This window comes from Gambusia affinis, linkage group LG01 (assembly GCF_019740435.1).
Source record: "Gambusia affinis linkage group LG01, SWU_Gaff_1.0, whole genome shotgun sequence".
Taxonomy (NCBI): Eukaryota; Metazoa; Chordata; class Actinopteri; order Cyprinodontiformes; family Poeciliidae; genus Gambusia; species Gambusia affinis.
In genome coordinates this window covers 6339715-6442129 of record NC_057868.1, presented here as the reverse complement: position 1 = coordinate 6442129, position 102415 = coordinate 6339715, and the positions used below count along the sequence as shown (strand labels likewise).

At 38.8% G+C, this 102415-nt stretch overlaps 1 protein-coding gene and 1 long non-coding RNA gene across 4 annotated transcripts; one reads left to right on the top strand and one right to left on the bottom strand.

Annotated features, from left to right (window-relative positions):
* Positions 1-4698: 4698 nt before the first annotated feature.
* Positions 4699-81639, top strand: znf385a (zinc finger protein 385A). 3 transcript variants are annotated; one of them, XM_044114028.1, is made up of 10 exons: positions 4700-5614; positions 18646-18698; positions 18858-18930; positions 41363-41514; positions 51286-51396; positions 59112-59286; positions 66281-66634; positions 69319-69503; positions 76825-76917; positions 77350-81639. In XM_044114028.1, the coding sequence occupies exons 4-10, from the start codon at positions 41437-41439 to the stop codon at positions 77599-77601; spliced, it is 1248 nt and encodes a 415-aa protein (XP_043969963.1). In that variant the 5' UTR covers positions 4700-5614; positions 18646-18698; positions 18858-18930; positions 41363-41436; the 3' UTR covers positions 77602-81639. The 3 variants fall into 3 exon arrangements, with proteins under 3 accessions (XP_043969945.1, XP_043969963.1, XP_043969955.1); XM_044114010.1 differs by lacking the exons at positions 18646-18698; positions 18858-18930 and having other exon boundaries at positions 4699-5614; XM_044114020.1 differs by lacking the exons at positions 4700-5614; positions 18646-18698; positions 18858-18930; positions 41363-41514 and adding an exon at positions 46454-47149.
* Positions 70857-73489, bottom strand: LOC122829462. The gene is made up of 3 exons (XR_006370362.1): positions 72153-73489; positions 71894-72033; positions 70857-71399 (listed from the first exon to the last, which is right to left on the bottom strand). It is a non-coding gene; the product is annotated as an uncharacterized LOC122829462 (long non-coding RNA).
* Positions 81640-102415: the final 20776 nt, after the last annotated feature.

Here is a 102415-nt window from a genome sequence, read left to right as displayed (position 1 = left end):
TTACTTTTGGAAAAATATGGACTTGTTCCTTAAGGTCTCCATGTTATTTAGTTTTATTACGTTTGCATGCTTCTTGTGAAGAGCTGGAATGGCATGGTGTTTACAGCAGTGTGTATAGGCAGATCAGTTGCTCGGCTGTTTGGCTCTTGTCTGCCCACTCGTTCCCATACACTCGCTCTTTGAGGCTGAATACAGATGTGATTCACACAGGAGACTGCTCCTTTATTTATCATCCCCCGTAGTTTTAGGCTGAAGAAGCTAATCCGGAGTGAGGTGAAGGTTGCAAATTTTGTTGTCCAGTGAATATTTACGAGCCACCGTCTTCTTAATTCAGGGTCCATGAAAACTTTGAAAGCCGATTATATTAGGAAAACAACAATGTTCAGTATTGCTTTATGTCTGCAATATGACTTTGTCTTTTCTAGCTGTCATGGTAACACACAGCGGTTCTGTATTTCACTCATGCGGATGTGACGTCAGCGCCGTGCAAAGACCCCATTGAGAAAGAGAATACAAATCAATAGACACATAAATCAAATAATTAAAGAACTGAGAAAACATATTTCTATATTGAGAAAATTCTGAAATGATAGAAATATCTAAAACTTCTAAAACATGTCCCAGGAGTCTGCAGTCTTTACAATCTAATGAGTAAAATAAAACACGTTTAGATTATAAATCTAAACAATTATAAAGGTCACATGACCTTTATAATTGTTTATCATTTTTTGGTAAATAGATGCTATAGATTAAAAAAAACCCCACCATTCTGGAAGAGAAAAATAAAAATAGAAATTGATACATTTTGTACCAATTTTCATCCCATCGTTTAAATATACGATCGGTGAAATCGTAGGTATAAAAAGTATATAGTTTCCAACCTAAAGTAGAAAAAGTAAATCCAGAAAAAAATTACTGGTCCTTTTACTGACATTATTTAATTATTCCATGACAAACTGAAAAAAAAATCCTTAAAACCTGTATTTGCTGTTAAATCTAAATTAGTTGGTCCTCAGCCAAAGCTATTGAAAACCATTGTGGAAGGTTGGAGAACCCCGCATAAACCGTAATATTTAACATAGAAATAAAAATAATGTAGAATATTTGTAATAATAAATAATGCTATTGAATTGTATAAGCAGTATTTGCCTCTAAATAATTTGATTATTATTACCTGTTTCTTTATATGGTAGTAGTGCACCTTCTGTACTTGATCTCAGTTCATTCATCTACCAACTTCCTGCTCTTCTACCTACCCAGTCATCTCCTCTGTCCCCTCCCCAGTGACCCTCACCCTTCCCCTGTCCCTTGACTTTCCTCCCCTGCGTTTTCCTTGCCCGGTTTTCTTGCCTATGGATGATACAGGATACCCATGCTCCAATTTCACCCTCTCATCATGACATCCATTAAAGTGGCGCTCAGTCCTGGGCCCCTGTTGGCCTGACAGCACATTAGCCCTCGGCCCATTGAACGCCAACAAGGACCAGCTCTGAATTATTGATACCAACACAACTAATGAAGAAACCCTATCTCAGCTCTTTTTTATTTCTCTCTCTTTCTCACACACAGACACACACACCTCTACACACACAGTTTGAATGCCCAGAGAAACATACACACACAGCTTTTTTGATGTTAACTATCATCCCACCTGCTTGCATCTCATTTAGAGAAACGCATATTCTCAGTTCCTGCAGAACACTGAATTCCTGTTCTTTTCAACAAAATGTTTGCTCGGTTGCCCAAAATGCTGATGAGGGACTGTTGATATTTTTCTCTTTGATTCTAGGTGATATTTGCATATTTATATCTACAGGTGCTTTGTTTTTAGGAGCTTTTTGTCATATGATTTTATACAGTCTCTGATAAGTCTGATTGGGTGTTTGTGGCATTAAAGTCTGCCTCTGTTTACATACAAAGTCATACAGCGTCTTTCAAAACAATTCAACCATTTTACATTTTTTCACATTGCAGCCAAACATTGAATTTTATGAAAAGAACTTACACAAATTTGTGCAGAATTGTCAAGTGCTAGGAAAATGATGCATGGTTTCCAAAATGTTTTCTCAGTAAAAGCATTTCAATCATTGACACTCACATTTTGCTGCAATTATTAGGGTTGTTGATCTGATGTAAGGTGAACATCTGACCTAGCCTCATGTCTTCTTGAGCTTCTATCACAGTAATGACTGTAGTTAGAAGGATGTGTCATAATGTTTTAGATTTGTTCCTGGTTCAACACTCCTGAATCAAATGATGGAATATTTCCAAGCCTTTGTAGATCTTGAGTCAGCTGTGTTGGAGCAGGGACCAAAATGAGAACTGCAATTCACTGATGCTTCAGAAGCTGCCCAGCATTTAGCTTGATCAGTCTTCTGGTCAAATAACTCAGAGCAGTGTTCCTGTCCATGCTGAAGAATATCATCCTCCTGTATGACTCTGTAAAATCACGTTTCACCCAAATACAGAGTGTTCAGTATGATATGATGTGGTGTTTTTTCCATAAAAACAGTGTCTTTCCATAAAAACAGTGTTTTGCGAGAGAAGGTCCACAAAATTAGTTTAATTCTTCTTACAAGACGTCTTGTGGTTTCTTTACAGTAACAACTTTGGAAGATTAGAGTCAGTGACCATGTGTACACAAGTTTCTAATATACTTCCTTCTATTCATCCCATCATCTATACCAGCCGTCAAAGGTAATGCAGTAGCTGGTGCCTATCAGTGGTCATTGGGCAATAGCGTGTGTGTGTGCACCCCCGCACACACACACACGCACAACTAACAATAATGATTCTTGACTATTGGAAGAACATAAAATATCTATGTAGAAATACTCCAGACCTTTATTCAAACATAGGACCTTCTGGCTTAAAAGGAAATGTATTACCAACTGCTCCACCTTGCTAATATAAGACAATAAGAGTTTCTCAAAAACTATTTTATAATTTCTCCTTTAACAAAAATTTCCAGAAATGTCTTCACTCATACCAAAAACAAACAACCAAGGTAGATGATCTTTTAAAGTTTTTTCTAATTCACTGTAGCAAATCCCTGAAACACAGAACAGCTGGATTGATACTGAAATTACACTACATAGGTGGACTTTTTCCTGTTTTACTTTTCGGGCGCGATGGTGGCGACGGCAGTAAGAGTTTGCCCTGCAGGTGGACGATTCAATTCCCACTCCATCCACCTCAGTTGTGTCCTTGGGAAAGAAGCTTGATCCACCTTGCCTGCTGTTGATCAGAAGAGCCGATGGCAGAAGCCTGTGGCAGGCTGGGCAGCTGTGGCAGCAATTCAGTAGCTTGCCACTGATCATCAGTGCACAAATGGAAATGATTGGTTTTATTGTAAAGCGTCTTTGAGAACCCTTTGAGGATTGAAAAGGACTGCATAAGTCTGACATCATTTCATTATTTAATTTCCCTTTGGTACCAATGAAGTATTTTTAATTTGAATTGAACTTGAATTTTCTAATTTGGTGATAAAGTGACTTCTAAAGGGAATTCACTTCACTATATTGATTTTGAGGTATCAAAGTAAAACACACTGAATGGCATAATTTCCTAAATTCTATTTGACAAAAGTTTAAAAAAAACATCATCATACATTTCTTCCACTCTACTGTATATCTCATATAATTAAAACAAAACACACTCAGGTTCAAGGGGTTTGAAGTCATTTCCAAGGTACCATGGAGGTATGCAGCGGAGCTCCTTCACAGAGAGGTACTGGAGGTGTCAGCCCATCTCCTTAGTATTCACTCCAACATCCTTTGACTCACAGCCTCAGCCTGAGAGCGTGAGAATGAAAGTGGGAGAATACAGTTAGAAAATAAAAAAGCAAAACATCAGACAGCTTTCTGCTGTCGCCTCAGGCTCACGTGGTTATATCTGTTGTGTTTGCAAGCAGGCCAGCCCAAGGGGATTAGTTTTTTTGACAGTTTTGTTAAGCCTTCTCTAACGCACCAAGCTATTCGGTAATGTCGGGGCTGTGATTTTAGAAAACGTCTCTCCCAAGCTGTCCTATGATTTCTCCTTCATGAAGGAGAAACTGGAAGGAGGAAGCAGTTCGGGAACATGACAGCGGACATTTTTCTGAGTGGCTTCTTAGTGTGGTGGAATTGGACCATAAAACAACTGTCTGTGAAGCTCCTCTTCAATTAGTGAATGCCTTGCTGAGGTCCTGCTTAATTCTCTCCTGGCTCTGACAGCTTTCCTCTCTCTTTGTCTGCGTTTCCTTCTGGTCGTCTCTTCTTGTCTCTCCACGTCTCTTCATCCCTCTGTCAGTTTGTGTTTAGTTTAATCTCTCCCCCTCCTTTTTCTGCTTCCTCCGCTCTGTCGCTTCCCATTTCATCTCTTCTTTTTTTTTCCCCTGGCATCCCCCCCACCCACCATTCCTCTCTTCCCCACTGCTCCCGCTCTCCCTGTCTGAATTCCAATCCCTCTGACAAAAGCTCAGACGATAAAATGTCTAACTTTGCTTGAAAGGGTCAGGAGATGGAAGGAGGGAAGGACAAATAAAAGGTTAATCCTTTAACAAGTCCACATAGGTGTGGAGTCAAAGGACAGAGAGAGAGGGGAGGGCAGGAGAGGGAAGAGGTGGAGAACAAGTGCTGTAAACAGATGTAGGAGACTGGGCTCTTACAGGGGGTGAATGTGAAAAATGAGAGGGAGATGGCATTTTCAGTCAAGCTCTGTCTCTCCTTCATGACTTCCACTCTGCATGATGACAAGTGTGTACCGTCGCTCCCATTGGCCAAGTCTGCCACCAATCAGAGCAGAGGCATGTAAGGTGCCTTTAGGTTATACCCAGCCCCAAAAACAAGAAGCAGAGAGAAAGTGAGACTGGGAAAAGAGAGTGTGTGTGTGTGTGTGTGTGTGCGTTTTGGTGCAGGTGTGTGTGTGTTTTTCTGTGCGAGACCAAAGCAGGTGCTGCCTTTACATAGCAAGGAGGACGTTCCCCAGTTTTTTTTGTTTTCTTTTGAAGCCTCCTGTGAAATGGTACAGATGAAAGGAAAGTGCTTGTCAGCTGTTTGCTGGAGACCACTGCATTTCCTCTTGGCTGCTGTGGAGTAGAAGATCAGGGCTCTGTAGCCCTCCCCCTTGTGATTGGCTGTCACACTTTAGGCTCAACCTCCCTACCCCCCTCGCTCTCCTCTCTCTTTCTCCCTTCACCGTCCTCTGCTCCTCACACTGTCCTCAGGCATACCTGAGCCACCGCTGCAGAAACACTGGATCCCCCCCCCCTCCTCATTCGCGCACTAACATATCCACACTCACACTCACAAGAGCACCGACGCGCTCTCTGTTCCACACACACAGTCTTTCACCTGGAGAGGGCAGGCGCAAGGGACGACATGTGCAGCAGCAGTAGCAGCAGCAGCAACAGCAGTCTGTCTCCACATCCAGCACTGCCTCTCTGAGTTGCGTCTTTCCGGAGAGTGGAAGGGGGGGGGACGACTCTGAATTTTTATTTTTTGGGGGTTTTTTTGGAGCATTTTTGTTGTTGTCTCTCGGCAAAAGCAGGAGAGACTCGGGCAAGTGGGGGGGAAACACCTGCCAACCCCAGGGGATACCAAAGGCAACACAAACCCACACAGCATGATTCTGGGTGAGTTGTCTCTGTCTTTTCTTTCCTTTTTTTTCGGTGCACAGGATTTTTGGTCAGCCACTAATCCCTACTTAAACTTGGCCACCAGCAGCTCCTGATTAATGCCATGTTCTGCTCCGTCTGGTGCGCCTGGATAAATCCTTTAAAGTCATGGTCAGCGTGCGTAATTACGACAGTAGTGTGCCATTACTGAGGCAGGTGTGAGTGATGACAGTGAAGGTCAAAGTGTTTCAGAGCTGTTTGGTCACATGACCAGACTCAACCATTCCTATGTGTGTGTTGCCAGAGGAGGAGAGCTGACAAGGATGCTTTCGTCCAAACTTACTGATAAGGGATGGAAATTTATACAAATAGAGAGGACCACGTGGGGGAATTTCATCTCTTGAGATAACACAGCTTCTTGGGGGAAAAGAAATAATGCGACCATTTACAGGGAATGAGCCAGTCTCCACCAGGCAGGACATGTTAGTTTGCAGTTAATCTTGCACTGTTGCTTTGCTTTGAGTCAGCCTGCTAGCAGTTCCTTCTTTAGTATGCAGCTCTCATACTGGCCATGCTTGAAGGAGGGACTTCTGTGTGCATTCATATGGAGGATGAGTCCAGCTACTGTTTAAATAGGATAGATATAGGTGTTCTAGAGTATTCTCATTTGTGTATGGCCGTTTCTATGAGACTGTGTGTGTGTTTGGGGGGAAGTTTTGAGGGGGGGACTCAGCATTGCGAATGTGTGCGTGTATGCGTGTGTTTGTCTGTGTTGCTATGTGCTCTGAAGGAGAGGCCACTTTGTTTTAACGCATGCCTGGGCTGATTCAGGCACCGCTCCGCTTCTCTGCCCACCCGGCAGGCATGTTTTTCATGCAGACATCTTTAATGATTATAGGGAGTCGTGTAGACTCTTGACTGTGAGGGCCAGCAGAAGTATGCATGTTGAAGAGCGTACATGTAGAGTTAGCGAAAGCTATGAAGTATATATACATATAAAAAGTTGGGTTTTACCTAATTGCACATTGAATTTTTTCTTTTTTTGCAGCTGGTCAAAAGTGAATATTTTGACTTAGCAATTAGACGAGTACTGTCTTGTTTGGGTTGCAGGTGGTAGCAGCTGCAGTAAATGATATTCAACCTGGACGTGCTAACAGCAGCACAGCTACGCCACTTTAATGGTTTTAGCTTAAGGTAGTTATTATGCTGTCAGTTTTAACTGTTAAGGAGACTGGGCAAAAGTAATAAATGTGGAATTTATCTTTGCAATGAGGCCCTTTGCAGAAACACACTCAGGCTATGTTGCTTTCACTGCAGATTTTTTACAGCATATTGACCTCATTTAAATTATAATCCTGTAACTTACTGCAAAACACTTTACCTTCATGTCTAATCCCAAAACCAATGCTTCTGCTGATTAAAGGGGTATATATGATCCTTTGAAGTGAGGTTCTGGTACAGGAAACCAGAGTAAATGCAAAATGCACATTTTAAATTATTACGGTATGTCAATTATGAAGGAAAAAACTTTTTCAAAGTCCAAATGTGAAAAACAAATTTATGATCAAGAAAATAATTTGAATGAACCTGCCTGAAGTTATGAAACAGGCAAAAAAGTTTTGATAAAGCAACACATAATTTCCCAATCTACAAAAATATGAAGAACATCCTGAGGGAGAATATCCAGCTTACCTTAAATTTATGCAGAAGCATGATGATCTGAAGCACATCTAAATTGTTCAAGAAAAGTTTTGTAGAGGTCTAGTCAAAGTCTGGACCTAAATCTAAATGAGATCCTTTGGCATGGTGTTCTGGGAAGTTTTTCTTTCCTCACTAAAAAAAACCATAATTTGAAAAATCTAACCTGTTTATTCCTGTCGCATTTGTTTGTTGGATTATAAATACTGCTACAAATGAACAAATACAGAAAAAAATCTGCAGAGAGGAAACATGCTTTTTCACAATGCTGTGTTGAGTTATTTAGCATTTTTGGTTCTTTTCTGCCAAAAAAGGATAATGTCATTGCAATGACCTTTACCTTTCTGTTACAAGTTGATTTCCAGTTCCAGTCAGAAAATTTTCTGATTGGGCTCATTGATATACACCTTGTAAGGTATGATAACATTTTTCAAGGTAAATGGCCTGTGCGCCTTGTAAAGAAAGAATATTAAAACATTTGTGTGTGAGCCCTGAACGCTGAGAATACGCCTGAATAAACTGCATGCTTCACCAACTCTGGCCATCAACCTTTTTTGCCCTCCGTTTTTCTGACCTTGAGCAAAAAACCTCACCATCAAAGTTCTACCCTTATACTGTGGTTGACGAGCACTGCAGTAGTTCTTGGGACCTGGCAGAGGCTTGTAGCAGCTCTGACGGTGACGACAGTGCAGATAACATCAGCAACTATCTGGTGAGCTTAGCTAACTGGTTGACATTCACTCTGCAGCAAGTTCGGCAGCTTCCGTTGTAGAGTTTGTTGTGTGTTAAAAGGTTTGGAGAACTGAGATGAGCTGACACGCTCTCTTAGAAAACAGAAAAGATACATGCCATATGGGAGGTTATGGTATAACACTAACTTTTGGTTAAAACATCTCTTTCTCCGTTATGTCTTTCCACTGGCACCAGATGTGCTATCATAAAGCTGTCTAGCAACATTCTCCCTCACAAATTCAATTTAAAACCTCTTCACATTGTGTTTTTTTTTTCTTGTTTCATGGGTGGGGACTGGGGGGACACCTCCACCATCTCGAGATCAGTTCATGTTTGAATGTTTTTCCCTGTCTCATCTGTCTTGTCTGTTTGAATCAGACTCTGAGTTCAGGGCTTTCCAGTCTATCTGTCTCTTTGTCTTTGTGTTTGTGTGCCCACGCAGGCCTAATCTGTCTTCATGAAGTCTGCCTCTGTGCTGACCTGCATGCATAGCTGTTGCTTCTGCAATTTACCTATTTTTCTCCACCTCTCCGCCATTGAAAACAGTGTCTCTTAGAAACTCTGCAGTTTTGTGGGGGATTTTTCCCCATTTTTGTCACAATATGCTCACTGTTTAGGGCTAAAAGGATAAAGTAGTTATAGTCAGACATTGGGTATGCATAAAGTGTGGTATAAATTTAAAATTAAGCAAAAAATGCAAACATGATGAATACACACTGAAGCTAGCACTAGGCTGTCGTGGAAAAAAAAACTATTTCCAAGCACTGTTCAGGTGAAATCACTCAATCAGGTTTATTCATATATTGTGCACAATACAGAGAGCTTGTAGGACAACCAGTAATGAAGCAAGTCTGGACGAAAAGCTCGCAAAAGCTCTCCCAGGCACAGACAACACATGAGTTTTATACCAAGGATAAAGAATTAACAACAAGGTGCAAGACAGTCTGGTTCTGATGCAGCTGCAGAAAACAACTTCCAACCTTCTGCATGTAACCCAAATAATTCTTTTGGTGAGAGTTCATAAACATTTCATATAACATGACTAGCAGATGTGACCTTATTGTAATTTTTCCATGACATTTCCCCCCTTTTGATAATAAATAAATATGATAATATTTATATTAATCAACACACATTTCCCTCCTCAGTCTTAAGACATAACACAACGGTATCCTGGAAGATGTAACAAAAGGTACATATACGCAAGATACGAAAAACCAACCGGCAGTCCCCTAGTCTACTCTGCAACAATATCACTGTGTTAGGTAGGAAAAGTTATCTTGCAACCCCTCCTTGCCAGGGAGGCGGTCCTCTATACCTCACGCTTTGCATTTGGGACGACGACTAAGGAGTATAAATTAGGCTTCAATTTGTACGATGGTGCATTCATCAACTAGAAAAAAGAAGGGATTTTTGAGTTATGGCCTGCTAAATCATTGGTGAGGACTGATCGAGTTAAGAATCAGCCAATTTCTGCAACTGCAGTCTCCATTACCCATAAGGCCCTCAATGAAAACATTGCTTCAAATAGTTGTTTTAAAAATGGGGCAGTATTTTCCAGGCACCTACTGCCATTTTATAGCATAATAGCATGTTTCCTTAAGTCATTATAAAAATCCAGTATCCAAATATGACTTAATAGAAATGTGCACATTCTGAATCATGACATTGCTCTTAATCATTTGACAAAGTTTTTACCAGCATTTCTCTGAGAAATAGCATGAATAATGAGCTCAGCAGATGTGCAGTTCCACCAGGTGTTTGCAAATTGCTGCTAGCTAGTCTGGAGGAGCTGAGTGAGAGTCACAGGGAAGGGCTGCTTTGTGAGGCAGAAGCTCAGAAGCTTGGAAAGCTAGAAGGCAGCGCCGGTCCACCGAGGCAATTTGCACAGTTGAACGGCTGCCATAGGAGCTTAAAAAATTCTTAAAGATGCATAAAATAATCAAGGGAATACTCCAGGTATGTTTTTGATACAGGAGTAGTATTATAAGATAATATAAAGCTTCAAAAAGTTGATTATGCATAATACTGCCCCCTTAAAATAAATTACACGTATTAGTTGTGACCTAACATGATAGTTTCACACGTTAAACAATGGAGGGACAACTCCACTAAACCTCAGGGAGAACAATAATACGTGTTTGTGTTCTGGACAAAGTAGGAGCTCCCACCCCACCCTGTTTCTGTGTGGCTCACACACTCCATGCTCACAGAGATTTTTTCCTAGGTCAAAAACCCATTATAACAGGTCTTTTTCCCTCCTCACATCCTGCCTTTGCTCCTAGCTATTGCTCCATTTGTTTATGCTGGAGTGACTATGTGTCAGCAGGCTGTCAATACTGTCTGTAAGGGACTTTAATGAATAGGCCTGTTATTGGACTGGTGGGAAGGTAACCCATTGTGTCTGTTAGAGCATCTGTGCGTGTGTGTGGCCCCTTGGTGTGTGTAACACTGCAGAGAAGAGGGAGGTGGAGGCTCCTCTGGCTCCAACAGCTCCATCACCCTTTCTGCAGTGTCCTCTCTCAAAGACCATTTACTAAAGGCAAAGCCAAGGGAACACTGGAGAACTTGATTTCTTAAAATGCTTAACATTAAATGTGCAGGGTGCTTTTGGTGCCTGGCAAAACTTGAATAAAACATGCCATGTACTCAGCAACCTCCAGTGCCATTCCTTAAAGCAACTGAACACGATTATGGTGTTACAGTATTGCATTCACAAGTTATGGATGACACCTGGGCAATGAAGTTTGCGAAAGATTCAGAATGGTTTAATAGTGAGAAGCCAAGTACATTTTAGTTGAAACGGCAGTTCGATGGTGTTTTCTATAGTCATTTGTATTGTAAATAGATGGCATTTAAATACTTTATGCCCCTACAGCTTTGTGGGAATAGAGCACTGCTCCGTTTTTAGTTAAACAAACCAAAGTCAATAACGGCAACAAAAATACCTGGTGAACATAATCTTTTACCTCAGGAAAATACAACTGAGTTTATTTCCAGACTGTTCAATTAACTGAACTGTGAGGCTAAGCATTGACATTAGACAAAAGTCTGACCTCCAAATGTCCGTAGTTAAGATAATAGCAGTCATATCACATAACATACCCTGCAGCTTATGATGAGCTTTGTTTGCCAGCTCTGCATGGTGTCAAGGAGGATGCACTGTGGCTTCAAATAAAACCAATGTTCTCAACCACATCAGTGGATCAGACACTTGTTCTGTAATCTTCATGACCTTGTATCTTTGCCTCGTCAATGTTTCTCCTCCATGAAGAGTTTACTCTTAAGTGTGTTGCTTAACTTTGCTTTGTCTGAGAGCAAGTTGGGTTAATTCTTTCAGCACGGCCTGGAAAAATACCAAAACCTCTGTCTGCCTTTACAGACGTCTTTGCAACACTAGCTAGCACGTTCTATTACAATACTTTATGACTTACAGCTCTTATGTTGCAGCCGATTTGAAAACATATAGCTTGGTGAAAACAACGATTGAATGTTCAGTGCAGTCTGCTAAGTTGTTTCTTTTTTTTTTTTTTTTTTAATGCTTCATTGGGATCCCTGAAATAATTCTGGAATCAGACTGAGACATTCCTAATAGACAACAATATAAATGAAACATAAGAAGCTAGGAGTAACTAAGGATATTAGATAGCTGGACAAAGTCAGAGAGCTGGACAAAAGTCAAACTCAGTGATGATCATTCATTTGCTTGGCAAGAGAACAAAGGTGAAGCCTTTGTTTATAATAAAATAAAATGATGAAAGAAGAGAAAGCTGATTATGAAAGTCAGTTATTTTTCATATATCCTATTCTAACCTATGTGTATCTATTATTACTGTGGGTTCGGGTCTCTAATAATTGACTCATAATTGAGTGAATCTAATGTTTTTTTTTTTCCTTCCCTTGATAGGAAACCGTGTTTGCCTTAATTTCAAGACATTTTAACACACTTTCCTGGAGTCTGGAGCTGGACTCATTTTCAGCCTTGGAGTTTAAAGGGTTTGACTTTTCAACTTTAGTTAAAAAGAATTATTATTACATTAGCGCAGGGTTCTGTAAAGCTTTGTAATTGAGTCTAAAACATTTTCAGTTCTTTGTATATTTACTTCAACATGAATGCACATCTTTAGTAGCATTCTTAATAGCACATCCTTTTCAACAATATCTGAATCTATATATTGCTCAAATAAGTGTTTAGAGATATTCAAACCATAAGAATGATATAAAAGCGTAAATATAAATATAACAAAAACATATAAAGTGTTACAATTTTTTTTCACACAGTACGCTCTCTTTCCTTAGCCACAATATGGTTCCATCACAACTGAATTCACAAATTGAAACCTTAGATAAAGGGCAAATCTTCAACACTATTCTTTACATCAGAATTTCCTTTTCTGCAATATCAAATATCAAGCAAATTAGTGTTCAAAGATACCTTAAGAATGAACAAAAGCTGTTCTCTGCTATTTTGTTATTCCCAGTATAACATAGCTTTCTAATGACCTTATTATAGTTTTTTCCCCTCTGCATAAGAGTAGTTTTTCAGAAACATGGCCAACCCTGAAACAGTAACATATGCCTGAACTGTCCATTGTTAGAATACGTGAGAAAGTCTTCTTCGCCTCATGTCACTAAATCACATATTAAAATTCTGGTCACTTTAATAAACTGAATCATCAGGCCACCTTTCATAAAAAGCAGTTTTACACCAAATTGTTACTATATTACTTAGTAATGTTCACTCAGTGAAGAACCATAACTGTCCACTCTGAACTTGAGGGCTCATGGCTGCTAGGCTGTTTCTTTCTTCTGACTGAGGCAGTTATGAGGTGTCGCATTATAAAAATATTTAAATTAGGCAACGTTATGTTATATGGCACAAATTGACTTGATTGCAAAATCAATCTTGTCTCTTGTCTTATTTTCTTTTCTCTGTCCTTTTTTGACCGAAGTTTGCTGTTGCTTTTTTGAAAAAGTTGCCAATTTTTACATGTTTAGCATCTTCTCTCTGCTGTGTTTCTCTTTTTATCTATAGCATTCTTTGTGGCACCCTTCTACTTTTACTGTCCTGCTTTCCATCTTTTAAGCACTTGTCATTTTAAAGGAGTGCACTGGCCTTTTATGTCAGGGTGTGTCTCCAAAATTAAAAGGAGAGTTGCTCGTGGAGGCGGAAGCATCCCAGGGACAGTAGCAGCAGCAGTGGTCACCTGCCTGAATAAAAATTGAAAAAAGAGCAACAAACCGTCTCTTGCAGCCCAAATGTCAGATGTCAGTGTCAACTCATAGGGGATTCTTCCAGTCGTCCTGACTAGACATTCTTCTCTCAGGTGTATATTCTTAGTTGCAAACAAAAAATACCCTTGTTTGCAAAAGCCCTCAGAATAAAAATCGTCAGAGAGGAATTATTTAAAAATTTGCTGCCCAGGAGACAACAAATGTGGTTGGTTGGTTTTATTTGATTAATTTATTTATCCATCATCATGTGCTTATTTTTGATTTTGCTTTGGTTTTTGTTCAAGTAATCAAGCAGTTCAAGTTAGATATTTACATATACTGTAAAAAACTACACAATTTGTCCCCCCCTAAGTCTAGCATTAGGGTTATATTGTAATATTTTTATTACTTTCTTATTGAGAAGTTAAAAAAAATCTCTAATGCGTTAATTCTAACAGGAAAGATTTAGTCTAATGTCTAATAATATATATATATATATATATATATATATATATATATATATATATATATATATAAATTATACACTTTTGTAACAGACACCACCATGTTTTTTTTTTTCTTTTTTCAAAAAAATTATAATGAAATACTTAAGGTATTAGCAGGAGAAGGCCCAATGATTTATTCTCTCCCAAACTGGATCTCAATGTAAAACGGTTGAGCAGAGCTGATGCTTGGCAGTGATAGGTGCCACATTAAACATCCTTGCTCTGTTTGTTTGGCTTCATGAAGGAAGTTGAGATGAGCAAATGGGGGAGGGTGGTACCAAAGATAGCAAAAATAGGCAGAGGGTAAAATGAAGTGCACAGTGTCATCATGAAAGAAAACTAGCTCCATCCAGCTCAGGGGACCGGCTGCTGTTGAGATAAGGTTTCACACAAAGACCGAAAGAAAAATCAATTCTCCTTGAGTTGCTGCAAGGTCAATTCAGAGGGGGTGAAGAGGGGCAATGAAAGTGTAGAAGAACGTTATTGGGAAGCAGTGATAGAATGAGGCTGGAGTGAATCCTGTAGGTAGATAGGGACTCAAAAGAGGGGAAATGTGTACAAATGAGTTTGACTGGTAATATTATGGTTACAATGAGGCTGCAGGCTATAGCCAATTATATTTTATGACAGCATGCTTTAAACTGTGGCTTCTTTGCATCACCTGACTCATAAAAAGTGGAAATATGAGCAGCATATCTGAAACCCAGTGAGGAATGTTATCCTATTATGCTGTCTTAATTCGTAGCCACAAGGACATCTCTTGACTCTGTGATCTCGTATGTCAAAGCGGCTCTACTTTTACTTCAGTTTTACTGCCAGACTCAACAAATTGACTAAATAGTCCAAGGATTTTTTTTCCTTCCAAGAAGCCCTAAGCTTGCCTTTAATCCTTGATGTTACATGAACAACTTAAAATAGCTCCGATCTCCACCCCTGGCACCCTCTCATCTCCAACTAATTCTTCAGAAACAGATTAATAAAGCTCATGTTCGGCTGCTGGGATGCAGTAAAGTCTGCTGATGCAAAGGTGACCGGTTGTCTATGGCATTTTGCCCGCTGGTTGTAGTCACGGTATACCTTCAGCTTCAGCTAAAAGAATCTCTTTGTTCGGTGTTGGACGGGAGCCGGGGAAGCCTTTTGCTTGCTCGTAGTTATAGGATCCATGTGGCACAGGGCTTAACACAGGCGTCTGGTATGCACACCTGTCTCCAAACAAGTCCTCCCCTGAATAAGTGGCCCTACCCCTCAGTTAGCAGGAACGAGGGAGGAGGTGGGGGCCGAGAGGGGGTGGAAGGAGCTCTGCCAGGACTTGCATCACGCCTCCCTTGCCACTGCCTGAAGGGAGGGAGAGAAGATGGGGGAGGAGGGATGGTTGAAATGCCATAGGTGTGGATTAGAAGGCTGTAAGGGGCAGGGGTGATGAGGTACCTGAGTCATTTGCTTATCCTTCTCTTTTTATCTACACTTTCCAAAGCGATGTTTTATTGCCTGTCATAGACAGTTTGATTATTTTTTTATGTGTGTCCTCATCTCTTTCTATCTAATAAACTCACTTTTATAGAATATTAAACTTTTGCATACTCAAATATGAACTTGACACTTGGCTCTCATCCATCTCCTAAGCTCAGGCAGCGTTAACAGAGTTCAAAGGAGCACCGATAGAGTGCAACGAACAGGAGTCAGAGGAGAAGGTTCAAGACCAACTATTTCCATAAAATTAGCATAGTCAGGATAGAGAAGTTGCCCTGTTGAAACATGACTAACAGTCCAGAAATGACTGTTATGTTGCTCATATTTGAATAATGCTCGTTAATGTTTGGTCTTGCTCTGCATTTTGTTCATCAAGAGCAGCCAGGGAGCATCGCAGCATATTCTCCAGTCCAAACTGGGAAATGCCGACGTTTTTGCTTCCCACCCAGAATGTTCTCGTTTATCCCGTGACGGCTTGTATAAATTTGAGAGCTTGTTTATTTACTGTTGCTCTGAAGATGGTTTTTGTGCCTGTGCTGGGCCAATAATCACCAGCCAGCCACAGCCACAAATCTTCATTAGAGGATTAGCCTGCTGGGAGACAGCTTGTGTTCTTTTGCTTTCATTGGTGTCCCTGTGTCCTCTGCTTGCAGGCCAGGGTTCTCCTCCCTTTTCTTAAATACTCACTAGAGAATCACACGAGCATAAATGCTCAAACAGATATGAACATACATGATATGATGCAAAGGTTTGGGCACCAACGGTCAACATTTCATGTAATTTTGTTCAGCTTGGTCTGCATCAAGATTTACATTTCCTTTTTGAACAATTTAAATCCCAAAAGACTCACAAAGCATTTTTACGTCAAAAGAGATTGGAGATATGTTTCAGTTTAGAAAATTTATTTCAGAAAGCCAGGTGGGTATGTACATCTCAAGATATGTAAACAGTGTTATTCTTTAAATCTTGACCCACCAGCTTTTATGCTCCTTAAGATGGCAAAATGCTAATTAGTAATGAAACAAAACTTTGATGGAGTCTTATCATTCATGATGTCTCATACTTTTGAAATTATTACTTTTATTGCTAAATAATAAAAGCAATAAAAGTAAAATCTTACCAAAGATTTGGTAATGCTACAAACAATTTATAAAAGCAAGAAATACAGTGGAAACCTGATGTTCAGAGAGACTAGGAACCAAAAACTCCTGTGAAATACTAAAAAATATGCAAAATATACTCCTATAAAATGTCTATTTTAGTTCAAACACCAAAAATACCTTAATATACATTAATAAGTGCAATCACAGAGCTAATATCTACACTTTTTCTTATCTCCAAACATAGGACATAAGAAATACCTTCCTTGTTTTTGCAAAAGTGTTTTATATTGTCATGTTACAAATTATGTTGCACTTTACTTGGATTTCATATAATAAACCTGAACAGAGCATGACCTAATGACATAAGAGAAGAAAAATTATAGATGATTTCCTTTTTCTTTTTACAAATAAATTATCTCAAGTGTAGTTTGCATATGTATTCGCAACTCATTACTCTTCTACTCCTGGATAAAGTCCAGTGTAACTAGCCAGCTTCAGAAGACATCAAATTAGTAAATGTAAACGTAGTTCTCTACTTCGCAAATCAGATCTTTATGGAAGAATGGAAAGAAGAAAGCTGTTGCTAAAATAAAGCAATGTAAAGTCTTGTTCTCAGTTTACCCCAAGCCATGTAGGAGAACAACAAGAAGATGAGAGAAAGTACTCATGTCAGATGACAGAAAGTCTTGTAAAACAAAAACCTTAAAAAATCACAAGGTCACAAAAGTTTTTACAATGTTCTTATTTAATTTTACATCCAGCAACAGTTGTCTTATGGTGCTTTGGAACAGGTTGTAACAGGCTATGTGTCCTCACCAGTGATAAGTAGAGAAGGGGGTTGGCCTAATTTGAAGAAAATGAAAAGTTGAGGCATTACTAATTTGATGCATTTCTGAAATCACAGCAGGGAGAGTTGTGGCTGGAAATGACAAGATCTGACAAATATCATTCGTGATTGTTTGAAAGGGCATGTTTTTCCATCTCATAGACCTTGGAACAATGGCAGAATGCTTAAAAGAACCAATAACTATCAGTTTCTGTCTCACTAAAAAAGAAAAAAAAATCCAAAAAGAACACATTTGATTGTTTTACGGAATTACTGAGGCTTTCAGACAACTTTTAATTGAGGAAAAAGCATCATCAATTGTTGAAAGAATTGACCTTCTGGTGCCTGAGACTTTTGTGTGGTCATAAAAATCTAAAGGCTGCACTGCAGTTTGTATATGATTTCATTTATGTGAAATGAGCTCTTAAGTTGCAAATGTAATCATTAAGAACACATTTTGTTATAGAAAACATTTTTTCATTTAAATTAAGTTTTTATGCTTATACAAAAACAACTAGGGGTGCACAGTGGTGCAGGTGGTAGCACTACTGCCTTACAACAAAATCTGAAATGAAAGAATATTGTGGGCCAAAGAAATTAACACATCCAAGAAAATAAGAAAACAAAGAAATAAATACAGGAAATGAGTGCACATTTCTTCCCAAGCAAACCAAGCCTGTGTATCTTTCATTAAATATTTAAATTAAATTGATAGTTGACAGGATGGTTTGAGATCAAGTCATCAGACTGTTTGAAAAAGTGAAAATATGTTATGACTTTCAATTGAAACAGTCTTCTATTTCTTTGGTTTTTCTTAGTCTTTAAAGTCAAGCATGCTACATCTGACTATGATAACACTTTCTTTAAACCTGAAGTTATCTTTTCTACTACATCGTCACTGGATTTACCAAAAACAACCCTGTACAGCTGAAGACTGATATCTGGAAATGCATCACGATACTGTAATACCAATAACAGGCTTTGGATTTCTGATGATGATGATTGCCATTGTTGTTTTATTACTAGCACTAGTAGTTGTGTATTTTTAATTTGTTGTATAACCAGATTGGCAACCTGTCCTTTCCCGTACTGCATATTTACATTCGCAGTACTTTCTGGTCCTGGTTGGTCGACGAGGACTTTCTCCGTCGCCTTCAGCTTCAGACCTCCCCTTGAGGGCAGTGTCATATTCTGCCTTACTCTGCGTCTGTAATCCATAGCTGCAGGGAGGGTGACCTTCACAGCAGGCAGCCTCACAGTGGGCTGTGATGCAGCATGCACTCAGGGAAGAGGACAGGCTGGACAAAAAGGCTGCTGGGGCAGCACATGTTGGTTTCTAGATAATGACACCTTCATACTGCACAGTCTAACTGTAGTTTTCCTCTTAAGGCTACGTGTTGAGGAAATTTACAAATTTAAACTCTCATTTTAATCGGCTTAATTTTGTAGAACTATATCTATGTTTGATATATTTCACTTTGTTTCATTGCTCATTAACAGACCCCGTGTTTCTGTGGTTCTGATACTGCTCAGGACGTCCTGATGTAAACCAGGTATGTCCCCACCGGAGCTGTCTTTTGGATGAATGTGTGGTCTGCGTTTAGTCATCCTGCTGCCAGAGTCCCAGTGAAGAAACAGTTATTGACAGCGTATAGTAGATGACACAGCTAAATAAGTAAAGTTTTCGCTCATGAATGATGCATTTTTCCCAGCTGGCCTGATGGAAAAAGACAGAGAGGCTGCCTGACAGCCGGGGTGCTGTGTGTGTGCATGGTGCAGAACAAGGTGAGACACTTCATGGTACAATCAAGCATCCTCTCTCTCTTTCTATTCCTCTCTCTCCCGCTTCACTCTCTGCACTTTTTCTAAGACGTTCACAAATCGTAAGTCCTCAGTGGGGCTGTTACATTTTCCACTTTTCACCATTTCTGCATGTCGACCTTTGAATATCTTTTTTAGTTCTTTGTGCTCTACTGTCCTCCGAGCCTGACTCACTTTCTCCATCTCTCCTTAAAAGCGTCCCTTTCAATAACCCCCTCTCTTTGGGTCAGTAAAACGTCACTGTATTTTCTGTCTCAATGAGCTGCGCTGCCGCAGTCTGAGGTTATGATGGCAGGTTGTAAAGGGGTTGGGCATAGGAGATTTGCAGCATGCAGGACGCTAGCAGCAAAGGCTATGTAATAGTTTGTTGTCGCCATCACTGTAGCGTCACAGCTCTCTGCATTTAAAGCTCCAGCTGGCATACCGGCAGCACATCCTGTCTGCAACACGTTAGTGGCTTTACACTCATTTCAACTATGCAAACAGCATAATGCTTATATATGGCAATAATGTAAGCTAATTTCTGCTATGCTGCCTTAGGTTTTGTGAAGTTTAGATACAAAGACATAGAATTTTGCTCTGCTTTAAAGAAACAATCAAAAAGATCCATAATTAACTATGCGGCTAAAGTGCGTCCTATTAAAAAGCAGTTTTACTAATTTAAATAAAATTGAAATTTAAGTGTTTTCAGTTCAATTCCAATTTAAATTTAATCCAGTTTAGTTTTAAGTACAACTTCAGTTCATTTTGATATAAATTTAATCCAACTTAAAAACTGAGCTCAAGTATTTAAGCTCAGTTTTAGTCTGTCTTCACAAGCCACTTCCATGATTTGAATTGTCTCTAGACATTCATAAAATGAATGCAGAATATATGCTTTAATATTTTGGTGCAGGTGTACAGAACACAAGTAAACATATCTAAAATAATCTAAGAAAATGATTTTGTTCTCCATGTTTATTTTGAAAAACTAAAATGTTTAAGTGACTGTAATGGGATGCACCTGTCTGAAAGCATTTTGCTTTTTTTTGGCTTAAAGAACAGCCTACATATTTACTGATACTGAAAGCTCATTGGTGTAATGTTCTTGGTTCATGACACCTGAGAGAGGCTGTAATACTGTGAGGTTAATTGGTGGTGATAAACTACCTCTTCAAACCTGGCCACATTGATTTGGATGGAGTGTTTGAGTAAGGGAAAAAGTAACAGTGATGCATCGTAACACTTACAATCAGATCCAGCGGGCACTTGAATAAAACATTTTGCATTGAAACAACATTATAGCGGAAAGTCATTAACTCTTGGATTAGTAGCAAGCGGCTAATGTAGTCAGTCACCGTATAAAGCACTGCAGCCCTGCACAGCTCAAACAAACTCATCAATCTGACTAACAACGTGTGTCAACATGCTCTGTGGTGCTAATTCCAGAGAAGCACAAGGGAGAGTCAAGGAGATCAGTACGATCTGAAAAGCATGTTTGTCTGTCAAATACACTTATGGTTTATTTTTTCTTTGAGAGAGTCAGGAAGTTGTTCATTTGTGCTGAAACTAGTGTTTTATATGTGAACTGTTCAGGTGGGATAAAATTGAAAAAACTCTACAGACGTTATTCAGACATTAATTTTATTGCTTATTAATTGTAACTCTCGCCAAATGTACTGCGAGTATGAAAATTTATGGTAAGTTCATAGAACAAACCTTTAAGGATAATAGGGGTATGCAAATGTCCAACGTGCAACATATAGTATTTAGATGTCCTGCATGTTTTGTACTGATTTGACATTGTGTCATAAAACCGTATTTTAATATAAGAATTAATAATAATTATAATAATAATGTTATGTTACTATTTTATTTGCTATACTAGTCCCTAAAATGGATATAAAGTACAATAAAATTAAACTGAAAATAAAACACTACAAGTTACTTTCTAGTCACACTGCACAGTCAAACACACACACACACACACACACACACACACACCCACACACGCCTGCGCACACAACGATTTACTCACTTGCACACATACACATTCGTGTTGCAGTTCTTAGATGATGAGACAAAAGAGAGAAGGAACCAGTATACCAGTGAGGTGACCTTCCTAAAAGAAATGTTACAATTAAGATTTCCCCAATTCAAAAAGAAAAAAAAAAACATGTATAACTGAATAACATTACAATCAGGTTTGTGCAGCTAATATTCAGTTTCCTGCTAATCAAGGAACATTTATTGGACGGTGCAGGACAGAATGAAATGAAGGATGGTGGTTCAGTGGAATCTTTACTCTTACTGGTCTAATGAGAAATAATTAGATCAATAGAGTGAAACAATATGAGCTACTTACGGTATTAATATTTTACATGAAATAAACACAATTAAAAAACAATTTTTCTTCTCAGGAGGATATCCATGAAATAATATCTGCCACTGTGACATAGTTTGATTCCCACTTTTTCAAGATATCAGTGTGACAACTTGTTCTACAATGTCACCTGAACAGCCTCCATCCAAACTTACCATGGTAACCAGCTGTTGTATTGACCAGTTGGTGGTGATGCCATCTCTGCCACTGCACATTTGAACTCAGATAATCACCACAGCATCAAGCTAAATATAGTTGGCAGACCATTGCTCTGTCATCTGTGGATATAGTGCAGTTTAGACACTTTGCTATAGAGACAGTCTAATATAAAACCCCAGCAGTATTTTACTTGCAGGTGTAAATGCTGCATGTTTGTTTGCAGCTGCATATATCCCATGCTGGTATCTACAGGACTGACTTCTGCCTGCTTCTTGCTGGTCAGCTTAAGCCACAGTCTCTCCTGTATTCTGTGCAGCCTAACAGGATTGCCAAAGCTGTTGGCTGTGCTGCTTCTTCTATAACAGTCATCTATAATCGTCCATGCACAATAAAAGTTTATCTTATCTTTAGATTCAATTAATTCCACCCCACATCCCCCAACAGCCCCTCTCCTATTCTCCATACAAACAAACAAACAAAAACAAAACAAAAAAAACCTGTCTGCTGATGCAGTGTAGTGTAAAGCGTGGAGCAAAGATTTTACTTCCTTCAGCAGCAGCAAGAGAGACCAGTGTGAACCATACAGATAATCAGGCTTGTGACAAAATGTTATCAAAGATAGAAACACGCCATTATATAACATGTCACTTTTCCAGATTGTAACATTTGTCTTCTCCTGCTGTGGACCTTATTCTGGAATCACTGAAAGACAGGAGATGTTTTTTTTGCTTTTTAGGGCTTCAGTGGGATTGTAATTACACCTAAATCTTAAATCTCACCTGCAGCTGCCAGACCTGAAGGAAGAATGATCTTGCTTTCATTCAATTTACAGTACCATAAAACCTTATAGATTTCTTTTTTCTTTTTTTTTTTTTTTTTACATTTAGAAGTTTCAGATCAAACTAATTTTAATATCAGTACGAGCAACATGGAGTTGCTAAATGATTCACAAAGGGAACAAAGTATCAACTCAATTAGACATACATCAATACTTTGACTAGACCTCTAAAAAACCTTTATTTTGTTTATGCGTAGACATTCAGAGGTGGAATTGCTGCCCAACTCAAGTGCACTGAAGCTTAATAAGATCATAAACTAAAGGTTCAGCTGGAGTCTCCTCCAAGGGGAGCTTTGTGGAAAGCTTGTGGGCGCGAGTGTTTTCTCAAGCATGCATGAAGGAATCAAAGCAACACACCAGATATGATTCTAACATAATACAAAGCATAAAAAAGTCCATTTTAAATAATATGAAAATAATACATAATACATAACATGATTTTAATAAATAAAATCATGATTTAAAAGTTGCTTAATGTATTTACTCTTTGTCTGTTCATAAAATGTGTTTGATGATCTGAAATATTCAGGAGTAACAAAAAGCAACAACAGAAGAAATACCTTGTTCTGGAAGTATTCATGAAAGGCTGTCTGAGGAAAAGAAAACTACCTTTAACTTACTGAATGCATAAAATTATATTTAAAAAAGAAACTCCCACAAGATGCTTTCAATATTTTCTAAGACTAACAACTTGGGCATTTTTTTAAACATAAAAGGAGACGGGAAAAAAAATAACATCAGAGCTGTAGGTAAGAAAGAAAAACATTCAGTGAACTAAATTCATACCAGGGTAGGGTAAACATATTTTTTATGCGATCAAATAAAAGTCTTATAATAATACATATCTGCAAAAACTTGCAGTGGTGAGAACACACTTCCTGCCTTTGTTTGCATAACCAAAGTTCAGATCACAGCCCGTAGTGATGGATTAAGCTCTGCTGCTTGACAGTAAAACCTGAAAGCATTAACCTGCCACATTAATTATGTAACCAGTAAATCTATACAGCCTATTTAAAACTGATGCTGTGGCATAATGCGCTTCCCATCTGTCTCATGTTAAAACGGCGTCCCGATGAATCCTAAATTAGATGTTTCATGTTGGCAATATTGGGGTTGAGCTCTGACAGTGATGCACAGATTCTGGACATCTGTTTGCTCTTGAAACGTACGTGTCTTCTCTCACTGCTTAGGTTCCTTCAGCTAAATAATATGCTGTGGTTTTCCTTACATCCTCATTCACGTGTCTTCAATGAAAAAACTGTGCAGATGTGCTCACCAGAGCACTGTTGTGGAGTCTTCTGATGTTAAACCGCTGCATGCGCTGCTAAGGTTGTGCGATTCCATTTGTATCTTTTATGTCACAGCAGAGCAAAGGAGAAAGAAAGGGCGGAGAGTCTGTTAATTTGGGATGCACTGCATGTGGAGTTAGGATAACCATCTTTTCTGTAGCTTTCCTCCACCCTTCTATTTGTTCAATTACCATTTACTGCAGAGAAAGAGAGGGAGGCAGCAGCAAGACTGCTGGAGGAAGAGGAGGAGATGTGCTCAGTGATGCAGGGGATGAGGAAGTTAACGTGGAAGAATTGGAGTGAGCGAGTTCATAAAGAGGAAAGGACATGGGGCGAGATTTGAACAGGACGTCCACATAAATATGTCAGGTACAATGTCACGTCCTTACAGCACACAGCCACTTAACATTACTGCGACATAATTGGCTCGTGTTGCATCTTTGTACAACACTGCTGCTGTTTGGGCTGAGCTATGGGTTGTTGGTACTCTTTGAAGAAAACCATCGAAATAGAAATATTCCCAGTTGAAATATACAAAGATCTCTCTAACTCCCTGAGCATCTCTCTGGCAGGCGCAAGGTCCACTACATGCAGCAATTAGAGAGATGATATCCACTGTCAGTCAGCGGCTCAAAGATGAAGCTGGGACCTCTTTAACATGCTAATGGAATGCCAGATTCAATCAAGGCATTGTGTGGCAAAAGGGGAGGGCAGCTCTGCTCATTCGAAAATAAATCATAATATCAATTGAGCCCAAGCTGCAAGGGTAAGCAGCACCTAAGCGAATAGATTGAACTCTGGAAAAAAAACAACAACAAAAAGAAAACTTGTCTCTGTTCTCAACCTGTCCCTTGTTTACCCTTTGATCATCAGACTAAAGAAGTCAGCGTAGCGAGGAAGAAACTCTGAATCATCTGGCACACAGAAAAGAGATTATGCAAAATAAGCACTAGATCATTTGAGCTTTCTCTCCTCATATACTGTACATATGGGCTGATTGTGTTCCTACTTGGATGATAGCACTTCCCAATGGTAAAATTAGGTCTTAATATCTCAGTTTTAATTAATTAATCAAAGATTGTGACGCAATCACATTTTTAAATAAACGGTTCTGGTGGGAACCTTTATATTCTTATGTTTCTGGTACGTCCACAAGAAGTATTTTCAAACAACATCAAAAGGTCAAAAGCTAAATGGGTATAATACCACTATGCATCAGTCTGATATTTGAAAAAACCTAAATAACAGATTAAAAACAATGAATATCTTTCTTGTTGTGCTTATTCAATAATTTAGCAGCGAAACAATTTTGAATGGAAAATGTTGCTTATTTTGTCGACGTAGGGTTTGATTAAAATGCGATTGAGATTAATTACCAATCCTGAAATGAAACATTTTGATCGAGCTCCACCAATATTGACTATAAACAGAAGAATTAAATGTTTTGGTGATTAACCAGTTGTTGTTAAGTAGCTTTACAAACCAAATTATACTGTGTAACATTTGTTTACGAATCAAATAGGAGAAAATTTTGTTTTTATTAAAATAGTTTATCATTAAAAAACACAAATAGGACTATATTATTAAACCTGATAAATAAAAGTCATGTAAATTGCTTTGCTATATAAGTAATTCTGTCGGTCTACCATATGAAAGCCTAATAAAATATTGTGCATTAAAATCTGTGGTTGTGAAGTGATAACATTTGAAAAAAGTTGATGATTTGCAAGTCAGCCTAATAATTCAGCATTCGTACATGCAAGCCTTCATTTTCCCCTAACCCATTTTTCTTGCTATAATTTATTGTCTACCAACCTCCTCACTGGCAGACAGTTTAAGGCTACATTTAAAAATCTTTATGCTCCAAGGCAGGTATTTGAAAGCTTAGCTTTTCCCAAATTAAAAACTACTGAAAACTGTAGAACAATGTTCACAGAGGGACTAACAACTTGAGGCTAATAAACTCAAGATGCAGCTAGATTGTCTAAGCAGCTCCTTCATTGAAGACCAATGTCACTGATGGTTACAGCTTAAAGCTGGGGACATCAACACAAAGGTGTCCTTACATGTCAACATGAAGTGAGGAAACTAGAAGCAGAACATTTGCATCAGAGATCCTTAGCTCTGATGTAATTCAGTAGTCACATTTAACAAGCATATTGCGGCATGTTTACGGTCTGATGTCTCATCATACTCTCATTACCATGCTGCTTTTTTTTTTTTAAGCCTTTTTTTTCCCTCCAGGGGGTCTTTTGTGGGCTCTAGTGTCCCTTATATGACAGTAGGCTGACAGGAAAGGGGGAGGAAGGGAGGGAAGACATGCAGCAAATGTCGCCGGGTCCGGGAATCGAACTCAAGGCCTCCAAATGTGGGTCGCGCTATCCCCTACGCCACCACAGCACGCCCTACCATGGTGCTTTGGCGAGCGTTTGAAAAGAAAAGAGCTCCTTTTATCCATTTTATCCAGCGCTTTGTTGAGGAATGTTCCATGGAGGTGTGATTCATGAGTCCTCAGCTACTCTTTATTCAGCATCCATCAATGCTGGAGAAGGCAGGATTGTGTGCGCAACGTAGCTCATATGTCTATAAAGCAGAGTTTCATGGCAGACAAGATCAACTAGAGCGAGCTGAATAATGCATCACTTGTTATCTTTGAAAAATGTGCTGAGTGTTCCTCAGCTGGGTTTAGAGGTGTGAGAAGCGGTATGAGGAAGGGCTTAGCTTTATGTTTGAGTCAACCACCAACTGCAAAAGAAAATCTCTACTTTGACACATGAACTCAGTTTTAGTTCAGAGAGGTTTTGTATCCTTATAATAAGGAAAAATAGCATCCATGTAGGAACATTTTGGAACTCCAGGAGCAAAACCCTACTTGATTATTTAAGCTCCTTTAGCATTCATGTAACCACAACTCCTTGTTGACGTTTGTGGTGACACCAATCACAGAAGAGACCCCTCAGCACTTAAAAAGATTAACAGGAGGAAAAGGAGGTTGTAATTTCATGGTAAATGCAATAGTTTGATAGACTAAACAAGTTCAAGCCTGAAATGTTGCGTTGTCTCACTCTTAATTAGGTTGCTAGTATGTTCCATCAAAGCAAAAATAAAAGATGGCCTTTTATTTTCTCATCTAAAATCTCCATCCTTCCCAAATTCCTCAAGCCACCATGTCACCTGTATTATGGTTTCCTCCAGGGTGGTTATCTTATCTCTGAAAGGATCTGGTACCATTGTTATTGTCCCACAAAGTGTAAATGGGCTGGTTCGCCTATTTTTTTGCAGAGTGATAGAGTTCCATACCTGAGGGCATCGCTCTGTGGGAGGTGCTTGGGAATAAAGTCCCCGGTTATTGTTATTCCTGAGTGTGTGATCACTGCCTTGAAGAAGGGAAGATAAGAAGCAGGTGGGGATAATATTTAAGTTTAGGTGGGGGGCTGGGTTGCAGGAATCAAATGGGAGAGAATGTGAAGAAGATGAGGGGAGAGAAACCATGATCATCCCACAACAGGAGTAAAAAAAAAATAAGATTCAGATATGGCATATAATTTCCATGATTCTGTTTAAAACCTCAATGTGCAGTGATGTAGCTTGTCCTCTTTTTCTGTACAAGGCTAAGCCCCTACTGCTCCTGCTGCAGCTGCAGCGTTGGATCACTGTTTCTCAACAGACAAAACAAAGCAGTGTCCTTGTTCCTCCTCATAGCATTCCAGCAGTCCATCCATCTCTGACTCAGACATGGCCTGCAGCCATCAATAGTCACAGTGGACAAAAAAAACTGTGATCTTCTTACTATAGCTGCCTGTGAATCAAGGGAGGAGCAGTCGTTACCAAAAGAAAAACACATAAAAGATAGGAAACCTGAGACCACAGGGTTTGAAGGGGTTTCAGGACAACACCGTGAAGGTGTTTGTCTTGGAATATCAGTCTTTGTTATTCCTGTGAGGGTGTGGTTAACAAAGCCACTAAGCAGTTATACAGTCACAGTTGAATGAACGTCTATTTGTCATTTGCAGAGATGTTCACAAGCTATTTTTCTCCAAGTAAAGTCTGAGACTTGAGGGGCAAGTCTCAAGTTTTGGAATATGAACTTTAGATACTTTTAATGACTGAAATTAGAGGTTCAGAAATCAAAATTGCTTCAGGTTATTAATTCAAAATATTAAGCCTAAAGGCAAATTTATCACAACAACATGAGACAAAAGTTTTATTTTGAACTTTAGCTAAGCAGGAATTTCTCTGAATACTCAGGTTTTACTGAACATCCCATCTGTCTGAAAACATGCATATAAATTCACCTTAGAGTGATGAGATGATCAAGGCTGTTTGGTTTTGTGATAGAGAAGCCCTCAAATATCTACTTTTCCTTTTATGTACCGAAACATAAAAATATCAGCTGGGTTTGAAATCAAAACAGTGTGTTTAAAAGTTGATGTAAAGTTTGTTTTTTTTTTTTTTGTAAAGGTTTTATTGGCTCTAGTGGCCTTTATTTGATAGTTAATTGACAGGAACATGGGTAATGAGAGAAGGGGGAAGACATGCGGCAAAGGTAGCCACGCCGGGAATCGAACCTGCGACGGCCGCGTCGAGGACCAACGCCTCCTTATGTGGGTTGTGCTTAACCCCTGCGCCACCACAGCACATCCCTGATGTAAAGTTTTAAGTCCTGACCAGGATTTCTTTTATTTTTTATTTTTTGTGTTGGGGTACTAATCTCATTCTTTTAAGATCAGGCATTTGCCAACACAAATTATCAGATCAAACTCATTGCTAAATCTTAACTCAGAGATAGACTCACATATTGTACTTTGAAACTTACTTTTCAAATTAAAAACCTAGCAAGGTAATGAAAACCTTGTTTTAACTACATTTTTTATAGACAACAAGAGATACATCAACCCAGATATGTTGTGGTTTTGCACACTTGAAGTTAGATTTAAACAACCTGTTAGAAACTATATCATATCTATGCTAAAACTCAAGTGTAGTTTCTTTTTACTGTGGCTATAGGTGTTATTTTTAGCAGGAGGCTTTCGTTATATTTCATTAATATTCAAGTTAGATGAAGTCCCAACTGTATGCACTGTCAATGGTATATACTGTATTTTGTTACAGTATAGAGGACGCTGCGTGTAATTTTAAATGTAAGATGCGCTCATTGTGATGCTCCCTGTGTTAGCATGGTCTCAGCCATGCATGCCTTGTCTGCAGTGTCTGCTCATGTTGAGGAGTTCAGCCTTGCTCTCTGTGTTCTCATCATCCCTGGCTGTCCCCTACCATTAACCCTGACAGCTATTTATCTGTCATTATTGACCTCATAACAGCGTAAACACTTACTGTCACTGCACAGAACACGCACACCGATGCACACGAGTGTGTGTACACAGAAAGTCAAACAGGCCCCACACTTACTTGGCTTTTTACTGCAAAATGGTTTGGCAATACTGACTTTAAATGCTTTGGGCTCAATATAAATTTGAACGATTCAATTTGAATAGAAATTTGAATTATCCTGCCTCTTAGCAATGTTTCCTGCTGGTGATGAGGATGTAAAGTTGTTTGTGTGTCAGCTCTTAACGCCAGCTGAGCGTTGCTTAAACCCTTCAGCCACAGTGGAGCATCATTGCTGACGACTCATCAGTTTGTGACGTCAGCGCGATCATCTTCTCATGGTTATTTGCAGTAGGATATTGCACCATGTCACAAAATTCAAATCAGCTCAGACTGGTATTTTAAACATGGCAGTAATCCAGCAGCTTTCACTGTCACCAGGACTCAAACCGACCTGGAAACCTTTCGGATGTGGTGGAACTGCAGCATGCAGCTGAAATCTGGTGCAAGCGTCACTTTCTTTTGCTATTATGGACCCAAAATCTCTGTGGAATATTTTCGACTCCATGTTGAATCTCAGAAGGCAAACCTGGTGGGGTGTGCCTAATAAAGTGGACAGTTAGTGGAGATTAGTCAGAAACTTTTGTGAATGAATGCCTGGCCACCAGGAGACAATAAAAACTCCAGTAGAAACAAAGATTCACTTGCTCATTTAGGAGCAGTAGGAGACTTGTTCGAAGGATTAAAGAAATGTTCACTCGCTTCTATTATACAACCATGCACATTAGTGCTCATGTGTATTTTAAGGCCGGTGTAAATGGTTGGTTTGCAGAGGAATGCAAGGGGGAGTAAAGACGTCTCTGTTTAGCACATTCCATTCCATTATTTTTGCATTATGCCTCCCCCCAGCCTTATGGCTCATCTTCCTTCTCTCAATCTTTCGTGGAATACCCGGTCATCCCCGTGAGTGTCGACTGATGAAACAGACAGATAATTAAATCTTCCCAGCCTTGATGCAGCTACTTAGGAGAGATCAAGGTACAACCTTTGGGGGGGGGCTTTTCAGGGCCTGCTACCCTCATATTATATAGGGTGTCATTACCACCACATCTAGTCTGTCATTAGACAAAATGTTCTCCTTTGGGAGGGAAGGAAACATTTAATCTGTTTGATAAGAAAAGCAGATTAATGCGAAGAAGAATGTGGCTGCTTCCAGTGGAAAATAGATGTTTTGTGGTCTTGAAGTAAATCAAATTCAGTAAAAGTTTCAACACAAAGAAACTTCCATGATTAGAGTGCAAACAAAGATAATCATTGTTTCTGGTGGGTTCCTGGATGTTCGGAAGACAAAGACTGACTTGAATTTGTTTTCACTTTCACCAAAAAATGTAAACACGGCAAATGAGCCATGGATTATCTCCATTTTCGCTTGTTGGAAGCTGTTTTAACTTTATTTACCGTTGTGCTGTGGGCCTACATTCAACCCATGGAGCAAATGCAAGTTTTAGCTTGTGATCAGGCTACAGACCACATGACAAAGGGAACTACAACTGATAAAATAAGCATAAAACATGTCAATGCTGTTCTACTGCAATTAGATGCCTTTAAGCACCCCATGACCTTTTACGTATCCATTGCCCATTAAGAAACCGAAGGTCAAATAACTAAATATTCAGTGTCATTCCCAAATCCAAATAAAAAAGCAGAGGGGATCATGCATTTGCAGTAGCTGGCCCCATTATCCGGGACAGTCCACCTCTCCGCATTAGATCTGCTCAGAATGTCGATCATGTAAGAAACTTTTGAGAACCCATGTTTCTTCTTCCACAGAAACTGTCCTAAAGTCTTGAAGGTTCTGGTGGCCTCGTCTATTCATGTTGGTCTTCAGTTCTTTTCATAGAATTTCAATTTGATTCAAGTCCAGTAACTGACATTGGAACAGGTTTATTTTTTTTCTCTGAAAACCATTAAACTTCTTTGAAAATCAATAGAAGTTTCTTTGGCTACGTGTTATTGTTCTGTCTTCCCACTGGTTCCATCTACAGGTTCTTTCAATTGTTTCTGAAAAACAGTCCCAAACCATGATACTTCCACTTCCAAACACTACTGATGGTATACTTTTAGGGGCTGACTCCTCTTCCAAACATGGTATGCACAACATTCAGAAGTTCTGTTTGGATCTCTGTACTATAGCATTTTCTCGGCTTTAAACAGCTTTTTTCTTCAGCTGTGCGGGTCTTGTGCAATAAATGCGTAAAAAGAGGCCATTACAGTTACATTTCCTAAACATCATGGAAAAATTTTACGTGCTGAGATTATGTTCTTTCTGGTTCTCCATAGAGGTCCTTGTGTTGCTAAATGGGAAATTCTGATGCTTAACTATACATCTGTAGTAAATGTCATCAGTGTGTTTTGGAATAAGGCCTTGAGTGCCATTTGCTTTTGCCCATCATTAAATGCTTCTTGTGAAATAATTTTGCCATGAGAACCCTTCATAGACCATCAGTAAGACCTAAACTAGTTGATATTCATTTGTACAACAGGGGACAGTACGTCATTCTAAATACAGACAGCTGTTGTCGATGGCTTTCTGCACCTCATCTTGTTTCTGAGTTTATTACTTTATAACTTTGCCATTCCCTTTTGTTTCACTTAATTTGTCTTCTTTTTTTTCATTTTCTACGCACTGTATAAGTTGATTTGGGTTGTTATAAAAATCTGGTGAGAATTTAATGTTAGTGCAATGAAGAGGTCTTCATTACTGGGATTATTTTTACTTGAATGACTTGTATGGCACATTAAGAGCGCTTTTTGCACTTGAATAAAACTAGCACTTTATTTAGCACTGCACTTTAAGCATAGATTTGCACACCAATAACCATTTGCACACAAGACATTTTAATCATTCATTGAACATGTATTGAATATTTTCATAATTAACATAACATGTAGCCTTTTGTTCTGGGCTCTGCACAGCTGCTCCTCATTGAGAAGAGAGAAGGTTGCCTGTGTGAAGGGAGGATAATTGTTATTCAGAGCAAAGAGCAACTTAGTAAAACTTAAGCAAATGTTTGTGTAGAATCTGTAAAGTGTGGAGTTGCTAAGATTGGCTGACTCGCCTGTCCAGGATGTTTGGACAAATACGTCCCCAGGGGTCCAGACACCATTTGTCTGTTCTGAGAGAGGCCAGGAAAAAGAGGGGCCGGGGGGATTTGTTTGTGGTGTTTTATGTGTGGTGTTTCATAATAGTGCTTATGGTGTAAGGAAATTATAAATCGGTAAAGTTTCCTGTGAATTGAAGGTGGTTTGGTCCTTCACAGCTGAGTGCATTTAAGGCTGCAATTGTACCTGTTCTTGATGACTAAACTGATGCTGTTCCCACCTTACTCTGCCTCAACCTTCATCTCTGCTGTAAATCCAGTGGCAAAAGATCACCTTGTTACATATTAATGTCTTAATTTTAAATACATGTACTAAAAACTGTTAACATGTTCAAAACACTTTTTCATGCTGTACCATTTTCATTAAAAATTAAAATATTTCTAAACCACATTTTGCAAACTTCAAGGAGGAAATGGTTTCCTTGTTGGAATTTTATTTCTCAAACTTTCTTTCCTTTCACGGTAACTGAACTTTCATAACCCTCTCGGACTTTAAGCTCAGACTCGCATATGTCTAAAGAGACAGAGATGCGCATTCCTTAAGTGTTCAAAATGCAAACGCAGAAGCCACTCATTTGTAGCAATGAAACAAGCTTTAGCTTTGCCCTGCAGAAGTCTCCTGTTAAAGCCCAGCATCATGCCAGGAGTTCAAATAGATTTTTATCTCTCTCCGTTTAACGTGTACTAACATTCATAGGAAGCTTTACATTTTCATAAAGTGATTAAAGATAGATTTAAGGGAGATAAAGCTTGATGCAATTTTCCATTTAATGTTAGGGCTAAATCTATAGGGCTCTGCAGCACACTCTGGTGGTTATTTTCGCTCAGATTTTATGTATGTATATATATATATATATATATATATATATATATATGTGTGTGTGTGTGCGTGTGTGTGTGTATCTTTTCTTTTACAGTTTGTGCAGAATATGTTTGTGCTTTGTTGCATTCACGCTTCCATTTATTGACATAGACTGCCTTGTGTGAGCTGGAAACCCTGACCGACTATTAATTTATTGAAGCAGTTTGGGAAACTGTGTGTCAACATGGAGCTGCCGCCACACAGCTGTGTTGTTCAGGATACAAATGGCTTGGGTGCCACATGCTCAGAATTAAAGTATGTATTGTAAAGTAGTCAATTAAAGCCAGAGTCAGCAGTTAATGACAAATACTAAAAGACTTGTGAAGCTCGTAACCTTTCATTAAAAGAGATCTAATTAAACACATGCCAGTTTTTGTAAATTAGCACTATTTTCTAAAGAGGAAACGGTGAAATGTGTTAAACCTTTAAAACAGATAGTTGCTCTTGGTCAGATGACATAGAGACCTTCAGGACCTCTACCAAGCAGGAGACCTGATTGGAAAAAGCTGATATTATCTCTACTTTTGTTTCTTGTCTAGACTTCTCATCCTACTTCCACAAATGAAAGCAATTGGCTCTTCCTCTGAGCTTGGGCACAGGTGTGTACAGCACAGATTCACTCAGAGCTCATCATGGCAAAGGAAAGGAAGAAAATCTTTTAGTAACAAAATTGAGAGAATAGAGAGAGAGGAATAGAGACAATTACTGTACTTCTATTAACACTAAACAAAAAAAGCACATTTTTGTATTTCCATTTTGGGTTTCTACTGCTTCTCAAAGTGCTTAAAAAGACAACCCAGCTGATTTCTGCCAATAAAGTTTTTTGGTGTTTCAAAAATGACCCGTTTCAAAAATCTCCGGAATGTAACGTCACAAATCACCAGGCACTTCCCTTCACCTAGCAACTCCAGCGAAACCCAGGCCATCACCTGCCAACCCAAGCAGACCTCCAGTGCGTTTATCCACCTGGTTCTACTGCTCTTTGTTTGGTTCAATGACTGTTAAGTTTTGTTTTGTTGTTCACCTATAATCCAGAACCTTCTGCTTTTCAAAGATGCACGTTTGTATATATACACAACTGTTTTGCAGCCATGTGCAAGTGTAAATGTTGATCCTATTTGGATTTAAGGTGGGTCGATAGGCTATACAAACATGTTCATAACATTTTTTTTAGTTCCTTTCAAAACAAGCTGTTTTGGGTCCTCTTGTCTCTAATTTGTTCAGACAATGCATATTTGAAACATATGACATATTTATGTTTTCATTCCCATAAAGTCTAATGCAACAATTTGCCGCCAGAAGTCACTCAATCAGTAAATGGTTTCCACTTGCGTGTGATTTAATCTCTTTATAAATCCAGCTGTTCTGTGAAAGCACTGTTGTTTTATTGGAAAACCTTAGCGAACAAACACCACCAAGAAGAGAAATAAACACAGTGTATGGTTATAATGAAGGAAGTTGTTAAGTTTAAAGTAGAGTTTGGTTTGAAAACATGTGCCAATGGTTAGGGCTACGCCAAGTTAAAATCCGACTGCAAATGACGTGAGACTGCGATGGAGGTTTGGCTTTAATCAGGACAACAACCCAGTGCAACTGTGGAAAGACTTGAAGACTGTTTTTTGCTTTCTGTCTGACAAACTGAGCTTTATTTCCCTTTAAGAAAAAAGAAAATCAGTCTCAGGATGTGCAAAGTTGGTAGAGGCATGCCCAAAATACACCTCTGATCACTCCAAGGAGTGGTTGTGTTAAGTGTAAACAGAGAGGAGCTGAAAACAAATCCACAACACATTTTGTCTTTGAAAAATGAAAGTAAAAGGAAGACCGAAAACCACGTAGCATTTCTTTCCACTGTTACTTAATCATTGAAGTTTGTGACTGTTACATGGATGTGAGAGAAATTATTAAAAGGTTAGAAATACTTTTGGCGCTGGACTCTAAAAGTACAGTTCAAATGAAGATGCTTGTTTTATGTGAAAATGTTCTTTTTTTCACCTGGCAGTGTACACAGGTTAAACACTTGAAGTTAACACAGGCAGAAAACATCCTAAACCATTAAAAGGAGAGAGGAAATGTCAGTGATGTATGAGTTTGAGTGTGTGAGTGAGATGAAAAGGAGGTTTGGTGAGAAGCAATGGTTGGATTATTCTGAGTGGTTCTCCCTGTGCTGCCTCCTGGCCTCTTTAAATCATTTCACTGACTCAGAGTTCTCTCAATAATGTATACATAAGCCCAAGGCAGATTTTCTCAGGATTTAGAGGCAGCAGTTATTCCGAATCCCCAATGCGCTGAAAACCTTCGGTTGATCAAATAAATTATGACTGGCACACTATAAATCAGTAAACCTAAAACCTGCCGCAAAATTTCAAGAAGTATAACGCCACATTCATTAGACATAGTTTCATTATGCTAATCCTAATAAGGGATTATGAATTGTTACCATCTGTTGGTAATATGCCAGCCTCAAACAAATCAGCATCTAATGATGACTCCTTTTTTTTCTTATATAACTTGTGGCAAACAGGTGCCTGCATCACAGCCCTGCAGAAATACAAGTTGGCAGTCATCTCACTGTCTCTGCTCTCGCCGCCAATAACCCTGGCACATCTGTGGCTGCCCAGCATGGCTGGTGGTTGCTACCCAGCTCCCATTGTTTTCTCCTGAATGCACCCAGTGCCCTTGGGGAAAAAACAGCCTGAACAGATTCTGGCGCAACCCACACAGGCTGTTAGATAATCTAAAGACATGAAAAGGTTTTCTTAGCCTAGATTCTGTAAACAGCTTTTTTTTTTTTTTTTTTTTTTGTCTTGTCCACAACGAAAACACTCATTGGTGCTTCTTCCAAGTAGAGCTATACTCACAGCAAAATTTCAGCAGCATCATACAGTCACTAAAACAAAAAATAGTGTTTAACTGCAAACTGTACTTACATGATTTTGTTACCTAATACGTGAATTAACTTAATTCAGTTCAGTTTGTTTATATAGCACAAGTTCACAACAAATTTAATCTCAAGGCAATTTATGTACAGTAGTTTCTGTACATATCGCTCCTTTGACTAGACTTTTGCACAAGAGCTTCATCAGAACATTGGCTAGAGCTCATGTGTTCTTTCTTTCACACACCGTTTTTGAAACTATTATAATATACACTGCTTGTGATCATCAACTGTTCCTTTAGATCAGGGGTGGCCAACCCTGGTCCTCGAGGGCTGGTGTCCTGCAACTCTTAGATGTCTCCCTGATCCAACACACCTGAATCCAAGAGCTGAATCACCTGCCAAGTGCAGTCAGGTTCTCCAGAGTCCTTCTAATGACCTCATTATTTGACTCAGGTGTGTTGAAGTGGAGATACATCTAAGAGTTGCAGGACACCGGCTCTCGAGGACCAGGGTTGGCCACCCCTGCTTTAGATGCTTATGAAAGCATGTCAAGTAACACATTTAAAGGAAATTATTTATATCAGAAAGCTAAGAACTCAGGATGAATATAAATTTTTGGACTAGCCTGTTTTCAGCCAAATCTATATTGTTAGTCTGTGTCTCATATAAAGGCCGAATGAGACACAGAACCAGAACCAACCAGAGTCTAATTTGAATCAAGAGCACTTGTTTTGATTCAGTGCCCAACATTTTAAGTTCCAGAATGCCTTTTCTTTATTTTGACTCCATTGACAAGCTGTAAAAAACATTCCCACCTTCTCCAGCCAGATTTCTTTTGGGTGTTGCATAAAAATGATTCTGAACTCCAAAGAGAGGAACTGCCTACTCAACACATGGGGTAGACATAGAAATTTGTGCCTTCCTGGATAGATGATGTTGATGAACCAAATATTCAAGCAGAAAGAAGTCAAAGGAATAAGTTGTGTCTCATTGAAACAGCCTGTTAATCTGTGCATAAGTGTGTTCTTACATGTTTCCCAAAGAGGAGTAAGGAGAGTGGTCAGTAACATAAGAACCCAGACAGATGCACATTTTTTAACAGAATTATCTAATAAAATCTGCTGTGTTCTGTTCTCTTATCTTCCACTAAGCAATCTGTACCAAAACAGATTTCCCCCTATTTTTTTCCTATGTTCTTGTATGCATGTGGCAGATTTGTCTTTTTCACTTGTACACTTGATAACATTGTCAGCATGTTTGCCTCATTCACTCCTATTCACATGTTATCTATCAGTATCAAACAGCAAATGTAAATCCAAATCATTTCTGTCTGTCTACAAGTAGAAGTCTCAAACAAGTGTGAACTCAAACATAAACTTGATCATATTTGAAACAAGATAATAATATTCTCTAATTTATATTAAATTAAACATGAATTTATGTATACTTTTTGTATCACAGTAGAGCAAACTTAACGTGGAAACAGCTTAAACTACAGCATGTGTCGGTCGCAGCGCCACAAACAGACTCTGCAGAAAAGAAAACAAGCAGCTTGAAATAAGAAGTGTTAGCAGACATCTTTAGGTGCTAATATCAAGACTCAGTTATATGTTAAAGTGTCCAGTCACTCCGAACCAGAAGGAACATCAAATATAGATAGGGCTGACGAGAACAAGGACCAAATGTTGCTTTGTGGTCTGAAGTACTCTTCAGATTAAATTGAATCTTGTTTTCTCATTTAATTTGGAAGTCAGGAGGAGGAGGAGTGGAGAGAAAGGGTCCGGGTTGCTTCAGGTCTAGCATGAAGTTGTGATTTTGGTGCGTCGTATCATCAAGTTCAAAGCACAACTATCTGTTCATGCATTATGGATATCCCAGATTTAATTTTACATCAAGCGGCGACACATGCCTCTGCTGCCAAAAGTACTTATTCCTGCTATAATGATTATGTTTTTTATACCGAAGTATTATGTTATGTCCTACCACATCAAAGGAAGATGGTGAACTTAATAACTGTCTAGTATTAATCACACACATGCAAAGTATTGGTGTAAATAATCCTTCTGATATTCTTGGAGTGAATTTGTTTGTGTGCAGCTGGTGTTCACTGTAATTAGCTATTAAAAGATTATAAAATTTTGAGTTCAGTCAGTAAATCCTAATGTCTTTCATCTGCACTCCCAATTCTTAAGTGTGCAGCAAGAAAACATCAAATAAAAGCTCTTTGTGGTTTATTGTGCCATATGCCTGTTTTCTCCGCTGTCATAAAATTTCTCTTTCGGACTTCTCACTTTAATGCTCGTACACGTACCAACGTATACCACAAATAACGTAGAGAAGCTCTTCGCTCACCCCAGAGTCTATATCCCACTCTATAAAGCTATTTGTTTGATTTACAGCGTAAGAAGATCCCTTAAGAGAGATTAAATTAATGGGGTAATTATACACTGCAGCCCAAGCATGATTTATCTAACTGACAAACACGCGCACATCCAAAAATCATATTTGTCCCTGATGGGACAATCTCTCTCTTTGCCCAGAGAAAGTCTGCGTGTCTCGCTCACGTCTGGTCCCCCTGCCTCAGCCAGATCCTCAGATTCCCCTTCCTCCCGCCGCTGCTGTTCAGACACATTGTGTCCTCCACTCAACCCGTCGCTCTGTCTGTCTGCCAGACACGGCCTGACCCGCTGCCAGTAGCAGCCTCCGTGCTCAAGCGCAGACTCACAGGGGAGCTGCAAACATCACCGCTTGTGCAAATTCAGCGAACAAAGTGTTGCTGCTCTTCAAGCAGAGCACTGACTGCCCCAACCGGCTTCTGCCAGGAGGCGAATGCAGACCAGGTGTCAAGGCACGACAATGTGTCATGATTAATGCATTCTAGCAGTGCGATATTAGCCTTGTTTTTAGTGGCATGACCTCAGAGAGCGCGCTGCTGTCACCACTCACCAAGGAGGTTTTGGAGGACAGAGCAGCAGAGGTATTGCCTATCTGTTCGCATCACTCCCAGCGAATGTTACAGGCTTTAAAGTCCCAAAGCTGTATGTTTACACTCTTCATAAAAATAAAGGTGGAATGGGCAAAACGTAAACACTAACAGTTCTGTATCATAGTGATGAAAGGCTAAAAGAGATGAGCTGAAAGTTACCAACAGGCACAAGTCATCAAAACATAAATATTTAAAGGTTCAGGGTATCTTTTACATTGTAGAAGAGTTTATTGTTGCTAAATCTAAAATCTCCAGTGAGGGTCTTTAGTAGGGTCTTGCTGAAGGCAGCTGAATGTGTCAGTGATTGATGTTGTCTTATGGATGTTTGGGATCTGGCTTTATGCATTGATACATGTGTTTTCTTGTGAAGTCTGATTGCTCGCTTTGTGAAGGACTCCTTCATGCTTCATGACTCAGTCCTCCACACCTGCAGGCCTACAGATGTTCTGCAGAAGGCAGACGAGCTTCAGCTGAGGCAGCGTTTTCACCTCGTTCAACATTCAATCTCTTTTCCTTACACTCTCTGATCCAAAATTTCGAGTCTCCATCTGGGGATTTTATATTTGCCAATGCAGCAATCAAGTTATGTTCTCTGATTGATTTTGGTTGATTGTTGCCTAGGGAAGAAGAAAAAAAAAAAAAAAGAAATGTGTCAAATAATTCCCACATTCCCCAGTGGAAACTGGGAAGGCAGTGGAGGGAAATGCATTGCAGTTTCAAATGCAGCTAGAGGAGAGCAAGTAACCGAGCAGATGAGTAGCTTAGAGTGATCCCAAAAAGGACTGCAGCAAAGCTTTAAGTCTCAGAGGAATTTAAAAGCCACAGAAATCCAGTTGCGGATATTAAGAGGCTTAATCTAAGAGCGTGCTGAGGCTGAGTTTTGCTATGTGGAGCCCATCACTGTTATCCTTGACTGAGGTTAGAGAAGGGGAGAGGGGCTAAAGAGAATCAGAAGGAAAATGGGAATACTGGTGAGAAAATTGAGCTGAGTTTCTGTAAGAGGTCATCTGTAGAGTTTGACATCAGCTTAATTCACAATTTGTCAGTTTTCTCTCTGTTAATCTGCTCTCTGGTTTCATCCATTCATCCATCCCTCTCTCCCTCCCTTAGCTTCATCCAGGAAGAATCCTAACCAGTTGCCCAAACCACTTCAGCTGCTCCTCTCAATGTGGAGGAGCAGCGGCTCTACTCGGAGCCTCTCCCACTTTCTCACCCTTTCTCTAAGGAGCAGCCTGACCTCTCGGCAAGAGTGCACAAATCACAGCTACCATACCGTGACTAGACACATCTAGGCTGCAGAAGACACAGCTTTTGTTGATGCATAAAGCAGCTTGTGCTGAGATGAAACTCATAATGGTCAAGCTGCAGATATCTCCCTGGATAAGGGAGAAGATGACCTGGCAGGATGGTGCATTATGGAAATCCACACAAAGAACCTTTGTGGTTGATGTGCATATGATTGATTGATTGCATCACTCACACAAAGACCTTTGTTTAGCATAAAACATGCACCAATCACTCTTGATAGCACTTTGCAGCAGAAAGCTCCTGGATTTCAAGGAGATTGCATGTTATGTGTATATCTGCCTTCCTACAGCCCAAAATTATATCTGTTAGATAGTCTAGTCTGTACCTGTTTGGCTGTTTGTCCTGTGCGTCCCTGTATTGCTCTGTGATGGACTGGCAACCTGTCCAGGATGTTCCTTGCCACTCGTGCGTTGACTGCTGGAAGTAGACATAAGTTGCACCCTGCACAGTCAAGAAGTATAGCCAATGGACAGATAGATTCAAAGGGGATTCGAAACTGATTTGAGATTTTGACATGGACATTTGATTTCCATTTGAAACCATAATCCAGTCATTCTTACCATTTCTGTTAAAGTTATTTATATTCTTTATATTCTGGGCAGAAGCGAAATCACATCATGTGTGTGAGGAATGGAAATACTCATTTTAAACACAGGAGAAAAAACAGTCAGTACAAGAACAATTTCCAAGAACAAAGAGTAGTGTTGCCGTCAGTGCAACCTTTGACTGCTTAACTATGATGTGTTAATGGATCAGAAAAAGTTTGGATGTTCAAGTTTCCGACTGAATATTCTGCCTGTCGGAATAAGAGAAGCCGCACGCTGGGTTTTTTTGGGTGGGAAATGTGTGTATTAATTGGATCCAGGGTCAAAACCTTCATTTGGGAGACTTGTATTGTGTGGCCAGTTGTTGGTTTACAAGAATTTTAAATAGTGTGTTAATATCTGCTTTATAATGTATAAATGTAAGCTGACCAAATACAACTGAATATGCCTGTCTGAATGTAGTTTCATTTCGCAAGAAAAAAACAACTGCACAGAATACACTGGAAGAGCTACATCTTTAACCAGTTTTTTGTCTCTCCCCTTAATTTCTATTCATGTATAGTCATTTTACTAATTATTAGGCAGCAATAAAAGCAGCATGAAATTGTTTCATTCACACAAAATAGAACATAAACATATTATTATGGTATTGTGTGTGTTTGTCCTTGTTCTATGTTCAGGAGGCATTAATCGGGCCGGGGCAGCCGTGCCGACGTTCCTGCGGACCCCCACGGTGATCCAGCCCCACCTGGACATGAAGCCCTTCCTACAGTTTCCTATGGAAAGCCCACCTCCTCCACACAGCATGAGTCTCTTCCACAACTTCAACACCGTAAGAGCCAACACGGACCCAGGCAAACACAACATACTGTAGTCTTTTCAATTGTCCACTACAAGCAGAACACAAGCCAATTTCTGCACAATTACATGGGACTATATTGCTGCATCATACAGCTGCAGAAATGCGTCTTTCAGCAGTTACATTTTATTATGTGAAAGTCGATATACAGCCTGATAGGGTTGAATGTTAGCAGGACTTTCCCAACTCACAAATACCTTATGTGCAAACACTTGTTGCTAAAATCAAAGAGCAATAATCAAACAGGAGTCCTGAGGTCATCCTTGTAGCTGCGCACTTCAAACCCAGCAGTTTGTTTGAAGTGGTGCGTACTCCGAGTGAGCAGAGAGGGATTGTCCCGCTCCCTCTTCCCTCTGGCTCTAACTAGCATCAGTCTGAGAAGGCTGCAGAGACATTCAGCATCTCACCAGCTCAGCATAATGTGGAGTGTCTGCTCCTTTAGGCTCCAACGAACAATGTCAACAGCTTTCTTGTCAGCAATGTGTAAAATCATTCCTGGGCCATGTCCCCGTGTGTCATCTGGGATATTTGGCTGCAGATTGCAAAAGGGGAAACACAGCAGCGCCCTCTGACAGAATATCAACATGCGCTTTAAACACTCATGGCAATGCCGAGATACATTCTGTGCATTATTAATGTGCTTTAATAATAAAGTCATTTTAATAGTCATGGGTGAGTAATAAAAGAAATGGAAGCATGTTCACTGCCAAACTGAACGAAGTCACATGGCCCTCTATGCAGCAGCAGATGTGAATTTATGGAGACACTGGAATTATGCAAGCACTCCTTCTGCCCTCTTGTTCCTGTTAGCAGAGCTGTTTAATCCCTCTTTCTTTACTCTGACTTACTCCCTCTGGATCCTTCTTTCGCTCTCTCTCTTTAGTTGAGCTTTTTGTTCCATCTTTCTGCTCCCCATCCTCATCTTCTGTGAGTTAAGTACGTCTGAAGGTCCACAGGGATTCAACGGATGTTAATAGCTGTTGCCGCTGACAGCTGAGAAGCTGCACCAGAGGTGTTTTTCCGGTCTGCGGCCAGGAGAGGGAGCCTTAAGGAAGGATTGGAGGACACTCTGACCTTAGTGTGACAGACTTGCCAACACAAACGCACACAGGACCTTGTCATTCATTCCACAGAAAACAACATGAGTAGTTTTCAGGGGCGAGTAGCTAGTTACATTATTCAATTACATTTACTTGAATAACTGTTTGGAAAAATGTACTTTCAGGAGTAGTTTTACAGTTCCAAGCTTTTTACTTTGACTTGACTAATGCAAAGTATCGCTACTCTTACTTGAGCGATGCTTATTTATTTAACCACAATACCATGAGATGCAGAGACACTCTAAGTTAATGTTAAAGTGAGCCTTCTTGTAAATACACAAGCTTTGTTGTTCTAATATTATTTTATGAATCTTCTGAGACATTTGGAAATCAAAGAGTAAATACTTATATATTATCCTCAGAAGTACTCTGTCCTATTCTTAGACTGTATACAATACTGTAAATATTCGTACATAATTTTTATATTAATAAAATTTGTTTTGATTAATTTACCTAGTCATTGAGGAGCATTTATAGAAAATATTTTTACTCCAGTAAAAATATGTTGAAGTTGTTCTATTCTTGAGCACAATTTTTGTGCACTCTACCCATCTCTAGTGGCTTGTACAATTTTTCCAAAATTACAGTACGATACTACAGAGTTTGACTTAAACGTGTTTGGTTTGAATGTTTAGCAGAACACAGTTAATTGCCTGAAGCTGATCTTGCGGTACTTTTGCATGTACCAGGTGTTTTGTGAGAAGAAAGCCAACCAAAAAAGGAATCTACTGATGTTTTGCTGCGGAGGAAGTCGTAGCTCTTGGCATTCCAAGACGTTTTGTATTTGTGTATTCTGTAGATGAATACATTTCTTCAGCAAGATTAGTATAGGAGAGTATCTGCAGGATTCTTTTACACCATCTAAATGCCCCTTTGCAGCAGCAGCTGTACAATTTTAGATACAAAGATATTTTTAATGAAGAGGTTGCAGTTTAGCAGAGCGAATTGTTCCCCCTTCATCTAATAGCTGGTACTTCTGTCAGTCTTTTTTTAAATATTTCATCTGCGCTGAGTTTGTACAGCTATAATGGGAGTCCTCTCCACACTGATGGTTATTAGCCTCATAGCCGAGCAGAGAAATGGCATTTCCTAAAGCTGAATACAGCCTTAATTGTCCTCTAATAGGATTTGTCCTCTAGCTGCTTGTCTCACTCAATGTGCCTGTAGACAGTGATGAGACTGACTTTTATTGCAGCTCTAGGTTGTCCTGATGTAGACACGCACTATTTCACTTTGGGGCTGAAAACCCTCCACTCATGTCGGGCTCCTAAAGCAGAATGATAAAATACTGGAGTTTTAAAGCAAAAATAATCACAGGGATTATTTCCAGAAGAAAAATCTCCTGGAAATCACTTCATTCACTCCTCCAAAGGTATTCTCAGTGGCATAACTCTGTTTGTCAAAGCTCTGGTGTGACAGTGTGAATCTTGAATATTTTCATTTAACATCTTAGCTTTCAGAATGAGCAATCAAAAGACTCTTCCTTTATCTTATCTCTCCACCCATGTGTGGTACAAGCTCATTTTTGCAGTGTTTTCTAGCTAATGGCTAAAATTTATAAGCTTTATTAAAATGTTCCGAAGGTTAACGTATTTGCTTGCAAAACCTCTTTTATATATATATATATATATATATATATATATTTTTTTTTTTTTTTTTTTTTGCTATTTGTACATTTCCGTTACGTTTGTGCCCTTTTTCTATATAACTGAACAGAAAACAAACAGAACCTGAAAGTGTGTTTTAACAGACACTTGGTGATATGAAAAAAAACGGATCTAAGCTGCTTCAGCTAGTATTGAATGAGAAATAATAATTAAAAAGGTCATGACCAAACCCGAGCACAGGATTATTAGACAAAAAGAACAAACTCATTGACTCGTTTCACAGAAAAAACTGGTGAGAGACTGGCGAAATACTGGTGTAGTTATTTATCATCTTTAGTTCTCTGTCGGATGCAAGTTATTTCTCTAACTCTTTGTCTTTGGTGGAGTAATACTGACCCCTACTGGTGAATTACTGAAATAGCTGCTAAACAGCGATTGTTGCTGATGAATAATGTACTTTATATTATTTTTAACCCAAATCAATGAATCTTTGTACTCTAACCCACAAAACACAATTAGTAAACAAACTGAAAACATATAACAATGTATATTTACATAATTATTATGTTAACATGGCCTATGTTCCACAGATGCAATGTTCTGTATTTCATGGGCTGCTTTGAAGTTGTTTATGGTTTTGGGAGAACGGATGTGTATCTGAACAGCTGGTTTGATGCTCTATCTGGTGACTTATGTTGCTATTAGCTGCATTGTGTTTTCAGCAGTGCTCCCTGGTGAAGCATGCAAAATCTCGTGCAGATCAACTGATGCAGTGAGGAGTTTTATCTGATGGAATAACCTAGGGGGCGCAGTGGAATCAGATTACATTTTAATACTGTTGGTCTCTTTAGAGGTGAACATAGGTCATACATATCCAGTTTGGTGCCAATCGGATGATCCATAGTGATTGAGAGACAATCGTATGCATATGGTGAGAGACTGCAATTTGCCATTTGGCCACGCTCACACGGTTCAGCCAGCAGCTAGCATTGACAGAGTTCATCATCATATCATTATATGGTATGATGCATGTCATTGCACAGGATTAAATCCATATAAATAACAGAGTAAAAGTAAGACATACAGCAGAAAAAAACAGGTGACTTCCTGTCAGAAATGGGCGGGGCTAAGGTGATGTCATCAGTTGACCATGACAATGTGATCAAGACTGGTCTGTAGAGAGACATAGGAAGTCGGATGCAGCTGGGACCTTGCATGTGTATGTCATTGAACCTTGATGTTTCATGGTGAATAGTCAAAGTTTGACATTTAGCCACTTTGATGTAGGAGAAATCTTTTGATAACTTTTGACCTTCAGTGGCTCAAGACTGTGCTGAGTGATTCTGAAGTCTGTATCTGAAAAACTGTAGGATGAGTTTGATCAGGTCTATAAAAAAGAGAAAATGAGAAAATGACGGCTTTGGGTGGATAAAGATTCATCCTTGCGAGTTTGGAGCAGATTGGCTAGAAACTGGAATTCAGAGCAAAACGTATGGAAACGGCATTACAGGTCAATTCCCCTCACCGCCACACCCACCTACTACATCAAAACCAATCGGTGTTGGAATCCACATCACACCAACATGTCTTCTGTCTCTGGACAAAATTTGATGTTGTTTAGGTCAAAGGGGTAAGATAGGAACCGTTCACTTCCTGTTCTCAGGGGTGTGGCCTAGGTGATGTCATCATTTGACCATTGGGCATTGTAGGACACCCAATGATGATCAATCACTGAAAGTTTGGTGACTCTGTGAGTTTTTGTGTAGGAGATACAACAGTTTTGTGTTTCATGGCGAATAGGTGAACTTTGACCCCTGGTAACACCCCTTCAGCATGCACAAAAACTCACTGCTTTGATAACTTTAATTGTAATAATAAGAAACACTGTGATTACAATAGGCCTTTGCAGCGCTGTTGCTGCTCGTGGCTAAAAATAACTGCAAATTTCAAGGGTTCTTGGTTACACAAAAGTTGACCTAAACAAGATTAACATTTATTGTTCCATTTGTTGTGAAGTCAGCGTTTCCTACTTGGGATTGTGTTTTTTCAAGCTAGCAAGCAAAATGTCTGAGTTTAAATGTGAAACACCCCAAAATTTGAATCCCTCCGAGTGCCAGAAATGATTGAGTTTGCCTCTGTAGATTTCCATGAGATTTCCTGAGCTCTCACATGTAAATAGCCTAACCAGAGCGAAAAAGAAAAACATGTCCGAAATATTTTATGAAGATTGTTTTCGAAATACTGATAATATGAAAAAAAACTAGGAGATTCCTGGACATGTCTTATATGGCAAGTTACACACACTTTTTTTATTACGCAACAGCTAGAATTAGAAGATTAGGAAGAAAAAAAAAAAAAGATGACATCTGTGATGTGAACCCAAGGTGGAGGGGGTGGGACCGAGGCAAAGGGACAGATAGAAACTTAATCCGAGCATTTGGCTGGATGAAGAATGCATGAAGGGAAGGAGAGCGAGTGGGAGACGCAGAGACAGAAGGGGAGGAGAAAACTGGGAGGCAGAAGAAAATACACTGAAGCGTGTCTCTGAGAGAAGTAGTTGAGTTGTACAGGAGGAGGAGGCTGAACAACAGATCCAGGCACTTGGTAGGACATGTGTTGAAGAGACGGATTTCTGGTGCAGCACCTTGAAGGAAAGCAGAAATGTTGTAAAAAACCCCCCCCAAAAAACAGGAAAGGTCAGAGCTGGGAATGCATCACTAGGCATTAAGCCTTGTTTTCTGAGAGTTTGACACGCTACCAGCAGACTGAATGAGTGAAGAAAGTGCACCACACACTTCCTGTCTCACACATGCTGAGACTCAAACACTCACCTCAGAGAGCAGTGCAAATACAGGAGGAATAATGCAGCTTCAAACCTGCAAAGAAACAGAGGAGAAGAGGGTGAGTACCAAATATGCTTTTCTTTCAAACTTTCACCCAACTGTGCTCGGATGTTTTGGATCAATGCAAAGTGTGTCAGAGCCCATGCTTCAAAAGCTGCATGTTTCCCTTGCTGGCAGAGTGGGTCTTGTGATAGTAAACAGTACATTCTTCACTGAAGAAAGCTAATTCCTTTGTTTTTGTTTTTGTCTTAGTGAATTGATCAAATGTGCGAGGAAGTTAGAGAAGATGACAGCAAATTTCACACCAAAGCGTAAAAGGTTTATCAGTTTTATGTTTTTGTGCCAAACTAGAAGATGATTTATTGTTGCAAAAGCTGTTTGAGTCGTGTGGGGTTGTTGATGTCCTAAAACTGGCAGATTTTGTGGCTTACCCACATTTGGCTGAGCTTTCATGAACTGGGGAAAAACATGTGCAATTTATTAACTTCTATCAGATTCCAGAAATACTACTTCCAAAATTTCTCATAATTGTGTGCAAGTGGGGTTTTGGAAAATCCCTCTGCAGTGTCATCAGTGCTCCTATTTCATGAGAACATGCTTTTTGGAGGGCTCTTTGGATGAGAAATGACGCAAGCCGCCTTCCAAACAGGCGTGTTGGCAGCTGTGTTTTTAACAGCTGAGTAGAGTTGATGGATCGGAGGTGACCCACACCCAGAGACCTGGCCTGAGCGAGTCGGGGAGAAACCCGATGATTCATGTGAGATAGGACCGCGCCTGCTCAGCCTCATGTTCAACTCTGCTTAGGCACGAAAATAATGGGTCAGATTATGACTTCCAGGTTGTAGAGTTCAGACTGATCTCGGTATGCGGCTTACAAGTGCATTGTCTAGAGTGATGCTATTTCTTCAAGGGTTGCTCACGCAGTTGACAGTTTTCTCTACATATCGACTCTGGTATTTGTGTGAAGTGGAAGGAATTGTTGTATTGTTTGCTTTACAATCCTACAAACTCTCTGTGTGTACATTAATCTGTGCAAATTCATCAGAGGTGTGGAATCTCTAATGTTTTCTAACAAACATTAGAGAAAATATTAGAGAACAAGCAGAATTGTGAAGACACAAGAAACACAACTGACAGGTCAGGGAGAAAGTCATAAAAATCTTTGAAATTATGGATCAAATAGTGACATAATTTTCCATATTTTAAACAGAAGGATGGTGACATAACTCCAAACTTCCCAAGCTATGACAGGACTGCAAGGACACCATTTGTAAGAGAAGCACCCAAGAGGCCGATGGTGGCTCTGGAGGAGCTACAGATATCCGCAGCTCAGGCAGGAGAAGCTGTCAACATGACAAGCTTCAGCCCATCAGAAGTCCTGCTTCCAGTTTGCCATAAATCATGTAGGGCACACAATAAACATGTGGAAGAAGCTGCTCTGATTAGATGAAAGCAAAGTTTGTGCAAAACAAACATCACCTTCAATCACCTACATGGTCAAGCGGCCAAATCATGTAGTAGTGATGCTGTTGCTTAAAGAGGGAAACGAGCTAATCAGAGCTGAGATCAGTTGAACAACTCAAAGCTACAGGCAAGAACCTCTTGGAGGCTGTAAAGGAGTTGAGACTGAGGCGGGGGTTCTCCGTCCTGCAGGACAACAAGCCTAAACATACAGCCAACGCTACAATGGAATGGCTTAGTTAAAAAAATGTTCAGGTGTCTACTTGGCCCAGTCAAAGTTCAGACACAAATATAACTGAGAATTTGAAAATGCCTGTTCATAAGTGCTCTCTTTTAAGCCATATTGAGATTGAGCTGAAAATAGACAAAGATATCATTGTCTACACTCTTCTTTTCAAATGGACTCAGAGAGGCTAAATACAAAACACTTTTAGACGTGTACGTGTGAAAAAGTTTGCGAATTATGTTGTTGTTTCTTTTTCACTTGACAATTGTGCAGTGCTACGTGTTGGCTGTGCATAATAATCTTGACAAAACACATAGATGTCTGTGATTTTAATGTGATTGAAAGAAAATAAAGGTGGAAAAAGCCTGAGCCCTGGAACAAGGGAGTATCAGTACCTGAATTTATGGCCCGTATAGAGCAGAGCTTGCTTTAGTCCGTTTCTGTGGAGAGAACAAGAGGGAGTCATGGAACTCGCCCGAGAAAGCCAAATGAGATAAGAATGCGTGATGTGAGGATGTCCGGACCAGGCCTCTTTCTCTCTCTTTGTATCTTTGTCTGTCTGGACTTATTCCCAGATTTTCTTTGGTTTATTTTTTCCAATCTGTTCCTGTTAAGCTTCCTCCCCCTCTCTATCACTCATTCTCTCCTCCAGAAGGAGCATTTGTTGGTCTGTTCCTACCCTATTCTCATAACTACTCATTTAAAGGAGTAGGAAGTGAAAAGCTCCACAGAAAGTCTTGTTTCAATTTAACTCTTTAGAAAACTGATTTCACTGATTTCACTCAGTGTGACTCCCACAATTATTGAGTCATTTGTATATAAGATAAGAGTGAAATGTAAGTTTTTCTTTTTTTAAAAAAAAAAGCAGTCCAATTAAATGACAAGCTGAGTCATTTGGTATTTAGCAGCTTCTCCAACACAGCTGATTTTCATCAGACTTGAAACCCTGATGGAGCATTCATTATCTTATGACCTAATACTCATTAAAACACCAAACATCAAAGCAGTTCAGTTCTTCACACTACAAAGCGCAGTCTATTTTTCTTGCTTTCATAAACCCAGACACTTATTTTCATAATGTTACTCGCTTTAGCTGCAGGCTTGCTCCAGACATTTGTCTGAGTTGGAAATCCAGACTAATGCTAACAATGATTGCTGTTTAAATTCAGCTTCAAACACAGATAAACAATTGAAATGGATCCCCTTTTAGATCAATGGAGGCAGGGTCTTTAGTGTAGAGGACAGATTTATTTAGGACAGCTTAAATTCTGACACGTTGAAGGGGCTGCTAAGCTAGTTAGTTAAATTTATACAACGCTCTTAGCACCAAACAGATGACTGGCATCCCAGCTGAAATAATTACTGCAGGGACAATGTGTTACTGAATGTGGGTCATGAAGCATGGGTTCGGGTTGTAGCAACGGGCTGGATGAAAACACAGGAAAGATGTTGTAAACAGTCTTGTGTCTGCGTGTTATAATCTTTGCCAGCGGTCGTATTGCCTATCAAAAGTGCTCATACCTTGAAAACTGTTTATTTCTCTTCAACTTCTAGAGTTTTAGCCACTAAAATGAGTGCATCACGTATTTATGGAAAAAAAATAAATAAATAAAATCTGAAAAGTGAGACATTTGTATTAACCCCATTTGGCTCTAAAATGCCCAAATGAAATCATGGGCATCCAACCGCCCTTCAAACTAAATGAGAAAATAGACCTTTGCATAATTTGGTCTCACTACAGCTGCTTCTGTGAAGGCATCAGAGTGTCAGAGGACATTAAAGCAACAGCATCGTGATGACCAAGGAGCACAGCAGACAGGTCTGGTATTAAACTGATGGAGACGTTTTAAATCCGACAACTGCGAAAACTCTAACATCTGTTTTTTGTGCACTTAATGGGTTGTTTTGAAGTAGTGGAAAGAAAAAGCCACTGGAAAAAAAGGCAACTACAATTCAGCTTTGTGTTGGTGTGTTGCATCAAATTCTAATTAAATATGTGGGGACTTGTGTTGAGAGAAAATGTGAAAAGGTTTAAGAGAAGAATCGGTAAATTATGAAAGGCATTAACGATTGACTGATTTTTGAACACAAATGAAAATAGTCAAATAAAATGTACAAAAAGCAATAGGTAAAAGTAGAAAACCTTTTTCTCACATCCTGTGTTTTACTTTTTCCACTAATTTTTCTTTATATACAGATAGATATTCAGATTACATCAAGTGCTACTTAAACATTCCATTCAGCTGGATTACTATATAACATAGTAATTTCTTCTGCTTCTACACCATTACAGCTCGGTCTTTTGACATGACAAGTTCTGGCTTTTCTTCACCATACCTACTTCAACCATTAGAGGCAGAGGTCACAGGTCACATTCATCTTTCACATGATGATGGAAGGCTGGCCTATTGACTTATGGCTCTTGAACTTTAGGAGTTCACACCTGGAAGATTTGATTACAGCTGACATTTTTTTTTCCCCCTTGTTTTTGTCTTCTCCCGTCCCAGATGGACCCCGTGCAGAAGGCTGTGATAAACCACACCTTCGGAGTGCCTCTGGTCAAGACCAAGCGGCCGGTAATCTCCTGCAACGTCTGTCAGATCCGCTTCAACTCAGAGGTAGAGGAAACTACCTCTATGAGGAACATCTATGATGTTCACAAGAACATCCTATGCCATACAATGGCATAGGATGTATGCCATGTGATATATGTCACATGGCATACATACCATGTGACATATACGGTTGTGATAAAATGTAAATGCATTACACAAATAGTAAGATTAAGGAGGGTGTACACTTTTACTAATTATTCTGAAAATTCATGGTCCTTATCTGGTTTGCTTAATTAGGTAGATAAAAAATAAAATAGAGAACTAAGCCTTCATTTTTTTCTTACCTTTGGCACGTTTAGATGTAAAAGGACTTTCTTTCAACAAAGACATCATTCTCTAATAAGTAATGAGGTAGGCATCTGTCAGGAGTTATTACAATTTTATTTAAAAATTGTATGCCAATAAATATTTTTGCAGTATTTCATGAGCAATGGAACAATATTCACTGTGTTACATTAATCAAACCCAGTTTTGTTGTTTTTTTTACACGTTTCCTCTATAATTTTTACGTGTTTAGTGATGACCTACAAGTGTCTCATACTTCTTTGCCATCACCCTAATATTTAGCTCATTCTGCAGATTATTAGATTCAGGTCAGTATTCTGGGAAAACTGCTGCAAAACTTTAATATTACTTCCAGTCAGAAGGAGCATGTTAGTGATCTTAAATATTCATTTTAAATCTAAGTCTACAAACAAATTAATGGTATGAATACTTATGGGCTTACCTGTAGAAAGAAACCAGCCATTTTTAAAATATTTGTGAAATTCTTTAGTGTAGTCTGAATCAAGCCAGACACTTACCTCACTTAGCAGAACATTAAACTGTTAAATAGTTGTCTCATTTAGGAATGAGACAAATTACCCAACCATCCAGATTACAGAGAACTTGATGAATTTGAGTTACTGTTACGGTTCTTCAGCCTTCTAAATGAACCTTAAAGTTTGGAAAATCAGTTATGACACACTGCAACACATCTCATATTGAGTTGCGAAAGAATTTGCACCTTTTGCGTTTGCGGTATAATGTATTGTTTTCTCCACGTCTCCCATTGGAATATGCTGGACAGCTCTCTGTCTCATTACGCCGTCCCGCAGAGCAGATAGTGGAGCAGAGGACGTTGTGCATTTCTCTGGTCAATGTTTTGGCTCATTTGACTTCACTGGAATTTATTTCAAGACGGCATGGAGTTAGCAGAAGCACCAATCACTGCGGCTTAAAGCACGACAGCATAAACAGCAGGAAGTTTGACTGAGCTCTAAAACATGTTGGGGACACTTCAAATAAACATTATAAACCTCACACCCCCATCACCAACCTGTATATGTGACTGCCAACTGATGAGCGAAGCCAAAACTGGAGGTAATGTAATGGTGATGCTAAACCATCTGTTATTTTATTTTTATTTATTTATTTATTTTTGTCATGTGGATAATGAGGATGGAAACATGACAGCATCAGTGCAAAATATCTTCACACTGTATAATTTAGGTGTGATTCTACTGATTCTGTGGGAGAGACTGCTGTCCAGCCGTGCACAGTACATAACATTTAGGAGAGGACCGCTGCTATATATACACTGCACATCTACAATCATGGTTTCAGTGTGGTTAGGCAGCAGCAGGGCTGTAATCTTCTTTTTGTAGACATCTCTTGTTTCCTCACAGGCAACAGGAAGCAGTCAGATATGTTTACATAGGAAATACTTTGAGACCCACTGCTGGAGATCACATACTGGGGCCCTTTAGTTTAGAAGTTATGATAGATGTTGCTATATATATTAGTCTGTAAATAAGAGACATTAATGCAGCTGCAAAACTCATATGTATGACTGCTGTGAAGTCTTACATGTCAGTATGACTTTAAACTCATGCAAGTTTTTGCTGCCTGATTAATAAAAGTAACTTATTAATGAAAGTAACTTATTAATCAGGCAGCAAAAACTTGCATGAGAAACAATGGAGATCATACTCCCTTCTCTTCATGTCTTAAAATTTTTATTTTTAAGTACTCATGTCATGATGGTTGAGAGATCTTTACAGGAAACTACAATGAAATGTGATTGATTCCTATATGATATTTGATTGGCTCTTTTCAGTCAATCCTATCCAAACTGGTTCACTTTATGACAAACACCCACTCAATTTTCACTTATGTAATGTCTGGAAACATAGCAGGGTTCTCAACACATAGCCTAGGGGGTTTTCTGTAGCTGTACAGAATACAAGTGAACTTCACTGTAGAACATAATGTGAGATAAAAACAAGAGTAAACACTTCAGATCTTCTTAATTTGTGTTCCTTGTCCATTCTCTTTTCTGAAGGCAAAAACCAACTGGGACTTCTGTGGATCACATGCATAGAATGTGAAAGTGGTTTTGTTATGACTGTAAAATTTTATCCAGCAAATCATAATTTAAAAACTAATTGAAAAACTGACTGTGATAGTTAATTATATAAAGAATGTTAGCATTTTCTTCAAAGTTATTAGCTATAGTGGAAGGACCATTTGTGACATCTTGAATCTCAACAACCTGATGAAAATAATTATGTTTCTAATCTTTTAAATAAGATTTAAAAGACTTCAAAAGATGAACAGTCCACTAGATTTAGAGATGAATGAACCGTAATACAGAACAATCATCATTAGGATTCAAACTTTTTGTAGACAAAAACAAAAATGTCAAGTATTTTTGAGTTTTTGTTCATTCTAGGTGTCAGTCTGGCTCAATGTTGAGAGCATGTTGCGCAAAAATACACTGACTCCTCCCTTACATGATCATTTCAAGTGGGATCAAGGATGAGAGGACAAAGTGTGGTACATCTGCAAAGTAATACTTTGTTACTGTGATGCTTTGTTTTTTTTTCTCTCTAAGCTGGAGAAGAACAAACCTTATTGAAAAAGATCAGCTCTCTGCCCAAAATGTTTTGTTTCTGTAAAGAGCTAAATGTTACAGTAAACCTGACTTTCAGTTTTAGAACAAATTTTTGTCAGCTTTGCCTCGACACGACCCCTGACTCCCTCACTCCCACCTGGCATTAGCTTTTCTCTCCACTCTTCCTGTTTGAGTGACCTTCGCCCCGTCTTTCTATTTTCCTCCCTCTCTCCACACTGCATTATTTACAGTGTGGAAAACCCTAAAATTGCCTGCCACTACTTATTATAAGATGCATTCGTCAAGGGCATGGATTAGCGTCTAGCTCCAGCAGCAGCTTTGCATCTTGGGAAACTGGTAGAGAGAGGGGACTTGGATGAGAAGGACAGGAGAAGGAGATGGGAGGGGGAAGTGGGGGGTTTGTTCCCTGTTGTGTGAACGCTGTGTGGTGGTGTGAGGTGCTAAATGCTGGGTAATGCAGAATAACCTTGGTGGCATGCTGCAATAGTGACATCACAGTCTCTGTGGAGCTGCATTGGCTGACGTCACAGTTGCTGCAGCAGAAACAGGCTGATGTACATCTCTTATATTTGTCCTTGTCTCCTCACTGCATTTCATCTTTTCTCATTTGTTCAATGTTTCCAATCATTTTCCCTGCCTTTGTCTTGTGCCAAGCTCTGTAGCCACACTTCAACATCCCCAGATAATCCTGTTGATTAGACGTTATTATAATGAACAGCAGCATTCGCATATCCGGGATACTTTTTTTCTGTTATTTGATGTCTATTTTAGCAAAGTTCTATGCAAGCATGGAGGTGAAGTTCCACGCTGTTTCTGCATTATATAACACTTTGATCTCTTGCAGCTGATAGGAGCTGATAGTAGAGGATAAGATGGCATCTGTAAACTTCCCTACCTCCTTATATTCCCTTTTTTCTCTGAGTCATCGCTTCTTTCTTTGCAGGCTCCATAACTTTTTCCACCTTAATCTGCAGGCTTTGTCAAAGCACTTCAGCATGTTCGTTTTGACAGGGAATAGTTGAAATCTGAATTTACAGGAAACATGTGTTGCTCAAAAAAGTGCTGCAGAGGTTCAGAAGGGCAATTTTAGGATTTTGGAGATTTTGCCAAACATAAAAAGCAGTGATTTCACCTGTTAAGATTGCAGGTTTTTGTGTCTTTTCCCACCTGTAATGTGACATGCACCTTGTTGAAATCAGTTGAGAAAAAATATAAATAATTAAAAAAAACATAACTCTGGTCGAATGAGCAAGCACACCTTTAAGCTGATCATTTTTGAACCTTTCGTTTTAGAAACCGCAGTCAGTATTTTCTCACTATTTGCTGAAAAACTGCTCCAAAAACATGATTTTTTTAATTAACTGGTTATAAACTTTTAACAGAACTTGTGGCCTATCCCTTTAAGGTTCATTCTGACAGCTCCTGCCTGAGATGCTGTTGCACATGAAGCTAGCATAAACAACCAGACTTGGTAACATTACTCATCACCCCCTGCCTGTTTTTACCAAGCCAGTCTATCTCTACACTTGAGCCTGTTATCAGCTTGATGTCCTAAGTGTCAGTCTAAGCCTTGCAGCTCTCATCGCAGCTGTCAGCTGCTCATCGAGATCAAATCCCTCACTGGCAACTATAAGTAATCCAGCCTCCTGAATCAATACAGACATTGTTGGGCTCTCAGGGAAAATTAACTGGTCAGACCAGCTTCCTTAATGGCGAATCAGTTCACTTAACTTACTTGGGGAGTCAAATGCAGAAATATATCGCAAATATATCAGCGAGGAGCCTGTTTGTGCTTTTCACTGAATAAGATAAATACGGATTGACACACAGCAAATAGGTTAACACACATTTGATTTGTGCATTATTAGACTATGTGTTTTAGTTCGTGCGCCTTTTGAAGTGATTTCTGTTTTCTTTTACTGTCACCAGGTTGTATATTTAGACTTTAGATGACAGCTCTGCACACAGACCGCATCCCACCCAGCATGTTGTTCCTGACTCACATACCTCTATATAGTATCACTGTGGCTAGAGACAGACGGTCTTAATGTCTGTGTAATCTCCTGACAATTGACTCTCTGAACAAACACATTAGCTGCTACGTAGTCTGTCATCAAGAGATCATCTTTACTAGCTTCTGGAAATGATCTGTGTGCCATTTTTTAAGCCGGGATTTCCAGCTGCAGGATGTTAGGATAAAGTGACACTGCAATATTATTGGTTAATATTGTCACGATGATATTTAAATGATGTTTATTTTGTTTTCCTTCATTGTTTTGTCACTAAAATCAATTTCAGGTTTGAGCAAAAAAGACAGTGAATGTGGAAAGATTTACACTGTTTTGACAAACATATTGAGTCATTCATTGAATGAATTCAGCCCAGATTTTCAGCAGATACAACTTTTGAGATTAATTAGAGCACAAAGAGTAAACCAGTTCTTCTCATCCAATATCAATGTCTGTTCTCTCAAATATACTACTGGAAGGATGGTAAAAATATACATGGTCTCAATACTAAATCTTGTGTAAATGTATACTAGAAATAGAAAAATAGTAAATTTAAGAATCACAGGGAATGATCAAGAGGTGGCATATGATTCTAAAACATAGTGATTCAAATCATCTGTAAAGTAAAATCTGATAAAATTTAATCTCCCAAAATTTAAAGTAGTTGCTGAGGGTTCCAAATATGTTGTAATCTCAAAATCAAAGTGTATCTAGGCAGGTTCTGTGCTGGGAGTAATTACGTCAAAAACTCCACCATAAATACATGTGGTTGCTGCCTCCACATCGCAGCAAAACAAAAATCATTCAAGAGGTAGTTAAATTAATATTTTACTGTCTTTCTTTCAGTCATTAAACAAGTAATCCAATCTGAAAAAGTAAATAACTCTTACAGTAAAAAAAAAAAAAGCTCTTATTTATTGAGTTGGTTCATAAAGTGCATCTAGATGGTAAAAATAAAACCTAATAATAAAAATACCACTTAAAGAGCCACAGATGAAGCATATTTTTCCTGGCCAGCATGTACTCTTTCTCTGTGTAAGTACTACTCAGTACAATCTCGTCTGCTACAACAACTCTTTCGTTGTTTGCATTCCAAATCTGTCTTAAAATATGTGGCAGGTTTAATAAAAACATCTGCCACCATGTCTGCTGTTGGACATTACTCAGTGGTATTCTTGCCAAAGAAAAAGTCCAGAACAAATTGAATAAAACATACAGTTGACATGTTTACATTTCATACTGTATACGGAGTTCTTTAATGAAGTGTTCCTTTCAACAACTGTATGAAACACAAACTCTCCTGTGTAGTTGCTGCCGGCTGAGAATTCTGCTCCCCATACTGGTAAAACTAAACCTCGCTGTTATTGAGTTTGCATTCCAAGTTCATAGCCTCTCTCTGAATCTGTTGGTTTTGTCACTTATTCAATTGTACTTTTTTTTTTCTTTTCTGCAGTCTTCAGCTCTGACATCAGAGCTAGCTCCGACCTGACTGACACACATCTTTTCCTGTTGAAATTATCATCGGTCCTCCTTCAATCCGTCCAATTCTAACATTCAACAAACGCTTTAGCTGTGAACTCAGGGCCTGTGTTTTAGGGAACTAACTGCAAAATGATGAGCTGTTTCATCATAAGCAGCAGAGATCCTCTCATCACACTTTGAGTCATGCTTTCCCTCGACCTGTCTGTCTGCACAGCACTCTGATCCTGATCCTTTCATCTTTGAAATATCAGGTCTGCTTTATTACATAAGGGCTGCTCAACATGTGTGCTAGAACATCTGTGAGTTATTGTGGCAATCTTTACGCAGTATGTCCACAAATCTATGCCTGCCAACAGACACCTTACTATTTCAAAGTTCTGTTTGTTATTGATGGGCTCAGAGAGGTGCTAATGTGTCATGCCTTTGAGTGTTTCTGCACAGTAGTGACAGAAACACTGAACTTGGTGCTGTGTCTGATGTAATCCCCACAGAAGTAGCAGCAACTATAACTTTTTAACTTTTCGAATGTGAACTTTTCACATATAAAACCTGAGCTCTCTCCAGCAAGTATCAGAGTGAACCTTAATCCATTCTTCTGTCTCTACAAAGCTATTCAGATCAGTTGCAAACAATGTATATGTGTATAATAGAATATAATAGGAATATTGTAGAAATAATATGACAAGATAATTTCCTAAAATATTTTTCCACATTGAAAAAAATGCTAAACAACAACAACAAAATAAATACAATTGCTTTTTTTTTCAGTTATTGTGGAGGCACTGCAGGTGCACATTACTTTTTCAAATTACCAAAACACTTCTATCAAAACTGGTTTCAGGTGTTAAAACTGATTAGAAACAGATCAGTGTCCTTGAGGTTTCTACTACACCTCCTCCTCTAACAATGAGAGATCTTACACCACTTGTTACTCTCATGAACTCTAAATGACATAGTATTCAAATATTCTTATTTTCTTCTAGAAAAACACCATTGTGATGTTGACAATCTCTTTTTACCTCAATAAAACTATGCTGTTTTATGTTAATATTAAAAATTCATAACCAATCGAAACTTTGGGTTGATAAACTCTATCTGTCTTTATATATAATCAAAGTATCATTGCATCATTCTATCTTATCTTCCTTGTAATCTACCTCCTGAGGCCTCCTGTCTGCCTATTGACTTCTAAATAGAGGAATTAAAGTGCTAGCAAATGGCCATGGTTTTAACAGCAAGCATGACAGAGAATCTAATCCTACCTGAACTCAACTTGTTATTAGTGGTGTATTCTTTCAACATACAAACTTGCATTCCTTGTTGTCTCACAGAGCCAGGCGGAGGCCCATTACAAGGGGAACCGCCATGCCAGGAGAGTTAAAGGCATTGAAACGTCCAAGAGTCGCCCCCAGGAGGGGGACAAGCCTCATGCCCTGACCCAGACCTCATCCCCGTCTCCACTTGGAGCCCCTGGCATTTCCCAGGATTGTGATCTTGGGAAAGCAGGTGAGAGAGCAGAAGATGTTACCAGACGTAGAAAGTGCCTGTGTGATCCTCTAATTGCAAACATAATCATCTTGTTCCACACAGGAATGCTCAGGGATTGGAGTTCACGTTATACGTGATGGGAGATATGCAAGAATAACAAAGTATTTTAATCACAGTGGCTTTGTAGTAACTTGCTCTGAGAAAAAAGAAAGGTTTTTGTGCTGTTGTATTTGGCTGCAGAAACGGCACCTCGCAAAGCCTGCTGAAAACAGATTATTATACAGTAAAATATTTTTAAGCCCAGTTTCAGTAACTCTAAGCTTGAGAGTCAAACCAACAAATTATTATAAGCTGCCTGGATTCACACCACTTGGATATTTTTCTTACCTTTTGTCACATTCCAACCACAGATGTCAATGTATTTAATTGGCTTTTCGTATGATAGACCAGCACAAGGTAGTTATATAACTTCGTAGTGGTAGGAAATTAACACATGGTTTTCAATTTTTTTTTTTTACAAAAATGTATGTTTAAAAAGCATTTGTGATCACACCTTTTACTCTCATACCCCCTGAATTAAATCAAGTTCAACCAATTGCCTATAATCATCGAATTAGTGAACAGAGTCCAACTGAGTGAGCATTTATTTCTACAACACAAACTTTATTTATCTTTACAGACACTCTGCATTCAGTCAGACTGAGTTCAGGCACAGAATGGCAGTAATTTCAAAACTAGTAGATAAACCCCAAAGGATTTGCAGTTATGACTCCAGTGAAAGATTAACATCAATGTAAAATACACACCATATCATTTTCCTTCCACTGCAAAATTATGCAATACTTTTACATAAAATCCCAATAAAATACATTGAAGTTGTTTGTTGTGACATGACAATATGTGGAAAGGTCGAAGGTGAAGGGATTAGTTTTTCAAGGTGGTGTATCACTCCTAAATGACCTTCTGGAAGGCACTATGCAATTTGCAGCTGAATCAGAATAGAACATGGCTTATTAGTTTAAACATGGTGGTAATAGGTGATAATATTGATTGATTATAAATAAAGATGAGACTACAATATTAAACATGGACGGCACAGAGTCATAAAGGACGGCGACAGCAGCTGATCTGACTTTAATGAGACTTTATTTACTTTCGGCCAGATGATTAATGGTTAGGAGGGACAGTGCATGCTCATTTCTTAGCAGAATATTTCTAGCTTTCCCCCTGATTTCTTAGTCTTAGCTCTCCTTCCCTTCTTATTATTTCAAGCGATAATTCACAGTACTGTCTCCATTTAGCCCGTCTTTTTCTGTGTTGTCAAGCTTTCCGCTCTGTCTGTGTTGCAGACAGTTTGGATCAAACACCAGGCATTGAATAGACCTGCCACGTTTCACTGACATTTACAAAGGTTTCTGTAGCTGACTGTTTGCAAGACATTTTCAGGGTACTGATGAGGGACCTCAGTGTAAACATTCAAGTGAAAAAAAAGAAAAGAAACTAGTGTTTGATAAAGATCACCAGAGTAAACATCTTAGCATTTCCCTGCCTTTGCCTTGGCACTGTTATTTTTTATTCTAGCTTGTCCCAGAAAAATTGTAGCTCCTGTACTTTTTAGTCTTTTTCCCCCTCAGGGATTCATGGGCTCAACCCCTTAAACCAGTCCCCATTACTGAGATTTTCTGAGACAAAAACCAACTGAATGAGAGGCCAGAACAAAGCCTGCCATGATGGAGATCCAAAAGTAGAAACATGTGAAAGAATGCCTTTTTCCATCCAAGCCTTTTTCTCGTGACCCTGGAACCTTGCCTCTTCCTCATTGTGCAGCATGCATGCTGGGTTTTGTGTGTGTGCGTGTGTGTGTGTGTGTGTGTGTGTGTGTGTGTGTCTTCAGCTCAGTGGTGGCTAGACAGATCTCTGGGAGCATGCAGCTGTGCACTTCCTCAACTGGGAAAGTATTAACTGGGGACAGACAGACACTGTGATGTGGGACATGAAGCCCACTCTGGGGCCGACACAGGAGGTTATAGCCATAAAGTTGTGTAAACATAAATAAACAATACGGTCAAGCAAAATATTCAGATGGAAGAGTAAAGTTCCCACAGAGGCTTAACTGCCTTTGTTTTTAACCCCGATTATTTTTGCTGTAGAAGATCTTTTTGTTTATATCTGTTTGACTTTAGAGACAAACAGATGTAAAGCAGTAGCGGCCTGGGCTACCATGTCTACACCGAGCTTCATTTTATGTGGACCATAATTTTTCATTAATACATCAAGTGCAATCAGAAGTGACGACCGCGGACATGACATCTGGGGACCTTGCTGAGGGCTGAAGCTGCGAGAGGTTATGATCTGAATGCTGTCGCCCGCTCAACAGTACAGTTCACAAAGGGAGTTTTAAATCCTTCAGAGGCTTTGTGGTTGTTGTTGTCCCTAAAGAGGAGGCCCTTGGCTTTGAGAGATTTGGACTGGTGAGAAGAGGTTTTGGCGAGGCCTGCAGTAGAGAGCATGGCAGCTGTTACACTACTGGAGAAAAACTCTGCTCTGCCGGCCGCCCCCTTCCTGCTTTGCCTTTCCTCTTTATCATTCTACAGTCTGACACTCCTACTTTAATGAAGGACCACGTTAAAACCACCCTCATACTACAGCACACAAACACTCACACACACCCAAGGTCAGTTAAACAGATGACTTTCATGTGATGGCTTGGGTTGCACAGTGGGGACCTGACAGTAGAATTGGGTTACGCAGAGCTGATAGTCTTTCATGCTCTGTTTGTTGAGCCAAAGACCGTTTATACATGTTTTGTTTCAGCAGGAGTTTCTTGGGTCAAATCTGTCTGAAACAGTTGCACCAAATAAAATAAGATACACGTTAGTTGCTAGCTGGAATGTCTTGTTCCATGACTCAGAGTTCAAATTAAGAGGAAACTGGGAAAATGCACCCAGATGCATTATGGATGGAAGTCTGGCATTGAGTTCCATAGATCTTTAATAATTGATAATGGTTGCAGAATCCACAGTCACCTGCTGTATACCTGCTAGGCAGGTATATTTACCCTGCATATGTATTAATACATCCTGCAATTTTTCTAATTTTCTTCATTTTGTAATCATACATTTTAATGCATTTCTTTAAGGTTTGATAAAACAGTTCAGTACAAAGCAGTGAATAGTTTGTAAGGGGAAAGGAAAGTAAAATACAGTTTTGTTTATTTAAACTTTAAAAAATCTGAAAAGATGGCAATGCTTTTATATTTACACTGGATACACTGATGTTTGCTTCAGCTGCTACTCTAAACATAGATTTTAATAAAGAGGACTGGCCTTTGACTGGACCATTCCGACACATAAATGTACTTTGATCTGAACCATCCAACTGTTATACTGGCTTTATGTTTATGATGACTATTTAGCCGAAAGTTTCAAGCCTTTTGCTGCTTCTGTCATGTTCCCTCCCAATAACATTATGTACTGGCAGGCAGGGAATGTTTTGCATGCAGGCCAGAAAGTTTAAATTTGCTCATCTGACCTGCAGGATTCTTCCACCACTAACTTTCAAGATGGCGACTGTGTAGTCAGCTGCCCATCATTTGAATCGACATCAAAAAGCTCAATTTTGGTGCCATTTAACCAGAACTCGTTCTTTTACATGTTTGCATATTCTTCAGCCGGAATTTTCATTTCGTACATTTTTTCGTCCACATTTCCTGTAGTTCAGAACAGATTTTAACACGTACTCTGTATGCAACCTTCGTCTGTTGACAACAAATTGTTGTGTGGAATTTGTTTGCATTCAATGAGATGCTTTGGTCAACAAATCCTTGTCCTCCTGGGCCCATCCAATAGGTTGCTTTAATTTCCTGAAGTGGATTAAGGCCAGCATAGACTCACTAGGGTAAGTGTAAAGCATCTGGATTGAATTATCTCCCCTTCATGACCTCTCCCCCAATAATAGGAACTTCCTATGCTTGGCCATGAGGGAGCCTCTTTGTTAATGATTAAGTAGACTTACAGAACATCCATAGTTGCAGGAGAGTCAGATAACTCTGGCACAGATTGCGTGAAAGAAAAGAAAAAAAACATTCCTTTTGGAGTCTACAGCTTAATATTAATATATCAAACAAAAAAGTTTAACTTCACATGATATATGACCATTTTAGATAGAATTTCAGGAAAATTGTTCTTTGATTGCTTTAACTGTTGCAGAAAGATTTTTTTTTGCCCTTGGTGTTGAAAAGCTTGAAAGTGAAGTTGTTTCATTGTAAATATTAATACAGGCCCAGTAGGGTGTATCTAATTAGTGCATGAGGAGAAACGGAGAGATGTTTGTCTACACTCTTAAACTTGGATTCTAAAATTATTCCTAATTATTTGGCAACACACTCGTGTTTTTTTTCCTGACTGATTTTGGACCAAAACATATGTTGTGCAGGACTTGCATGTTCTCTTAAACAACTAATAATACTGAATTTATTAGTGGACTTCTCAATGTCACATGAGAAGCCAAAGCAGAATATATATATATACTATACATATATATATATTTATTCCTTTTGAATAATATATGTTGAACAAATGTTCATTGCAGTCCTGAAACTGGAAACCGGTATGGAACAAACCAATTTTGATTTTGGGAAGCAGTGGACAGGAACAAATTTACAAGAACTTGACCGAAGACAGCTGAAAGGGGAACACTAACCAAAAAGCACCAATTACAATATAATCACATAAGCCTATAGATGAAATAAACATATCAGCTATCATTGTGGTATTTCTGTCACAAAAGGCAATGATGTATGAGAACACACAGATGTGAATTAGGCATTTAAAGCAAACAACGCCTACTTTCCAGAAATGCTGCACAACATTCCTTTAGTTTTACATGCAAGGGAGGCTTTCTGGTGCCGATCATCAGATTGGTTTCTTTAGAGTTTGGGTATGGGCCACACAGTCTCTGCTTTTGAGAGCATATGAATACCCCACCCAAATGCAGGGGGGATATTTTTTCAGCACTCTCTATTTAGTGAATACCGATGGTCTTGATTGTGGGAGTAGCTGACCAGAAACACATGTGTGGAAATGTATACAGCTATTCTGCTTACTGGTGTCCCTGGTAAAAATGCCTTCAAATACATTAACCTGCTTTTGCAGTCCTTTAATCTGACATTTATACTTTCAGTAAAACCCGACCCCTAATTTAAGTGCTTTTATTCAACAAGGGAAAAAGATTTAATCCTACAAAATCATAGTTGTATAATATCACCGGTGTCACAGTCATTGGCACCTGGTTGGAGCTAGAAGGATATATGACCATTCATCTTTGCTTTTTCTCAAGAGTTTTTGTCTTTCTTATTTTCTTTTTTCTTCAGCTCACCCCACAGGTTTTCCTTGATTTTAGGTGTGGTAGATGGTGTAGCTTGTGTCAGGTGAAGCATTTCTATGTTGATGTGACCAGATGTTTTGGATCATCGTACCAATAAAGACCACAGTGGTGGCCCATTTTCAATTTTCCACTGTCTAGGTTATGTCATACCGTAAGGGACACAGGAAAGTGTCCTGTGTCCCTTACGGTACACTGGAGTTCCTGGACGGTCTTTAAAAAAATACAGAAAGTCCAGATAATGACATCATTGCTCTTTAAAGCTTCTAATTAATTCTCAACATTTTTGTTAAACACCAGAAGATTTAGTTTTTATTTCTTTTTCTTTTTTTTTATTTTCCTTTCCTGTTTTATTAACTTGAAAACAAATAAGAATATTCAAATGTAATTGAGCATACTCAAATTAAATTCAAAATTTTCATTATAAGAGCATGGATTCAATGGAGGATTTTATTTTAAGGATTTTTATGCATCATAACTAAGAATGGGGGGACGCTGTATATGGAAACTGATTAAAACAAGACAGAAGTATAGATTCACACAGGTGGAGGCAGTTTTTATGCCCCAGGATACAATGCTCATTATACAATGTTACCTCTTAATTAGGCCTTGAACAACTTCCCTGTCCCTTGTTTCCAACTCAGCACTAAATTAAGGGGCCTTTCCGTTATTTTTAGCTCAAAAACAAAAATATTTTTGACTGATTAAACCCAAACTAGAAAATGCTGCTCTGAAAACAGATGCATTAAAAAGGAATCTGAGATTTATATAGCCTTTCTATCAGTGAACATGCAAAAGCTTGAATTTTGTATTATTTTAGAGTCAAGCCCCCCCACATACTGACGGGAGTCCACAAACTTCAACATATAGACTGGTCAAAGCCTGGACAAGTTGCTGCCCAGGGCACCGTTCCTGCAGGAACCACCAGTGCACACACAGGCAAAGATAAAGAATGAAATAAAATGACATCAGACTTATAAAGCGCTTTATTAGGACACTCAAAGACGTGCTACAATGAGATCAGTCATTCCCATTCATGATGGCCAGCTACTGGATTGTATCCACAGCTGCCCTGCGGCAGTCTGACAGGAGAAAGGCTGCTATACTGGCGCCACTGTTTAATAAAATGCTTCTGGAATTTATGAACTGAATCATTACTGTTTTAACCAATTTTTTTTTTTTTAATTATAATAACAGGTGTTTGGACAGATGTGGAAACATACTGTCTCTTTGGTAAATGTTAACACAGCCAGACCACATCAAGGAACGATGAAGCTCTCAGACATGTTAGATGCACGTTCCTCCCTTTACATACAGCAGTCTGGTATTTCCTTTTCTGCATAACTTTTAATTAAAAGGCCTTTTTCAAACCCATTATGAATTACAGCATAGTAAATAAAAAAAAAAATAAAAAAACAGGATACCAAAAGCCCTTTGTTGGTTTGTTTGATCTACGGAGCGGACCAAAACTGCTATATCCAAGAGGGAGTGGTTGACAGTGTGGTTACATTTAATAAAATTATATTTCAACGAGAACATATCTTTAGTTAACTGTTTCAGCTACTCTCTTGGCTCTATAAAATTGGGTTTTTGACACATTGTTTTCTCATTTTTCCTTTAATTTCCCCAGATGATACACGACCTCTGTCGCAGTTAAGCGAGCCCCTTCTGGCTTCAGGGCCCCTTCCCTCACTACCCAATCCACCCACCCCACCCATGGATTCGCCCCTGACGTCAGTGTGCCCACGTCTTCCAACTCAGACTCCCCCGTTGGTCCCCCCTACCAGCTCCTCCCCCGGCTGTGGCAGCGCCAGCTCAGACCACCCCGGGTCTGGACCACCAGCTTCAGGAGTGTCAGCCACTCCGGCTTCCAGCAGCCCGTCCAACCCGGAGACGGAGGAAGATAAGGCCAAAAAGCTGCTGTACTGCGCACTGTGCAAGGTGGCTGTCAATTCACTCTCACAGCTGGAAGCCCACAACAAAGGTGGGTAATAGCTGAATTCTGAATAAAATGAAAACCCCAAAACATGCTTGATATGTGTAGACAGAGAGCAGTTCAGGTGAAAGTTTAAAGAAATTAAAACTTCACGACTTCGGATGTTTAATGAGGGTCTTGAATTCTTTTAAAATACTTGTTTCTTTGTTTTCGCTGGTGAATAACTAGTGGGGAAAATCTGTTTTCTTCCTTCAGTTCCAACTTCAAAGTTTCTATCTGCCACTCACCAATTAGAGTTGATTTAGGCTAAAAATCAATCAGTTCATACCAGTAGCTGATTTCTATGTGGATCTTTAAGTGAAATTGATTAAGAAAGCTTTAAATGAAGTGTTGAACGTGACACAACAGAGGACACTAAGAACTGCACTGATCAGCAGATAAATGATCTGTTTGACACTGACATTCCCGGCCCATGTAACTGAGAATTTCATTCTAGGTCTCAAGAGTCGTGTCAAAGTTTCTAACCTTGTGTTCACACTCAACAGAAAGCTCCCTTTCTTCTCTCACACAGGCCTGTAATGTTTGACATAACCCCAAATCCACTGAATCAAGATTACTTCTGTCATTTCCACGAGGTCCATTATCTGTACTCTCTTAAAGTTCTCCATCTAAACATTTCATGACAATGGCTGGGTTGTGTAAATAGGAATATACAATACCACTGGACACATTGTACCAGACAGCTCTGAAACATGACACATTCTCACCAATTGCATCTCAGGGATACAATTATCCCTGAGATGCCAATTGCTCACTTTAATCCTTCCAGACAGACTTACAGTCAGTCTGCATGTAAGACGACTGTTTAAAAGTTTAAAAAGTTTGTGCAAAAGCATTAATTCCTAATAAATTTTAATGTGCTTTATTGGGATTATATTTGATAAATAAACATGTACTGCACAATTGCTAGTGGAAGGAAATTATACTTTGTTCAGATAAAACAGTGGTGTGCATTTGTATCCAGCCGCACTGAATAGCAGCAAGAGACACAGTACAATAACGAATTGGAAAATTATTGATTAATACACCCTGCTTATCCGGGGTGATTAGATCCAGCTTCCTCAGCCAATAAGGCCATTTTAATGTGGGATAAGCAATAGCAAGGTGGTCACTACCACCATTATAGCACAATTTTCCTCGATTTTATTTTTCACCCCTTTTTGATTGACTCCTTTTTCATTTATCTGCAGACCAATTTGTGTTGCACATCTCCACTAGAGCCAGTGAATACCAGTGTTTCTCATCAAAATGCAGATGCATGTTGAAAGTAAAAGAACACACAGTGCTTTAATTTATTAACCCCTTATCACAGTCCTGGATCTCAGCCTGCTGGGTATTTCTAGAGTTCAGGGCCTGGAAAACTTAAAGTCAAACCAGCTGAAAGTTGGAGGAAGACAATATGGAAACAATTACCCTCAGTCATTCTTAAAATAAAAAAAAAAAATTCTTACAGTTTCACAGTTTAAAAATAAAGCATGTGTCATGCAGAGACAGATGCTTGAACCAAGTGCGTGACAGAAGGATCAAGAGCCAAATACGCAAAAATGGCAAAAAAAAAATAAAGAAAAAAGATTACAAAGTAATTTCATTTCAATATTTTGTTTTCATTCCAAACATTTCCTGTTTTTGATTCTTGGAGTGAAAGCCATCCACACTTGTGTTTATAAAGTGAGTCAAGCTTACAAAGACAAATGGATCTCCAGGGCCATCCTCAGTGCTCAGACCAAAATAAAACAGAGAGCACATTTTTGGCTTCGAGTAAAACTTATCAGTGCAGTTGTATCTCTGCGGCGACGCCTCCATGTTCTGCACACTGCACCCCACTCATAATTTCTCCTTCCTCTGGGTGACCTTTGCTTTGTTCAAAGAGATTTAAAAAAATTGACTCAAATTCAATTCAAACTGTTTCAAAGTTAGAGCTGATGAGGGTTGAATGGTTTCCTTTCATTTCTGGGGAGTGTAGTAGTATTATTTCTATTTTTAATTCCATTTTTACTTGTTTTTAATGTCTAATTCAACATGTCTTCTGTATTTTGACCCAATTTAGTGATGCACTTAACAGTATTATAAGCTTATATAATCAAGCACTTTCATGACTAAAATATGTATGTTATGTTTTAGAAAGATGGCAATTTTTTTTACTTTCTTAATAGTGGTATTTTTTTTTCTCAAACTATAGATGGTACATAATGTAGTGTGGTTTGCAAAATTTTATTTTTATATTTTTAATAAGTTACTAAAGTATCAACATGAGAGGTTATTTTTATCTGATGTCGCACACTGACAATTTCATAGCTGTCTTCTTACTGCCATCTTGTGGACAAAAGCTCTCAACCTGAGGAGTTCAGATTTTTGTTCCACTTTAATGGTTATTGATTTTTTTTTTTTTTTTTTTGATGAAGCCATGCAGTATTTCACAGTCTTGTCAAGTTAAATTATTTTCCTTCTATTTCATTGTTTCTGCATCTGTAATTTGAGCTGAATAGTGATGCATCATGTTTTAATTTATTTTACAGAGGAAGTTGACAATATCTAGTCATTTTGTGATAATGGAGATCAAGCTAATCTGCATTATTTTTGCCCTCTGTGTTAACATTTTTCTATCCAGAAGACTTTTACAAAATGTTTTTCTTATTGTTCTTGTTTGTTTGTGGGTGTTTATCTGCCTACAGGCACTAAACACAAAACCATACTGGAGGCACGAAGCGGGCTTGGTCCTATTAAGGCGTACCCTCGCCTGGGTCCAAAGCCCATTGGAGAGCAGGGAGGGGGGCCGGTGGACCCCAACACTCAGGAACGAACCTTCCACTGTGAGATTTGCAACGTGCGGGTGAACTCTGAACTGCAACTCAAACAGGTAGGTGGAAGATTTTTTTATTGTCCTTCTCTTTGAGTTTGAGAAGCATGTATTATATTGTTTTCCATACACTGAATCTGAATAACATACATTTCCTGAATTTAAATTCAGACTTCACAACATCTTGTGATAGTCAGTAAAATAAATTTTTTTTAAACCCCAGCCAGCATACCTAGGTGGGCCCCATATGGGTTAAAAGAGGGCTGTCAATATGGGTCCCAAAAGGGTTTGTCCACGGGTTCCATGGTGGCCCCACATGGGTTTGCCCAGGTAGATTTTAATGGGCTCTGACTGGGTCTTCAGTGGGGCCCAGATGGTTAACTTACATGAAGCCCATCTGTGGCCCACTAGGGTGCGTTCAGGTATATTTATCTGGGTCCCAAGTGGGTCTGAACTGGGCTAGAATATGGGTAACAAGTGGGTTTGTCCACGGTTTCCATGGTGGCCCCACATGGGTTTGCCCAGGTAGATTTTAATGGGCTCTGACTGGGTCTTTAGTGGGGCCCAGATGGTTATCTTACATGAGGCCCACCTGTGGCCCACTTGGGTGCTTTCAGGTATATTTATGTGGGTCCCAATTGGGTCTGAACTGGTCTAGAATATGGGTAACAAGTGGGTTTGTCCACGGTTTCCATGGTGGCCCCACATGGGTTTGCCCAGGTAGATTTTAATGGGCTCTGACTGGGTCTTCAGTGGGACCCAGATGGTTATCTTACATGAGGCCCACGAAGGTGCCTTGAGGAATATTCACCTAGGTCCCAATTGGGTCTGATCTGGGCTAGAATATGGGTAACAAGTGGGTTTGTCCAAGGTTTCCAGGTGGCCCCACATGGGTTTGCCCAGGTAGATTTCAGTGGGCTCTGACTGGGTCTTCAGTGGGGCCCAGATGGTTATCTTACATGAGACCCAAAGGTGCCTTGAGCAATATTTACCTAGGTCCCAATTGGGTCTGATCTGGGCTAGAATATGGGTAACAAGTGGGTTTGTCCAAGGTTTCCATGGTGGCCCCACATGGGTTTGCCCAGGTATATTTTAATGGGCTTTAACTGGGTTTTCAGTGGGACCCAGATGCCTTATCCTTGTAGGAACAATGGGGTCTTTCTCACCTAACCTGGAAGTGAATTACATTCTTAGATATGCAATCTTGATCAACAAAACAAAGGTCCTAAAATGTGTTAGCATAAAACTTGCAATAGAAAAAAAAAGAGATGAAAAATTTATTTTGGTCAAGGCGTTTTATTTTGTAATTTGAAATATTGTCAGAAGTTATTTTTTACCTCACTACAGCAATTATTAGAACTTCATTAACACTCAGCAAATGGTGCCACAACAAAAATGCGCTGTTAAAAAAATAAAATAAAAAAACAATTATTCACATGGCATTTTGAAAACAGAAACTAGTTTACTATAACAAACATATAAACAGATCTATAAATATAGATTAATGAACATATATCTATAGCTGCACACATATAAAGACACCTACATATATCTGTAAAGATCTATATTAATGTATAAATCTAAATACCATCTATATAACATACAGTGCAGACCAAAAGTTTGGACACAACTGTGAGTCCAAACTTTTGGTCTGTACTGTAGATATATATGTATATACATACCCAGAGCTATATAGATCTTTCACAATACCGTTTTGTCAAACATTTTTAAGAATAACCTTCATGTCACATGCATGCTTAAACTTAGAAAGCTCTCATACATTATTGAAACTGTCCATCTTGAAAGATCTGCCCACCTGAGTTTGAACTGACAGCCTCCCTAGTTGTTCTAACTTTCCTATTTCCACCAGTCACAGGCTCCAGTAAACCACTTTGAGAGTGCCTTTTCCATATCTTTGTGTGATTCTGTAGATGGATCCATTTCTTTTAAGTGTCCCTAAAATAACAAGCAAAGGTAGAAATTGTATTAGTATTTTACTTTAGTACAGTGTAAAATTTATGAGATTTGCATCTCCCCCTTCATGGGGCAAAAATGCTTGCAGAGATCTGCCATAATCAAAAGCACTCTTGAGTCATTATTATGATGTACAAAAACTATATTCTTATGGTAAATTTTAAATATATCCATCTATATAAATCAACTACTGGCATAAGAAAGGTTTTATTATGGTTTTGTAGATTTTGTTAATACTGTTTGAAAAACAAACAATATTACCTTCAAATTTTGTCATGTAACAAAACTTTTTAAGTTCTCAACACAATGAAAGAAAACTATGAAAATAAAACCAAAAATTGAAGTCTCAGTTTTTAACCTAAAAGATTACTAAAAATACCAAACAAAAAGCATATAACAACCAAAATAAATTAACATATGTTTAAGAAAGAAAAGTGGAAAAAGAATTTACTCTGACCATTAAAATTGATATTTACCATACACAACTTCAAAGAGACGCGGGTCACGGAGCTTGTGTTTCCAATGTCGTCCAAAAAGGCTGAACTGGACCGCCAATTCATGGGGCATGAGGACTCGCACAGCTGGACACTCCTCCAATTTCTGTAACCATGGCAACCTTAGGTATAATGACAATAATAAGACAACATTTTGAAATCAGAATACATGATACATTTTATTTTTATTAATCAGTTTGTTATTATTTCCCACTTATGCTTAATTTTTGTATTAATTTACCTTTTTCAAATCGTCAAAGGCGATCTTCACAGGTTGATGCTCTTGAAGTCTGCGAAAAATATTTATTAGTCCAGTTAAAATAACATTTGGGCTTTTCAAAAAGCCTATATATATTTAAGGCAAATCAGCCTTTGTATAGATTAATCACTGAAGCCTTATATTGTAAACACTGAACAGTTTCACTAATGCAATTATCCTCATTTATTTGGTACTGTGACAGGACTGACAGTAGTATTAATCTTAAGAGTAGTTTAGAAAAATCACTAATAAATATTACTAATAAATCCTAAAATATTGTACACATAAAAGAACAAGAGCTACACTTAAATATAAGTATATTTCACATAAGTGCTAGCAAAATATTGCAAAAATATCAGAGAAATTCTTCATCTTTCAATCATTGAATCAGGCTTGGCCACTGAAGACTAGTCTATAGACCAACACACAACAGCTGCAGACTGAAACAAATTATGAGAAAACAAAACACTTTAAAGTGTCACTTACATGATAAAACAAACATGATTTAAAAATATTAACTGCTATGCCTTTATTTTATTTACAAAAAAGCTTTTAGGCCCAATATACTGAAACCAAGTGGGCCCCATATCCATCCATCCATCCATCCATTTTCTATACACCCTTTGTCCCTAATGGGGTCAGGAGGGTTGCTGGTGCCTATCCCCGGCTACTTTCCGGGCTGTTCACCCTGGACAGGTCGCCAGGGGCCCCATATCTATCCCATTCCCAGTTAGCCCACATTAATGCTGAATAAGGCCCATACAATTAGCCCAAATGGGTCAACAATATGGCTCCCATCTTAGGTTAAACATATGGGGCTCATGCAGTCACCCACACAAAATCCATGCCCAATCACTACTAATCTAGCCCACAACAAAACGTTCAATGCAGTTTCATTTAAAATAAAAAAAGCACCCTTGCATAGGTGGGTCCCAGCCAAGCCAGCATGCATGAGACCCACCCATGCATGCTGGTTTAACTGATTGTGAGAAAGATTATTAAAAGCCCATGTACATAGAATGAAATCACAATAGTTACTCTTTTTAAATCATGCAAGTGTTTTTATTGTGTCAAGACACTGAAACAAATTCTGCTAGCAACTTAGATTCTTTAGTGAACCGAATTTATTCTGCCGGGTTAGCGCTCAAATGAACCAATGGTAGCTCAGCAAATAATGGCGCCGCATTATTTGAAAATGTTATGGCTCAAAACAATACGGAGTTTGAAATCGCTCTGCACCAAAATATTCTTATCTTATTGATGGTAGATTATTTATTGTGTTTTAACAATATCAGAAAAAACTGTCACAGGAAAGGATAAAAAAAAAACATAAATAATCTTTTGGGGTGCGGTCATCCGATCTGTTACGACCAGCACATTTCTTTAACTGGCGATTTAAAATCTCCCTAAAATTTGATATAATACGTAAAACAGACAGAAGAGAAGTACTTACAGATTGTTTCAGTAGGACAGTCAACCTGCAGATTCGCGCAAACGGACTGATGAGGAGAATACGTTGGAGTGTGAAACCGCATATCCATCCGCAGTTAATTTTACGTTTTCCAAGAAACACAAGATTAATTTTGAGTGTTACATCGGTTTAACAAATGTAAAACCGATGTAACACTCAAAAACGTGCTCAAACAAAAATAAATAAATACGGTCGTCCTCCTTATTCAAATGTTCTTTGGAACTATTTTCTTTAGTGGATGTGTAAAATGCCTACTTCAATTCACCAATCTTTATTGGCAAAGGTGCCAAGAGCACAAGTGTCAAACTCCAGTCCTCCATGTCCTGCAGCGTATAGATGTGCCACATGTACAGAACCCTGGAATGAAATGGTTTAATGACCTCCTCCTTGTGTAGATAAGTTCTACAGAGCCTTAATGAACTAATTATTTTATTCAGGTGTGGCGCAGGAGAGGCACATCTATACGCTGCAGTACACCTGCCCTTGAGGACTGGAGTTTGACGTCGCTGCAATAGAGTAATAAAAAGGTTAAAAAGATCATTGCTACCAGATTAAAATATATAAAATTAATCATTAATAGAAATGTTAAGTTTTTATTTCATTTTATTTATGCTGACAACTTGGAAAATGTTTGCAGATATATGAAACAGATGCTCAAAATTTTAGTCTTTCTCACTTGATAATGAGTTTTGCTTAAATTTATTTTCTAAACATTTTGTAATATTTTTCACAATGGTCTGATCTGAACAATTTCTCCAAATAAGAATTAAATCCTGTTGTGAAAAAGCTGCAATAAACCCTTTGCATTAAAAAAAGCAAGGTGAAAAGTCCAGATCTGAACCTAATTTTGAGTGAGCAGAAGATTACATATACATGGTGCATATTTAAAACAGATTATGTCTCAAAAATCACATCCAGACTGGACTGGACTGTTCTAGTGTAAATAATAAAAAGAAAAACCGTTAGGTGTTCAAAGTGTAGTAAGAACAATACTGAACTGTTTTAAAAAATAAAGCATTGAAGCATTATTTTTTAATGGCAATATCCTGGTCTTTTTGGAAGCGTAGTGTCATGTCGGTGTTAGTAAATGAGCCAGACACAGAGATCACATAGTGAGCATGTTTTAGGTACAAATACAATACACCTTGGTGACTTCCAAGACGAGGTAACCATCCAAGGAAAGCTTTTCCTTCTGTAGACAGAAAAGCTTATGCAATTGCTTCTACACTTCATATCAACTACATTAGAGGCCAACTGAGTACAAATTGCCTTGGCAAGACCATCAATCTGATACTTTGGGTAATTTTTTTTCCAAATTTTTAGTTTCTTGCTCTTGCAGCTTTTGCTTTTGACATATAGTGAAAAGTTTGAAAGTTACAGGTTAACCACATTCTCTATTAAGATGTTCCAAAGTTTTGTACCATTAACTGACATAAAAATCTATAGGGTCTACATTTCCTTGTTGAGGTCCAACTCATGTACGGCCATGTTTATGTCATGTGGGTCCGATGTGGAAAGCCCACATGGGCTTCCTATGTGGGGCCCATGATACTGAAACTATGTGGGCCCCACAGTGTAGCCCATTTCTGTCCCATTCCCAGTTAGCCCACATAAAAAAGGACTAGGGCCTACATGTCCATGCCCAGGTCCAACCCATTGTACGGTCAGCCCATGCTTATGTGATGTGGGTTCAATGTGGTCAGCCCACATGGGCTTCCTATGTGGGGCCCATAATACTGAAACTATATGGGCCCCACACAGTGTAGCCCATTTCTGTCCCATTCCCAGTTAGCCCACATAAAAAAGGACTAGGGCCTACATGTCCATGCCCAGGTCCAACCCATGTACGGCCCATGGTTATGTGATGTGGGTTCAATGTGGTCAGCCCACGTGGGCTTCCTATGTGGGGCCCATGATACTGAAACTATATGGGCCCCACACAGTGTAGCCCATTTCTGTCCCATTCCCAGTTAGCCCACATAAAAAAGGACTAGGGCCTACATATCCATGCCCAGGTCCAACCCATGTACGGTCAGCCCATGCTTATGTGATGTGGGTTCAATGTGGTCAGCCCACATGGGCTTCCTATGTGGGGCCCATGATACTGAAACTATATGGGCCCCACACAGTGTAGCCCATTTCTGTCCCATTCCCAGTTAGCCCACATAAAAAAGGACTAGGGCCTACATATCCATGCCCAGGTCCAACCCATGTACGGTCAGCCCATGTTTATGTGATGTGGGTTCAATGTGGTCAGCCCACATGGGCTTCCTATGTGGGGCCCATGATACTGAAACTATATGGGCCCCACAGAGTGTAGCCCATTTCTGTCCCATTCCCAGTTAGCCCACATAAAAAAGGACTAGGGCCTACATATCCATGCCCAGGTCTAACCCATGTACGGTCGGCCCATGCTTATGTGATGTGGGTTCAATGTGGTCAGCCCACATGGGCTTCCTATGTGGGGCCCATGATACTGAAACTATATGGGCCCCACACAGTGTAGCCCATTTCTGTCCCATTCCCAGTTAGCCCACATAAAAAAGGACTAGGGCCTACATATCCATGCCCAGGTCCAACCCATGTACGGTCAGCCCATGCTTATGTCATGTGGGTTCAATGTGGTCAGCCCACATGGGCTTCCTATGTGGGGCCCATGATACTGAAACTATATGGGCCCCACACAGTGTAGCCCATTTCTGTCCCATTCCCAGTTAGCCCACATAAAATAGGACTGGGGCCTACATATCCATGCCCAGGTCCAACCCATGTACGGTCAGCCCATGTTTATGTCATGTGGGTTTAATGTGGTCAGCCCACATGGGCTTCCTATGTGGGGCCCATGATACAGAAACCATATGGGCCCCACACAGCGTAGCCCACATCTGTCCCATTCCCAGTTAGCCCACATCACTGCTAAATAGGGCCCATACATTTAGCCCAAATGGGCCAGCCCATATGGGTCCCATGTTAGGTTAACCACATGTGTCTCATGCAGTTTGCCCAGATAAAACCCATGCCCACTCATTACCCATGTACCCCACAACAAACCCAAGTGGGGCCCACTCATGCATGCTGGCTGGGACACAACTTATAGTGGTGAATGAAATATTTTTGAATCAGTATATAATCAAGAAAAGTATCCAAACCACAAACTTGGTCTCCTTTGTTGTGTGTTTTTAGCACATATCAAGCCGGCGGCACCGGGACGGCATGGCAGGAAAGCCTAACCCCCTCCTCAGTCGACATAAGAAGCACAGGGGGGCGGATCTGACGGTAACGTTTTGACTTCTATCCCCTGTTACACATTTCAGCAAACTAACATTAACTCTAAAAATTGACAGTTTCATTTTTTGAAGGAAGGTCTTGAAGCTATTGATAATACTAGGTCATGCTGTATTATGAAGGAACTGTGACCCATCTCATCCATCCTTACTGGTAATTTATCATTCCCAAAGATGCAATCATTTCAGTTTGTATGGAGACTCCTTAATATGTCATCTGTAGATGCAAATCAAAGGAGGTGAAGGATTACTGACAGTAAATTCCTAGAATTAAAAAAAAACTAGATTTCTACAAGGTCTTGAAGAACATCTGATTATTTATGACATACTGATGCTTCTGATTATTTATGACATACTGATGATTCTGAACTGATCACATTATTTGATCCTACTTGTCTCTCCCCCCTCTGGTTTCTGTTTTCAGTCTTCTTTGACCTTCTCCAAGGATCTCACCAAAGCTTTGGGTGCTGGGCTGTTGCCCAACCCGTTGGCCGTTGCCGCAGCTATGGCCGCGGCTGCATCCTCGAACCCGCTGGCTCTCCGCGCAGCTGCCCCTGGCCCTCATTCCCACCCCCACCACCTCTTGCAAGGCCCACCTCTCAGCCACGCCATCTTGAGACCTGCCCCTGGGCCCATCCGCACCACCCATGGGCCAATCCTCTTCTCTCCTTACTGACACATCGTCCTGTGACTTCATCCCGTCAGAAACATCCACTCCAAAAGCACACTGTGAAGCTAGAAAAAAAAAAAGTTCAACAAACAGCAATTGTTAAGGGGGGAAACATCCAGTAGTTTAGCAAGGGAAAGGAACAGTGGGAAGGAGTACAAGTATTATGTGTCTCTTTTTCCCTTTACCTAAAACTCTCCACTCACTCGCCTTCTTTTTCAAAGGACTTCTGATGGCTCTGTAGAAAAGATGAGTGAAGGAGAGAATTCATTATGCATCGTACTCTCTTGTACATTTCCCATTTTCCCTAGTCCTTCCCTTGCACTGTGGCCAAAATGAGGCCACCTCAATATAGAAAAGAACAAAACAAAAAACTACACAGACTACGCAGATCTTTCTAGAAATGTCAAACCATGCATAGTGTTATCATTACTATTCTGGGGCAGTGGGTGTTTCTCCTGTTGTTACGGCTCGACTTCTTCTCGTCACCCTATGCACCTCAGAAACCAGGACAATAGTGTTGCATCGGTAGGGTAGCTACTTCCTTCTGTCTTTGCTGTATCCGCCGCAGCTCGCTGTGGCGCTCTCCACAATACTGTACACTGTCCTCTGCATCCAGCAGCTCTTCCATTTGTGACACTAGGTCCTCACTAGATGCAACATGACTTTGTCTGACAGGCCGGCGGTACTCGCAGCCGAACACATCAGACGGAGAAGGTTAGGAGAACATAAGAGAGACTGTAGGGGATCGCAGCCTAAGCCCCCTGTCATTGCCAGAGAAGGTGAGGTGAGAGGAGGGTCGGTGCGGGTCAGGGGATGTATTGACCACACGATGCATGCAGACGCGCACACACACAGACACGCACGCACACACATATAGCCCGGAACAAATCTGTGTTTTAAAATAGATCGCACCAACTAACACTGCTGCAGGGCATGTCTGCCAGCTTTCATAACAGTCAGAAAACGACGTTGAAGAAGACGAAAGGGGAGGGCGGGAACAGCTGGAGACAAGCTTGTGAACATACTGCACTGCTGTATTTACCACGAAAGTCCTATACAGCTCATAATATGTTCGAGGAAAGGATGTCGTATCGTGTTGTGGTTTATGGTACTGAAAAGAGCATAGGTTATAGTTGGCGTTCTCTTTTCCGTTTGCATCGTCACTACCCTCTTTCCTCTCAGGCTGAATTACTGTGTAGGTGGTCAGGTATGACTTAAACCTGACCTCGTGTTCGGATCTATTTATGTTGTTCCTGCGTGCGTCCTTACAATAAGGCTCTTCAGGGACAAACTTTAGCATCACTGGGTTGAACCCTTTCATTCCTGCGTAGTCCTCCTCCTCCTCCTCACCTGGCTGATATCCAAAGGTTTGTTTGTTCGGGTCAATAAAAAAAATTTAAAAAGTGCGTCTGACAACTGACAGACAATAAACTGAAAGGGAACCGGATGAAAAGCACGCTTTCTTAGTTTAAGATTGAGATTGAGCTGGAGTCATATAATATAGGTGCGCAGAAGCAAAAGCCCAGAAGTCCAGCTCGAGGCAACTATTGGTACTTCCTGTCTTACAAATGAAAGCCATGACACGCACCATGATTTGTTTTCTTTTACAAAGACTGGTGAGCACTTTGTTTTATCTCGGTTTAGACTGTTGCTTTGTGTTTATACTGCACATGAAAAATGAGCAAAATCGGGGGAAAAAACACATATAATATTTTTGTAGGTAGGGAATGTTTATCAATACATCCATGAGAAGGAAGCGAATAAAAGGGGTTGAAATTATTTTTGGTGGATATCATAAACAAGCCTGACATACTTGTGCGTTCTATTTGTTCTCGGAAGTTGGAAGATCTGACTTACAAGTCATTATTTTAAATTAGCAATAATTGTTAGATAGTATCTCATAATTATGATTGAACTATCTCATAATCACAGGACAACATTAATTTTTCCCTCTCAGTGTTGGAATTGGGCTTCAACAGAAATGTCTGGAATGTCTTTAGTCCGGTTTTGGAAAGTTGGTGTATTCGTTAGTTTAATATCCCATAGAGCAGTCATAACTTGTGCAAATCATTCATTTGCATTTCTGACAGTTATCTCATTTAATCAGCGGCACATAACACTGTAACAAACATCTTTTAGTGATAAAATGGAAAAAAAAAAAAAATTAAAATATATCACTATTGGCTTCCACTGGTAACGCCACAAACAGTAACTAGTGCCAAAACATTTGCAAATTTTCTGACTTGCAGCTTTGAAGCATTTCCTTCATACTTGGAAGTATGAAGAAATGTCGCATTTCTAAAGTTGGTTGGAAATACAAGAGCATCACCTGAAGGGGTCATTGTTACTGGACAAATTATCTAATATGACTGTTGGGCGAAAAATACGAGGGATCAATTCTCAACAACAAAGTGATAACTTTCATCTGCGTTGTTCAGCAGCAGCAGGTTATAGGTTGGATATGTTATGTCCTCACATAGCTATGTAAATAGTATATACAACTGCAACTCTTTGGCACAAATCAGAAATACTGCTGCAAGCCTCAAGTACCGGTATGAGTATCTCGATTTTAGTTGGAAAAACTGGTTTTCCAACTTTTAGCTGTGGTATTCCCAACACTATTCCCAGATCAGAGCTCCGACTTCCGAGACAATTGGAATACAGAATTACAAATAAGTAGATAAAATGAGAAGCCAGATAAAGCTAGCTAAGCAACAACTGGCTCCTGCTGAAAGCCCTTTTTTTGAACAAGATGTACACTGTGCCCTATCATTGAGAAACAATGAGCTCTAATGTCTTACCTTTGTCTGAATATTGCAATGCAATGAGCAGTTTATATCAAAGTGACTTGTTATCATTGTTACGTCAATGTCAGGAGTTGTTTAGAGTGGGAGCATGCCAGATCACAGGCCTTTCTTTTCCTTCCTTAAGAATCTTGAACCCTCAATGGTGCAAGGGAGGAGTAGCAAAAGACAGACGCATAGCTCAGCACAGAGACCGACCCTTCATATTAAAGGGCCTTTAAACTATGGGAATCTCTGTTTGGGGAACAGGGTACAAAACCAGGTGTAAAAGAATTTCAGCTCGACGATCTGTTCAACATGCTGTTTTTTGTTTGTTTGTTTGTTTTTTTTTATTTGGATTCCCTACGTTGCTTTTTTTTTCTGTTTGTGAGTAGCGTACCCTAGTGAAAATGCAGAGGAATATTATTAATGCCATTACTTAAAGAAGAAGTTGTCTCAGTGTCAGCTTCCACCATTGTGCTCTTTTTGTTGTGGAAAGTAATCTTTGAGTTCATCTTTGAGTGAGATGCTGTTCCAAGATTTGTGCTTGCCTTCCTGTTGGTGTGTGTACCATGTATATTCAAGTGTGTGATGGTATATCCTCACTCCTGACCCTCCACCAGTAGCGTACAGAGGTGATCTGGAGCTAAAAAGTGCCCTGACTTAGTGACAGAGACAAAAATCCTGTTTGATTTGAGGAATCGGAAAGGATTTTATCATGGAGCTGATCTTATAACTCGGCTACTTCAAAGTGTTTGCATCCCTGTGAGGCCAGTCATTCTAGTAGCATGACTGAAATGTTCAAATTGTCCTAGATATGTTCACAAAGTGGAAACAGCCATTAAATCATCCTCATTTTTCACATTCGGGAAATAAATAACTGATTCCCATGTTCTGGACTTCATGTTAGCTGTGTTTAGGCTCCTAGCCTTAGCCTTATTCTGCCCTCAGTCTCTCTCCGAGCAGAACCAGAGAACGAGAGAGCCCGAGAGGCTTTGGTGTAATTTCGTCTTGCCAATAAAATTATTTTTGAACTTCATTATCAGAGGGATACAGAGTTTGTATGGCAAACTGTAGCAATACCTGACTCATTCTGGCTACTCTTGTTTATTGCAATAAGAAAATGAAACAATAAATGTGTATGTGATTAAAACATAAATGTAATTTAAATAATAATTTAAAAAAAAAACTTTATGGAAAATATTGATATCAAGCAAAACTATTGTGAAAAAAGTAAATGTCAATAAATCATGAAATGATATTGTCTGCAGAATCTTTATGAATCACTCACTGTTGTCTTATCTTCTCATTTGTTTATTTAGCTCTTCAAAAATAACAAACACATTCATCAAATCACATGCTAGTTTTGACATATGGTGAATTAGCCAACTTTTAGACACATCTATGATTCATTAGTTTGCTGGTAACATGTATTTCAAGATTAAATCCTCTTCAACAAAAGGTTCAGCCAGGCATTTTTGTAGAGATGGACCTTTTCTTTCCTGGGTCAGGTTGCTATGAAACATTTGGTCCATTTTCAGCATTTCAACAGATCATTTTCAGACATCATAAACCATATCACTCCCCTCATTTCAAGCAGTACCAAACAGAAGAAAAGAATATCTTAGGAGTGGATGGATTTCAACCAGAAGGAGTAATTTATGCAGGAATATACACAAAAGCTGTTTTCTTAAACTTTACCATCCACAACAATATCCTCTATGAATTTGGGGTCATCGATATAATACCCTTTCCAACAATGAGTCAGACGAGAATCTTGTCCAAAGCACTCCAAATGCAAATGGAAAACTTCAAAATTTATGCTGAAATTTAGTAAAACGTTGCTTGTCCATTTTTATATTTACTAATAACCAGCTGATCAATTTTCATAATGTGTCTCTTTTGATTTCAACAAACAGGCATAAAATAGAATCAATATTGCTGATTCTATAATATTGCATTTTTAAACTCAACTGTGCATCTAAATAAAAAACAAAAAAAACTTGTATTTTGTGAAATCCTGGGCTGAAAATTTGAATTATGCTACCCAGAGGTGTTTATGCAGTCAGTGGCCTTTTAGTTTAAGAATAATTTACTGGGTCATATCTTTAAATTGTGTTTCTTAAGCAACCATACAGACTCAGAATCAGATTTATTTTCCAAGACTGTGTGCACAAGCAAGAAATTTATCTTTGCTTTTCAATATCTCACAGCCTACAGACCGTAACAAATCAACTTCAGAGAAAGTAAACAGAAAACAGTACAAATGTACATAGATGTGTCCGTACAGCTTTTTATGAAACCAGTAATAGGGAGAATGTTAGTCAGGGGGAAAGCATACATTTGTTTTCCCTTGATGTATTCATTTCATTATGAGGCATTATTTTGCTATTCTTTATTGGATTATCTTCATTTAGCCACAATTTGTGTTTAAATGACATCAGTTTACACCAGCTTTAGTGTTAGAACAACATAATTTACACGTTAAAAGAAAGAAGTAGAATAAACTATTTTCTAGACATTCCCCCTGAAATATCTACTCACTGGCTGCTTGATGGATTTCTCCTTGAGGCTTTTGCGATACTGTCACTGCTACATGTACTCCAGCACTGTGACATAAGTGATAAAGTATGTAATTAACACCTCTTTTACACACACATCACTATCTAGGCAGATGGTGTTAGTAGGAACATTTGCTCTAATTTGTAATTCGTCTTTGTACTTCTTTTCTTTTCTTTTTTTTTTTTTTTACATCTAATACCAACTGTATTTTTTTTTTACATGGTAGGCTATGACAAATTTTCATGAACCGTTTCTTCTTCTTTAGACAGCCTACATATTTAGTGAGAGGTGAGTAACTAACTTCTAATAATAAATTATTATTTCTCTGCTTTTTTAAATTCTTTTTTTTTTTTTTTTTTTTGTATACTGAACCCTTCGGTATCAGCAGGTCGCTCCCCCTACTAGCAATACAAAATGTAACCACTAGATGGCTCTATTGTGATGACTGGGAGATCGATGGAAATAAAACAAAGCGGGGCGTTTGTAGTGAGCTGTGTAACAAGGCGGACCGTGTAACGAAGACTAATGATCCAAAGCCTTACAGACTAATATAAACAGCACACAGAAGAGCAGGACTGAACGCACAGCGTGCCTCACAAGCAGCTCCACTTCCACATCTCTACGCTGTCCGGTGAGAATGAGCCTTGGATAAACTGGCCAGATGGTTGCTGAGCCATCAGAGGTGTTGTAAAACTAAATGGTGCATATAAGCTGTAACCCTTAAAGGCAACAAAATATTACCAAAATGTCACCACTCAAAGATGATTATAAATGTGGTGCTCTCTCACGAAATGTTGCAGTGTTGTGTGTTTATTTATTCATGTATCCCCTCTATTCGCAACCCTATAATGTTGAGGGAAGTGAATAAAAATATACTGAGATATAAGTACATTTATTCTTTATGATTACTTAAAATTGCATTTTGAAGTAGATACATTTAAAATCTACTGACAATCCATCACAATTATACTTTCATGTATTATTACTAATGTAATTATTTCTTGATAAATATACAATATTTTACATTGAAAATAACAAATGACAGACTAAACACACCTTTTTCTTCTACCTCATGTTTGTAACCCCTGTTTTCCGTCTGCAAGCCACAACAGCACAATTTGTCTTGCACTACAAAGAGAGCCTGCAGCTCTTGAGAGCTCGATGCATTGAGATGTGGCAATAATGCCATGAGATCATCGTCGTCGTGAGTGCTCAAATGGAAACTGAAGAGAAAGAGATGTTCTGATGTTTGGCAGAGGTTACCTCAAAGTAAAAGTCTGCCTCTTAGAGGAGCGAACAGGTGCTAGGATTTTCTTTAACTTTTGTGTGCAATTAACACTGATCTTTACAGCTTTGACAAAAAGCATGTACCTTTCCTATGAAATGTTCAGAAATATCACTAACAAATAAAAGCACCTTTTATATATACATATATATGTATATGTACAATTTTAACTTTATGATTGAAGCCAATCAATTTTAAGGGTCCTGATTGTTTTTGAGACCCAGTGTAGAGGACTTTGAAAAAATAATCCCTGGGAGAAGTCGCCCTGCTTTTATTCTGCTTTTTGAATGACTCATACATGGTTTCTCACATATATTCAGTTATTATGAACCTTTTGATACATTATGGTGTGTCTGTCTCCGAGATACATGACAGGATTTAAAAAAGGGCAGTACAAAACACGTAAACACAAAGTTGTTTTAGGCTTCAATACTTTTTCATTATGCTCCGATATTTGAAGCATTAAAAGAATATATAATAATTGTGTGTAAACTAAAATATGGGTATTTTCCACTTTCCGTTTTTATATTACATTCTAAATAATTTCTTGTACATATTACTGTCATTGTCATTTAAGAAGTAGACGGAACCCAAACACACAAGTTTTCACATGAGGCACTCACTTTGCCAGCCTTCCAAATCCAGGAGATTTGACGAAATGCAGTCCCACAAAAAAAAAAAAAAAAACTCTCTTAAGTAACCTTGGCATCTGCCCAAGGCTGCATCTGGCTAACACCAATAACCTTTATAGCTGATGTTTAGCATTAAAAGTGTGTAGATTCCAACTATGCATGCTATTATAGTTAAATTGTACTAAAAGCTACACCTTTTTGACTTTTTGTTTCCCTTTTCTTTAAGCGGACAAGCAGAGTTAAATCATACCTGCTGGCTTCATTTATATTCATATTTTTCAGACTGACGTTTGTACTGCTTCAATGGAAAGTTAACTTATTTCTACATAAAATTTGTCATAGGGGTCTAAATATATTGAAGGAAATGTGTAAGCAGATCATGTGCCACGTAGTCCAGCCTGTGATTCTGACACAGTGAGCAAGCTTAATCGCGTGATTACAACTCAGATCGTTAAAACTTGCATATGACAACACATTAGACACAGAGCGAGGGCAACAGAATCCCCTTAGCAAGAAAGCCGATGGTTTTAGTGTCGAGGCGGAGGTTATTTTAACTGTGTGCCTCCATAAACAGGAGGCGGCAGGTACAGGTGCATCACAGAGGAGATAATTAGATCGGGAGACGACGGAGAAAACACAGTGGGGGAAAATGTGCCTGTTGTTTTGTTTTCTTGAGTGGTTAAAATTAGTTGGGGGTTTTTTTTAACTGAACGTAGCTCTCAGTTTATTTAGTTGAGCTTGACGTCTGGTTCAAATGTTCATTTTGATGAATGTTTATGCCACTGCTTGATTTTTCAAAAATATATATATACCTGTTTGATTTCTCTAAAGAAAAAGAAAATGTTGGCACATCATCTCAGAGGAAAACAGGTGCTTCTCATCAGCCTTAGACGATTCACTCCTCTCTGTCGAAGTGAATCACAGCGATCTCAGTTTCATTCATATCCTCCGTTGTTTGGTACCACTTCAGGCAATATCCTGCCACATTTGTCAATGCGGAAACCTCCAGACGCATTGCAGACATAAAGATCGGGGGATGAATCCACCGACTAATATCATGCTCTCTTTAGGGAAATTTAGTCAATTCCAAACAGCAGACAACACAAAGTAATCCAATTGTAATAGGATTATAGACAATAAACTTTCTGAGGGAAGGAAAGGAAGCAAGATAGAGAGAAAGAAAGCAGGAAAAAGAAAGAGAAAGAGAAAGAAAGGTCACCTTTGAGTCACAAATACATCTGATTGGCAGTTGTCAGGCAAGTTATTATTTTCTTTGCCACAGCCTGGCATCTCCTGCACCTGATGTCATTGATAAATTTAGCTTGTAATTTGAAAAAAGGCACACATTCTGCTGAAACTCTTAATAAAGCTGCTGATATACAGCTACATAGTCATTTCAGAAACTCGCATTCTCTAAAAGATTTTACGTTACACCTTTCCTCAGGCATGGTCAGTTTTTTTTTTTGTTCTTTTTTTCCTTCCATCACTCAACCCAGACAGAAAGTGAAGAATACCTTTGGGCTTCAGAAAGTCCAGCCCAAGCCTGGCTGCTTCACCCTTCACTTGGCCCTGAGCGCTGCACTGCAGAAATGTTCCCATCCATACTGGACAGAAATGATGCATCAACAATAAAATTTCCAGCCACACAACTGACAAATGACTGGGAAGTTAGAAGTCTAAAATTTAGAGATAAATTTAAATGGAAAAACTTGGTCTTTGCAGCCTAAACATTTTTTTTTACAGCTGTAACACATATAAACTTAAAGAACAAACTTTTTGTTTATACTTGTGTTAGTTCAATTAGATATATTGCCCACACAAAGTGCGATGTGTCCTCAGAAAATTCTATTGTTTAACTGTGGAAAAGGACTGCTGGCTACATTCACTTTCACAAAACTTTGGAAGAAAGACCATGGGCATGTGGAGAGTGTTTTTCCCATTAACTGCGTCCTGAACTTGGCAAGTCCTCTGCTACTTGCTATCCGCTCATAGCTGCTGAACTTGTGCTATGAAGAGTTTAATGTGTTTGTTGATATTTGTGTCAAACGGCACATATGTCCAGTATATCATCAAGTTATAAAGCACAAACTGTGGATAGATGCAGATTGGTAAAAATTAAGTATGCAATCATTCTTTTAACTTTTATTGCTTATGAATCCATGGCAAAGGAATAATGGAAAGAATCGACTCCAAAGCTGTTCATCATGGTGAGGAGAGATCAATAATTTATAAGCCAATAGTCATGCTTCGCTGGTAACAGGAGTGTAAAGAAGTATTATGAAGTAGTAAACCATTATTTATTTAGTTAAGCTTAAGCTTTTTATAAACTATGATAACTTTATCCCATTATTTCAAACATTTCCTATGAGATAGATTTGGAAAATAACTACCTTTATTTCATTGTTCTTTGGATAATCATGGACAGAATGGAAAGTTTTAACCCATGACTTATGTCTATTATGATTTTCTGCTTACAGCTGGAGAAAGACTAGAATATTACATCTGGTTAATTTGACCAATCTCACAACAAACCTCATCAAAAAGCATATTCCAATTCACTGATTATGACTGTGAACCACTTCCCGTGCTGTAAACACGAGTTCCAGTTGAACACAGTATATTTAACAGTTTTAAGGAGGACACGCCTTTTCATGCCAATAGTTTGAAAGCCTTAATACCTATAAAGAGAGAGAAGCTTGTAAATTTTTGCCTTTTGCAGGCTAAACATTTGATTGCTCTGAAATGGAGGAACCCAGAAAGACCAAAGATAAATGAATGGATCAAACTACTGAGCAACAACCTGGCAATGGAAAAACTGACTTATATAACAACAGGAAAACTTGAAGACTTTTATGATATTTGGTCCCTCTTCCTTTAATTTATCGAACAATGTGACATGTAAACTTAATCTTTCCTTTCTTTTTGTGTAGATAGTGAGCCCTGGGGTTTTGTGTGTTTGTGTTTATTATTATTATTATTATTATTATTATTATTATTATTATTATTATTATTATTATTATTATTATTATTATTATATTTTGGGGGTGGGGCTAAGGGAGAAGGACGCCATTGTGTTAATTTTTTAATTTTTTTTTCTTGTATGTCTACATAGCAGAAAATTCTAATAAAAATATTTTTTGGGAAAAAAGAACAAAAACAGTTTGAAAGCCTTAACAAAATGCATAACGACTGAAAACGATCTCTCAACAGGTAGTCCTCAGAGCTATAATGGTGACGTTCAGCTGTTGCTGTGTGGCTGGTTCTGCTATGTGCAGCCATACAGTGGCTCTCCAGTTCCAGACGGCACACTTGTCCCAGCTCAGTGTGCCAGTCATTATTCCTGTTCACAGCTGTTACTGAAGCAGAACAGCAATTCAATGGAAACCCTGAACTGTAGGCTTTAAAGATGAGTTTCATTCAAGATAGTTCAGTGTGATTTCCATGTAATGAACATTCATTATAAACACAAAGTTTCCGGTTCTGGATTTCACTGGGTGTAAAACCAGGTCCAGATGGCAAGATGGTGGTAGTGAAGCCTGTACAGGTTCAACGGTGTGAAAGGATTACAGCAAGTAATCCTGATAAAACAGAATTTCTATTTCTTTGCTGCCTTAAATATTTTAGTTGATATTTTATATTTCAGTTAAACCCATCTGTTTGATGTTTTATTCAGAGGAATAACTGGCTCTCTTCCTGACCTGTGGCAGGAAGTGGCAGAGGCATACAGCGATTTGGATTTGATGGAAAAGTCACTGTTGATAACCATGGGGATGAGTGTGGATCAGCCGCTTCTGGACTCTGAATTTGGACTAGTGGAAAAAGACAGTTCGCTCTGTAATGTTTGATCATTTTAAGACTTACATTTGTTGCCTCTTTTTGAAATGTGTTGGAAAATTGTCAGCCTGCTTTGTTTGCCTGTGTTGATGTGCCAACTTTGTTGGATTTATCTTGGGCCACTCAAAATTATTCTCGGGCTGCGCTTTCCTTATGTAACAGGACCTCCCTGTTACATAAGGAAAGTTTTTGTTGCACCACTTTATTTTGAGTAAACTGATCAAACATATGCTCTAAGAGTAAAGAGATGATACGGAAGTCTGAATTGAGTTTTATTAATCGTTCCTTTTATGCAGCCCATTTGTGTTTTGGTTGAGTTGTCATTGCATGTAAAGTCTCTGCAAGCTGTCCTTGTAATTTCCATTAAGATGTTTTTTAAGTAATATGCTTTATTAAAAATACAATAAATTCAAGTACTAAACCCAAACTGTTATTCAGTTTTTGTTTAGTTTTGCTGTCAAGTTTTTATCAAAAACAAGTGCACTAAGAAATATTTCTGTGCCTTCATATTTATTCATGAATTTGGTAACATGCAATCAGTGCACAACAATAAAAATACATTTAACTGCTTCTATGATAACTCGTTTCATCTTTAGGCATCTCCATCTGAGAAACCTACTGAACAAGTAAAGGAACTCATCATCTGATTGTCTGCTGTGACGTCTGCTGTGTGTGGGGGGGTGTGTGTATACATGCGTGTGTGTCCTGTGTTTCTCCGTGATGGACTGGTGATCCGTCTGTGGCGTTCCCTCCTTCTTATCCAGTGACTACCGGAGATAAGTACCGGCCACACCTCGGCAGTAAGAGGCAATGCATGGATTTTTCTTTCGGTGCAATTTTAAAAAGCAGTAAAGCATCCTAAACATTGCATGATATTTTTTATTTGCATTAAGGAATTCAAAATTTTGGAAGAGTACTCAATAATAAAGTCAAACGGAACCAGATCAACTTTGCAAAGATTCACAAACCCTTAAGTGAGAGCGTGAGGTAAATAGTCACATGATTTTGCAAAAACTTTGGTCATGACTGGAAAGTTTTGAGGTGAGACAAGTGCCAGCTTAGTGGCCTGTCTGTCGGTAGCTTTTCAGGTGACAGAAATAAATGCAGTGAAGAGTCTCCAGAAACATATTTTCTTTTACTACAAAACTGCAGTAATGCATTAAATCACTTGCTGTCAGCAGTGAGTCTGTCAAATAAACTAAAATTTGCAGCTGAGCAGTCAGCTGCTGTAGCACTGCATCCTCTTAAGACAGAAAGCTTAGGTGTTGAAGAGTAGTGTGCACTACATCATGAGAGCTGGCAGTCAAGTCAAAATTATCTTTACCTTTAGTGGGAATAAATTGAATTCATTAAATTCAGAAACAAAATGATGATTCTTTGCTCTAAGTACTGATAAAAATGTAGATAAAAATATAAATATCATGATTTCCGTGTGTTTCATGCTGCTTCTCTACTCTGCCTCTTCTAGGGCCAGACTGTAGCGTTTTAAGGTGAGAAGAGTGTGACCTTAAAGCCCAGAGCTTGTTGTAGATGGAGCTGGATGTAAATGTAACCAACAATCTCTACAACTTCCAATTCCTAACTTTAGTTTTACAACTTTCCGTTAACAAAATACTAAATCTTTTGATAATCAGGCTCCAACGGCAGGTTTGCTGTTCGTACTGTAACTCCTTCATGTTGTGATTGGCCAAAAGGCACACTGAGTCACAGATGTCCTCCCGTGACTGTTCTATTTAAATCCCCCATAATGCTTGAGTGTAAAGCCTTGCAGCATCTCAGGAAATGAGGGTGATGAAAATGATCATGGGGCGAGTGGGAGATGGGAGAAATGGTGACACTGAGGCTTGACGGTCAGACGCTGGAGATGAAGTGAAAGATGGGGTGCCACTGTTAATTAGGCGATGGCTTGCTGACTGAAGGAAACAAATAATGTTGTCATTCAGCAGGATCCTGATCTGACAGACACTCGCTAATTATCTGTCATTCCTTTGCCACTTTTGTCTTTCTGTACTTTAAATGAGAGCAGCAGCATGTAAAGTGAACCATATACAACATCTGATTAATTTCCCCTTGCAAAGATACTCACATGTCTTATTTTGTCTCTTTTTTTTATTTTTATTTTGTCTTGTTTCCATGTCACAGCCACAAAACTTGATGTTTCTATTGGTAAAGTTGCATGGGACCTTTCTGTTTTTTTTAATCTGATATAACTAAGTAAATGCCTGCACAGCTGGCTACCTTTATAGATGTGATGGGAAGACAGATGGAAGTAAATGCAGACAAAATGGATGAAAACATGTTAGAAGCTGGACTATGGATTCCAATGTGACTCAAACGACTCAAACATGAAGCACCAGCTAGAGCGGGATGATCATGTTCATCTGTTAGAGCGGTCCAGTCAAAGTCCAAACCAAAAATCCAATTAACACTTCAACAATTATGTCCATTAACACTCTCCATCCAGTTTGCTTGGAATATCTTACAAGAACAAATCAACAATTGACAATCCACAAAAAAGTACAAATAAAAAGTAACATTTCTAGACTTTTAGGTATTTGTTTTAAAAAATGAGAAAAAGAATTTGGGTTTGTAGAGGGGGGGTGAATGCACTCCTCCTCCAAAAAGTTGTTCCTCCCAAGAAACACTTACAAATGTTTTTTTTTTTTTTTTTGTAACCACACTACTTTAGTATTGTCAAATTAAACCATGTGCTCCTCAATTATTGAAAGATCATAACACACACCTTTGTTCCACAAAGTGCCAGAGAAAGAAAAGAGAGAGAGAGAGATCACTTAGGACTGAGAGAAAGTCAGATGAAGGAAAAAATAAAAGGAATAATGAGGACAGATTTTTCAGAAATGTCCATCAGGATGTTAATTTTCAATGACAGACAGAGCCACATATACTATCCAGATTCATAAAAGTATTTCTAAATAGAGCCTGAGGTCAGATTTGTTTTATTATTTTTTGTAACCCTACAAGGCAAATCACAAAGGAGCAGAGAAGAGAGATGGAAAGAGCTTTTTTCACTCAAAAATGTTTCTATTTATTATCAAATACAATTAAAAAAAAATTTATTTGATTTTTTTTCCCCTGTATGGAGGGTTGCCAATTATAATAAAGAAAGAACTGTTAATATTAAACAAAACATAATATTTTGATGATGGATGTTGTTGATGCATGGGGAAGCTTAGGTTAGATAGAGCAACAAGCATGGTCATGATTTTGTCCTTGGCCTCTGCCTGACAAAGTTTTCAACAAAAATTACGTTTTTATTTTTCTGATTTTTTCTTGGCAAACAAAGAGCGGACACGCAGAAAGAGGCATAAACAGCACCCACTGCCAACCTCCACTTCGACTCTCACCTTGGAGAAGGAATTACAATCTACAGTGACAGCAAGTCAACAGATCGCAGTTTGAAAGCTTGTCAAAGGGCTTTTCGCGTGAGGTGTGAAGTCTTTGAAGAAGAACCTTTAACAGTGAGACATCAAACACTGTAGGTTCTGTTCAACTTAATCCTGCTCAGCTAGGAAAAGGTTTTGCACTTGTCTTTTGACTTTCATCTTTTGAACAGACAGCCTTAGTCAGCCGTCGCTCATTGATGCTTCCAAAGATGTGCTGATCAGTACTTTACTTGAAGCGATGCTGGCTTCCGATTAACAGCGACATAATGTCTAATAAGGTAAAATGATTGAACAGCTGAAAGCGGCGCTGCTCCGTACAGCTGTGGGTCTATTTCTGGATGCTTTATTTTCATAAGCAAATCACTGTATGATTGTTATAATCAGGAGATGGCCCCGACAGATAAAACCGTCATTATCCAGTTGTGCCAGATTTATAATGAATTATAATGTATGTGATTATCAGATAGTCGTGTATAATGAGTTTATAATGTCCTAGATTTGCTCACAATAGACTGTAAGTCTCCTCCTCCTGGTATCTTATCAGTTTTTATCGCAGTTAGCTCTCTCTTACATCCTTTCGCTTAGACTTTCTCCAGTAAGTGAGGTGGAATAAAGGTGAAGTCCATCTGCCGCGTCGAGGACACTCCCTCACGCCCTCAAAACAAACCTGCAACATAATCAACAATCCGATATGAATGGAGATATTTGCCTTCGTGTCTACAGACGTGGTGCCAGCTGTATTTACCAGGACATCTTGTATTATGAACTTAATCTCTTTACCAAGTCCTGCCTGCCTGTTATGGATGGCACTTGTCATTTACAGAGGAGAGCCCAAGGCCATCAGTCATGTGTGTGTGTGTGTGGATGTGGGTGAGTGTGTGTGTTTAGGTGTGGCGGGGGCGGGGTTGGTAAAGCTTTTATCTGTCTGTATGTGCCTTCACTGAAACAGAGCAGAGTGATAAAAGTTGCGAAAGAAAAAATAAAAATGTATCAAATATACGCAAGAAATTTGAAATGAATCGCCAAAACAAGAAACAAGATTGTGATAGGAGAGCGTAATGACCAGGTGAAATTGAATTACGCCACTTGTTCTGCTTCGAAAATGATCGTCACGTCAAATCGCTTCAAGATGTTTGGCAGCTTTTTGAACGTGGTAAATGACCTCTACTTGTGAAGCACTTTGCCAAGTCCAGATGACCCCAAAGTTATTCATACAACATCCAGTGATTCCCACTCATGCCGCCCCAATTCACATGCTCATCGGCAAGCTACTTTATAGTAGCCACAGCTGGATTAAATTAATTTCAAAAACAAATCACAAAGTAGCATCAGCCACATTTGTCTTCCAGTCAATCTTCCACAATTCTACAATAAATTATTCTAATGTAATTATTTATCAGCTAAACAGAAAGAAAATAGATGAGTTAAATATGTCTACATTCCCTCCTTTCCCTAAGTGTTTTTAAATAGAGTCTCCATGCACTTCATTATTGGTTAATGAGCATCAACATCATTAGAGTATGTATAAAGTGATACAATGGCTCATTATAAGTTGGCATAACAAGCTGCATCTCAGAGTCATTTGTACAATAAAGCATAGATGCTGTACAATCTGTCAGTCTGTTGTGGTGCGGAAAAATGTTGAGATGTGAAACAAATTGGTGTTTACCCATTTTTGGTAGAAAAAGATAAAAATAGTCTTTAGAAAAATCACTCATGGCGCACTCTTGTAGTTTAAAATCCAAATTCATTATTAAACTCCTGAAGAATATTCTTTACCATTTACGTTAGTAATTTTGTTTTTTACTTTAATTTGCTGTTTACTTGGATTTAAGAACTGGAAGAGATTTCTGCGTGGTTTAACTTATTTGTTGGCTCAGAAAATTATTGGCTGAACTTTTATTTTTTACATTGTCATATTTTTCAATCTTATTAATTGTCGGCCTCGTAGATTTAAGATGTGGACACAGATGACACCAGAGCACATGAATATTTTCAAGTGAAGGATTTCCTGTTTGGTACTCATTTTATTTTGATTTGTGATATAGAGTGGACTCCAACCTGTTGAGTATTTATGTATTCATCAGGAACGTAACTCAAATATATTTGTGGAAAATCTGGATATTTGCAGATTTTCTTGTAGAGAATATCAAAAATAGTCCAGAGAATGTACAACACATATGTATAACTTGACAGCTGGTGTTTGGCAGAGTTATGAATTTCCCCTGGCTCTGATTGGCTGCACCCCCAAGAGCAAAGATAAGGAAGATGTCTTCTGTGCTTCATCTGTCAGTTTTCTACATTCTAAATTAATATGGACTCCAGTTCTTAAAATACCAGTAGTAATGTGTTCCAGTAGAACATATTAGTCTTTTGACCATAAGGAAAAATTGATAGTGCAGAACTGACAACCATTCAAAAATTTGTGTGCAGGCTGTGCGTAGGTCGAAAATGATTTTATTATTTTCTTTATCAAGACCTGATCAGAAGTTTGATCAAGTCTTGTCAATAACTATTGCAGCTTCCCTTGTAAAAGTAAGTGCTGGAGTGTTGCTATGTCAGTATTGATCGAGGGCGAACCCTTCATTCATTATGAAAGCAATAACAGCAGTTTCTAGGTGACTGCTTCATGAATAATATGTTTCATTGACTTGACTTGGTCTCTTGAGAAACTAAGACGAAGTGCAGCAAAAAAGGGGTTGTTCACAGCAAAGTTTATCATTGTCACTGAAACTGCCTTCATGCCGAACTCACCTTTGGATCTTGCAGCGATGCTGTTTTGTGTCTCTAGTCTGCAGTCGTACGTACACATTTTGAAATGAGCCACCTTCAGGTCACTCACTCAAAACACATCAACATTTTTATGTACCTAAAATTAGAATTAAACTGTTGTGTATTTAGAAATGGGAAAAACAAACTATCTCAGATCATTTTGGTATCATCTGCTGTGAAAACAAGGACTGTCAGTGTGGTCTACATTATTTCTAGAATGATCCCGGAAAATGTTCTATTCACACGTTGGCATTAGTAAAGATCTTCTTGATCTTTAAATACATCTCTATATGTAGGAACAAAAGAATGTAGATGCTTCCAATGGAAAAGGGACAATTCATTAAATCCTAGTGATAAATGTTTAGTTTGATTTAAAGGGTGAGAAGCACAAGAGTGGTTCATGGTTCCTGTCTCAATTGCTCATCATGACTACATAATTGCCCTTGACACAATTTGTGAGCAGGAAGGAAAGATTAAACAAGAGTAAGAACAGTTACTCTGTTAATGTTACAGCATTTATAATCATGGCAATTACAGTTTTTCTTAGTCATTTTAATGCATTTCTTAGAAAAAAAAGGACATTCTCAAAACTACAATCTTTAAATCATCGCGTCTCCTGTGCACACCAAAAAGCAGTTTCTCATTTCTGTGCTAATGCAAATACTTTGCATTAGCATGCAAGTGATTATGTACAATTCTCTGCCTTTTCTTACATTTTCAGTTGCTAATATCATGTTGATCACAATGCATTATATTGGTCTCTATTAAAGTCTTGCTGTTATAATATGTAAACCTTCTTTGTGCATTTTCATTAGATTTTTTTCTAATGAATTGGTAAATTGCACCTTGGTGAATAAATCTTTCTGCAACATGGGTTAATGTGTGAAGCATTAATGATCTACCAATGATCAAGCTATTTTCCACTTTTAGCCTATGAGCCAGAAACTTTATTTCTGAGACTAGTGTAAAAACCTTCCTGTTTGTTAAATCTCACTAAGATTGGCTTAAGTTGTAGTCATGCTGCTACAGACTTGGACTGCTGATTGACAAACTGAGCGTTTCCTAACTCTGCTATATTCCTATCATTTTCTCCAGTTTTGCATTTTTTGCTGTTGTTTAAACTTTTAATTTCATATTTGCTCTGACATTTATTCTATGTTTGGTTGGGACACCTTCCCGGAGGACTGCATCGGCTGGGTTAGTGTCGTTCAGTGTTTAACCCTGTGTCTCATACAGAGCTATTGGCTGAGCTTTACTTTGATCAACTGCATGTACTGTCTTTTATCCCGTAGACTTGGAAAAACAGCTCAGAGCTTTTCTGCTTAGCTTTGTTTCTGTCTTAGATGAAGCCACCAAAAGAGCTACAATAGTCATTTATTAATATGGGAAGATTCTTCTGTGTCCACCATTTTTACATGCTTGTAAAAAATCTGCTGGATTTCCTTGGATATTATTTTTTTAACCAATCTGAACAATAACCAATCAATTTGTGATCGCTTGGGATGGATGTTGGAATCTGTCTCTGATTGAATTCACTTTGACTTTGTGAATTGGCACTGCATGTAAATAAACTGAGTTGAATTGACTCAGGGAAGCTACATTGAACAACAAGGTAACAAATACTCTGAAAGCTTATTTTCACTTCACTGATTAACTTTATGGCAATGTAAGGTGTCCAGGCTTCCCCTGTGTTTTATGATGTGGAGAACAGCACCTCTGGTTTATAGTCAAACTTTTGCCACCAAAGCAAAGAACCTATAAAGCCAAAAGTTTGTTTGATTCAGATCTCTGTTTCTACTCAAACATGATACTTTCTAGTTTTAAAACAATTTCCTATGTGAGTTATCCTGATTGCAACAATTTTATGTACTGAAGTGTAAATAAGAAAGTGGGGAGACAGTATGAGACATGCTGATTGCGCCTGGTGATAACCAGGACAGGAGACTAATGTGTCTTCTAGAGTGTGTTCAGTGGCTGAAAAATAGGCAATACAGTTTTGAAACAGACCAAAAAAAAAGGTCAGTTCTCTAAATAGAGATTCAAAGGTCTCAAAAGCATCAAAGCATCTTATTTTTTCCCCTGTTTCCAGCTATTGTAGGACTGGAACAAAAGATTTCTTTCCCAGTATGGACCTAAAAAACACATTTTAAAACACACACACACACACACAAAAAAAAACTATTATAGCTCAGACATCGCCATTATTTGGTTTTATGCAAAAAAATCACCTTACGTAAAATGACTTATCAAAAAACATCAACGTCCATGGCAGCTTTGAAAAAGCAGCCTTCAAATTAACATTTAGATGGAAGTGACACTTCAGGACCTTGTGAGTCAAAGATCCCAGAGGAGAGCGAGCAGAAAAAACTGCATCCATCAAAGTCATTTTGCGTGCCCCCTAGGAGGGGTATAAAGTGGTCTCACAGTTAAAACTCCCCCACTTGATTAGTACCCATTAAGTCAATTATTGTCAGGTGTTTCTTATGATCTACCATGGTGAATCAAGACCTGCTTTTATTTTTCTTTTTTTTTTAGCTCTCACGTCGCCATGAGCAACATGAAGGCTAAAAAAAGCAAGATGGCTCAGAAGAGTGTGTCACACTTTCAGAAAACCCTTTGGAGTTATTGGCCAGAGATTTCTGCACTTTGTACAAAGCGCCATATTGTATATGAATACAGCTAAATCTGCGCTGTGATTTCTCGCCTCTTTATTGTGTTTTCGCACCTTCACGCATGCCTCTTGCTGCGTTGGCTTGCACAGTCTCTTCATAGCATTTTCCCGTGTAGGGGCCACTACGTCATTCTCTCCTTGGAAGTCCAGACTGGAAGTTACTTTATCTTTTCACTCTCGTGCTGCTAAAGTCTGCACCAATGGATGACTGGCAGCTCAATCAGAAAGAGGGATCACGGTGTGGTGGTGCTGCAGGCTCTATCTGCTGCTTTAAAACATCAAATGAAGTGTGACAAAAAGGTTTGAGAGTCTGCTTTCATGGTTGCATTTGCATGGACTTGCTACTGGTTCCACAGGATTTTATTTCGGAATATCAAAGTAAAAAGGGTTAAGTACAAATGTACAACTATGCCTGTCCTCCAATTCAAATTGGTATTTTCGACCATGTAAATGCCATGAAGTAAAGCTTGTTTAGCATGAAAAATAAGAAGTTCAAGCTGTTTGATAAGGATTTGCAAGGCACTACAAATCCAAATTGGAAGCTCAGAAAATGAACATTGACCCAAACATGCAATTTTGTGTTAACATAAAAACTAACAACGTCTCAAAGAGGGCATGACAACAGCATCTTTAGACTTATTGAGATTTTAAAACGAAACACAAACTGTGGAGCAAGTTGTTTATCTGAATGAATTTTCACCAAATTTAATTTGAAGAATCCAATCATTTGTAATCTCACGCAAATTGTGAAATTCTGATGAGATGTAAATTGTTTTGCTCAGGTTGTGGAACAGCTTTGGTCTGTTCCTACAAAGCAATAAGATTTTAATATTAATCTATTCCAACAGATACGGCCATGCCTGAAACGGTAAAGGAAAACTGCAGTTCCTCACCTTTGGTAGAGAGACATTAAAGAGTTCCTTCTCCCTGTGATTCTACAGCCATCAAGAGAAACACACATCTTGGCCAGAAACAACCCATCAGAGCCAGGAAGTGGATCTTAGTGCTGCCAATCATTCTCATGTATGTGTTGCTCACATCCCTCCTCTAACTTTCTACTACACTACTGCTACTTCCCCACAACAGAACTTCGCGTGACTGCGCAAGCTAGTTAGTTTGTTGGCAGAGAGTAGCTGTAGCTTCTCTTTTGTTAGCACAGATGCTAATGTGGAAACCCAGAGAGGAGGGAAAGGAGCCTGACTTTTATCTGTGTTTATAATTAATTGTATCGATTGTGCTGTTGCTTTTTGTTTTTGAAGAAATTAAAGATGTCTAGAAGGGAATATTTAGTGTTAATTATTGTGCTAATTGTGGAGTCCTTAGCAACTCACAATCTGTTAATTAACCCAACTAATCAATATACTAATCAGTATGTCCATGTACTCCTTTGTGTCATTGCTTATTTTAATATTGTAACCTGATAAATTGTTCATGCTTAATGTTGGGTTAATGACCTTACAGAAGACAGCTGGATATTTTGCATTGTTTTAACACAGTTTTTTATATTTTAGGTGGCAGTGCTCTGATGCAGAAATATATCTTTTAATAGACCTTAAAACCTAAAATAAGACTCCACCCCTAATCTTGACGTAAGTCTTTCTGTGTTATTTTGTTGGTAAGATACTAATCAAACGAAGTGGACCACACACAATCTTTGAGAAAAAAAATCTGAACCCTCTCTAAACCTAATCAACAGGTTTATCTACTCGTCCCTACCAATGCATCACGGCTGCTGTGAAAGTAGTTCAAACGATCTCACATTGTGTCAGAACAGTGCTTGTTGACCGTCCCGCTGACCTGTCAAGGTGAGAGATTGCCCTGCAACATGTTAGGCTGTCTGGGACTCCGAGGGGAATCCATACACAATACGAGTGCAACAAATGTGATAGGGAGTCAGGTATCAAGAAAAGGTGACATCCAAGGAACATACGAGTGGAGAATTCACGTCATATTGTTCAGACGTCCAGAGGGCAGCTGACAATATCTGTGATGCATTGCAGCACCTCCAGCCCTGTAGCTCATAGTCAATTGTCTTTTGGTTAGATGAAAGCGTATGTTGTGGATAAACAGCCACTAGCGCTCTTTCCTGTGCTGCAAGAGGAGAGTCACTTTGATTACCACGGGAGATAAAAAAAAAAAATTATCTTCATCAATAATGTAAATATGCCATTAATGACTTCACTATTTCCTTTAGATCTCCCCTCCCATACCTCCACACGGCCGTTGTCCCTTCATTTCAACCACACCTTCAGCACCATTAGGAGGAAAACAAATACAGTAAAAGGAAGCATTGATAAAACAGTCGTTAACCTTTTTAGGAAAATTATGTATGCGAATTCGTTCCTGTTGCGCTGTTGGTGTAAATCCCCAAGGGCTGCAGCTAGTTATTTCTGCAACATAATTCCACCTGCCTGTTATCAAAGTTTACTTTACTCAAGTATTTACACTCATTTGCATTTCCAATGAGTTCACATACACAAACGCAACTGTAACTGGATGCGTGATTGCAAAAAAAAAGGGTGATGGGTTTGGTTTGAACTCTTAATTGTTTGATGGTGTTTTTAGTGTCAATTTTGTCGGTTTCAATATTTATTTATTTTGAAAACATTAAAATGTCTTTTCCATATTTAAATGAGTACTAAGTGTCGTTTTCCTGAAAATGATTATTTAAAAAATTATGCCTTTCCTGCAGTGCTTACTAAACTCAGTTAAATGTTGTGCAAAGAGGCACAAAAAGATATATGATGCACTTTTCATTTCAGGTTTCTCAAGGTGTTTTAGATTCTCAACTACCAAAGAAATACCCACAACTTTCCTTAAAAAATATTCTGCCTGTTATTTGTTATATCAAATAATAAACTCCTTTCAACAAGATTTAAAAATAGCAGCTATCAAACTACTGTTAAAAAAGAACAATCTGGACAAGTCACTACTACAGAAATACAGGCCAATCTCCACCCTTCCCTTCATAGACAAAATTATTTAAAATGTAGTGTTTGAACAGTTAACTTAACAAAGTCAGTGAGACAGCTGCAGCTGATCTAGGATCTGTCCTCACTAAGCTAGGAAAATAGAGCACATCACTCCAGTTCTAAAGTCTGAAGTCCTCACACTAGAAAATAATACTTATTTTATAAATCACTTTATAAAGAACGGTTTATCAACCTTCCAGACCACTCAAGTTTTCTGGCTCTGACCTGCTTATGAGACAGAATCAAACATAGAGAAGTAGCTCTCATAAACCTGTTACAAACTTCCAAAAAACTGCAAAACACAGAGTTTCTATAAATCCCAGCTGAAATCCCACTTTGATTAATACTACCTGGAACGTTGTTTATTATATTTGATGTATATTTGATGATCATTCTTGATTATGGAAATTGGTTAAATATGTTAGTTGCTTGTTTCATAATCTGTTATTGTGTTATGCTCATGTAAAGCTCATTGACTTTGGATGGACAGACAGACGGAGCTGGAGTCAAAACATTCGACTGCAGGTTCCATTAGTTGCACAGTGATTCACTGCACCCTGAATAGGTTGTCTGTTCATGACAGGATCAATATACCCAACCAGGCATTCAAAAACTCAGTCATAATTTCGAGGTCAAACAACCAAACATACACTTGTTTTGGATTAGGCAGCAAAGCCAAAGAACTCAGAGAGAGCTGACACTTTCACCAGGAAAACATGGAAACTCTGCTGAGAAAGGTCACAGGCGGGATTCGGACTTCAAATTTCCTGCTGCAAGGTAACAAGTGCTAATAAATGTGGCTTTGTGCAGCCCACGGTCCACCAGTCATTTATTTGAAAAGAATGTAATTTGATTGCTGAAGCATTACAACAGGTGGCATCACCATCTGCTGTTTAAAATTTAAAACCACTTTGTGTCTTGTCTGTAATAAAAGACTTGCATAAATTAGACTGCCTTGTGTAATTAGCAGGTAACAGTATAGACTGTAGGGAACCTGAAAGGAAAACGCATTTTGTTTCACTCTGAGGGCCAACATTCTACAATGTTTTCACTTAAAGGTCTGGCATGATGCTTATGTTGTCGCCATAGGGAAAATACGAAAAACATAAAAGGTTTAACTGTTACGTAAACTTTTTTTTTTTAATTATATTTCCCAAGGCAGGTCGTAAAATCAGTTAAATCAGTCCTATGACAGTAAGGTTATTACTTTTATTATTTAAAAAAAGTTGTTATTACAACAACAAAAAATACTGCTTCTTCTAAAAAAGAAAAGCTAACCTGCATAGTCTGGATGTGAAGATGTGTATTATCAGACACAGTTTTAAGTAACTCCTGAATCCACTTTTACATCATAGATGTTTTCTTAAGGTTCTGTGCCTGGTTTACAGCTTTTCAAGCACAGTTTCAGATGAAACCCAAACCTCGTTGCTAAAACGAAGCCAGTAGCAAAGGTTTTTGAATTTCCCCTGCATCTGAATGGAAATGTATTGTCTCCCGCCACAAATACAATATAAAAGCAATCAGTGGACAGAAATGAAAATCGCTCATGTTAAGACATAAGGATACAGAATGACTAGCAGCTACTACTAAAGGAAATAAAAAAATGCTTCTAGGGTATTATAATGAAAAGAGATGGATCGATTGAGATTCTCTCAGCTAATTACAATTTACTGAGGATGGTTTAAGTTTGAACTACTCTATATTTTTTATTCTACTGTCAAAAAATGGATACAATTTTGATGCAAGTTCAATTAAAAAGGTAGTAGTTTGTAATAGGACAGAAGATGGAGTTTCAAGATTGACCCTTTCTTTTGCGCCATCGTCCCAACCCATCAATCCATACGATTCACCTCTCCTTTTTTTATTTTTATTTTTATTTTATTAAACTAAAATAAAATCTGAACC

What these genes read in the sequence shown, in the direction of transcription:
- znf385a (XM_044114010.1), top strand. An exon ending in TCTTCCACAACTTCAACACC is followed by an intron (nt 41,515 to 51,285) that starts GTAAGAGCCAAC and finishes CTCCCGTCCCAG; the next exon opens with ATGGACCCCGTGCAGAAGGC. An exon ending in GCTGGAAGCCCACAACAAAG is followed by an intron (nt 66,635 to 69,318) that starts GTGGGTAATAGC and finishes ATCTGCCTACAG; the next exon opens with GCACTAAACACAAAACCATA.